This window comes from Amphiprion ocellaris, chromosome 10 (assembly GCF_022539595.1).
Source record: "Amphiprion ocellaris isolate individual 3 ecotype Okinawa chromosome 10, ASM2253959v1, whole genome shotgun sequence".
Classification (NCBI taxonomy): Eukaryota; Metazoa; Chordata; class Actinopteri; family Pomacentridae; genus Amphiprion; species Amphiprion ocellaris.
Window position 1 is genome coordinate 10,342,280 of NC_072775.1, and position 144,179 is coordinate 10,486,458.

General features: G+C 39.7%; 5 protein-coding genes and 2 long non-coding RNA genes across 11 annotated transcripts; 2 read left to right on the forward strand and 5 right to left on the reverse strand.

The window, feature by feature from the left end:
- Window positions 1-1,184: 1,184 nt before the first annotated feature.
- LOC111586999 (3-keto-steroid reductase/17-beta-hydroxysteroid dehydrogenase 7-like) lies at window positions 1,185-5,576 on the reverse strand. Of its 2 annotated transcripts, XM_023296835.3 has the most exons (9): window positions 5,415-5,576; window positions 4,583-4,786; window positions 4,363-4,455; window positions 4,146-4,260; window positions 3,542-3,736; window positions 3,292-3,396; window positions 3,127-3,183; window positions 2,916-3,014; window positions 1,185-2,790 (listed from the first exon to the last, which is right to left on the reverse strand). In XM_023296835.3, the coding sequence occupies exons 1-9, from the start codon at window positions 5,447-5,449 to the stop codon at window positions 2,656-2,658; spliced, it is 1,038 nt and encodes a 345-aa protein (XP_023152603.1). In that variant the 5' UTR covers window positions 5,450-5,576; the 3' UTR covers window positions 1,185-2,655. The 2 variants fall into 2 exon arrangements, 1 of the variants encoding a protein (XP_023152603.1); XR_008602920.1 differs by lacking the exons at window positions 1,185-2,790; window positions 2,916-3,014 and having other exon boundaries at window positions 3,169-3,183; window positions 3,501-3,736.
- Window positions 5,577-6,688: 1,112 nt separating this feature from the next.
- Window positions 6,689-21,684, reverse strand: LOC111586978 (discoidin domain-containing receptor 2-like). Its single transcript, XM_035942518.2, has 17 exons — window positions 21,537-21,684; window positions 20,546-20,652; window positions 19,311-19,413; window positions 17,181-17,418; window positions 15,044-15,191; window positions 14,795-14,897; window positions 14,516-14,699; window positions 13,875-14,115; window positions 13,685-13,750; window positions 13,017-13,153; window positions 10,179-10,389; window positions 9,877-10,100; window positions 9,485-9,612; window positions 9,151-9,369; window positions 8,821-9,055; window positions 7,492-7,641; window positions 6,689-7,388 (listed from the first exon to the last, which is right to left on the reverse strand). Exons 2-17 carry the CDS (start codon window positions 20,619-20,621, stop codon window positions 7,254-7,256), a joined length of 2,598 nt encoding a protein of 865 aa, XP_035798411.2. The 5' UTR covers window positions 20,622-20,652; window positions 21,537-21,684; the 3' UTR covers window positions 6,689-7,253.
- Window positions 21,685-26,240: 4,556 nt separating this feature from the next.
- LOC111586989 (carboxyl-terminal PDZ ligand of neuronal nitric oxide synthase protein-like) lies at window positions 26,241-46,233 on the reverse strand. The gene is made up of 10 exons (XM_023296829.3): window positions 45,714-46,233; window positions 44,496-44,567; window positions 42,192-42,284; window positions 42,037-42,095; window positions 41,794-41,902; window positions 36,447-36,576; window positions 35,779-35,906; window positions 30,730-30,891; window positions 29,787-29,955; window positions 26,241-29,262 (listed from the first exon to the last, which is right to left on the reverse strand). The coding sequence occupies exons 1-10, from the start codon at window positions 45,816-45,818 to the stop codon at window positions 28,730-28,732; spliced, it is 1,560 nt and encodes a 519-aa protein (XP_023152597.1). The 5' UTR covers window positions 45,819-46,233; the 3' UTR covers window positions 26,241-28,729.
- A 502-nt stretch (window positions 46,234-46,735) lies between these two features.
- LOC129349795 (uncharacterized) lies at window positions 46,736-47,715 on the forward strand. The gene is made up of 2 exons (XR_008602921.1): window positions 46,736-47,380; window positions 47,495-47,715. It is a non-coding gene; the product is annotated as an uncharacterized LOC129349795 (long non-coding RNA).
- A 10,583-nt stretch (window positions 47,716-58,298) lies between these two features.
- On the forward strand, window positions 58,299-63,078 carry LOC118469486 (uncharacterized). Of its 2 annotated transcripts, XR_004846367.2 has the most exons (3): window positions 58,299-58,376; window positions 58,448-58,516; window positions 62,814-63,078. It is a non-coding gene; the product is annotated as an uncharacterized LOC118469486 (long non-coding RNA). The 2 variants fall into 2 exon arrangements; XR_008602922.1 differs by lacking the exon at window positions 58,299-58,376 and having other exon boundaries at window positions 58,384-58,516.
- A 3,296-nt stretch (window positions 63,079-66,374) lies between these two features.
- rgs5b (regulator of G protein signaling 5b) lies at window positions 66,375-67,959 on the reverse strand. The gene is made up of 5 exons (XM_055014480.1): window positions 67,817-67,959; window positions 67,620-67,700; window positions 67,462-67,523; window positions 67,196-67,359; window positions 66,375-67,090 (listed from the first exon to the last, which is right to left on the reverse strand). Exons 1-5 carry the CDS (start codon window positions 67,858-67,860, stop codon window positions 66,914-66,916), a joined length of 528 nt encoding a protein of 175 aa, XP_054870455.1. The 5' UTR covers window positions 67,861-67,959; the 3' UTR covers window positions 66,375-66,913.
- Window positions 67,960-107,280: 39,321 nt separating this feature from the next.
- On the reverse strand, window positions 107,281-134,144 carry LOC111587499 (BMP/retinoic acid-inducible neural-specific protein 3). 3 transcript variants are annotated; one of them, XM_055014014.1, is made up of 9 exons: window positions 132,967-134,144; window positions 126,941-127,328; window positions 126,478-126,769; window positions 122,566-122,768; window positions 118,168-118,385; window positions 114,677-114,782; window positions 113,008-113,244; window positions 109,805-110,027; window positions 107,281-108,624 (listed from the first exon to the last, which is right to left on the reverse strand). In XM_055014014.1, the coding sequence occupies exons 3-9, from the start codon at window positions 126,732-126,734 to the stop codon at window positions 107,490-107,492; spliced, it is 2,379 nt and encodes a 792-aa protein (XP_054869989.1). In that variant the 5' UTR covers window positions 126,735-126,769; window positions 126,941-127,328; window positions 132,967-134,144; the 3' UTR covers window positions 107,281-107,489. The 3 variants fall into 3 exon arrangements, with proteins under 3 accessions (XP_054869989.1, XP_023153246.1, XP_054869990.1); XM_023297478.3 differs by lacking the exon at window positions 132,967-134,144 and having other exon boundaries at window positions 126,941-128,029; XM_055014015.1 differs by lacking the exons at window positions 126,478-126,769; window positions 126,941-127,328 and having other exon boundaries at window positions 132,967-134,143.
- Between the last annotated feature and the right edge of the window lie 10,035 nt (window positions 134,145-144,179).

Genomic DNA, 144,179 nt, shown 5'->3' on the forward strand with positions numbered 1-144,179 from the left:
AGGACTTCTGTCTGTCTGTGTTAAGTTATCAGAAGTCAGAAGCCATGCAAGCATTGATTGCAGTGGGACAGTATTGCAGAGAATCCAGACTGTCATGATGTTCAGAGGCAAATGAGACTCACAACTGGGAGTCATCAGTGCAGCAGTGGTAAGACACAGGTGAAAATAACATCATCCAGGGGCATCAGATGAAAACTAAACAATATGGGGCCAAGGACTGAGCCTTGTGGGATGCCACATGACAAGAGGGCAGCTGAAGAGGAAAAGCTGCCAACGATAACTTTAAATGCTCCCAAGTACCACATTAAATACATATTATATTCTGAGACCACAATGTACTTAACATGTACCTGAGTAAGCTTTACTAGGATTCAAGTGTTGCTATTAAAAACTCAGTATGTGCAGCTGTGACCTTACGCTGATGCTCCAGGCTCCCATATCAAAAGATTAAGTGGGATTTGTGAGTTTATAAAAAGCAGGAAATGGCATGGTTCAGGCCAGTAGGGGCAGGCAGAGTAACAGCTGGCGGTAACATATCAGACGGGTCAGCCCTTTGCAGAGTCATCGTATCAGTACACAGAGAAAGATGTAACTATAGCTGAGGATAAATTCAGACACTTCTTCATCTCAGTTAAAACTCTTATGCTGAGTTATTCATGTTTTTGATGTAAAACAAGAATCAAGATCAAATATCCTACTGAGGTGCAATGCAATATGACTTGTAACTGTATATGATTTCTTCCTCTAAAATGTGTCTTTTCTCTTAATCCACATCTCCCTACTCGATCTCACACCCGATCGCATTCATATTCTTTGTTTGGCCAATTTTTAACCTCATCAATTGTTTCATTTATTTAAACAAGTCCAGCCATCTATAATTTATGATTTGCGGTGAAACGATCCTCAGATCACAGACAGCCGGTGGACAGTCAGTGGCCTCGAGAAACCAGACCATAAACAAACCGCTAATTAACTCTGTGAGGCAGGAAACACGATGCGGCTATCAGGTGAAAACACAGCAGGTGGGTGTATCTGCATTACAGCAGGAAAGCAGCAACAGATGATACCACTGCTGGTTACTGATCTCAATGGAACTTGATGACCCTGACTTTGTTTGTCGATTAAAAAAGGAAGTATATAGAAGAAAGAAATACATTGTACACAAAAAATGTGAAAGGATTAGGTCATGAGACAAATGTAGTTTTATTTTTTGCACCAACTTTCAAGAAATAAAATGCATTTTTTCAATATTATACTAAAATATGAAAACGGCACATTAAGCAATGTGAATAGATTTGTAGAGAAGATAAAATAACTCATCACAAAAGGCCTTTTACTCCCACTCAGGTATTTAGTTATTCAAATCAGATCCAAGTGTGATGAAGGCCAAGTGGATGTTATGATTGGAATTCAAGTCTTTATAGCGCTGCTAACAGAAGCACTGAGCACATAATACACAGTTCCCTTTTCAAAGAAGAGTTAAGGATTGTGTTTTCTGCACGACTTTGACATCAGTGTCATGCTAAGAACAAGATGACTGCAGAATATAAAAGTTGCAATCCACAGAAATAAGTTTGGAGTTGTGTGAATATTAGAGCCAATTTGTGATTATTCCCATTTGATATTTACTTTGAATTAAAAATATATAGTGTTATTTTATATAAACCATGTGCAAGAATGAATACGTCGCCTCTTTGGTAAATGACAGATGTAAAAATCTGTATGTTTGTGCTGTGAGCTGAACAAATGAATGAAAAGTTGTGTAAAAAGTACAATAGCAGGAGCAATAGTATATTTAAAGAGCCCATATGATGCCTTTTAGGCTTTTCCCTCCCGTAGTGTGTTAAAGCTTTTTGTGCATGTAAAAGGTCTGCGAACTTATAAAGCCAAAGGTCCACACCAGAGAGAGGCCATTTCCTTATCTACCTGAAATACCTCATTTGAAGTCCACGCTTTTCTTCTGTTACTTGATTATGTCATCATGTAACACATTTGCATAAAACCTAGCGGCTAGTTTGGTCCTTAAAGAATGAGCAGCTTCCTAAGTAGAGCTACTTCTGCTAGGCATACATCCCATCAGATCTGGTGTTTCCATACAGATCAGATCAGTGTTGATTTGCTTGGTTGGGTCAGCTGACCAATCAGAGCAGACGGGGCTTCATGGGAAGGGATCCTTAGAGCAACAGGGGCTAAAATGGAAAGTTTCAGACAGAGGCAGAGAAAAGTTGCTGCACTAATGTGCAGTCTGAGAAAAATAATGTGTTTTTTGAACATTAAAGCATGTAAACATCTTCTAGCAGACCACAAAAACATAATTATGAAGCTGTAGATGTGGATAAGATGGGCTCTTTAAATAAGATAAGTCACTTATGTGGAATGTGGGAAAAAATAAATCCTTCTCTAACAAATAGTTGTACTTTGACATGCTGCTACTTCTTACATGAGCAGTGTTACCAAGTGGTTTCATTTGTCAACATACACATTTATCCAAAAGTCACTTACATAAATCCAAGTTGTGATCTTGACCGAGGCAGCTGAAGTACGGTTGTTACATTTCAATAAAACACACACCATTTAATGGTCCAATAGGAATGTAATGAATAAGAGCAGTAATGCTGGTTCAAATTGCATTTAGTCCATTTCAAGAGAGACTCGCTACTCTATGTCTCTCAGGTACTGCTGGTGAGCTTTATCCTCAGAATTTCTCTCATTCAGTTTCCTTCTTACTACTTTCTCTAGTTCCAGGAGTTTGGAAAAAAGAACCTCGGACATTTCACCATCAATGTCCATCTGAAACACAAACACAAGTACACAGAAAATCTGAATTAACTGCACGTAAATGAAGCATCTTAACATATCACTGTCCACGTTCCCCTGCTAGGCTCTCTATAACACAGTATCTCATAGTTACTCACTTGGCGAGGCTGGGTGTAATTAGTTCCAAGTCCTGATGTTAAACTGTGATACTTTGCTCTTGGATCCAGAGATTCTGGCTTTTGAAGAAACAGCCAGTGCTGTGAATGACAAGAGCAGGAATCCATGTTTATAGTGCATTTACTGTAGAGATAGCAGCATCTTTTAGAGGATTTTTCACATTGAAAATAACAGCACAGGCTGACGACATACCAGTGCCTCTGCCCCGTTGTAGGGTGTAAGTGTGAAAGTGTTAGTGAAAATCCGAATCTGTAATGCGAGATAATAAATATAAGAACATGAGGCAGTTCATATGTAGCATCAGTTATGTTTAATACAAAATAGAAAGAAAAAACACGTAAATAAATCACCACTAACCAGCCACATGATGGGCATGATGAGAGTCCAAAAGAATGAGGGGAGGATACCATAGGTCAGATTGGTCATCACCAGTCCAGGACATATTACAGAGGAGAACAGCCCCTGTCACAAAAAGAAGATAACAGGGAAACGATAAACCCTGCTGTCTGTCTGCTCCATCTTTCAGTTTGTAAATGACCATTTAAGGATTATTGAATATGACCTACGGTGATAAATATTACTGTGTCAGTGCAGTGCAGAGTGAAACCTGGCTGTTCTTGTGCCTGTTGAGGGCCACGCTGATCATATCTGAAGCATATTTAGAGGAGCTGTAGGGCTCCGTCCCATTTCTGTGCTGAATGTCATCGATGCTGAAGGCAGAGCGGCGGGCGTTACTGGAGGAGGTCCACACTACTCTGGTGGTGTGACCCGACTGACACAGCAGAGGCTCCAACTCCCTGATCTGGAACACAACACATAAATATCACCACAGCTTCACAGAGAAAACTGGCACAGGTGACACACATGGGTAACGTTTAGCAGGAAGAGGAATAATAATACAACATTGTGGATGCATGAAAACAATAACTTCATGAATCTGTCTACAATATCTCATTATACGTAACAGTTACACACTATAGTACAGACTGAAAGGCATTATCCACCTGTCAATGCTAATGTTGGACCATGGTGGATATTTTATTTTAAAGCCTTTCCAGGTTGATAAATATCATCATGCAATTCTAGCAGATACTGCACTACTTACTCTGTGTAGCTACAATTTAACACTGAGAACTGTATTATAGAAGATTAACAGATTTGTTGTCATTTTTTAGATTTAAATCCATATATGTGTGCGGTCTGTGGTGTACCAGGAGAAAATGACCAAAGAGGTTTGTGGCAAAAACTTCCTGCAGGCCGTCTGAGTTGAGGCGGTCCTGCTGAGTGAGGAGACCCTCTGCTGTCGCAAACATGTTGATGACATTCCTGCAGCAGAGGATGGACACTATTACAAAACAGCAGGGTCACTCAACTCTAGGCCAAATAAATCAAGACAAAGTGAATCATGACCTGGTTTTGGACGTTTACCTGGAAAACAGACCCTTGAAAAAGGCCCTAACGTCCACTTGTGGATTGGGCATAATTCCTGCATTTAGATACAGAAAATCAATCCTGCTGTATCTGTGGAAAAAGACAACGCACATTACAGAATGATCAATCTTAGTTTCATATCTGGGGATGTTACCACAGAGTGAAGACAACAATCAAAGAACAGCAGCATGAGGTCAGGAAGTCAAAGGTCTCTCACCTGGACTTGATCTCCTGAGCAGCGTTCAGCACTGACTGCACAGAACCCACATCCAGGTGCAGCAGGTCAATGTGGGCATCGATATGAGAGGTCAGGAGGGCAGAGCGGGCGGCCTCGGCCCGCTGCATGTTTCTGCAGGCCAGACACAGTCGAAGCTGGCTGTCCTCAGTGAGCAGCCTTTCGCACAAGGCCAGGCCGATGCCGCTGCAGACAGAGAGACAGATGGCAGACAAACAAAGCCACATTGCACATTAATAACAAACCGTCCCAGAAGAACTGAACGTGAATCATCTCACAGATTAAATAAAGCAATTCAGATATACTTCTCAATATAGAAGAAGCCTGGAGTAACAAAACTGGAGAATAAATAGTGACTACACTGAAAACATTTCTGTTTATGTTTTGGTGGCTCATCAGCTAAAGTGAATAATACAAACTATAATTTGTTTTTTTACTTTTGCACTGAAGTTGTGATTCTTGTAAATCTTCTCAACTCTAAAGTTTGATTAGATTTTCACCATGTGGGACCTTTAATATATCATTTGTTTTTGCTTTTTTCAGCATTTTAATGTAATGCAATGCATATAACCTGTGTACAGTTTGTAGCTATATCTTGTCTGGAAAGTATTTGATAATTAACTATAGTTAGAAATACACAGGTACATATTATAACAGCTCAAGAGAGATTTAGAAGCAGGTAATCTTTCTGGAGGAATGACTCTCTCTCAATGAAGCTATATTTTATTCGCAAACACGTTATCTCAGCTTGTTATCAGCTAATTTGTACAGTTAGTCTATATTATTAGTTATAACGTAGCTTCTGTGGACTCACCTGTTCGCTCCGGTTACAATAACAACTTTCTCCATGTCTGACCGGAGTTTGCAGCGGCTGTGGACGAAAATGAGCCCAGAACAAAGTCTAAAACGAGTTATTCACTCCCTGTAGTACACATTTACCCGCAGACGTTCAGCCCATCGTCCGAGTCATCTGCTAGCGCTCAGCCTATATGCAGCAGCACAGCCGTGGTGTGATTGGATGTCAACAAACAGCTGGCCAATCAGAATCCACCTACGGGGAGCGAGGAGGTCCAAACCGGAAAAAGAGCGCAATCATTAAAAGTGCAGCTTTGCAAGTTTGTTTGTGTACACTACGGGCCAAAAGTTTAGAAGTAACTTTCATGTTTATGTTCTCAATTTAAAAAAAAAAAAAACAGTATGAATTCTGTGGATTTTATGTTGTATTTACTGCATCTGCGTCTGGCAGATCACAAGAAGACTCTTATCACTCTGCCTGTTATTAAACCCCTGTACATACTGGGCATTTTACATTCTAACGCCATTCATCATATCTGTAAACTCATCTGCACCTACTTATATCATCTGCACATCTAAGCACACTCATTTGCACATTCCTGTATCACTCTTGTATATTCTTGTATATTCTGTTTTTTCCCTCCTCCATTATATTTTCTATATTCTTATTTAATTTTATGTTACCGTCACTTTATACCTGACCCTAAAATTCTGTGTTGTCTTATTGTTTACCACGTTGTTGAATACCCAACTGCTGTAACAACAGAATTTCCCTCTGTGGATTAATGAAGTCTAAGTCTATTTTCCTCAATTTACCTTTAGGTATGCATTGATGTTACTAGGTAATAGCGGAATAAATATTAACAAAAGAAAAGAAGGGCTTAGCTTTAGAGTTTAGAAGATTTAAAAGAGTCACAACTTCAGTGCAAAAGAAAAAAAAAATCACAGTTTGCATTATTCATTTTAGCGCTTTGACTTTTGAGAGTTTGTATTCAAAAATCCCAATAAATCTCTATTGTGTCCATATTTCTATAACTACCACGGAAATGGCAAGAAAGAAACAGCTGAGTAAAGAACAAGAGTACAGATACAAATACCTGATAACTGTAGTAAAAATTTATTCTGATTAGTGACTCTTTATATAATAATCACATTTATTTTGTTGCAAACTATGCCAATGAAACTATGATCAATTTTTGTATAAATCTGATCTTGCTTCTAAACTTTTGGCCTGTCGTGTACCTCGTACTCTTAGTAGGTGTAGAAAATGTTGATTAAAGTGTGGCAAACACAATCAATTATTATTTTTTCTTTATTTACAAGAATCCTTGGTCTGAAATATGATAAAAATGTTTGTTCTTTCCTACTTGTCCACTATATACAGCAAATTTATCTCTGCAACATGTTTATAAAACATGTAACTGAGCTTCTGCATGGTAAAACACATTCTCATCAACAAAATGTCAAAGGTCACACAACAGTGCTGGCATTCTCTAATAAATGTGCAGTAGAAATACATGGCTATGCATGGGTAAAAGACTTTAAAAAACATTCACAACTGTTTAATCTAGGATTACCATGAAGTACTCTATAAATAGACATAGCATGAGAAATAAAAAGTAGTTAATAAATACACAGAGGTGTGAGTACATTGTGCTAATTTGCATGATATCTACAATATCAGGCTCTGTTCAAGTGTATCTTCATGTGTCATTTTATACAGCACCATTGTGACAAGCAAGCATTTACAAAATCACTTGATGTGTTGCCCCTGACTCTGAATAAAATCCAAACAAATCCACACTGAAGGAATCAAAGAGGACAGTGCATGGCAGAGAGAAACTATAAATCCCATGTGCTATGCCGAACTCTCCATCAGCTGAGCGTGTATCTCCTGAAAGCTCGGCCTTTGCTTGGCGTTTCTCCTCCAACAGCTTAGCATGAGATCATTGTAGACTCTGTCAGGACAGCAGGGAGGCTTTGGAAGGTAAACCTGGGAGCACAGGACAAAGTAATCACTCTGTAGGAATCATGCTATATGTAGATACGGTAAAAATATGAGATAGTATAAGTTCAGAAACTGTGAATGCACTCACCTGCTTGCCTTGGTCTCTGAAAAACTCTCCTGTGTTTTCAATGACCTGCTCATCAGAGAGCTGGGAATAAGGCTGCTCTTTACACAGCGTCAGAATTTCCCACAGAGTCACCCCGAACGCCCAAACATCACTGGCCATGGTAAACTTACCCTGAGAGGACAGACAATAGACAACTAAAAGGCTGATCCAGCTGTTTTTAAACTTGTGCCCTGTTTTTACATATTTTTGAGTAAAAATGAACAACAAGAACAAAATGTTTGGAATCATTCTAATCTAACTGGCACAACAGTTGAATTCTATCCATTTGATTCTTTATGACATTTAGGGAACAAGTATTTTTTGTTCCAAAACACAGCATCTCTACAACAGAATGAATGTCGAGAAACAACCAACTATGTACTATTGGAAATGATAATGGGCAGATGGAAAATGGGATCATAGACCAGAAATCATAAGTCAGTAATGAGTCACACATTTGCGATGCATAGAGTTAATGAGGTTGTTGATGCTGCTTGTGAATATTGTCCAACTCTTGCTGAAGATTTTGGGGAACTTAGTGAACATTTTGGAGGACAGGATCATGTTGTCAGACTTGTCAGTCATGAGCTGTCTGAAATAAATTTTTAGAAGATAAATGAAGGAGTTGTAGACATGAAAATGTCTGGCTATGGCCCTAACTGACACACCAGCATTCAGCAGCCAACAGCTCATTCTTGTCTTTCTCTTGTCATCTGTGGCATTAATTTCCGATTAATATAATTTAAGGCCTTCTATAGCCATCGGCCAAAGGAATGTCTGTGTACCGGTCACACTATTTAATGACTGTCCTTTAAAACCCCACCTGACTAAAGTATGTATCAACTATATACTACAGAATTTGTTGGCAGTTTATTTATTTATTCTTTATTTTACCAGGTAAGATCAGCTGAGAACAATTTCTCATTTACAGTGACGACCTGGCAAGAGGCCCCAGCAACAGCTGAAACTTTTTGTTCACAATTGGCTAAATTTAACCATTTCCTAACCACAACAATTGAAATGAGACTTTTAACATTTTCTCTAAGTCATAAAAGAAGACAATTAGCGTGCAGTATTTCTATTTTTGTTTAGTGTACATACTGCTGGATTATCGAGGGGGTGCTGTTTTAGTACCATCATCCTGCCATTTCCTGCATGCTGATGACAGGTCAACAAAACATTGTGAACTAATAACTTCACCTCTATATTCTGCATGCAGCAGGTCTCTCTATTGCACAGTGGGGTTTACCACTCTTACGTCTACATTCAGGGAATAATGGGCTCACTGTCTCAGGTCATCAGATCACTCACTAGCAGGATGCTCTCCCAGGACATCCAGCGAATGGGCAGGACGGCTCGGCCCTGGATCCGGTAGTAATCTCCTCTGTACAGGTTCCGACTCATGCCGAAGTCAGCGATCTTTATGGTGAAGTTTTTACCCACCAGACAGTTACGTGTCGCCAGATCACGGTGGACGAAGTTGAGAGAGGACAAGTACTTCATTCCGGATGCAATCTGCACTGCCATGCCGATCAGTTTAGTGTAACTAAGAACACAGGGGGTCACAGGTAAAGAATTTCCATAGAATTGGCTACACATATTATTTAATTATTCCAATTTAATGTCAAGATAGGAGCCTACCTGACCAAACTCTTCTCTTCTTTCTCCTCCTGTTCTGTCTTGTCTTCATCAGCGGCCTCCTTCAGTCTGAGATTGCACAGAAACTGGTTCAGGTCTCCATTTTCCATGTATTCAGTGATCATGCACAGAGGGTCCGTGTCCACGCAAACCGCCAGCAGACGGACAATGTTGGGGTCCCTCAGGCGAGACATGATCCGGATCTCTTTCAGGAAGTCATTCCTGCAGCACAGCGGGAGCAGACAATTGCAATTTACTGCTTGATTAGCGACTGAAAAAGTAGCCACATTGAGCTGGAGACAAATTTCCTGCACATCTTTCTCCTAGCTGCTTTTACCTTGCGTTCTTGTTCGCATCTTCCCGTAATGTTTTAACAGCAACGAGCAGAGGTGACTCGTTGTTTCCCTCGATAGACAAATCCTCATCCAAAAAGTCCTGCATGCCCTCGGCCTCACACAAGTGCACCTGTTTAAAAAAGCACTTTGTCAGTCCATCATCCACTTGGCACCACTTGAAACCATCTGTTTAGCTCCGTTTAATGCCCCTCTGTGTTGCCTATCTGTCAGTGTGTAGCGTACAGCCACTGTATTTCACAGTCTGGTGCTTTTACTACACAGCAGCCTCCGTCATTTAACTTTATAAAAGACAGCTATAAAGTTACACTGACACATTGATGGCAAACAGAGAATATATAAAGGCATGCCAGCAAGCAGTAGAAACAGAATATACTTCTCCAAACTGGCCCTCTCCCAGTTTCTCCTTGAAGGTGAGCTTCTGTCTGGGAAACTCTCTCATGGATGAGTCAGTGCCAGCGAAGAGATTCATGCTGACAGCTGTGATGGAGTAGGTGCTGCTGTCTGAAGACTCCTGCAGACTGATGATATCCGCCTCTGCATAGTGGGGAGCTCCATCTGAACCGCTGGTTGTCAGAGCTCTGAAGGAGGCGCTCGGTTCTGATGTGGGAGAGAAACACACTATACAGAGCTGTAGCTTGAGCTGATGTTTTAGACGTCTGCCCTTTGTGAACTTACCAAGCTGCTCGGAGGACTGAGCAAACTCGGGCAGCTTCCGGATGAGGCGTGAAGGCTCTTGGTAGTCGGCACAGAGGGGGAAGATCCTCTCATAGGTGGAGTTGGAGGTCGAGCCGCCTTCGCTGGACAGAGAGGAGTGGCGGAAGGAGAAGGCCTGAGTCTGGACGGCGAGACGAGCGGTGAGTTCATCGTCCAACATGCGACGGGATGCCTGAAGAATCGCAACAATCAGATGCAATATGAGAGCTGTGCAGGACATCAGTATCTCGTTGTCTGCTGGTAAAGGCAGCAGTTGTGAGGGAGGGAAACAAGAGCTCATAAAATGTTTATCCATGCAGGGTTTTTTACCTATAAAGCCCTTTTCTGGCCATATATACAGGCACAAATCTCCTTCTGCGTTTACAATGTCATGTGGTGGAGGCACTGCATTGGTATTAGTAAAAGTACAGAAGTATGAGCAGCAATGTGTAAATAAAATGTTCAAGTAAAAGTACAGTTTTAGTCCCTCTGTTATATCACTATACATGGCATCATTAGATTATAAATACTGAAAAATCAGTGTGTCAGTGTGCAATTTTGAACTACTTAATATCCAGTTTTATATACAGGCAGCACATTGACAGATGACTAATGGAGAAGAGAAGAAAAAACAAAAAAATCAGTTTACATTTTTTGGACTTTTTCTCTCATCTTTCTTTTCTATTTAACATTATAGCAAATTAGCATAAATCACATCCGGTATTAATGAAGACTCACTGTGGACATCAGAGCACATAATGATCTGAAGACTTTAATCCCTCATTTAAACTTTGTGACGACACAGTGTTTAACATCTAAAATGCTTCACATTGCAGAAGGTTGTTCTCCAGATCATCACGCTTCAGAGACTTTTTTCAACACACCATATGGTGCTGATGGCACTGCACACCTGCTTGAAGTCATTTCCAGCTCATAAAACTCACATACAATCAAATCAAAATGTAATTTATTTTACCCCGTCTTTGATGTTGTCTTTTACAAAGCCAACCCAAAACATATACTGCATATTGATTTGCTGCTTTTTGTGTATATTATATACACAATATATGAACAACTGCTTGAATTATCGTAATTTTAAATGTCATGTAGTTGCCACAATCCCTTTTTTTTTTTTTTTTTTACACTCTTTTCCATTTGCTTTTGTTATTTGTAAATGTTGAGGGCATATTTTTGCATCACTCTTGTTCAAATAAGAATGCGGGTGGTGTCACTACCATAATGTCAAAGAACTGACATAATCTGAGGTAGATGAAGGAGTCAGAGCTTGTGCTTAAGTAAGATTAACGCTACTAACACTATGAGGCAAAGTCATGCTTTAACATGTTTGCTTAAGTAAAAGTTGAAAAGCCTTAGTGTGAGCGGCTGATTATCTGTGGGGGAACTAATGATTGGTTTGGCCGTTGCAGCAGGGGGTTCAAATTGATTGACGGACATAGCTCCAATATACTCCTGAACACTCCTGGACAGGTACGCGCTGTGCAGCACGCGAAACACTGCTAAGCTTTAGATTTTGTATTAATATTGTTTCTTCTTTTAAGACCAGTGTTCTGTGGCTGCAGTGCAGAGTCTGCTGACGGTGTCCCGGCTCGTAGGGTCGGACAGCCGAGGTAACCAAAATGTTTGTTTATGTTTATTGTTATCGTTCTGTTGCTTGATTGTGGTTAAACATTTCTTTGTTTCATTACAGTTTTGCCTCTGTTGCCTTGTCTTTTTGCTTGTTTATTTTGTTGTTTCTTTCTTTTAGTTTGTAGTCGTTTTGCCTAGTTTTGTATCAGTTTGCTTGGTTCGAGTTTAGTTTCGTTTCTCCCCATGTGTGTGTTTATCCTCAGGTTGTTGTGGCTGTGTTCTCTGGCTCAGTAATCAAGTTTCTCCCTTCCATAGCTGCGTAGGGCCTGTGTGACTTCCGGTTTTAATAACTGCATTTATATTAACATTAGTGTGTGTTGTGTGCTGAACATATTTTTGTACCAGAATAAAAACTGTATTTATATTTTTCTATACACGCCTCTGTATTCATTTGTGCACGTACCTGTGTTTAGTAGGGGAAACTCTCTGTTGAGAGGAAGGATTGTTAACAGTCTTAGGTGGTGTTGTCGGTTCTGTGTTAAAAGAAACCAAAAGACCCTCACCAGTCCTAACTTGGTTACATAAGCATCAAAATATACTTAAACTAACAAAGTTAAAGTACTCATTATGCCGAATGGCATATTTCTAATTATGTATCATATTGTATTATAATTATTGCTTTGTTTATGTGTTCGTTACTTCTACACTGGAGCTGGTAAAAGCAATTTAAATATTTCGTATAGTTTATTTGCTGGTAAGCTTTTGAATTTCCCCTCAGGGATCAATAAAATTTTAACTTAATCTAAAATATAATTTCTTCATTTATTTTTTATTCATATATATTAATTTTGTGTTTTTAGGATAATTTTGTGTTTTTAGGATAATTTTGTGTTTTTAGTATCCTGGTGTGCATCTATTTTTTTTCTTAATTTTCTTTAAGTTGTATGTACAATGTAGATATTTTATGTCTTGATTTATAGATGTGTTCTCTTGCTTTTCTGATTGTCACTTTGCTGCTGTGACATTGCAAAGTTCCCCTTGTGGGACTAATAAAGGATATTCTATTTGTTGATTATATTTTAGATTATTAAACTAAATTTGCAAAGCAATTAAAGTTATCAAATAGATGTGATGGAGTAAAAAGTGTAATATTGGCCTCTGAACTGTCATTGAGTAGAAACATAAAGTAACAGAAACACATCAAACGAATAAGTAAAAAAAAACTCTTCTTACCTTTTCAAGCATCTTTTGCCAGACCTGCCGCCACAGGATGATGACGATGATAGCCAATAGGATGGCTATAATGGCCACCAAGCAGCCAATCAGGATCCTCGTGTTGCTGTCATCCACTTTATGAGTGGGATCATCTCCTAACAAACCAGGTCAGAGTTGAGATGGATTTATTGTAATCCGTCACAAATCTTATTAGAGTATATTATAAAAATCATTACATTGTTCTCGGATAATCTCCTTCATGTGTCATTACAGTTACATTAAGAAGCCCATTGATCTTATTGATAATAAGTAATTTCTGATACTCTCAGCAGGGGGCAGTGTTGAACCAGAAAACTATTTATTTAAGCTTTAAACTGTGCACTTACCTGCACTTAACAAAATCATTATACATTACAGCGAGAAGTGAGAGATGGAGTCAAGAAATTAGTGAAATGATGATGATCTTCTAAATATTTAACAAGCTTTCATAAATAGTGTTTTTTTTTTTTTGGATGAATAAAACAATTGTCATCCCATGTTTTGTTTACAAGCACATCTTTTCCCAGTGGCCCATAAATCAGCTGGTCTGTTGCAGGCATTTTTCTCCACCTCCTGACAGTCGCTCCAGTAAAAGTACAGCAATAACCCAAAGAAATAAAAAAATCCCAAGAGGCTCGGTTGTTTACCTGGCAGTGTGTTTGTGGGATGTCCATGTTTGCGAGGAGCCAGAGATGTATTGTAAACCGCTGAGCCTGAAAGAAACAAAGGAGGGAAGACGAGGCTAAAGGCTGCACAGTGAAGCCAGGCACTTCAGTAAACATGCATTACCACTGTATCATGGAGTTAAAGCTTCTAGGGGGACGTGTCCTTTACTACCTGACTGGAAGGCCACCTCACTGAACAGCATCCAAAGGTCACTGAAGTGGAAACGGCATTTGATGGCGCTGGCCGTTCGATCCCCGAGGGGCACGTTGACAAAACGGGCGCTTTGGCTGGTGCGGTCGACAGCAGGCCTGAAGGTCACGGGGTCGGACTCCCAGTCTGACCCTGACCGGAAGTAACAAGTGACCTGTCTGAACATCCTCACTCCTCGGCCAAACATGTTACTGCAGTGAACCTGGAGGCGACACATGTAGAGGAAATCAAATGTTTGCTGCAAATGCTCAGTTACCATGTTGCGATCTTTGACGAACAGGCATTTTTGTTTTCATTCAGCTAACAAGCGCACAGGAGCCTGAAGCGGAAGCTGAAGATGCAGGAGCAGGTGTAGCGATGACTAATCTGTCCTGCTGTGCATCTACCATCTGAAATAGACTAATTATACAAGAAATGTAATTTTCACACTACAAGGCTATTCAACGTCCATTTAAAAAAAAAATGTATGTCCCAATAAAACTTCTAGCGGCTATAAAAGATGGGTGCTTGCCCAGCGTGGCACAGTACAGCTCCATTCAGCAGCAAAATATTCCACTGTTTCACTCTTGCGCTGAAGTTCGTACCCCACACTGGCTTCTTACCTTCATGGATGTGAAGTTTCGGACGTGGTCGAACTCGAAGATTGTCTCCACGTAACCTTTGGGGAAGCTCTTGTTGCTCCATCCCACGTAGTCGTATCCGGGCCACATGCCATAGATGTGGCTGTGGAGGAAGTCGTCCAGACCCCAAGTGCCGTCTGTGAGCTGGCCGAGGCCCTTGGTCAGTCTGGTGGTGGGGAGAAATTTGCGAATTCATGAGCGCTCTGTTAGCTCAAAAAGAAGAAGTCAGGTTTGAAGAACGTTACAACACTAAATTGAGACCTTTCAGCTGAAGCGCCATCGTACACAGAGTCATTAAAGAAGACGTCCAGGCCTCTGTAGATCATTTGGTCTCCATCTGGGATGCTATAAGACATCAGGCCGTCTGAAACAGGCAGATCAAAATGACAAATTATGACTGATTTATTCAGATACACAAAAAAATGCAGCATGTACACTACAACAAAACTGGATAAAAGCAAACGGACTGTGTGAAGATGTTCCATTCTATAATGAGAACCAGTGACTGACCCAGCCATTCACACCCGTACAGCTCCACTCTCATGCACACGATCATGGAGTGATCCGTCACAGGCATGAAGCGAACAAAGCGAGCGATGATGGGAGGCTCCAGATCCTTCAGGACCACATCGTATGCATTCCTGTTGCCCTCGATGACCTGACAGAGGAGAGGCAGATGACAGAATTTAGACTGGGAATGAAACGTGCCATGAATGAAAACCGAACCACAGAAATATACACACAGTGTTAATGCTTTCAACAGGAAGTGGAGCTGCTGAAAAGACTAAATTGCTATGTGTAGCAGCATAAATGTATCATTGTCAAATCAGATGTGATGTAAATGTTCAAATTTTTAAAGGCTAAACCTTTTTATTTTTTTTACAGTAAAAGATGGAATGAAGCACGTTTTTAAACCCTAAAATCAACAATATCAATACATTCCTTTACCTTAAATGTATCAAATGTTTTACCGTAATTTTGTGGTAGCATTCTGGCAACCACAGCTGCTGAAATTTTATTGTGAAAACAACATTTTTCTCCTCTCTTCTTTCTGTTTAAAGCTCCTAAAATGCACAAAGTTAGTCAAGTTAAATGTCTGTATTTGAATATGTCCTATTACATTTTCACCGAGGATTCCAAATCCACTCTCAGTGAAGGTCTGCCATCTAGCAAATTGCACTGCCACATCCTGCTCTTCAAATTGGACTTTTATCATATATATATATATTTTGCAATTTAACTATCTCATCTGCTCAGTAGAACACACTGGTGAATGGCCAAAGTTTCCCATCGCAAACTAGATTTCCAAAAGCTTGGAAATAGAGTTAGAAGGAGGTGCAGAAGTCTAGTTTCCTTTCAGACCACCTGAATTACAATATGTTGAAAGTTTAGTGTGGAACTTTTGCACAATGATGCCAAAAGATACTGCCTACTGGAGCTTTAAGTACCAGTATTTCATACATTGTTTTATATTTATAATCTGCAATCTGTTTTGCATAAAATTCTGTCTCTAAAGTAAAGAGCAGTGAATGCAGTGAGGCTGAAAACATGAAACATTTTCCTCAGAAATGTGGTGAAGTAACAGTATAAAATAACAAATGAAGTACAAGGAACTAAAATTTGTACTCGGGTACAGTACTTGAGTAAATGTACTCAGTTACATTCCAACACTCTCATTCAGACTTTAAAGTCTTTTTGTAGACTTTAAAGTCTGAGAAAGAATTTAATATCATTAAAAATTAAACTGCTGTCTAATGCCTATAGATTAAATATCTTTGGGATTTGCTAAGACTCTTCATCTCGTTTAAGTATACAAACTCAAAGTGGTTACCTATTTTTACCCTTTTATGCACAAAATGGGTCAAAAGTGACCCAAATCCAATGGAAAATGGGTACCTCCTGACCCACACTGCACATCATAGGGTTAAAACTCTATCATAGACTACTGTCATGCCCATAATGTCAGCCCAGTCTCTAAAGCAAACCTGTCACAGCAAACTCCTGATGCAAATAGGACAATATATAGCCAGGAGCACTGGTTATATAAGATCAGAAGTACTCAAACCTTGCTTGTACGTACATAAAATATCACAGTGTAGAAATGCTCTGTTACAAACAGAAGTCTTGTGTTCAAATTTCAAAACTATTAGCTTCAAAATATACTTAATGCGCCAAAAGTGAAAGTCCTCATTGTTCAGAATGATCCATTTCAGAAAAATGTATATTATATTACTGGATTATTGATGCATTAATGTGTGACTGCCAAAAGTGAAGCTGATGTTTAACATTATTTACTGTTGGGTAGTTTGTAAATTCACCCTGGAGGTCAATAATGGTATGAATAATTGAATCATAATGGATAATAATACATTTGTTGATTGTATTCTGTATTATCAATTGGATTTGAAAAGTAACTTTTAACTGACGGTATCAAATGAATGTAGCTGAGTCGAAAGTACAATATTTGCCTTTGAATTGTATTTCAGTAGCAGAAAATAGAAATACTCAGTTAAAGTACAAGTACCTCAAAACTTAAGTAAATGCAAAGACATGTGGGTCTAAAGTGAATCAGATGTGTTAGAACAGAGCAGCACATGAGACTAAGAATGAAAGATAAGCCGCATGTTATATCTCGCCATCAGCTCACCTGCCTTCCCTTCCTATCGTGCCATCCCACCCAGTTGCTGCCGTCTCTGCTGTACTTGATCCTGTACCTCTGGGCAAACTCATTACCCATGCCGTCAGCATGGCGACCTTGGGTGCCCACGAGCGTGATAAAGTGCAGCGAACGCAGGTCCACCTGGAGATACTCTTTGAGGCCGTCCGGCTCTGACATGATGTCAGGACACCAGGCGCCGTCACCGTCTCCGTTGTCAAAGTCAAGTCTGCAGAGAGGAGGCGGTGAAGGAAAGGAGGGATCATGAGGGATCAGAGTTCAGATACACAAACATGGACAGGAGGAGAGGTGGAGAGAGGACATGAGAAGAGGAAAGAAATGTTGAAAGACATGAGTGCAGGAAGAAGAGGGACTGAGAAAAAGAAGTGCAAACAGAGGGAAATGTTAGTGACATTATCTGCTAGAACATGTTTTTTTTCTATGTTAAGGAATGCATGAGAACGTGTTCAACTACTACATAATGTCACTGGACATGTCGTTAAAAACGTTGCAACTATCTAACATGCATCAGTTCTTTAACTGTCACATATGCTGAGCGTCAAACCAGACAAAGCGAACCAGCTGCTGTCATTAGGTTCATATTTACCACGTGAAGATAAGAAGTAAACATCTTCTCATGTCACTCTCATTAAGAAAGAGAATGCATATATAATAAAATACCATACTGTTATTTTATCTTTGACCCTTACCTAACACAATACTGCTTTTAACCACTTTATTTATATTGAGCTTATCCTTGACTTTATTAACTACACTTAACTAAACGATCTCATCTCCAAGTCCATTTAGTAACTGCTATGAGGCTTTTAATTCATCACACACAGTCTTCTTCTGCAGACACACCTTGCTGCGCGATTGTGAAGTTTGTTCAGCAATTCCAGCTCAAACAAATTCATCCCAAAGATAATGTGATTTGATAAAAAGCTCCTGCACAGCTACTAAATGGACCTGGGCCCAGCTGTTCAGATATAATCAGACTGGATTTCAGCTATCAGATTGGATGAAATCTTGAAAATGGTTTGTTTATAGTAATTATTTATATATTTATATATATATATATATATATATATATATATATATATATATATATATATATATATATATATATATATATATATATATATATATATATGGCCTACAAAAAAAAATCTGGAATATCCTGATTAAGGGTGGATTCAAGGTGGTTTTCATGAACAAAATGTAATAATGTTTTGAAATTTGTCAATACAGCATTTGCATCAAATATATATATATATATACATTTATTACACTTGGTTTGTTTAACCATTGCAGGGATAAAGTAGGCAGATGAAGAATAAATCTGATCATTTTATATTTCATTAACTATTGGACATTCAGGTTGTTGTGATTTAAAACTATAGACTGTATAATACCTTTATTATACAGTCTATGTTTAAAATATATGTTGACAATGCATTTGTGAATTATGTATATTTGTTTCTCTGTATTTATTTGTTGTGGGTGAGATGTTTACTCTGAATGTTTAAGAGTTGCTTGTGCTGCTTTATTGTGCTGTTTTCTGTCCCTTCAAATCAAATATCTAATGTGAAACCATGCAGCCTGTCGTTCTTTCTGTAGCTAGTAGCCTTCATTGTAATATGTAGTTGAGAGCACCATTAGGAGAACTGCTAATCCAGATTTGGTAATCTTTAAAAGTTTGTATCTGGATCAGGATGATCCAACCCAATGTTGCTTTTAAAAACCAGCCTAAAAGTAAGATAGATTACCTGCTGATGGAGAGCAAAATATGACATCAATTTTATCCAGGGTAAAACTGTGGGTGTGATTATTCTTTTGGTTTGCTTTTTGCTGTATTAAGTTGTAAGGCAGTTTGTAAAAACAAAGCAGCTCGTTAGTTTGGAGTAAATAGAAGAATTTGCCACGAGAAGCAATGACCAACATGACTGAAAATAAGAAGTTTCATGTAAGAAGAAACCAAACTTTAGAAAGAAAATCACTGGAAATGGAAAATGTAAGATAGTGCTTGTTGGAACAAAAGCTTAGTAAACACCTGGCATCCTGTCCAGTGACATACTTAAAGCATAAATGGTAGGAAAAGAAGTGTACAAATGAACATGCCTTCCGAATCTTGCAGCAGTGGACTCAGACCACTGACTGGAAGCAGAGATGTCCTCGTCCTGAATCTGCCCACCGGTCATACCGAGAGGATAGCGGCACATTTCTGCAAACACATGAAGCATCAATGATGCCCATTGCTCACATTTTTTTATATGTGCTGCATGTTTGTACATGTGACTGAGAAATATGCTTTCACATGCCACAGCCTTTTCATATCCTTGCAGGAGTTGAGTGTTAAGTGGTCAGAGCTCGTCCCTTCCCCCCTGCTCTTTTCCTGCAGCCCTGCAAGGCCTCAAAAGCCAAACAGAGGCATCACTGTGTAGGTGCCAGTCTAAGCAAAATGAGAAGGGAGTGTCCTCGGAGCTGCCCACTCTTCATTTTTCATCCGTTTTCATAATTTCTACCAGAGACACGTGAGGGAACCTTTGGACTTTTAAAGGCCAGGCGTCGGCTGGACATGAACTCGTATGCTGTGTGCAAGAAATAGGTTCAACAGCAACACGAGTAGCATTATAGTGTTAATATAATTCAGCAGCCAACTCCATCTACCAGTGTCACCGTTTACTCCTCTCATTGCTACCTGCTCGTTAACGCACATTGTGTTTTATTCACAATTCCACCAAAACCCCTCACATGGACTCGGAGGCAGCAGACGGACAAACAAGCCTTTGACTGTGAAAATATTCTAAGTGGGAAGCTGAATGTGTGTGAGGGGAAGCCTGTGTAGGTGTGTGTGTTACCTACAACTACGCCTACAAATTTTAACTTTTTTTTTTTTTTTTTTCCACAAATGCCCCCTGCTTGTGAAAGCTCTGCCTGTTCGGAGGATATTTGCTTTCTGGCCATTAGGTAAACCACACACACACACACACACACACACACACACACACACACACTGACCGACACACACAACACATTATATTCTTGCATTCAGAGCCCACCCACCTAAACCTGCTTTCCTGCTCCATCTTGTCAACACGCTCATCCCTCAGGAATATGAAGAAGTTATTTAAAGCTTGAATATAACATATGCATATGTCTGGCTCGTACGCTTTGCTCTGATCACAATAAAAAAAGAAGCTCATCTCAGTCTAACACTGAATTTCTGATTCTCATGCAGTAAATGCCTGAGGATTAATCCCTGTAATGGCTACTGTTTCCAAACTGTCCTTCTTCAAGATACTGAATCCCTTCCTGTCAGCTTAATGGCAGAAAATGTAGAGATAAATGTCTACCTGGGTTGACTTGGGCTCTTACAGTGACAGCCAGCAGGATAAAGAAGATCTGGACTGAGATCAGTTTAACCTCCATGACCTTCACGTCTTCTCAAGAAGCTGCACACCTGGAAGGAAGGTGGTAGATCAGTGGGTGAGATTAACATTAACATCAAGGCCATCTGATGTAAAATATTAATTCATTTCCTCAGCAGGCCCAGTGTTTTATAAATTTGGATGATGGTGATGAATTCACAGGCTTTAATTGTGAAGCCAGAAAGGCAGTTTTGCATACTCATGAGGCTCTGTTGAAAAACTAGCGTGCAGGGACAACCTGAGAGCCAAACGCCTGGTGTGCAAACGACATGGACGCAAATGCCGCCAGCAGTGAGTCCCCGGTTTCATTCCCTGGTGGCTGAACCTTTATTGTCATTCCCTTGCTAGTGTTACCCCACAATTCCTGTCTCTCTCCTCTGTATTTATCTACTTAAGACAAAACCGCCAACAGATTATTTAAAAAAATCCAACAGTAGAATGTAAAAAAACAACAATAATGATGTTGTTAAGCATACAAAGCATTGCAGTTTAAAGATATAAATATAAAGGTAACATTTGCAACTCAGGAATATGTTTATTTCTTTCATTTCATGCATAAACATAAGTGGAATATTAAGGGTGGAATTTATACTGAATTGATGTATTGCATCACAGCAGTATACTGTAGAGAAACCTTGAGTCTTTAATGCACATTTCACTAGAGTTTTCATTTCTGTCGCCGTGTTATGATGATCAGTGACTACTTTCTGGTGTAAGAGCTACTTGAGTGTAAATATGAGGGTGACTGATTAAAATATACACAGATAAATGCACTACTTCTACTTACTTTAGAAGTGAACATTTTTCTTCATGATGTCAGTCCCTAAACTGAACCACTCTGACACAAACTTTTTCTGAAGTCACCGTAGCCGCTTGGATTAACGGCCACATATGAGAAAATATGGATTTGACTTACTTTTTGCAAGTTCCTCTCTTCTTTTTTATGAAACCATCTGTCTCGGGGAATATTCCACATCTACTGTGAGTTGATGCATTCAGCACTGTGAGCTGCTGACCTCTTCCTCGGAAGGACTTTCTGGGAGTGGAAAAGAGAGAGAGAGAGGCAGACAGAGAGAGAGAGAGAGGAAACTGAGGCTGATGTAAGAGTCTTTCTGGCTGGAGGAAAGAAACAGAGAAAATAACACGGTTTAGGATTTTGAGGTGAGGCCAAAATCCCAGAATTCCACCTGATATACGAATGGTTTCAATTATGGCCCACAAAGGCAGCTGAGAGTTGCAGTAGCTGGCAGCTTCCAACATGCACTACTGACAAAAACAGACTAGAGGTCATTTCCTTACAGAGGAAAACCTGCTAATTACTGAAGTATGATGACATGATGTTCAAGAAAACACTCACTGGATACAAACAAGATGAGTGGAGTTATGTAATAAAAGCAAAATGGACGGAGTAGCTGGACCAGAACGGGAACAGAAGCTAGTTTAGTGGTCACAGATTAGGTTGAATTTGGTTGAATGGAAAACCCCATGGTATGTATGTTAAATTGTGTTCTCGTTACTCTGAATAAAAGCTTACAAAGGTTTTAGACACAGTTAAAGTTCATGTTCATGTTTTCTATATTCATTCAGAGAAGAAACCCAGACCTGCATGAGTTTAACACAGAATTAAACAATTCTTCTCGATGTTTTGTATGAAAATAGTGTCTGAGGTAAATGTGTCGGCAAAAAGAAGGAAGAAAAGAAAAATAAGACTTTTATTACAGCTGTTTATTTAAAGCCACACATTCCCTTTTTTAACTTAAGCTTGCTTTTCTTGCAACCACAAGTATTTCAAGGGTTTTTAGTACATCTGAGATCCCTGATTTTTAACTGCTGATCAAGAACAACAGCAGCACCTGTCATCATAAGGTTAGCGTGTCCATGCTAAATCTGTCAAGAAAGCTCATGTACACATAAAGGAATTGTTTGATATGTTGGGGAATAGGCCGAATTCCAGCTGCAGTCAGTGCTATGGACAATGGTTGGAGACAGCAAACTCCAACTTAGTTAAATACAAAAGTTCCAAGACAGTCTGAAAGTACTTGAAATAATCACACTGTGCAGAATTTTGATGTCAAACCACAGCAGCACAGTATAATGCATGGACACCTAAAGAGAAAACACACTATTTGCCATTGAGGAACTTTACATCTTTTTACTTCTCTCCTGCTCTCTGTGCTCAGATGTCATACAACCATATCCCCAGTAAAATTGTTCCTATTCACATATTTTTATGTTTCTGTTGTCTGACAACGAAACGAGTACGAAATAGTAACTGAAATTTAGCTCAATAAGAATATATGTTAGCCAAAATGCTACTTTGCAGTGCTAAAATCCTGCTTTAATGGCCTCAGTGTCGTCCAACAAGCTCACAATACACGAATTAAGGCTGCGATATGAAAGTGATGATATTTACATTGAATTTAAAGCTACAGCCAAAGCAAGAGAACAATTAAATAATAAGGAAAAAAGGAGTCGCTTTAGATCTGTGTTTGTAAAATATCCATTCTGCATTGAACTTTGCTCCATATACAGTCCAAACCTTTTTATCTTGTTAAGCGGTTTGATAGAAACTTGAAGATCTTTTGTAGTTGCATCGCTGACTTAAATAATAAGCTGTCTGTTTATTTATTTTTATTGTGTTAGCCCTACAGTTTTGCATTTTAATATAAATCTGTGCTGCATTACACAATGAACTTCAATTAAATGGTCAGTTCGCTTTTTTGGACAAAAATTAACCATTTAAATGACTAATCCTTAAATTAGTTGATGCATTAATCACTAATAGTGCATGTTTGTGGCAGCACCGCAACACATACAATAAGGAAATGAACCAGACAAAGTGGTTCCACTGTAAAAGTCTTTATACTAAGCTACTGTGAGTTTACTTAACAGCTACGCATAGTTAGCTGTTTCCTTTGTGTAAAGTCCTTTTGCTAAGCTAACAAGATGTACGTGCATATTTAGTATACATTAGCTGTATCTACGGGATCATTTTTTTACCTCTGGACACGGTTGCATTACCTGTCTTTCCCATTCTTAATCTTTATGCTAAGCTAAGCTAAGTTGTTGCTAGCTCCTACTAGCCCCCAATATTTACTGTAGAGACCTGAGAGTCAGATCAATATTCACCAGGGAATAAAGCAAATAATTGTATTTCACATGCGAACTGCTCCTCTATTGAGTGTTTGCTAAGAAATCAGTGTGTTGTTATTAAATACAACGCCCTCAGTGTGAAAGTGGACCATGGTGCAGTGGTGGAAGCTGCGTCATGTACCCATGGAGACATGACGCACAGATCACCCACATCAGTAGGAGAGTATTGTTATGATTCACACACATGAATAATGACTAATACAATGATGAAAGCAGCTGTATGAATACTAGTCACAAATATGAGAGTTTGCAGCCATAGTGGCTCTTAATTGGGCACTAAGATACAACAGTGCCTTGAGCTAAATGCTAACGCTCACAATAACAATGTTGAAGGTTTCCTGTGAAGTCTGTGACGTATAGGGCTACATATGTGGCTGTGTTTAATCATATGCATTCTATCTGTGGTTTCATATTACACTCATCAACAGGTGGAATAAACAGACCACTAAACATGATAAAATGTGGAGACGTGTGTTTAAAGCTGGGGTAGGCAGTATTTATTTGGGCAGCATTGGGCAAAAAAAGGCATAATAACTCTCACAAATCACTTGGTTTTTCACCTGGGATAGCATAAAGGACAACAAAGTCAGAAAAATGTGAACAGGGCACAGTGGCATAATGAGGTACTACTAATGAGGCATAAACAGGAACTTTACTAAAGAGTGCAGAGTTTGAATCTTCTATGAAACTACAAATAAAATCTTCTACATTTATGCCTTCTGCTGCTTTACAACATTTAAACCGGCTTTTCAAATGTCTTATGAAGACGGACATATTTGTTAAAGCTCAAGGATTTATTAAATGTAAACACGACGGGGCCACATTAACTTGCTGTTGTTTAGCAGGTTGTACACAAACTGTAGCTTCTGGACAAATATGCGATAGCAAATGTTAAGGTCCACAATTCATCCAGAGGGAAACATGAATGTCTGAAGTTTATTTCATAGCAGGCCATCCAATCATGGTTGAGACATTTTAGCACAAGCCACAAAAATCATTCTCCGAGGTCCCAGGGTTTTATCATCTGGGGACCATTAATGTCGACATAAAATTGTTGGCCAATTACTATATTTTTAGGAATTTTCCTGAAGAAATTTTTGACCATCATGGGGAAATAAATGTTGAAGGATGAGAAAACTCAATAACTGCATTGCATCTGAACCTAAAAATGGTTTGTTCAAATGCACAAGAATTCCAAATTTATTTATTTTCATTTATTTTATTTTGAAAAAAAACGAAAAAAACGATAGTGACAAGGTAGACAAAGTATATATTAGGCTATGTATCAAACCTTTCAGTATATTACGGCTTAAAGGGTTAGGGCTATGGTACTCTCCATAAAATATTTTGAATAGTTTTGGGGTTTTTTTTCCACCTTCTGGCCCTACAAACAAAAGCACTTAAACTGACCTCATGCTGGCTGTTCTTTGTATTTGGATCAGGTTAATAAAATCCAGTGCTCCTTTGAAGGTGTTAAATGGGTTGACACTTTCTTATTTATCTGAGGTTTGACATATCCATGGCCCAGTTTTATCACTGAGGTCGGCCAATCAGATGGTCCTTAAAGTTCCCAGATTCAGACTCAGAAACAGAGGTGACCATGCCTTTTCTGTGGCTGCACCCAGCCTGATGAACCGCTTACCTGTTGAAATTAGAACCGCTCGGTCTCTTGATACCTTCAAGTGCCTACTGAAGACACATATGTACTCTCTGGCTTTTAAATGTAGTTGAGTGTTGACACCCAAATAAACTTCTTGACCAACTGGGCTCTGGAGATCATTATTATCAGCGGCAAATGAATGTAAACATGGCCATTCATCTAGTCGTTGTCGAGGTATTTCAATCTAACATTTCATCCCTATGGTCAAACCAGGGGATGCATGTAACCCTGCATGTACAGTAAAACAATGATTCATGAATTCATTCTACCTGCAGAGTACAAAGGAGCATACTAACATACAGCGGATTCAAGAGGGGGCGAGCAGAATGACACTACACACCATTTTTCTTTATAATCAAGCAAATGAAAGCAGAGGCCAACTCCTGGAGGCCGCCCACTATCTGTGTCGGCAGCAGCTGCACGAGTGGAGCTGCAGGGCGTCGTGGCTGGATGTGGGTGGCTAATGGCTGATATTATTCACATTTTCCAGCTTATCTGCTTACATCAAGCCACTGCTGTCTGCAGACACTGAGCTTAATGGGTGCTGACCCTGTTTAACGACCACAGCTGGTGTATCTCTAACGATAATAGAGAGCCACCACCCTCACAGAGGACCTCCTGCAAGCCCACATCTCATTTTCTCAAGCAGTTATAAATACTAACGAGGAAAACATTTCCAAAAGGTCAGCCCTGGAACTGCTGCTGCTGCTTATCGTTGTGTTCGACGTATTGGTTTAAATCAGCCCCGGACACATTTCAGCAATTTGTAAATCACACCAAATGGACTGGACATACCATGACACCAGATGGCATTTGCGAAAGGGCATTTAATTCCACAAGGAGACACATCAATGTAAGTGCACTTTCATTTTTAGCACACTTCTTGTGAACAGACATAACCTTGGAGAGAAATGCTAGAGACTGACAGAGTGGGGAGGAAGGTGAAGGGAGAGGAAGGAGGGCCAGGAAGAGATTAATCGATTTTGGAAAGAGCTCAAGCTCACGTCACCAATTCGGCGATTCAAAGAGTTGCCTCACATGTGTGACAGCTGGCCAGGAGGATATGAAAAAGTCCAGAAATCCACATCTTTCCCTGAATTCATACGTCAGGACTCTCCAAAACAATTCCTTTGAATGGTGGCGCAACAGTGACACAGCAGTTTATCACTGCCGCACTACGGCATTAATAAATAATACGTACAGTATGTGGTGGCTACATTTTTAAGCAGCAGAGACAAGACTGTAGCAGCACCTGCTCAGAGATATGCTCCCCTCTAAAACATAGTCATCTAATGAGAAAATGCTCCTCAACAATACAAAACAGGATGAAGAATAGCTTGAATAAAATCATGCAATGCACCAAATTTTAATCCAAACTGTATACAATATATTAAAAAAAGAGAAAAGTCCTGTTATGAGAGATTCATGCTCATTTTTAAAGATTACAGATAAGTGTCATAGCAAGTGCAGCAAGGTTTTAATTCCCACAATCCCCCCCAAAAAAAGTGTGTTAGCACGTTCACACGGACTCGGCAGATGGATTTCTTTCTAGAAAACAGCTAAAATGACTGCCCATGTGTCACAAATCCATAAGCACAGACACAACCACAGTGTAGTAAGCCAATGTCGTGGCCCACAGAGTCAAGGAGTCAAACATTATGTCAGGTACAACAATCATCAAACACACAACACAGTATGTAACACACACACTAAGCGACAGCAGAGATGAGAACAGTGTTTTTACAGTCTGAGGCAGGGGTTTGGATAAAGCTGCACTGTACCAATGAAGCTGAGAACCAAATATATGTGTCAGTTTTCTGGATTGCAGTAAGTAACAGTCCATGCGTGTATGTAGTGTAGGATAAATAATGTAACTGGACTGATAAATTTGGTTTCTGGTCAAAATTGAAAGGTGTTAATATGAAATACCTGCAAAACTAGTGACAATCCAATGAACCCTAGCTGTACATTGAGTTTAGTGCTGATAGCAAACGTGTTAACACACTAAACTAAGATGGTGAACATTCTGTGCTAGAGCACTGACTATATATAAGAGATGGACGTGGCCACTGGATGTGATGTCATTCATTGGCTGTCGTCTTTTAAAACCAGATGTGATAAAAACAAGGGATGAGAATTGTAAGACACAATGCGTAATTCAATGATTTCAAGTCCAAATCCTGCTTTTGAAACAATGCAATTAAAAGATCGCAAAGGCTCGTATTTGGGATATTAATGTTAATGGTCACTTCACTAACAAAAGTCACACACACTAAAATTCCATCACGTTTTGAATAACACAGTTAATACTGAACAGAAACTTGACTCGAAAAACTCACATTCACTCGCAAATCCACTCGCACTTGCAAGCTCTTTCTTGAAGAAATGCAGTGAGAAATTTTCTTCGAAACCATTCAGCCCTAACATTTAACTTGTCAGTGGAAAAGTAGCCACCTCCTAAAGCATACCTGATTTATTGTGTAGTTTACTCTGAATGGCAACACAATTTGCTACATCAATATAAAGCTGCATTACAGAGACTCGAAACTAGCAACTGAGACCATAAACACATTAGGACAATGTTTACTTAGCTAATAAGTTAAGTTAGAAGTAGGCTCATTTTCTCATCGATTTCCATACAAGTGGAGTTCTATTTGCAACCAGTGGAGTCGCCCCCTGCTGGCTGTTAGAAAGAATGCAGCTTTTAGTCAATACTGCATTTGGTTCACTTTTTAGATGCAGAGGTTACGTCCATCTTATATATACAGTCTTGGCACTTTAAACTCTTAGTCTTGTTTAAAATGATTTGATGGAGACATTAAGGGTTTAGCAGAAAAAACTTCATGTGTAAATAATACTTTTAATTACTGTTCTGTAGGCTTTAATGACTATTTTATATGAGCATCTTGTCCTTGAACATGCGCTTGCTGATGTAGCCATTTTTCATGTATTCATTAAGGATGTAATGAAGTCATTTTAATATTTTAGATTAAAATGCATAAATTTAACTATGTGTTCATTTATATTCCTGTTATTTAATGTGATGAGTTACAGCACTCATGTGGGATATGGTCTCAGTGCAAAGACAGTGACAAAACTTAAAGGCAAAATTTTAAACTTTTTTCATAACAGTGATGAGTGAGTAACACAGGTAAGTTGTTCCAGCAGATGACGCAGTTTTCTGTCACAACACATATTTTCTGACTAATGAAATCCTTCAGATTCTGAATTTCACACGTTTCCCATTGGGGTGGTGCATAAGTGCAAAGTTGCCTAGTGCAGCTTCCAGAGCACCACTAAACAGCCATCTCATCACCCAAGCAGTCCGGTAGGGTCTCTGCATTCAGAACATTCAGGAGCCGAGCGGCACCGTCAGCTCCGACTCCCTCCCCCTGACCCCAGCTGTCCCGGTCGTCGCTCTCATCTGTGTTTGACTCGTATTCTGATCCGATTCCCGATTCCCTGAAACGCAGCAGCTCCAGGGCTCCCAGGACCTGCTCCCCGAGCAGCGAGCTTTCGTCTGGGCCTCCGTCGCTGGGAGTCTCCCCGGTGTCCTGGCCCTGCTCCTGGCTGTCAGGACCTCGAGATGAGAATCGGAAGCACTCCAGGCGAACTCCACTGCCGCTGATCCCCAGAGGGATTGTGTCGGTGGCGGTGGTGCCTGGAGAGCAGGGTCCTGGTACAGCGGAGACCCAGGCACTGTCACTAATCTGGAGCTGGGACGGAGCTGCTAACGGGCCTGTGGACGATGAAGGGGTGAGGGGTTCACGGGTAACGCTGGGGGGCTTGGCACGGAAAGTTATCTCCAGAAGACTGTCCTGGGAACCCACTGAGGACGAATAGAAAAGAGATGAATAGAAATAATAAGAGACATCATATATGTACAAGATGAAACAAAGCACAGAAAGATCACATTTAAACAGAGATGAGGGACATGTAGGAGGAGAGGTCCAAGCAAGACAGATGAGATTATAGAGAATGGGATGACGTCTGTGCTGACAGGATTTGATAATTCATGACTATAATGGCAGCGTCTTGCCACTGGCTAAAAGTAGAGAGAGGAGAACAGAGAGCAACAGTGAATCCTCTGAGAAGGCTGCCACGGGATAATTAATTGCGTGCCAGAAGTGGATAAGGAAAAGGAGCCATAACAGCAGGAAGGAGAGAGCTAAGAAGGAACCTGATTAAAAGAAAAGAGATGAAGGGAGAAAAGGGTTTTATGACAGAAATTAACAAAGGAGAAAGTAAAGAAATAGGGGAAGATTAAAGGCAAGTTGAAAAAAACTCAAATGTACTTTAAATGAGAGAGGACTCTAAGTGGCACGTCAAGGATAAAAGCGTATTTCCACTTACTCGATGATAACTGGCCCGCCGCTTTGAGCTCGAGCTCCTGGATCTGTTTGACTAACAGTGAAATGTGTTGCAGCAGGTCGGTGTTCTGCTGCAGCAGCCTCTGGACTCGGGCCTGGGCCTCGGACCGAGCGCACGTCTCCACCGACAGCTGCTCCTGGAGCACATGTACCTGAATGCACCAACATATGCGCTTCATTAACAACACAGATGACCAAAACAGGCTCCAGAATCCAGTGACTACAAACGCTGGAATTCAAAAAAACAAACACAGCATTCCCACTTTTCGTCGGAAGAGGAAGAGGAAGAGGGTGAAACAATGAATCAGCGTTATGAATCAACCTCCACGAATGAGAGCATCCAAAGTGAGTAACAAATACAAAATACTCAGGAGGGTTTGGTTCAAGGCCACAGCACAGATGCATTCAGTTTGATGTCAAAATTTACTGTAAAGGAAAAACGTGAGAATTTACTAAGCCAAATATCACACCACATCCTATTTAACACTCCACTGACTGAAAATTTAAATCAAAATAATCATTCCCCTGCTTACGTAAAACTGTAATTCCTGGGCTTTTGCTCATTTGTATGTAACAAAAAGTAACACAAATATTTCCAGTAATCTTAATGAGGATATTTTGATTGATGAAGTTATAATCGAGCCTTTAGTTGTGTATTTGGGTGTAAATGAGGTGGACATAATGGTCTATTAAGACACACCGGTGGTCTGTTTAGGATGAGCAGTTGGGAGTTTTAGTTCATTTTCAGCTTTTTAAGGATGAGCACTTGAGTAAATTCAGCAAACTGTAAACGTGTGCACAAGAAAACCTCAAAAATGGAACAAAAGAAAAAGAAAAGAAAAAAACAGCTGTATCAGATGAGGTTCCAAAGAAAGACAAAACAACATATGTCTTCAATGGGGTAGAAAAGAAAATGCCATCAGTACCTGTGCTGAAGCTGCCAGAGCCTGCTGTTCCTGCTGCTGCAGCTGCTTCTGGAGGAGCTGGACCTGGTGCTCTGCAGAGCAGGACGCCCCCGCTGCAGTCTGACCCGACACCGAGGCTCCGAGGACGGGAGAGCCCAGCAGAAGAGAGGGGTCATCAGATACCTACAGTAGAGATGACAGTAAAATAGTTCTACTGCTTTTAATAGCATCTAAAAGCCGCAGGATCAAAGCCTGTGATGCATCTTATAGAGACTGAAGCACTTTCTTCAGTCCAGTTCAAATACTTGGTGTCACTCACTGTCTGTGTATTATGTTCACCTTTTACTCTAAAGCTTGAGACACACTAAAAGCTGAAGACTGGCCAAACCACACATAAAGACAGTATTCATCAAGTTGCACATCTTGTGAAAACAGTCAACACCACACCAAATATTCTCCTCAGTGAGAGAAACAGGTGAATGCAATGCCAGACACTGATTTAAATTATCTATAGTTAAGCAGTCTATTCAGTTCAACCTGTATTTCAGTACAAAAGTGGCCTATACAAGGACTGTACATAAGGCTAATAGGACAGCAGGCTATTATTCATGACCACATTAAGAGATCATATTGGTTCTCTTGGTTTTACTACCGCTATACTGCTACTAGTTTGGTCACTGATGATGATGATCTGTACAGTCAGTTTACATTTATTGATAGCGATTTGTTCGAACTGAACTAAACGTCATTCCAGTCGAAAATCTTCCACAGTGATGGATGATGCCGCCACACAACAAAAATCTCACGTGTTTCCATTTTAAATAAAGTAAACAGACGAGTATGTATGCCTGTTGATGGTCTGTACAGTACGTAGAATTAAAAGGAAAGTATAGGGTATAGGATAACCAACAATCCTAAATGATAGGGGAACAGTGGAAAGAAAAACATATGAATGCTTGTCTGTCTACAGAAGTGGTGTAAAAGCTGACAGTCTGCCAGTCGGAGCTCCTCTGGGAGGGAAATGCAAAGAGACAGTCATGAGCCTGTCTGCTTTCATCCCGACGGAAAAATCCACGCAAGGATTCTTAGATATCATCCCCGCTTCACATTCGGGGGCTTATAGAAGAGATTTTGCAATAAACTCCTCGAATGTATGTATATTGTGTTTCCACTTAGTTTCGCCATTCGATGCTGCACTGAAGTGCAGGTGGGAGATGTGGAAAGCTTTTAAGAAACAAGAAGGAGAGCGATTAAGGCTACATCTACCATGTCAAGCTGTGTAAATATAGAAAATATCAAAGGGGAACTGTAATTCAGAACACATGATGATCAATACACGTTGCTCTATTGAGACTGCTTTTGATGGAGATAGATCTCTACTTGAATGAATGTTTGTCTTTGACTTTGATGATCTGACACCAGTACATGACATCTGATGTTTTAGACCTTTAAATCATTTCTGCTGCCCTCAGAAGTTGAAGAGGGAAAAAAAAAACAAACAAACACAAACACCCACACTAAGGTTACTATTGTGAGCAACATCAACATTCATTTGGAGTCGTGTTTCGGGCAAAGTGATTCATGTAATTTCAATTATCACTCTAGTTTTAGCTCAGTTTTGTTCTCCTCCAACCAGTGAGAGGATTATCTGCTTCCTTTAGGTGCTAGAGATGTTGGATATTGGACAAATAACTGTAAGTTTCTAGAGCTCCTTCACTGCAAATAGCTGCCAGACATTTTTCAGATTATAGTTGTTCTTTTTAAAACTGATTTCCAATAAAATGAATACATTTAAAAATGTGTACTTTTAGCTCTGATGCAGCTGCTATCTGCAGTCACCGCGCTGTGGGCTCAAGCAATAGAAAAGTATCTTGTAACTAGGCATATGTAAAATATTAATAAGCAAAGTTTTGTTTTGTGCTCCAAATATCTGATTTCCCTGATCAGCCCTGAAAGAAATGGTTGACTCCTACTTGGATGTATTACTGAAAAAATATTGTTTACAAAAAACCTGAACTCTAATTTAAATGCTTGACAGTGTTATTTTAAAGAGGGATTTTGCATTTAAAAGGCACCACATAAGCATGATTACCCAGTCATACTGTAGTACGGCAAAGAAATCTCTTAGATCTACTGCGGACATAAAACCGAGAAGCACTTTTCAATCTAATTGTCTAGATGGGGCTTTAACAGAGGTCCAATCAGTGAACTTATAAATAGATCCATAGATTGATTGTATTGGCTGCTGCTGGGATGCATGACTCACACAATTATGTTCAGGCACTTGTGTGGGAAGAGCAGCCATGAAGGACACGACTTATCTGTCATGTCTCAGACAGCAGATCTATACGTTGGACTATATTGTCTTTCACACTTGAGTGTGAAGGACACTCGACCTTCGAATCACACACAGGAGACACACGTGAGATCCGACCATATGGATTGCTGCTGTTTTATTGTGGCAGGATAAATAATGAAAAAATAAAGATGATTTGCCCCGCTTCCAGGCATCCCCGCAATTAGACGTAATAACCACTCAATTCAAACCAATTAACTCCTCGACAGACCAGCACTGGGTTTATCTCGAGTAATGAAGCTGATGGGGCCCGGGAGAGTCGATGGGAACCTGAACAGACAAACACTGGAGAGCAGACAGCAGCTTGTCCAACAGTGCAGGATTAGCGGAGCAGCGCCAGGAAACCTTGCTGTGAATTCATCAATAAACCATATGATCCCATCAATATTGAACAGCCTCGTGGAGCCCTTCTTCACAAACAACCCTTAAAGATGTGGTTGCTCGCTCTACCGTACACCCCTCAATGCTGTTTTCTGATCTGCATTTGACTTTTTAAGAAGCCAAACGTTCAGCAATGCCCCCTGTGAGCTCAAAGTTCTTGATTAGCGAGACATTTCTGCCTTTTTAGATGTTTTTTCTTCAATCAGAACATATGCTCTGCCAAAATACACCATGTTTATCTTCTGAAGGAATAAACATATGTAAAAGCTTCAGGGACTAAGTTTGATCTGCTTGACCTGAGAATTAATTAAGTGGTAAATCAAGTTTAGGTGTTCAAGTTAGTTTTTAAAAGTGAAATGATTTCTCGGTTAGTTATTTGAATTATTGTCAGATATGTAATTCTTGATAACTGAGTTCAGTTTCTGTGCAAATTTCTGTCACAGTGAATGTATCCTAGTTTTTAGCTTTGTGTATGAGTAAAGCTTCAAAAACATTAGGCTAATATGAAAGTGACTTAAACCTGCAGTTTTTAGGGTTAGGGTGAGGGGTATTTTTTATTTATTTTATTTAACCTTTATTTAACCAGGAGAGATCCTGTTGAGATTAAGAACCTCTTTTTCAAGGAAGTCCTGGCCAAGATAGGTGGCAGCAAGTACAAAGCGCAGTTATAAAATTACACAGTTAAAACTTAATTAAAATAGGGAAAAAAAATAATTTACAAGCAAGTTATAAAAAACAAGTGAATGTGTGGAAACGGCCTCAACAACTCACAGTTTAGATTTAAAGGCATTCAATGAGATTAACTCAGTTATTTTCCAGTCTTTCTGCAACATATTTCAGGCAGAAGGTGCAGAATAAAAAAAGCCTTTTTACCCAGTTCAGTACGAACATATGGAACAGAAAGCAACAGATGATCTTGTGAACAGAGCGAGCGAAGATCACAACTTTTCTGTGCCGTTAAGGTGCAAATGTAGGTAGGCAGTAGTCCAAGTATTGCCTTATATATGAAAATATACCAATGATGGATCCTTCTGGTGGCTAAAGCTGGACATCCTACCCGAGAGTATAACTCGCAGTGGTGCGTTGACGTTTTACAGTTTGTAGTAAACCTCAGAGAAGCGTGGTTAACAGTGTCAACCATTCAAAGACATTGAGCAGAAGCATTCATATACAAAAGATCTCCATAATCCAACACAGACCTATGGTAAACCTACGGTTAGGTTTGGGTTATGGTTAGGGGTAGTGGTTGGGGTCTTCCACTTCAGTTGCGCAGGCCTAAAGACTTGGTAGCAAAAGATCATGCACAACAAGAGACTGGTGCCGAGTTTAATTTATATTATGCCTGGTCCCCTGTCGGAAGAAGTAACAGCAGAGTTGATCTTTAAGGAAAAAATTGAGACAGGACAATTAAAAATCCCAGAAGCAGTTTAGAAATTACAGCAGTATATTCAAAACATCACACAGGTTTAGGGTTATGGTTAGGGTTAGGGTTAGGGCCAGCTGGGGTGCAACTGCAAAAATTAGCCTGATTGTATATACGTTAACAAGGAAATGACCCTATTTCTGTCTTGATTTGTTATTACAGCAAACATTTTTAAAATTAATATATGGTTTCAATCAGTAGTATACTTTTTGAATACAGCATGATGTCAACTTACTAAACTATGGTCCCATTTCGAGCAAAAATAAAGCAGCTGTTGCTTGTAATGTTTCAAAGGTTAGTGAACCAGTTTTAGGCTAAATTCCAAAGCATCAGAACATTAGTCCATAAACCAACTCCACAGCGCCTACATCCATCTTTTTAAACAGTCTATGTCCCCAGCCCCAGTTTGCAAAGCACATTTGTTGTTATAAATGTGTATTCTCCAAGAAAGTGCTGAGATGATAGATCACTATGACATTATCAGAGTTATTTTCCAAAACTATAGAAAGCTCCATCCACAGCCACAGAAGCATCAGTATTCTATAAGTATTGTACAGTGTAAAAGCAGTAAGTTTTTGGACCGCACAAAACTCGAGGGTTTAAATGGTAATTTAAGTTTTTGGCAAACAGCGAGGGGCGTTTGTCATTATTTTCTATCTCTTTCTCGTCCAAATAATGACTTTTTAAACAGTGAAAATGAATGTCAGCCTTTTTTTTAATGAAAATTAGTAGTGGCTCTGCGTGTTAGTTGCTGTGTCATGCAGAATGGTGCCATAAGCGTCAATAAATCACACTTTATTGTGCTAGCGTCATCTCCACAAGTTCTAGAAAGCCTCGTTTGTTTTAATGGAGCGAGAAAATAACTGCGTGAGCCGAGCTGAAAAGATGAAGGACGGCTTCGGTACTCTACCTTCCCATCGCTACCCAGGGCCTCGTCCTTTTTGCTTTTCTCCAGGTCTGACGAAGACACACATTCAATGCTCTCCTCTGTAGTGGCTTCAAGGTCTGTCTCCTCTGACAACGCAAACCTCTTCTTTGCTGCAGAGAGACCAGATGCATGACAGTGATTTCCATGCTGTAAATTTTTTTGTTTTTTACCTTGTGCTTCAATACTTTCCAACATATCTAGAGGCAGTGACAGCAGCAGCAGCTTCAGCGAGCAAAGAGCTGGCTGAACTCCACACAGGAAAAGGTCTTTGATCAACGGCTCGCACGACTCACCAAAACCAATTTGTGGCTTCAACGTGGCAAATTGGGAAGAAAAGAAAAAAAATAGGTGGAGGATAATGACATCATTTCTCAGAAAGGTGTTGCCACTGTTTGTTTCTGCAGGGTTTTTGGTTTGTCTGAGAGAGAGAAAGCAGGAGGAGAGAAGAAAGCCTGGGGAGTTTGTGTGTTGTTGTGAGAGATTGACACTGAATGTGTGTGTGTGTGTGTGTGTGTGTGTGTGTGTGTGTGTGTGTGTGTGTGTGTGTGTGTGTGTGTGTGTGTGTGTGTGCGTGTGTGTGTGTGACAGAAGGAGAGTCGGGAGGCTTCTGTGGATGCAGTTTTTGTGCTTTGTGTGTAGGTGTGAGTCACCTGGCACTGCCTCCAGCTCCTCCTCCTTCCCCTCCTCATCCTCCTGCTCATCGCTTTTCGGCTGCAGGGTCAGCTGGTGACACACATCAAAGGCCTGACCCACCGTCCGCACGATCCTCATGGCCTGAGACTGCCAGGAAGGACACAAAGAAGAACAATATATGTGTGTTTGTGTGTGTGTGTGTGTGTTGGGGTTTTGACAACAGAAAGAAGCAGCAGCAGCAGCAGGAGCTCAGTAAGGGAGGATGCAAAAATGAAGGTGCACAGCAGGAGAGAAAATGGGGCGCCAGAGGAGTTTTTGCAGAAAGACCGACAAAGAAAGCGTGTGTCAGCATTTGGTGCACGACTGATGAGAAAGACGATGAAAAGTAGAGAATGAGGGGGATGGAAATTATGACGGAGGGAAACAGGAGGGGAGATAGGAACCAAATTAAACGGAGAAGCTACTGCGAGCGCCTTCGCCGCTTGTCCTTGTCTTTCTTTGTACACATTCTGCTGTCATGGTGATGCATCGGCCTATTTCAGCAGCAAGCAACTTTGATAGCAGAGCGAGTGAAGATAAAACTTGTTATTGTACGAGGCTTGGTAGGTGTGTCAGCTTCGTGCCATCAATTACTGCCCTTTTTTAGCAATTTGCCATCAAATGCGGCTGTTCGTCTTCTAACGGGAAAAAGAAAGTATGATCAGATAGCACCATTGTTGGCTTCTCTCCACTGGCTTTCTTTTTGTTTCAGAGTTGATTTTTTACATTTTATTGTTTGTTCTTCAAATTGTAAATGGTCTGGTGCCACCTTATTTAGCAGACCTCTTGCAGAAAACTGAAGTCGACCAACCAGAAGCTCTTGGATGCTCCAAGCTCTATGCACATAAATAGGGGCGATGGAGTCGATAGCTGCTCCTAATCTCTGGAACATTTGATCTCTTCATGCAAGAACTGCTTCACTGCTGAAGACCCACCTCTTCTTGTTCTTCTTCTCAAGCTCGACACCCTGACTTCAGCTTCTACCATGCTGTTTTAACTTTTAATCCTTATTTTATTGTCTTTTTTTTATTCTGATTTGTCTTTTAGTCACTGCATTTTATGACCTGCAATTTTCATTCCACAGCACTCTGGTTGAACTCTTGACTTTGACTGGTTTCATTTGGATTAACCCCCAAAATCCCTACTTAAGACTTAAAATAAAGCTTTTGCTCTAAAATATGTCATGCATATTCAGTAGATACATGCTGTTTTCTCAGAAGTACCATTTACAGCAAAGGTTTTCTTGAGTCCTTTTAGTGTCAACGGATTTCTGATGAGAGACAAGTCGCTCTGATACACAACATAGTTCATGAAAAGTTAGAGACTGACCCAAATACATTGACTATTTTTTATTTATTTATTTATTTTAATCTCCACACACTGTTTTTTTATATGCTAGAACAAAGTATCATGAGTGCAATAAGCAGTCAGCACCTTGGATGAGCATCTTCTCTGTACTGCAGTGTACGATAGTGGTCTCAAAGGTGCAATTTCAGATTCCTGGGGTTTCATATGCATATAAAAATCTTTCATATAAACACTTCAAGACTGAATTCTGTCACCTGCAGTTTTACTTTACAGACATGAATGTGTCAAAGCATATCAGCGTATGACACAAAGGCTCATTTTCTTAGAGCAAAATAAGTTTGTTTCTTAAATCCGTGTACTGTCCTGTTTAAGCTATTGGTTTGTAGAACTGAACTGACTGGATAATTAACAGTCTATGGAAACAGCACAATCATGGTTAGAAGTAGAGAGAGCTCTATAATATTAACAAATTAACATTAATAAAGGAAGATGCATTTAAATGATTGTTCAGTTCACAAAAAATGAGTCAACATACACACCATTTTTCTGTGATGTTACCAATACTGGACAAACGGGACTTCAAATCCCATAGATATTTTACTATGTGTGAATTCTATGCTTGTTTTCTACCTGTGCAAGCACAGCCTGCAGTTCAACCAAGCAAAGAAGAAAAAACAGAATTTTTGACTAAAATGTTGGTCGCGGCTGAATCAATAATACATTCTCGATTGTGCCGAGCGTTATAGAATTTTTTGTTCTTTTATAGAATCTCGTCAGAGCAAACCATTGTTTGTTAAACAATTTGAAAAAACTCATGTCAGATAAAGTGATTTTGATGAAACATCCCGATTTAAAGCTTAGATTCAGTGAAGTTTCCTGATGGAATGGCATTTCACAGATGTGTGTAATTTCTGGAGGATGAATCATCACTACTTTAATATGGGAGTAATCATTTAGATAATCATCATAGCTTGAATAACAAACATGACTTAGTTGTTCAATTGTGTATATTTGCCAGTTATCATGGTCTTATTTGGTAGTAAACTAAACAGCTTTGTGTTTCAGGCTGATATCACATTAGGATTTGGGGAAGTGTGACTATTTTGTGACTTAATTAAATGAGTTAAATCGCCAGATTCATCATTAAAGAAAATGATCCTGTCTTGCAGTCCTTGTGAGCTCTACAAATCAGGTTCAGTACTGTTATATAAATTAAATACCACTTTTTGTTTTGCTTCTTGGTGTCAGTGATTCTTAGGCTGAACACACAGGTGAGAAAACTCCATGTGGCCTTTGCGACGCCACCTCTTCCCTGATCAATTTCAGGGTTTCTTCTTTCCTAAATCCCTAATATGCAGTCCAGTGGCACCATCCTAAATCCGCTGGAATTAAACTTTATCCACCATGTCCTTCCTCAGTCTCACTAAAGGTGATGTTTTCCATATTGAACACTGGCAGAAGCCGCGTCGAAATAAATTTATTGCCATCTGCCTCAGGAGGATCATCCTGCCTCGAGGCGTTCAGTCAATATGTCAAGGTAACTCAAGCTTGAAAGTAGCTCAATCAGGCGAAATATCAAAATGCACCAACAACAAAAACATGGATACAGCAGGGAAATCGATTCTGTTGCTCCATCAATGCAGAATTTCATTTGATTTGGAAATGGTCACGTTAAACTGCCAGGCCTCCCGGGGCCAGGCACAAAAGGCTGTGCTGATGCTCTGAGCGACATCTAAGCCTTGCTGTGCTGGAACATGATGAAAATAAATCAATTCTCCTCTTATCAGCTGGTCCATCTCCTCCTACTCAGCACACATGCTTGGTCTGCAAGTCCCAGATAAAGCTCAGCAGCCGCGGGGAGGTAAAGAGGCACCGCTGACCGTGTCCCTGACAATGTCGTGGGTGTTTCATTCGGCAGTGGTGAAAATGTCTTTAAGTGTAAAATAAAAAAGACCCTTTTCTTTTCTCTTCCCACCAAGATGATTAACATTCAGCTTCACTGTCTGTCCGGTATCCATGGTGAAGAGATGAGAGTCAACCTCACTGACGCTCCGTCTTTGTTGTGTTGGGAAAAAATTGGCAGATATGTGGAGAAGAACATGCCTTTCATTGTCATTTCGAGATTATGCACATCGCAGGTCTCTCTCAGATGCACTGGCTGGATGACAGCACGTCACATCATCATCAGAAGCTGCGCGAGGTGAAAATGAAATGCATCGATGGGCTCGCTGTGGTTCATGTTTGTTTGCAGCCCACTTAAGCAGGAGAAAATCTGTGCTTTCATTAATGTCGACAAAATCCACCATAAGACCCAAACCAACAATGTGTTTATCCATCTCTTAATAGCAACTCCAACTGTTCTGTTGCTCAGCCCCGAGCACATTCATACCCACTCAAGACGTGCATTTTGAAGCAACAGACATTTTGGAAAACATTCTTTCAGTAACTGAGAAAGAGAGTTGGATGACAAGCTTGACAGAACTCTGCTGTCTTGACATTAAATCTGACACCACAGCGAGCAACCTGTCAACTTAGCTTTGCACAAACACTGAGAACAGGAGGAAACAGCTGCCTACTCCTCATACACACACCTCTATAGTACTCTTATTAATACATTATATCTCTGTTCAATCTCTACAAAGCCTTAAATTTAACCTCAGAGTGATGCTACAACTCTGGAAAGTCACTGAACCTGGTGAAGAAATAGCTCTAATAATAAATCACAATGTGTCACTTTTGTGTTAAATTTGTTTCAGGATAAACTGAAAAATATCACAAACTGATTAGTGCACTTCAGAGGCTGAATTCTGCTGCGTTTCAACAGAGTTAGTCTTCTTGTTTGTCCTTTTATCCCAACTTTGTGCGAGGCGGCTGCTGCTGGCTGTAGCTTCGTGTTTACCGTCCAGATATGAAAGCAGTATCGATCTTTTCATCCAACTGTCAGCAAAAAAAGTAAACAAGTGTCCCGAGATTCTGACTACTCTCCTAGAAAAACAGGTCACAGATACACATGTTCATAAGGGTGAATAATTTATAACCCAATACTCCTAGAAAGTGTGTTGCCTCAGAAAGAAATAGCAACAACAAGTATGCATCTGAGGAAACAGAACTGCTAGCAGATGTTTTGATAAAGATCACCTTGGTTCTTGCCCACCAGTTATAGAAAGAGTTTCATTTTCTCATACACTATTCTGCAGGGACATCAGCACTGCATTCTGGGCTTAGCACTTCCCAAGATGATTATGATTGGTTTGAAATGTATCAAAGTTGCATAACTAGAATGTTTTTCCATTTTTCTGCCTCAAAATGGCTTAAAATGTTCCATCTAAAATATTGCTGCCTGCAGAATTGGTCTCTTAGTTCTGTTACATATGAAACCCTGGAAGTCTGAAATCATGTTATTGAGACTGTCATTGGTGGAAATGCTCAGAAATGGTGTTGACTTGTTTTGCTCATGTTGCATCTTCTAGCACATAAAAACACCATATATAAATGTTACAGAGGTTAAAGGTTTAATAGCCAAAAAGCTGGATATGTCCCTCAGGAATTGGTAGTGCCCAAAAATAAAGCCAAAAAAGTAAATATTAGACATAGCAGTGGGTTTTTAGACTGGCTATGTGTTGCTGTGGGAAATGAGGTTAATGATGGCAGTGAGAGTGGAACAAAACAGTGAAGTTGTGTTTAGGTAAACCATATAGATGTGTTAACATGGTAAAAATCTTCACCAGAGGGGGGTCTTTAAAGAAATACGGACAAGCCAGAGCAGGTTTATTTTGGTTTTTATTTTTTTGCCTTGGTAGCAGAATGTTAATGGATCTAACGCTAATGGATCATTCTGTAGCGCTGACACAGCACTGATGAGAAAGGTCTGGCTATGCAAAACTACAGGGACCTCAACCTTTGACCACCAAAATTTAATGAGTTCAATTTAAGCTGTTAATGAGATATCATGCTCACGAGAGCAGGACAGACAGAAGGACAGATTACCTGAAATCTAATGCCAGGACTTCGACCTACCTTCCTCTTTGACTTGAACACATTGCAGCGGAAAATGTTGCTCTGTCCGTCTCTCGCTATGTAACTGAAAATCTTCAAGTCTTGAGCATCATGTGAGACATAGAAGATCCTGTTGAAGCAAGAAAATGCATCACATCAAACCAGTGTGTTTTGATAAGGGTTTAGGTTGAGTTAAGTGCAAGCTGCCAGCATATTTGGCTTCAGTCTTCTCATTTTTGATTGTAAATAATCAAAAGGATTCACCTGTAGATGGGATCCTGGGTGACTAAGATGGTATTCTCATCCCATGACCACCCTTTTCTCTGTCCCAACAAACAACAGTCAGAGACATTAGATATAGTTCAAGGTTTAAAGTCGAATAAACTGACTAATCCCGTACAAGCATGCCCAACACTGACCTTCTTCTTTTTGCGCAGAATCACTTTGACAAAATCAGTGGATACAACAATGTTGACCTTCTTTTTCTTTATATTCTTCAGCTTGAATTCATACTGTGGAGGAAGAACGAGAGTCAAATTAACATTCAAGGTTGGTGACAAAAAAATAATCCAAAAGTTAAATCAAACCAAACTGATTGACTGGCACTGATGGAGCTCTATACACGAGATAAACGATATACAGCAAATCAGAAAAAAAGATGGGATTCTCGAGACATGGGGGATATTTTTGAGTATCTTCTTCTCAGGGGAAATCTGAGATTGAGTAAACATTGAGAAACTGTCGGTTTCAGTTTCTGGAAGCTGTTTAAGCGTTCAAAGGCTGACTTCCCAGAGGGAGGCAGACATGTGTGGGACACTTTCATCCCTCTGCATGATTAATACTACAGCCTGTATCCTCGGCTTTTTTTCACTGCGGGCTCCGAATATCAGGGCTCAGAGATCTATGAACAAGCAAGGATTCATACTGAATAACGCGCCTCGCTTTGAAAACACAAAGTCCAACATCAGATGATTAATTGATCAGACGAAGTTCAGTGAAATCACCCGTCAGCGAGCGAAACGTCGCCCACTCTGCACGGCACACTTGGATGTTCTCTTCATCTTTTCTTTCTTCTTTTCTTAGGGTTTGTATAAAAATAACAACCCAGAGCTGTCTTTTATTTTCCGCAGGATTGAAGCTGTCTTCTCACTCTTTCCCTGACATTTCAGAATAAACAAAATTGTGAACTTATGATACTAAAAGCACTGATGGCACTGGTGATTTCAGCCTTCAAAATCTATTTTTTGTTTAGTCTATACAGTATAAACCTGTGACCTTTGTTCTTGTCACCTGGTCTTATCCCCTTAATCCATCTTGTTACTGTGTGGGAGTTTTCTCCAGATGTGGACTAGATTGTAGATGCAAAGGTGAAGGACGCAGATCCTTGAAAAGTGTGTGTGTGTGTGTGTGTGTGCGTGTGCGTGTGTGTTACATCCAGACTAATGCAGCCCCACATAAACTGGGATGAGAGCACCATCCATCTCGGCACACACCGCTGTCAGAGGGAGATGAAGTGGAACGCAGGAAGTGTTCACGCCACATTTTCATGCACATCAACCCGATATTAATTCAGACTAACGCCACCTCCAAGCGAAAATAACGCTACAGGTTGTGGCCTGCTCACCTCTCGTCTTATCTCTAAGCCACTGCGAGTAGTTTAAGGACGAGGCAGCTTTAAATATTCAGCCCCCGTCTCCTCCAGAAGCGGAGACTCTTAATTACCGAGCCATTACATGCTTTTATGGTATCCATTTTAATCTCACCCACATTTACCATCATAGTATTTTCATTATTTGTCTCTTAATGTATTTTCTCTTCTTCTATTATTTATATACTCAGTATTATTATGTTTGCTTTAATGCATTTTACAGTCTGTGCTTTTAGATGAGAGCGACATAATGTGGGTATTTCATTAATACTGTTTGTTTAAGCTCACATGGAAAGGCTAAAATGCACACATTGAGCCAGCAAGGTATTTGAATGACCTTGTCCATTGTGTGGGTTTCTTTTCACTATCTGAGCACTGAATGTGTCATCAGCTCGAACCTTCGCTGGAGCATCTTTATAGTTTATCATAAGGAAATGTGTACAAATCTGGAAATCCAAGCATACAGCGCCACTAAATCTATGCCAGTACAATCAAATGGCCATTATCCTGCACTGAGCGTGAGGGATCAGGATTAAGTCTTCTCTGGGTGTCACTGGGGATGCAGCCGACCTCCGAGTGACACCATAACTTGGTTGTTAGATTAGATCCAACAGCTGACAAGCAGCTAAATCCTCTCCTCCCAGTGCTGCAGTGTAAAACTGCACTGATGGGTAATGACAAGGCAGTGCACTGTTTCCAGGTCTAAATGAAGGGACGCTCGGGAGATGCTGGTTCCTGTAACGGCATCGCATTTAGACCTGCATGCTGTAGCTCCCCTCAGCCAGAAAATCCGAGCTGTCCTCTGAATCCTGCTGTGATTTAAACGGCTCCTGACAGCCCACTGAATCTGCCCGGCGTGGAGTTTTACCGACAGGTGATTTATGCGTAAAGACGACAGAGAGGATCCTCTGAGCAACTGTGCACAAGGTGATGCATAAAACACAGCAGGGAGGTGTTTAATGTGTAGACAACAACATTAATTGCCTGTTTATTACTAAGGTGTTTACGCCGTTGAGGTCACAGGGGTCAAGTTCGGCGTCTGGTTCAGACCAGGTCACTTATTTAATTGTCTTACTCTGATTCTCCTCATCGCGGCGACAATCTCCATCCGGCTGCCGGGGCGACCCACCTCCAAACTGCCAATGTACTGCAGAATGAGAGAGAAAGGGTTAAACATTGGCTTTTTGACAGAATCAACACTATTGATTAAGTGAGGAGTGCTGGAGTGTTGATGTTGTTTATTTATTTCTTTTATTTCTTTTACAGTTTTGAGAGCTTTTTCATACAGTTTTGGGGGAAAAAATCCTCTCATTGCACTCTAGATGTACGCTCAGTCCACCAGCATTGATCTACATTATACATTAGTTTCCAACATTGATGATTTCAGCCTCTCAGATTTGAGAATTTGCAGCTTTCTTTATGGTGTTGCATTATACTAAACTGTATATTCTGTGGCATAGGACTGACATTGAGATAGATAGATAGATAGATAGATAGATAGATAGATAGATAGATAGATAGATAGATAGATAGATAGATAGATAGATAGATAGATAGATAGATATTTTATTCATCCCCTTGCAGAAATTAAAAATATCCAGTAGCTCATGCATGTTACATTTCAGAAAAATAAGGAAACAAATGTGCAAAATAATATGAAAATCGTGCCGCAAGAAGAAATAATGTGAAAAATTGTGCTGGCGTTTGCAATAAAATGGGAGTATTAAAAGTAGAGCATAACAACAGAAACAACAATACACATGGAATGGATGGAAATAATAATAAGCATATAGTATAATGACTTAGGGCTCCTGCAAAATTACGCTTTGCATTATGTTTTTGTTTTATAGTGCAAAATCAGCTACTTGCACAATCATTTTCTGTTGCAGACTTATTACACTCAGACTGATTTTACTGTATGCAAGAAGCCAAAGAGTTCAGCTTTAATTGACAAAAAATGCATCAACTGTCATAAGATAGCTTGCAGTGTTCGTTAAACATACATAAACACTCATCTGCATTCATCTAGGTCTAAACTGAAGCAACACTTTAACAAAATAAGTGAAATTACAAGAGCCAAAGCCATGCAAAAATAAAAAAATACTGTAATTATTCTGTCAGAATACATAAATGTAGCATAAAGTAGTAGATACAATTAAAGAAAATAAAGTGACAAAGCCTTGCAGTGACAGGAGTAGCCACCACATCAGTGTTAACAATATGATCCACTGGTCTCCAAGCCTGAATTTCTTCCTTTCACCCACTAACTCCAATCTGTTGCGGAGGCTCCTACCTTTGCCTCGAAGCAGACCCCATGTTTGAACACCTCCTCGTTGTGCATGGGGATCCTCAAATCGTGCGCGTCATCCACTAGATTGTACTTGGTTACTCCTGGCATCGCTTTAAATGACAGCCGACTCGCTCCCCGACACTTGTTTTACGACAGCGCTAGAGACCTGCAGATATGCGCATCTCCCTCCGCACCCTCTCCACGGAGAGACGCGTCACTCCGGAGGTCACATGCGGGTTGAGGCGCTCCGGTCGCGACCGATTGATTGGTTGACGGCGCTCAATGAACGCGCTGATCGGTGAGTTTTAGCCGTTTCACTCCGGTGTGGTTTGAGGCAACGACGGAGGAGCAGTTACGCGCCGCCGCCGCCGGGGTCCCGATGACGCACGGATCTCAGCGCATGATTGGCTTTCTTTTTTTTCCTCACAGCGGAGTTAAAGTGAAATATGTGAGGGAACGGTCACGATTGAGCAGCAGCAGCAGCAGGATTTTAACTGTCAGTAAACTGGATGTAGGATGTGACAGATGAGGAGGGACTCTCCCTGTATGGACTCAGCTGCTGCTGTTTGCTTGTGTGACATCTAGTGGCATCACAGGGGACAAACACCATCAAATATTTGTTTCCGTGTGGATTCCAGGAGCCCCCAAGGCTCCCCGAATATGGAGGACTAAAAGTGCCAAAATTAAATAAATAAATACATCATTAAATAATTAATTAAATATGTCATTAATTAATTAAAATTGGAATTAAATATTTCATTAATTAATTAAAATTGGAATTAAATATGTCATTAATTAATTAAAATTGGAATTAAATACTTAAATGTGTTATTAAATAAATATATCATTAAATAATTAAATATGTCATTAATTAGTTAAAATTGGAATTAAATATGTCATTAATTAATTAAAATTGGAATTAAATACATAAATGTGTTATTAAATATGTCATTAATTTATTAAAATAACAATTATTTTAAGTAAAAAACATATTTCATTATTTCACGATTTAATTAATTATTTCATGGTCCTTGTGTTGCAGTGGATCATGAATTAATTTTATCTGTCAACCTCGCCCGTCAAAGTCGGTGGGCGGATCCTAACACCTGATTGGTTACCCTGCACATCAAGTCAAGGCAAATCGATTCCAGATAATGGATTGACGCAGAGCTTGTGAACACATTCCGATACACTGGGTGGCGCTATTCACCTCTACGTTGGTTTGGATACTCAATAAAACAAAACTTTATTAGCAACCGCTAAAGACTCGGTCCTCTTTCCCAAATGTTGATACATGCGGTGCAAGACAAATTTTCCTTTAGCATTTCCTTTAGCATCTACTCGGCGCGCCACGGCTCGTCTCGGTTTAGTTGTTTTTCCATTACATTGAGAACCACCTCATCGTGGGTGGAGTCGTCATAGCACGGCGGTCCGAAAGTCCCTTACCGTCATTTCTGTGCGACACAAACGCAATGCAACAATGTACATGGAGGCGATAGTACACCTGCTGCTCGGTCTGTGGCTTTCTGTCAGATTCAGAGTAATAGAAGAGTCGGAGAAAGCTGAGAGCGACGAGTCGAAACACTGAGGAGACACACAGGAGAGTTTGGGAGGCGATAAAGCAGTATCAAGCCGAAGACAAGAGGATATGAACGAGACGACATATGAGGGTAAGCTAATGCTAGTTCGCTAGCTATCGTGTATCAGTCCTGTGAACGACCCTGTAATGGCTGCAGTTTGTCACTATTAGGTATTAAAATATGTATGCTGTGTATGTGTTTCAGATGCTCTCTGATGAGACTTCATGGGATTTACCTGAAGCAGCAGCACATGAGCCTGCAGTGGCACAAGGTGTAGAGGAGGAGGACAGAGATGTACAGGATGCACTGATGCACTACGTGTCATGCAAAGTTATTCTTCTTGTTATACTTCTGTTTTTCGGTCCCCGGACCGCTATTGTTTTCTTTAATGCAATTCTGACAATAAACTTTTGTAGATGTGTCTATACTATTGTTTGTTTGTGAAGGTTAGCAAGATTAAATAAAAAATTAAACGCCAAAACATTAAAACAGCTGTTTTAAGAAAATTCCAGTTTGATAAATCAGTATTGCTTTGGTGTAATTCAGTCACCGGAATTATGCACCATAAAGGAGTTTGTGTTAAAACATGTTAAATCCCATTAAACACAAATACATTATTAGGGAATATAGAATTGTTTGGTTCAGACTGTTGACTCTTTTTCTACCAGTGTCTTAACAGACAAAATGAGAAGTTATGATGCAATCACATAAGTCACAAAATAGTTTATTAGTCAGCAGCAAAATCAAAACTATTTACAATGTGCAAAGTACAAACTGTGGTGGGCCTCTCCTACAGTGGAGGACTAAAAGTAAAACTATATACAACTACAGGTGCTGGTCATATAATTAGAATATCATGAAAAAAGTTGTTCATTATTTCAGTAATTCCATTCAAAAAGTGAAACTTGTATATTATACTCATTCATTACACAGACTGATATATTTCAAATGTTTATTTCTCTTAACTTTGATGATTATACCTGAATACTAACAAAAATCTCAAATTTGGTATCTCTGAAAATTAGAATATTGTAGAAAGGTTCAATATTGAAGACACCTCTAATCAGCTAATTAACTCAAAACACCTGCAAAGGCCTTTATATGGTCTCTCAGCCTAGTTCTGTAGGCTACACAATCATGGGGAAGACTGCTGACCTGACAGTTGTCCAAAAGACAAGCTTTTTCATGATATTCTAATTATATGACCAGCACTTGTAAATCTCAAGTCTATGGGAGGTGGACTCGCTCACACTCGCCGGCTGCCCACTGCCTACCCAGCTACCCCAGCACACCCAGGAATGACTGGTTGAAGGCAGTATTCTGGGCCATCTCCTCCCGCTGCAAGGCCGCTTCATTCTCTCTTGCCTCGCTGAGGAGCAACCAGATGTTCTCATCATGCTGGGCATGACTCCACTCCTCCTCAGCCTGCATCTCCACAAGTACGCTAGGAAGGTCCAGTTTTCTGTGGCCCCCTTTCCTCTTGCCTAGACCAAAGACAGAAAAGTGATCAGAGTCAGCTTTAATGGCCAAGTAAGTACACAATATACACGGAATTTGGTTTCGGCTGTTGGTGTCATCCTAGGAATATGGAAGAGAATAATAAAAAATAAACTATAGAAAGAGGAACAGGGAGGAAAAAGAAATAGTAGTAAAATAGAACACAATATAAACAGAAATGTACAGCTAGACTGGAATGTATGAACACATTAGCAAAATGGTAATTGCTATAAACACAGTAGTGGTGATTTTTGTGTACAGGGCTCTGTAGTCCAAATGTCCAGGGTGAGTGGGGTCTCTGATGATGTTTTCTGCAGTCCGTACTATGGGCTGTAGTCTGTTTCTGTCCTGCTGTGTGGTTGATCCAGAGGTGCACAGGACAGATCGGATGACTGCAGTGTAGAACTGGATCAACAGCTCATGTGGCAGGCCATGTCTCCTCAGCTGTTGTAGGAAATACATCCTCTGCTGAGCCTTTTTCAGGAGGTCCTGAGAGATTGTAGTCCCCAGGAGCTGGAAGGACTCCACAGCTATGATGTGATGTGTTTAGCCACCCGTCCATCCATTTTCAATCATGATCATGTCTTTGATACTTTAATAAACTTCTGGCACTCTTCGCTTTAACCAAAGCACAAGCAGTAACTCCTCCACCACAAACAAAAACGACGTGGTGTGAACTTCATTTCATCCTGTGCACATTTTGGAGTTGCTAAGAAGAGCTGTGTTTTCTCATTTTTATGTATATTTTCATTCAGTTTCACAGCTACCTAGTGACTATAAGAAGAATGGTTGCAATACTACACTGCACCAGAACGTAAATTAATTAGAGTGACTTACTTGTTAAGTCAATGGAAAATAAATGCAGCTGCATGTGTTCTGTTTATGTGTCACTGCAGCTACATGTAGCTTTCATCAGGCGTTCCTGAGCTGGCTGCTGCACAGTTTGCATTTACACCTGCCTGAATTCTTGGTCGTTGGTCTCACTGTTCTGATCATGCTTGCAGGCATTTACAACTGTAGTAATAATAATAATGCGAAAATCAACCATGCTCTCTGTTTACCGTGTCTTACCGGTGATAAGACGGTGCTGTTGACAGGGTCGGTGTCGAAGCTGGTGCTGGAGAGGAGCTGCTGCTGGTGGTGGAGAGGAGACAGGGCAGCCGGGGGGCTCCGCGACGGAGGTGGAGTAGGCTTCGCATGTGGAAAGGGATTCTTGAACAGAAATAAACACTCACTCTAAGTACAAGAAAAACACGGCATGCTGACTGAAGTATTAGCTTCTGAGAGCTAAACGTTAGAAACAGCAGCACGAAATACAAGCAGAGCACGGAGTTAGCGCCGATGGCTAACTAGCTATCTTATTGTCTGCTCCAGGAGACAACGACGTTACTTTCTAAAAATACTTGTTTGCTTAAAAGAAGCTTGCCACCAATGGAATAAATGATGTATAAGTTTCTTGAAGTCACAAAACACTCACCGTTCTCGAACGTCTCCAACAATGCAGCGGCTGAGTCTCCCTCCTGTTGCTCGCCGGTGCGGTGCCAGTAAATAGCTTCCATTAAACCTCTTCCAACACCTCCTGGTTGACCCACGCCGGCCGTTGTGGTCCTGGGTGGACCGATAGTCACTTTTGAGCTTTTTCAGCTTCTCCCTACACTGCTTCTGTCCTCTTTATATACAGTCTACTGTATATGTGAGCGGCCATCCGCTCAGAGACCTCCTGATAAACTTTCTCCGTCCAGCTCTCTCTGTATTCTTTGGTCCACCACCAAAGACAAAGTCTCGACCTCTTCATTCACCCACGGTACAGGTCTGGCTGTCACATTAAAATTATGAAGAACAGAGAGTTTCGTGAAGAGCAATGCACACCGTCGCTGTTTACAGTCATTTTTTAATGCAGGATTTTGTTTTCGTGCTGAAGTTGCTCTGTGTCGTCACTCCCTGTCCAATCAGTGGCCTGCACTATGTAAACGCCACATTATCGGCTCATCTCAGCTCGCTGGGAACCTCAGCCGAGAAGGTGCTGAAAATTAGTCCGTATGGAAACGCTCGCTAACAAAGATGAGACGAGCCGTACCGTGCCGAGTAGATGCTTGTGGAATCGCGGCTAAACAAAGACGAGCGGAGCCGTGCCGCGCCGAGTAGGTCCTAAAGGAAAAGCGCTCGACACTCCGAGCATCGCTGCAATTTGACAGGCTGGTAATCCACAAAGAACGTGATGTTCCAGAACTTCCCTCGGTATGCCAAACGCCCTGGTCCCTGTGTGTGCTCCTGTTGCACCCTGGTACCAGAAAACCGGCGGAGTACTTCCTCTAAATTTGCAGTCACTCTACGGTCAACATCTTGGTCGGAAAGTGCGGAAATAACTTCAACAACTTCAATAAATTCCTCTGCTTTACACGCTACATGCTCGCGGTCAGCAGGTCCTGCTTCCACATACTCTGCAAGGTCTAAAAGATCTCTCACCAACTCTCTAGAAAGTTCACAGCGACTCTCCCTCTACACAGCCACCATGTTTAGAAAGACTTCTACTTCCGGTTTCAAGGCAGACAAAAGCAGTGGATTAGACTAGATTCACGTTAGTCCCGCCCACGGACTTTGACGGGCGAGGTTGACAGATAAAATTAATTCATGATCCACTGCAACACAAGGACCATGAAATAATTAATTAAATCGTGAAATAATGAAATATGTTTTTTACTTAAAATAATTGTTATTTTAATAAATTAATGACATATTTAATAACACATTTATGTATTTAATTCCAATTTTAATTAATTAATGACATATTTAATTCCAATTTTAACTAATTAATGACATATTTAATTATTTAATGATATATTTATTTAATAACACATTTAAGTATTTAATTCCAATTTTAATTAATTAATGACATATTTAATTCCAATTTTAATTAATTAATGAAATATTTAATTCCAATTTTAATTAATTAATGACATATTTAATTAATTATTTAATGATGTATTTATTTATTTAATTTTGGCACTTTTAGTCCTCCATACCCGAAGAGCTCCTGGAAATAGAAAGAAATAATATCTGAGAAACTTATTCATCTACAGAAACAGATAACAAATATTCACTGGCTAAAAAGTTAACTTGGTGGAGTTCCATGAAAACACCCTCAGAGCTGTCAGTTCTCCAAGTGTGAACACAGACAGGTTGACCTTTAATTTCACACTCAGACTACACCTCTCACCATAATAATGAGTAAAGTTAACAGAAAGTAGAGCTATGAGCCAATTAATGTTGGACTATATGTAAAGATAAAAGTTTCTTTTGGGCACAGATTTGTTGCGAGTTATAAAAACCCAATTTTACAGGTAATGGTTCAGTGAAATTTGCTTTTACGGCACAAATACAGCCATTTTCTCTGGGAAATTTGCCACTTAAAAGAAAAACTACACTAAAAAAAAGAAAAAAATTGCACTGAAATGGTTCATATTTTTTATTCTGTCTTGCCAATTAGATTTCAGTTTAAACCCTGTAAAATCCACTGTTGCAGAAATACAACATACCATGTATATATATATATATATATATATATATATATATATATATATATATATATATATATATATATATATATATATATATATATATATATATATATATATATTTTTTTTTTTCTATATTTGGGTCTTACAGGGTTAACTGTACCTGATCAGATGGGGGCAGCAGAAACAAGCTTCAAAAACCAAACTCATTGTTTTAAAGTTGCAGTATTCTTGATAATGTTATAACTGTGTGACAATCTGAACTATTACTGAGAGAACTATTACCTGAATTGGCAGTTCTTCAGCTTTTTTGAGCTTTATTGTGCTTAAAGTCCCTCTCTGGTCATTGAATCAACCCCTAAAAACAAATCTCTGTGTATTAAAGTTACAATTTTGGATTTTTTCCCTTGAAAATATTCTCTTCCTGATGTAAAGCGGTTTAAATATAACTGCACTAGTACTTGCTCGAGCACACCAGCTCACCTCCAACTCTGCTCAAACACTGTAAAACTACACTACACAATGGAAAGTTGTTAAATAAATTCAGCCAAACATGTTTGAACCCAAAACCAACTTTAAAAAATAAGAATAATGCAGAATGCCCCACTCTGCAAATTGACAGGTTTAGTTCTTCAGGTTTGTTCTGCATGAAACCCCAAATCTGAATCCGTGTTTCTCATCCTGACATCAGTACACTGACGTTTCAAGCAGCAAAAGCCATGATGACTGCTTATTTCAATTGTGATGCTTTTTTTTATATATGGAAGACACCAAATGGACATGTTATCAAGGTAAACACTTATGGTTAAATAGCTAAAAAGCTGAATATGTCTGTCAGGAAGTTGGTAGCGACCAAAAAGTGAACATTAGATACAGCAGTTGTTGTTTAGTTTATTTAGGTTTTCCCCAAAAGCACCTATGTCTTGCTGGAAGAAACAAGGTTAATGAGAGAGGACCATAACAGTGAAATTGTGGACCAAGAAACCAAAAACAATGAGCTGAAAGACACTAAAATCCTGCATAAAACCGGTGATAATTGTCTGTGGGTTCATCACTTAGAACTGCATCTTTCACACACCCATAGTCTTTTGATGCAGTGTTCATAAAATGTTAGCAAATATAATAGCAGCTTTAAGCTAAATAGAGTCTTGTCCACAGACTATAGAAAATAAACTCTGTTTTTCCCCATATCTAAAGTGAACTCTTTGCTTTTCCCGGCCTGCCGGTATAATAATAGCACATTTGTTCTGCTTCTGATCTGACTTCACTCGTGTCGTGTCTCCAGCAGGTGGCAACAGAGCTCTTCACACAGCGCAGGATGTAAAACCTCTAACAGCTAAAGCCCAACATGTGGAGCCAAAGAGAGGCGTTGACTTTATACATAAAGCAGTCACCGTTTTACTCTCCATGTCCTTCTTTATCTTTTTGTCAGCTTGTCTCCCATTGATCCGTGTCAGAAGCCACTCAGTGTGATTACTGTACTCTCCGTCTCAGTGTGAGGCACAAAGAGACTCCACTGAGGTCCAAATGAACACAATGCTCTCTCACTTTATCAAATCTCCCCTCTACACACACACACAGACACACACTTTGTATTTTTTTTTGAGATACAAGCGTCTAGCCTCTGTTTTCTGGGTACAATGTGTGCCAAGAACAGACTTAAGGAGAACAGAAATACTTCAAGAGGTGCTTGAGGACACTTTCTTCTGCGAACCTCCTCGTTTTCAACATCGAGGTCTTGCTCTGTGCATCCAGTTCCTGCAGCCAGAATGTTTTTTCTGCACGTGATGTCTTTTTTGAGCCCTCACAGAGGCTGGTGACTCGGCCGTCACGTGCTTCACGAGTTCATTTTTAATGCTGCAAAACTACAGACAGCAACCGAAGCTTCTTGTGTTCCAGTGAGTTTTGTAGCAGCACAAGTACGAACAGATGTTTGTGCGTCAGATGTGTTGTATCTTCTACTGTTCCTGTCACCTTGCCTCCATTCACGTGAGGGGAGAGCAGACGAAATGCTCCCACTCATGCTAGAACCAGCTTCCATCCTTCACTTCATCTTTAATTAGCCTTTGAACTGAACACGTCACAGTTTTTTTTAACACAATTTCAGTTTCTTTCGTTATTTTTTTCCAGCCACATTAGCATCTGCTTGCTGACTACATGTTATTGTGAAAATACTAAAGGTGAAGAACCACAGTAGTGTCTTTGTGAGGCTGAAAACATGGGTATTATTAATTGTCAACTCATTGTTAGCTTAATGATGAAGTAATCATTTGGGGATATTCGAAGTAAAAATGCTCAAAAGTTTCTCAAACATGAATATTTGCTAAATTTGTCCAGTTTTCATCGTGGGACTGTTATTCATACATACACTACCAGTCAAACGTTTGAACACAGCTTCTCATTCAATACTTTTTATTTAGTTTGTATTATTTTCAATATTGTAGAATAATACTGAAGATTAACACTTCTTTGTTTACAACATAATTCCATCTGTATTCTTTCATAGTTTTGATGTCTTCAGAATTAATCTACAATGTATAAAATAATTAAATAAAAACCACTGAATGAAAAGGTATGTGCAAATTTTTGACTGCTAGTGTATAAATCCATTCATCTGGATATTTTCCACTGTTTTCTAATGCTTAAAAATCAGTTCACTATTAATTAACACAAATATTTGCTGGTAGTACACAACTCATTAGGATTAATTCCACCCACGATGCATTTCTTAGCTGTTAGATATTTAATTCTGGCCCATAGTAGTGGACTGACATTACTATAAGTGGAGCCAAAGCTGGAAAAACAGAAGAATAAAAAAACACGTTCTTTAAACAGACTCCTGAACCAGCGCCACTGTGCTCATTGCTATATTGTTACCCGGTGCACAGAGCAGTTCTGTTGATATACTCCATCACATGGGCAAATAGAACGCAGGTGTTGTGTTGATTTGTACAAACTGGCACGTGAGCGAGCACGGACTGATACGACATCAGCTGCTACGAGACATTCACTGCTCTTCATAGGTCAATAAACACACAGCCTGCTGTGTTTGTCAGAGCGGCCGAGTAGAAAGCTGACCTTCCCACAAACCCAATTACTGTATCACCGTGGAAGCCACTTATTGCCGCACACATTTCCCATTATTCCCGTGGATGCGGTCACCGGCAGTGTGACGGTAAACGTCACGCTACTTCCTCTGTCTGCTTCACAAGGAAACAGCCTTGAAGGACGGTTATGTGCAGCACTGAACCTCGTAACTTTCAGCGGAGTTTATTAAAAGCTACAAAAATATGTGAGCTAGTGCAGTGAGGGTTCATACAAAGTGCTTATTCATCATTACAGCCATCTGTTTTTGGCTTGTTTCTTTCTCTAAATACTTCACTGTAAACTTTGACCTCGATAATAGTGAGATGCTACTTGTCTCTGTGGGGAATATTTCTAAAGCTTCCCTGCATTTGCTGAATAGAGGATAACATAAGTAAGTACCAACCGTGACACATAATGACACTTTACATTCACCTGGATGCTGTTATAGTGCAAAAGCAGTGATTTAGAGCCAGAAAACGAATAGACGACTCTCTGGAAAATATTCTCATTTGCTTGCTTGCTCAGAGTTAAATAAGATGATGATGCCACTCTCATGCTCTGTACAATAAATACGAACCTTCATCTACATCTTTTACAGATTAAACAAATGAGACACATAACATGGTAACTATAGTAGGGACCTTTGGACGGAGTCAGGTTGGCAGTTTATCTCTGTTTCCAGTCTTAATTCTGAGCTAAAAGGCTGCTGGCTGTAACTTCATATTTAATGGACACGGCGGTATCAATCTTCTCATGTAACTCTAGGCAAGAAAGTGTATTAAAAAAAAGAAACTATTCCTGTAATGGGTATGCTGGCCTCAGCTTTTGCACATATTTACTTTGTGGCTCGCTCTCACTTAAATAATCTGCTTAAAAGGGGCACTTTGATCCCAGCAGTATTAGTTATTGTTCCGTCAGGATTGGCTCAACATGATAATATACTGACTGCAGAGATTTTTATGATTTCCTCATTGTTGTCTGAAGTGTCATCTCATCAGGGGATTACATCCAACATATGAACAGTAAATAACCAAATAATAAACACAACAGACAAACAAGTGGTGGGAAATGCTGCTGCAGAGCTAAACAGATGACTTAGCGTAATATTTATTGACCACGTAATTTGCAGCTGATCTGAATTAAAGTGTTTCTTGTCAGTGTGATTGTGAGAAAGAAAGAGGGTCAGACTTTTAAGTTTTGCGACTTACAGTGGAGAGACAGATAATTGACTCATTTCCTTGAAAAGGCGGAGTTTTAATGCACCATGAGGATGTTTCCTGAAAGCTACATATTCAGAACATCGGTCGAGGCCACAGTAAGCACCACAGAGGGGGTCTCTTATGGGCCAGGCTCTCAGAAACAGATAGTGCAACTCAAATAGATCATGTTTTGCTTCAGTCAGTCTTTGTTGTTGTCTTAAACTGCTTCTGTTTTGCTTATATTCGCATTTTATTATCCTTTGGAACCTTAAAACAGGTTTGAAAAGAAGAAAATACACCATTTATCTGAACCAGAATCTGTCAAAACAGAGAGAAGGAACAGCTTTTCAATTTTCTGACCATCCTTGCAATTGTCATGTAATTTGTGACATGCAGTTCTGTCTGCAAAATTAAGTACATCTAAGCTTGAAACTGCAATGCTTCATCAAAATACCATTTCTCTGCATGTGTTAAAGCATTCACCGAAAATAAACAGTTTGCAGTCAATCCTGTACAAACAAAAGCATGTACACACAAACGTTGAGAGCAAAATCAAACATATTTGATCAATGAAAATAAGTGCAGCATGGCTCAAAAAGCAATATACGGAGGATCAAGGTGCTGGCAAGCTGTTGGAAGATGCTTTATCCATGGTTAAATGTCTTTCTGGAGTTGATGTGCAGAGTAAAAGAATAAAAAAACAGAGAGATTGCAACGATATAAATGGTTAAAAGGGTCAGTATATAATTGCAGGACTTTTTGTAACGTAGTTGACATTTTTGCTGTTTTCAGGTCTAAAATCAACATGACCGCCTGTAACCAAACACCACATGACATTTTTAGAAAAAGATTGTACGAAATATTATAGAGGCAATTGAGTAAAACTGAAATTGAAAGTTATATCTAAACATATTCTAGTAAACCTGTTGACATGCCATAAATCCACACTTGACTCACACACTACTTTATATTAAATAACTCAGAAAGCCTTGGAGTCTTGCCAGTCTTTTCTTCAGGAGGAAATGACATCATGTGGAGCAGGTCATGTGATCTGGAATTAACACACTTCCTTGAGAGGTGTTTTTGTAACGGGTAACTTAGTTAAAAGTGATTTCTTGGACACAGATACAATTTGTTATTTTCCATATAAGATTTGATATATTGCCAAAAAAGAAATATCTGTCATGATTATCTCAACTTAATAAAAAGAACACAATCAAAACAATTTTTGAATAAGTTCATTTTATTATTGTTTAGCTAATTAGGAGGTGGTTATTATTATATTCGGACGGTTATTTAGTTGACATTTTGTGATGTCCAGTCATTTTTTATTAATAAGTGATTGTTTCCATAATAACTAATTATGGAATTTGTAAAGACATGATCATAATGAACATAATTTTTTTTTTTTTTTTTTTTTTACTTTTAATAAAAATATATGCAAGATATATCCCATAGACTTCAAAAGTCCCTCAATTATGTAATGACTCAAGTGGAGTCTCCACTTTTTTCTAGCGCCTGTGGGCACATTTTTCTCCCCACAAGTTTTATCAACTTTAAAAAAAAAAAACAAAAAAAATTTTTTTTCATGGTTTATTGCACCATAGCTGTCATTCAGTTGCGATAGTATTTCTGAGCTCTCTCTACTTCTATCCGTTTGTGAGCGGCTGATTAGCCATCATGCCATACAGCTGTGGGGGAACTAATGATTGGTTTGGCAGTTGCAGCAGGGGGTTCAAATTGATTGACGGACATAACTCCAGTATACTCCTGAACACTCCTGGACAGGTACGCGCTGTGCAGCACGCGAAACACTGCTAAGCTTTAGATTTTGTATTAATATTGTTTCTTGTTTTAAGGCCAGTCTTCTGTGGCTGCAGTGCAGAGTCTGCTGACGGTGTCCCGGCTTGTAGGGTCGGACAGCCGAGGTAACCAAAATGTTTATGTTTATTGTTATCGTTCTGTTGCTTGATTGTGGTTAAACATTTCTTTGTTTTATTATAGTTTTGCCTCTGTTGCCTTGTCTTTTTGCTTGTTTATTTTTGCTGTGTTTCTTTCTTTTAGTTTGTAGTCGTTTTGCCTAGTTTTGTATCAGTTTGCTTGGTTCGAGTTTAGTTTCGTTTCTCCCCATGTGTGTGTTTATCTTTAGGTTGTTGTGGCTGGTTCTCTGGCTCAGTAATCAAGTTTCTCCCTTCCATAGCTGCGTAGGGCCTGTGTGACTTCCGGTTTTAATAACTTTATTTATATTAACATTAGTGTGTGTTGTGTGCTGAACATATTTTTGTACCAGAATAAAAATTGTATTTATATTTTTCTATACACACCTCTGTATTCATTTGTGCACGTACCTGTGTTTAGTAGGGGAAGCCCTCTGTTGAGAGGCAGGATTGTTAACATTCTCAGGGTGAAAGTCCCTCGGTGGTGTTGTCGGTTCTGTGTTAAAAGAAACCAGAAGACCCTCACCAGTCCTAACTTGTTTACACATTGTTGAGCCGTTCCCTCAGAATTGAAGGAGTTTATATTGCGGTGAAAAATGAGGCCACAGTGATTAAAAATGCGACAAAAGCAAAAAATGCTCAGGGTTTACAGGGTTGAACAGGGAAACCCCTTCAACAGGCCTAATCACACTAACAAACACACTAAATACTCTTCCATTTGTTAAACGTTCACAAAATTTAAATAAACAGTATGTAATTTCTGCTTCCTGTGAAGAAGTGTGGAATTATAGGAGTTGCTGTCTTCTCCAACCTTGCAGATAGTGACGTGACACAGATATTTTGCTCACGAACAAGGTGACTTTGCACTTAGTCACGTATATTCACATTCATTGTGATTTCATTCTAATTATACAGCCTCAAACTAATGTTAATTGCTAACTTACCATTAGATGAGTCTACTACCTGTACAGCTGCTGTAGCTAATGTTACGGTGAATTGAATCTTGGGAGCATTCTAAAAGCTGGTATATATGGTCAAAACATACAAAATTAATATTGAGCCATGACAAATAAGCAATAGAAACAACAGAATAACCAACAGACCAGCTAGATAACTAAATATTTTTATCTTTTTCTTCTCCCTTCTCTCTGCTGAGTGATCCGAAGTTCAAAATCCCTCTACAGTCATTGATTAAACCGCCTAAAAACTGATCTCTGTGTCTCAAAGTCACCTATTGAGAAGTTTTATTTCCACAAAAATAGTAACTCTGCTGCTGTTCTCTCTAGATTGCACAAATCTAAAGCCTCTCTGACCACCACTTCAACTCTGTTCAAACACTTTAAAACTACTATATGTTGCATCATTTCAAGTTGTAACACTGGAGTAATTCAGTCAAACATGTTCAAACCAGTAATCGATTCTGAAGAAGAGGAATGATACAGAAAGTCCAACTCTCTGAGCTGACAGGACTGGTTTAATAAATGGTTATGAATCAGATCCCAGAAGTCTGAATCTGTGTTTTTGAGACTCTCATGGTAAACTGCAGTTTGAGGGTGGGGAACGCTCAGTAGCAGTGTTGATTGCTGATATAACTCATACGCCTTTCAGCATATATATATTTAAAAAACGAACAAAAACACATGGACATGTTAACAAGATTTTGACCCGAGGGCGGTTCTTTAATGTTCCCCTAGAACAGCTACAGAAAAAAATACATCACTGACAGTCAAATATAAAATAACACATCATGTATGATAATGTAAGGACTCAGGTCAACAAAATTTATGGCATTTCTGTAGCTGCTTTTAGGCATTTTAATGAGAAAATGTTCCATATTAAACGTTTAAAGTCTGATGTACACGTCATGGACTGTCAGAACTCCTTGGAGAACATACAACAATGCAAAAACATCATACAAACTCCACAAGACATGCTAATCAACATCTGCATCATCATCCCTGGATATTTAGACTAACAGCAAACACATGTGCTTTACACCACTGAGGTGAGTCATCATTATTTGCTGTATGTGCCTCGACTCCCCGCTGGCTTTTATATACATCATGTGGAGAAGTAATGAAGGGCACATGTTGAAATAAGAGTAATAGTCTCATATCTCTCACTGGTTTAATACCACCTATTATAAGGTTTTTAAGTGTTTACGATTTGAACAAGTGGACACAAAGGAGTTTATTTGTAGCTGCCTATTATTGCCTACTTTTGCTCCTGTAATATAATTATTTCAGACTGAACACTTGAACAGGACCGCTTGGCTGTGCCGTGGCTTGTTGCCTTGGTAACTTGGTAACCATGACTGCGCCTCTTTGTTTTTACGCCACTCCACCAAGTTCAAGCTCTGCTGGCGACGCTATTAATCACCACTCACACAGCAAATATGTTTTAAAATGAGCCGGCTGACTCATTTCTACCAGTGAAGTAGGTACCCCGATGAGCCAGATCCTCCGTTCAACTGAGCCCCATCTCTTTTCCTCTCAAGTATGTTTCCACCTTCCTGACATTTAAAGCTGTCCACTTAAACTGATCCATGTTTGGGAAAAGGGCTTTAGCCTCTCCCATGCCAGCTCATCCAGGTGTGGGACCTGTCTGTGTTTACAGTTTGCACAGTAACAGAGCAGTGTCCTGGAATATAATTAGAGCTGCTTGTTTTTTTCTCTTCTCCAAACAATTACGGTTGTTTCTGGCTAGCCAACACAGAACAATGATTTAAACCTGAAATGGACAAACTCGAGGTTATATAAAAAGACGTTACAGCAATAAGAACACCCAGTCTTACACATAAACGGGCTGGGTAATTAGTCAGTAATTATGCAATGGCAGTTAATTGCATCCCATTTTCGAGTAAAGCTTGTTTTGCTTTCTGGGTTAGTGTTTTATTCAGGTGTTTTGTTGTATAATGAGTTTGATGGAGATTTTATGTAAAGGGTATTTTTCTTCTTCCTTAAGTAAGGAAAGAAGAGAGAAAAAAGAAGGATGATATGCAACAGTGTTTTCTTCCTGGACTGAAGTCAGGGATGTTGTGTTCAGCAACTGTAGCTTTGTGGAAAAGGAAGAGAAAGATTTATATTTCCAATTTTGGATTTTAAAGATTAAAGTCCCTCTCCACTCAAAAATGCGTTTTGGTCCGAGCTGCTTCTTTCTCTGCTGTTTGACCTTCACTGTGCAGAATGATGAATGTTCCCACTGACGCTAGTCTGACACACCGTTCAAATGAATCTGCCGAAAAAGGGAAGTTTCTCTGAGCTCACCTCAAATCTAAAGTTCAAGGTGTGTACCTGCGAGGATTTATGAAATCAAAACTACTCCAAGAGCCAGTCTTCGTTCAACAAGAAACTTACACCCACGTGATGTGGAAACTTGAAACCTGAGTTGCACATATGTTGGATAGTCATTTCAAAATGAAAAACATTTTCATATTCTTGCATGAGGGAGGAGGGTCTTCTAAACGGTTGGTTGGTAGAAGGAAAAAAAACACACCAATCACAAATTATTATTCAAAGCAGTGTATTTCTTATTGATCTTCAAACAGATCTGCAGAGGTTCCCTAAAGACAACTAGAGCTTTACTCATCATGACACAACAAAAAGACCAAATCTCCTTCCTTAAGATCTTGTCAGCTGTGTCCCACATTATTTTTTCTGAGTTGCTTTAAGTGGTTGTGAAAATCCTCCGGTGGTTTTTCAGCTTTATAGTTTTTATAGTTGGGCTTGGCTGGACTTTTCTTGTTTCTCTGCTAGAAGAAACTTCAGCAGTTAAAATTAGACTGGTAAATTTGTAATCCCTGCTAGGAGATTTCCATGATGTTGATTCACTTTTTTTGCCTTTGGGTAAGTTTGTGTTAAAATAACTTGAAATATTTGATAACACTGAGGATAGTTTATGTTGTCAGTGTTTTGATTGATTGATCACTAAAGTGGATCCATTTAGTTAAAACGGACTAAAAGTCAGTTTTGCACTCATTTAATTGAACACTCCAGTGTGCTACATTTAAATTCCCTTAATGAGCCTTTTTTCACAAATGAAGTTACTGTTCTTTCCTTCTTTGGGTGGTTTGTTTGTTTCTCTTGCAGCAGTTTAGATTCTACTCCTTATATTTGCCTCATATGGGGTGCTCCATGTCTTAGTATTTCTAACCCGGTTATTCACTCCAATCTCCAATAAATCGTACAGTTTGTCATCGCGGTACAAACATGATAGCTAATATTATCAAGACTATTTTGTTCTCTGTCTATTCCTCACCTCTCCAGTAACATTGTTGTCTTTGCTCTAGGCTTACTTCCAGACATCTGCCAACACTGTCAAGGTTTCGCCCACTAGTTGCCCAGCTCACGAGGCTCCAACCCCCACACCAAGACAAACCAAACTGCTCTTCGATTACCAAACCCTGGACTCTTCGCCAAATCAACCAGCCCATTAGCCTCCAGGTGTTAGCTTGTCTTCACGCCAAGTCCGCCCACCTTCGTTCCTCTATGATCAGGAGTCTGCAAAAGAAGACTCAACTGTCTAGTCTGGGTCAATTAAACTGTTTAACCTTTCATCTTTGTCTGGTTTCTAAATCCCCCTCCTGAGCCTAATTCTACTTAACCTTAACAATTACAAAACCATCAAATTCGAACTGCATGATAATTATCATTTCTGTCTATTGATTTCACAAAACCGCTAAATGCCAGTTCACTCCCTTGATGCCCTAAATACAGTAATAACGACTTTATTTTTCATTCTTGTGTAATGGGGGCAAGAACATCAAGCAGATGAAGAGGAGTTCAATCCTGCTGGCACATTTATTGAACTGTGTAACTAAGTACATTTACTCAAGGGCTGTACTCAAGTACAGTTTTGAGGCATGCCAACTGTACTTTTTACTTCTATATAACTGCATTTTATAGACAAATGTTGCACTTTTTAAAAAAATACATATTCAACAGCTTTCTGATTATTATCCAAAATTTAAATCAACTAATGAATTATTATATTTTATTATAAATTCAGGCACCTAACAGAATATAAAGTGGCTGAACCGAGCCCCAGCATTTCCAAGGTCACTGGAAAAAAAGAAAAATTCTTGGCGGAATGAGACACTCTGCCATTATATTCACCATGATTCACTTGTCACCTTATTTGTCTTCCCATCTGCAAGCAGTTAAACACGTCACACAAAAATGCACTGTCTGGCACCACAAAATTCCACTCTGGATTCAAAGTAGAGCTGAAACACACATTTATTATTTCATTCTCAGGCTTTAGGTTTTTCATTTTCTTAATGTTAATCCAAGTTGTTGCTTTGTTGAACCAGATATAAACCAAATACTAATCTTAATTTTGACAGCTTCCCTCTATTTGTGTTGAACGACTGTTTATTGTGTTGTTTTCATTCCTTTCAAATGCTCCAGACTTTCCACACTACAACTCTTGTGGTCATATAATATCTAAAAAGGCTGTCCTCCCACATGCTGCCACGCCTGATCAGGTCTCCACATGCTTCTCTGTATAATCTGGGATTTGGTTGCTGAAATTAGATATGAATCATGGACATCTGCTCAAACAGGCCACTGTACGCAAATACTTAGAGCTCTCAGCGCTGTAGCATAGCAGGCAGCTTGTACAGTGAAGGGTAAGCAGAAAGTCACACTGAGGTAAAAGATGGTACAGATTCAGTTTGCTGAGCCAAAAAACAAATCAGTGTTTTTTCACTTAATCTCAATTACAGGCTCAGAAGAGGCCTCTTAACTCATCACTTCTGGGTGAAAATGACACCGAGAAAGATAGATGGAGTGGAGAGATAGCCTCTGTCATTTTCCACGAGTGTCAGAGTGCCGTGAATGACTTTGCCCTCGTCTCTTTAATGGCTGAGTGTTTGAACAGGAGTTGCGGCGGTTGAGCGTGGGATGGCGAGGAGGCGGCGATGATGGAGGGTGGAGAGACAAGGCTGATTTACAAAAGGATGGGAGGCTTCTGTGACTCAAAGACTGAGTGGCTGCCGAGGTAGTAAACAAACCTGAGCGTGGTGGTGCACAGTAGGCGGCTGCTGTCTCCATGGTGACAGGCGTTCACACTCAGATGCTTCCTCGCACAAAGAACACGTGTTCACAGAAACAATATTTTGCAACCTTTCACTTCTGTCCTTTGAGCTTCTCATAACATTCAGAAATCCAGCCTCACATTAAATCCTAAATCTGTGTGTTGAACTAAATCTGCTAACCTTAAAGAAATGGTTCAGATGAGAAGGTAGCGCTCTCTTGTTTAGATGCTAAACATGAAGCTAAAGATGGTCAGTTGCACCTCTAAAGTTCACAAATGAGCCCGCCATAACAGTATTATTTAGTATCTACAACAAGTGAAGGCAACAACAAACTAGATTAATAATATGTATTAATTTGGCATTTTTTAAAGAGCCTGGCTGGCAGTTTCTCTCAACTTCCTGTGTTTGTTTGTTAAGCTAACTGGTTGCTGGTTGTAACTGCAAAACTTGTATGTGAGTGATATTGGTCTTCTCATCTAACCCTGGAGTGTACATCCCAAAACTTAGACATGTTCCTGTCATCTTTACCTAGACAACAAGTTTGATGTCACGCTCATGTGTGTCTTCTGAATATGAGCTAGCTTAGCAGCCAATTAGCTTAGCTTAGGCTAAGAAACATGAGTAAGCCGCTAGTCTGGCTCTGAGTTGTACATGTTATAACCCATTTTCAAATGGGATTCAAGGATTCAAAGGCTCTATTGGTTTGGTTTGGGGGTTTGCTGTTTTCATAGTTTTTGTGTTTTCTTTCATTCTGTTAAGCATTTTGTCTTACATTTTATTCGTATGAAATGTGCTTTACAAATAAAGCCTGACTGATTGTTCAGTTAGTATATTTTGATATAGTTGCTAAATGGGTTCCTGTGCACAATAACGTCCTTGTAGAACATGCTCAGGTGATCTGTCTGTTATATATTGTCTGTGACCTTTAATCTGACCTGTATTTGCTGTTTGGTAGTTACCAAATGTTCCCCTTTGGTGATCTTTGCTGATTTTGGTAGAAACTAGCAAAAATTAAGTTGATGTTGAAAACATACTGAGAAAAAAATCCCTTGGTTAAAGTGCAAACAGACGGTGAACACACACATGCATAAGTGTAAACATCTCTTCACCCTAATGAAACTGGAAGAGGATGGAGGCCACAAAAAGTATTGAAAGACACAAAAACACAAATGGATCTGATCATTTGACGTAGGTAGGTTTAGATGGAACTGTGCTATTTGTTCACTATCAAAGACTCCGGTGAAGCAAAATTAATGTAAGGGCAAAATGCAAACAGGCAGACAGGTAGCTAGAAATCATCTCATGTTGACCGAATGCAATGATTGGAGGAGCTTTTTACTGGCTTGTGACTGCCATAGATAACAGATTTCTCCTCTTTATTTTTAGAGCACTTGTTTTATTGGTTACTGTCAGGATATTAAAGAGATGTTCAACAAATCTAAAATATGCCTCTGGATTAATGGGGGCCTCTAACTTGAATAAAGGCATCTATAAACCTTGTTCTTTTAAAATAAAAACCTGCAATCCTCACCTTTGACCTCTCTGTAAGGGTTAAAAATGTAATTGTTGTATTAATAATAGCACCAGAACTGACACACATTCCCACTCTCACGTCTTTCAGTGACTGTAGCCTCAGAGAAAAAGGAGTCATCTGGTCACCCACTTGTGAAGTGAAACTAGTGAGGCCACAGATTAGTTGGCAACTAAAACGGAGCGCATGAGCAAGTCTTTTCTTCCTACCTTCTTTTTCCAGTCCAGTACCAACAGCCAGTGTCTCTACAAGCACATTTTCCATGGAGCAAAACAGTAAGCTTCTGTCTCAGGAAAGTTTTTATTCTTTACTTTTACATACAGTACTTTGGATTAAAAGAAAAAAAAAAACAGCATAAATACAAATAGACATTCAACAACCAGTTTTACAGCAGAAATTCAATTAATGAACATATATATTTAAAATAAATAAATAAATAATCAATAATGCTATGGAGAGGCGTCTGTCTCTCAGTGGTAGTTTTGTTGTGTGATAGCAACTCAGTCATGTATGTTTGCATTTTTTAAATTCATGCCGCTGTCTTGTGAACAGTACACGTGTCTCTTTCAGGAGCAGACGTCGCCTGCAGCTCTGTCAGTTTCTTCTTACAGCCTCATGTGTCCTTTAGCTTCCACCTCGGACTTCGTAGATCTGTGTGGAGCCTCTGGAGATCTCTTGTCTCTGAAATAACTCCACAACCCGGCAAGAAACTCCTTGGACTGAGGTATTTCTTCTGTCTGAACCTTTACTGTGCGTTCCTAAGCTTATGTCCCTTTGAGGAGTAATCACATTCTGTCTGCTGCTTGCAGGACAAAGTCTGTTAGCCTCTCTTGGTCTTTCTCGTCAGCTCCAGGTATATGGGGGATTTGAGGAAGCGAGGGTAGCAGTCTTTCTCCATCAGGGTGTAGATTTTGGCTTGGGCCAGATCGAAACAGGACTGGGTGGGCTGCTCCACGTTCTCCTTGGTGATCGCTTTGGTCACATGGTCGAGGTTTACCTGGAGGGTAACAGAGGAAAAAGACCATTTAATCACCATCTAATCACCATCATTCAACAGCAAGATGAGAGAAATTAGGAGAACATCTAGTTGTTTGATATTTACCTCTCGTGGTGCATCAGAGCCGATGAACTCGTCGTAGATTTTCTTTGCTTTGGCTGCAAGTTTTGAAGGTTTCGTCGTCCTGTAGTCCTCACATGCCAAGTAGAAGGCGATGTTTTCCTCACTGAACTCTGACACCAGAAACGCTCTGAACAGACACAGTCCATCTGAAGACAGCAAAGAGATAAGACAGCAGCAGTTAACATCTTTAAACTTTTGGAATAGCTGAAGCAGTTGCATTCAGGTTTAGTCTGGAGGATGACACTTACTTTGGCTGGACAACAGTTTCTCAAATGACTCCTTCCATTTCAGGGGCTCATTGACGCTAAACCTGCAGAAACAGAGCAAAAATCATTAGGGGAAGTCCTAAAAATCCACTGCAATTTCACAGAAATGCTTAAAAAGAGAAGTTGACTGAATGTCTTACTTGAGTTTGTCATTTTTCTTTGCGATGCTGTGATCTGACTTCTGCAGCAAACTTCCAAACAAAGCTTTCAGCTCCTTTGCCCTGTAAAAATAACAAAAGGAAACGTTACAAACAGACTGTTTGAGGGTAATAAACTCTACCTGATTATTCTAGAAAGTATAATAATCTCTTGTTCAAAAAGAGAAAAGCAACCTCACCTCTCCAGGCAGGTGATGGGCAGCGAGTCGAGTCCTCTGCACATGATGAGATGTTTCCCGGCTGTCTGGTGGATTAGTTCCAAAGGTTTTCACAAGAGGTTGTAAAGTGTGTTGTCTTCTTGTCCTCCCTGTTGTGAGTGACTGAGCTCTCAGCTGGTCTGCTGTCTGTGTGCGGGAGCAGCTGTTTTATAGGGTTTTCCACTCTGTGACATCACGCTTCTCAGCCAATGAGGTGCGACGTGTGGGAGGATGAGGAGACTCCTCTACGCTCATTTTCCTCCAGACGACTTCCTGACCAGCGAGCAACATGTGTGATAGATACTGATTGAATTGCTTCACAGCTCTTACATGTCTTTGCAGTTAATCAGGGTGTGTGTGAGTGTGTGTGTGAGTGTGTGTGGTGGGAAGTGTTCATGTATTTCAGCAGTTCTAAGAAGACCCAGACGTTGCCATGAAGACAGAAAATCCCCAAAAGTAGGAACATTTTGACACACTTTCTCTAATAAAAGCTGAGTTTGGGTCAACAAGCCATCGTGAGTGTTTTTGAAGTAGAAGCTGTCATAGAACAATGTAACATATGTTGTTACTGTTAAATATTACTGTTGTATTTGCATAAAGAAAAAAAACACTGATCTTCAAAATATCACCCTATTATAAGTTATTTTAAGTAAACAGAGACACAAGCTTGTTTCAGTTTTGTAATATGGATTTGTAATGTGATTCAAAGGTCTAAGGAGGGGAATTCTAACTTTACTTCAGTTTTTTCTTTAACACAATGTTATATTGCAATTGTATCAGCAGAATATACTTTAAATATTCCAAATACATTTTAAAATGATTAAAATTATTTATTTATTGTATTACTTTTACTGCTATATTGGCATATAACCAGCATGTTATTGTTGTGACTGGTCAAGATGTTGCTCATTTTAACAACTTTTCTTTTACCACAGGGTAAGTAGTAAATCTTATTGTGATATTATAATGTGAAATATAACATTATTACACCATATCTTGTAAATGTATAATTGTCAGTACATTTTTAAACATATTTATTACCAAAATAACAAGTGACTACAGGTGTAAAATAAATATATTAAAGTAAAAAGCTTACTGAAGTCTACCAATCACTAATCAGCCATTCTGTCTTCTTGATAGCTAATAATCTGTATTAATATTAGCATTTCTGTGGCTTCACTACTGGTAAATTATTGTTCACTGATAAAACAAACCCAGTGCTGGGGAGGAGTCAGGAACCACTGGATTGTGCCCAGTTGATTCATAGCTGCTGAATTGCTTTTATAGTTCCAAGATTTATTTTTGGTCATTGCTGCGTCTAGTTTAATAGAGAATGGCGAGGAGAAAAGGAAATGTGGGAGAGAGAAATGCTTCCCGGACCTGATTTGAATCAGAAATCCCCTGTTCAGTAGTATACATCCTAACCTTTTAGCAACGAGGTCGCCAGCCCATAGTTTGTGTTTTTATTTTGAATTCATAACTTTGTTTCATATTCATGCAGCAGCTTTTTCCAAAGGCCTTACAAAACCTGTTTTCTCTGTCATCCTCTAACTGTGAGAACATTTTTTGCCTGAGGTCAACTATTTTTTTTCTCTCTTTTGTTCCCTTTCAAAAGATTTTTGCAACATTTAAATGAAAACATAGTTGTGGGTGTGTTACCTCAAAACATCAGTCAAACATGATCAACCCAAACCCACACACTCCCAGCTGATTGTTCAACTTTTAATGAAGAAAAAAAAAGAAAGGGAAACAAACAGAAGCTCAGAATAATAAATGAAGACAAAATAAACCACTTAGGAGTGTTACGAAACACAAAATAGAATAAACTTTTCATTAGATTTCCACTCAGCTCACAGAAAAACAACAACTTTTAGTGCTAAATAATTGAAAGTCTTGCATTTACTTCTTCATATAGCTCATTATCTTTTCCTTGCTGGAGAGACTAGAATTTAAACTTAGGTCTTACAGACAGAAAAGTATGTGTTTCTGTTGTACGTGTCATAAAGTAAACGAGGCAGCGCTGCTGTCTGGACTGTCTTTTCCTGTCAAGGTATGACCAAGCAAAGAGAACTGGGTCTATGTATAGCCTCAGGACTGAGAAAACAATTGTTGATTGAATCTGATGGAGCTATATTTAGTCTAGACTGAGAGCCAGCTGACAGTAAATTCTGCTGCTGGTAGGTTATTTCTCAGCGAGTTCAACAAAATGCACAGGAAAAGGAAAATCAAGCAGCCGGATGAAAAGCTCATTGATGGTGTCTGAGCCGGTTTCCTCTGCCGGTATCCTCGAACAATACTTTCCCTCTAACTGGCTGCTTTGCCCGACACACAGCTCTGAGTGTCAACGCTGGGTCACTAAAATAATGAGCTGCTCCCTCCGCTTCCTCCAGCGGAACACAATCTATAAGCGTGACGGGGAGAGAGGAGCTCCTTGTAAGGGAAAAAAAGCTCTCAGGTGGAGCTGCAGTGAGGAAGAAGTCAGTAATTCATCTTTTTGAAAGTGAGTAGAAAGGTGAAAATCAATAAAAAAGAGTCGATTTAAGGCAAGGAGAAGATGCAACCTAAATAAATAACACTTGATCGGAGCAAACAGCACTCTTAACAACAACAAAAAACTACTAAATGGTTTGTTTTTTTTTTAAATAGTACAGAAAAGAAAAGTGACGTTAGAGTAGATTTTTTAGTCCTTTGTTAAAAGTTTCCATTCACAAAGCTTCTATTACTACCAATTTTTGATGCATAGTCTCACATAAAAGCACACAAACTGAACCCATTTTTATCAAATCAGGTGCTATAATGTATCACACACTGGATTTACTAGAAAATCTTGCAGTATAAACAGTAGCTGCTTCTGAGTTTCTTCTTTTTCACTCAACACCATGAGCCCATAAACCGGAGATTTACTTTAACTTTACCCTGAAAGCCAACCTCCAGCCTCTCTGTGCTTTGTCAAATGCACAATATTTGTGAGTCCGAAGCAGGGTGAAGTTCAGTGCAAGCTCGTCTATTTCCACTCTTGGGTCGCTATTTATCAGGACATCGTGGCTTGAACATGTTCCAGTCCCGTGCAAATGGAGCTTTTCTTTTTTGAACATACTTGACTTATTGTAAACATGTTTTCATCGGCTCTCCAGGACAAATTATGGTCAGACCTTACAGCCAAAACATGTTATTCTCATCCAGTGGTGTTCTTTCCATTTATCGACGAAGTCTTTGATCACTGCACTTAATAAAGAGAATCATGAGAATCACACTTTGCTCCTGGATTTTTCACAATGCAACAAGAAGATTCCCTTTATATTTAAAATATTAGCCCCTTACATCATGCTTTTGTTGTCTTAGTTATTAATTAGAAGAATAATTGCTTCTTTAATGTTTAAGTGTCATGTAGCTTTCCTTTAAGAACCGTAACCCAGAAAATCACATACAGGCAATTCATGCATTTGTATGATTCACAGTGAGTGACACAAGTGAAGACATAATTGTTGTTATATCACACAAAAAACCTGTTATTCAACAAGAGAACAGTATCCTGATGTGTGTTCCCACCTACTGACCAGTGACACAGACACACAGTCTCAACAACCTGTATGTGCCTGATGATTATTGATCTTTTTGCAGTCTAGGTTAGAGAAAATTGGCTCACTCATTGCATCCATGTATTACATGAAAATGGTAGGCATAAAGAAAATAGCACACAGATGTCATAACAGCCTGCAGTTCACCATAATAGGCCATAAACTCTTGTTCCAGAACTGGGTCATTTAAACAACACGAACATGACATTCAGTTCTTTGGAGCCCCTCTTCGCCATTTATCTCTCACAATCAGCAAGTTTGTCCCAGAAAAGTCTTTTCTTCGTGAAGACGAATGAATTTTAAAAAAAAAAAAGATTTGTAAGATATTTAATGCCTTTTCTGCCTCTGACAAACAGAATGTGATATTTTAGTAACGATGACATGATGAAAGTTGTGTCTCTTCAGGCCATAGTGTTATTTAGAATAAAATATCAAGCCACAATTTTGTTGCTTTATGTTTTCACGATTTTTTTGTAATCAGAATTTAATGGATCTCATGGTTTATTCTTAGTTTAACACATTTTTAAAGGAGCAAAGAAGTGTTTTAATATTGACAGTGAGTTTCATATCAACCCTGTAAAACTCACTGTTGCAGAAATACAACAGTTTTGTTTTTTTAAATATATACATACATATATTATTATTTTTTGCTATTTTTGGTCTATATATATTTTATATATAAATATATGTATTTTTTCTTTTTTTGCTAATTTTCGCCTATATTTGGGTTTCTATATTAGAATTATTATTATTTATATTTTTAGTCTTATTTTATATTTTGCTCATTTTCTCTGTATTTGGGTTTATATGTATATATATATATATATATATCTATATATATATACACACACACACACACACACATATATATATATATATATATATATATATATATATAAATAAATAAATAATTTTATTGCTCATTTTTTTCTAAATTTGGGTCTTACAGGGTTAACAGTGTATAAAACAATTACTTTTAGCTATTTTTTGGTTTTAGTTACAAAGCTCTAAAAACATCAATATGGCACCTGACCACCACAAAATGTTACAAATAAGGACACAGTGCAGCTTTTAGCAGCTGAAGATACAGATAGTTTTCTTAATAATAAGTTGAAACCAAAATAGAATAAATAGGAGATTGAATAATGGTCTAACATTCATCAGGTGCACCTACTCAAATTACATTCTTCCATCTCCACCAGATCAGTAATTAAGCTATCTCTTCTTGATGCCAGACTTCTGTTAAATTGTAATTGTGTAGATTTCAGTTGTGTTTTATTTGGCAAAACCCATCAGCTACTGGGTTTAACTGCAGCTGCCATCTAAAACTACAGATCAGAGAGTTCATGGGGAAACAAATGTTCCTTAAGCAGATATTCTGTCATAAATTCTACAGAGGAATAGCTGGTGTGTCCCCAGAGGAAAGGAAAATTCAAAATAACATCTTTTCTTTGTCCAGCCCATTTTACTCATATGTCTCTTTGATTGAACTGATTTGAACCAAAAATAGTGAAGCAGCTTTCAGTTTCTATGCTCCAGAAAAAAATTCCAGAAAACTGCAGGTCTGCTGAAACTCTCACCTCATTTAAATCAAGGTTAAAGACCCATTTATTGACTGTTGCCTTTGATTGACTGTGTTAATACCAGCACTGAACTGTTACTTTTAAAGTGATTTTATTCTATCTTTTTTAATCTGAGTTTTAATTTCTTTGTGTATATTTTATGATCATGAAATTTCATGCTGATTTTATTGCAAATTTTATTGCTGATTTTATTAGAAATGAAAACAGAAATACTAAAGAGCAATATTTTCCTCTGGTGGAAGCAGCTCATGTTGCAGGTAAATGCTGGTAGACAATTTAAATCCAGGTTAATAGAGTGTCAGTACATTAACAGGCCATTACTGAAATAATACCAGCATAAATAGCATCATAAACAAGCTTTAATTAATCATAATCCTCACGTCTACAATGAAATTATGTTTAGCTGACTTTACTGCTGGTCTCTGCACCTTTACATAAATACAGTATTCTCTCAGTGTATAAGAAACACAAGAACTATTTAATTTCTAACCTTATCTGCCACCACACATTAGTGTAAATATACTCTGTGCAGTTAAGCCCACTTTAATATCCAAGGACAGTCTTCCACCTTACGGCATATAGCATTATCTACTTGACTTACACGCTACATCACTAATGCACAGTCAGTCTGAGCACTATCTTTATCTTGAGTATACAGAGTGTATATTAAAGTTAAAAATATAATCCTCCTTTTTGGCTCTGTTAGCGGCTTTTTTGAAGTGTATTTTGCCGTAACACTGGAAATTCCCCGTGGGATTCATAAAAATGAAGTGCTCGAAAGTGCTCAATATTTGAAAAGAAATTACATTTATTTATGTCAGTCAAAGTGAAATTTTACTGGAGGTTCTTGACTGTGGCGGTCTTAAGGTCTCATTTAGTAAGTGTTGCTGACCCTTTGCACACTTCCTGATCATAAGTACTGGACAGACAGTGAATCAGCAGAGATGCAGTTTGAAGCATCACCACAAAACTAAGAAAGAAGCTTAAATACTTGCCCCTTTAACTGACGTATGCATGGTAAAATTTCACCTGTTACCTTTCAGCGAGGGCAAATTTAACCCAACATTATGGAGTTCATCAATAATATGTTATATTATAGCCACAGAACTGTATTTAATCGAGAATCAGTGAGGCTGTGTTGATCTTTCAAAGACTGTAATAATGTGGCAGGCTTTGTTTTTTGTTTTGGCTATTATATAAATTAAATCTGTGTTGTAATCACTACTATCTTGCCACACAGGGGACTGACACTGCTTCCTGTCTCACTGTGGCTTCAGTGAATTTCATCCGAAGTCAGTCTGGCTTCTGGAAGGCTCCTTCAAATGCGGGAAGTACACAGCAACATGGAATTCCCAGATAGTCTGTCCATTTCCCAGACGATGTGACCCCGGCCTGTAGCTGGAAGACTTCCAGAAACAAGACTGCTTCCTCCCTTTCGACCACTTCTTCTCCTCCCTCTCTGCCTCCTCAGAGGTTCACATGTTACAAGTTTTTGTTTTGAGCTTGTAGGCAACATAATTCAAAGTCAAAGCAGTAAACAGCAAGAAACCTGGGGAACTGATTGGCTCATCTCTTGCTTTGGACAGACTATTTTTGCATTGTGCTGTATGCAGACTGCAGATAGAGTTTGAGTGGCACCATCTGGCAGTGGACAGAGAATCCATGATCTGCATATTCACTCAGCTGTCCATCTGAAAGAGCAGGTGGAGGCTCACCTAATGCATCCCAACTAAGATGGCTACTGGCCACCAGTGGTGCACATGATCCTATCTGCGTATGATCAAATGTCAACTGGCCATCAAGCGTCTGGAGATGCAGCAGCAAGGATGACAAATCAATGTTAACTAGCTCCCAGCTTCAGTGGAATATCAATGACTGCACATGAAAAAGAAGGTCGACTGTATCCAGCGCTGCAGGATACACCCATCTGTCTCATTAGCTTTCTGTACCTGCCAGCCACTAAAGCTGAATGTATTTTTAATTCTGACACACTGGCTTTTATTAATACATGCATGAGCTGTTTTCACCCATCTGGTATCAAGCTGCACGAGTGAGTTTGTAATCTGGAGAAAATATCTAGTGTGTTGACAGAGTCGCATTTAAATCAACTAGATTAGTTCAATTAGAAGTGCATCTCCCTCCCTGATCACACGCAGGTTCTTTTTAATCACACTGTGAGCATGTTTGGGCAGAGCTCCTCTTTCTTCTTGGAATAATTACACAGAGCAGGTAGGGGAAAAATGTGACTCTGGCTTTCCAAAGAATACACTGCAGGAGGCTAATAAGTTTGCACTCGCTAGCACTAAAACAAACACGCCTGCAGCAAGGCTAGCAATGCACCAGCAGAACGCTGGCAGTGACACGGCTAATTGGGGACATTGCCAGAAATTCAGCAGCGGGCAAAAGAAATCCGTTTTAAAGGAAATGATCAGCGACACTATACGCCACTAATGCACCTTCTCTTATTCTGAAATATGGCTGCATTGTGAGACAATAGGGTGAGTGGGAACAGAAGGTTAATGAGGTGCCAGTAAACAGGACAGAAATATCACATCAGTGTGAAGAGGGCATGTTGTCTTTTCCACATTTATTACATCATTTATCAAGTTCAGTCACACAGGCCAGCAGGTTTGGTAATGTGTCAGCATGTTCTTTTCAAGATCAGACAGAAAACTAAAAATGTAAATATCAACAAATCAAAGAGAAATATTATGATATAAATATTAATAAAGTAACTAATCATAAAGAATGGCGTTGGGAATAATTCTGCCTGATTCTTAAGTTTACAACTAAGCAAGATGTAATGTAATGAGATGTTTTACTACAAACTTCAACATAAAAGGAACACACAAAAAAAGTAAATCCTATATATTTTATCATGAAAACAACACACATCAGTAACATCAGTTTCAACCAAATGGCTTCTGTTTTTTTTTTCTTCCCCTTTTTCCATTACAACAGTTGGTAAATGTTTGTGTGCTTTTAAGCACCAAGGTGCTGTTCAGGGGTGAGATGAAAAATATTAAGGGACAAACCTGTTCAATGTATCTTAGCAAGTACATCATTGAGAGCCACGTCTGCTGGGCAACAGTAAAGTGTGGAAATATCAGCTGAGCTCTTCTCAGAAACAAACTGAACATCACAGCTAATGGCTCCTTAAGGCTGGAGGCTGAGACGCAGCAGTAACATGAGCTAAATGCTAGCACTAGCATGCTCACATGCTCACAATAACAATGCTAACATGCTGATGTTTAACAGGAATAATGGTTACTATCGTAGTCATCTGATGGAGTTGTTAGCAGACCAGCATTTACTATTATTCACTATATACAAAGTAACAGTAGACAGGGCTGATTGGAATGCATTACATTTCACAAACTAAGTCAGAGTGCATAACGTGATGATAAGGTTGCATTTTTTACACACATTTTTTAAACAAGCAGTAAATCCCCTAAAGGAAGGGGGAAAATAGCAAGAGAAAAAAAAACTTAGACAAAAACCTTTACAATTTTCATTTTATTATCCCTTATTAATCCCACGAGGGGAAATTTTGATTTTCGCATAACTGGGGGAGTCAGAGCGACGGGTCAGCCACGGTACAGCACCCCCTGGAGCAGGAAGGGTTAAGGGCCTTGCTCAAGGGCCCAACAGTGGCCACATCGGGGTTTGAACCTCTGACCTTCTGATCAATAGTCCAGAGACTTAACCATTGCACCACCACTTCCCCAATGCTTTTTGCTACCTTCTGAACAAACTTTCCCTCAACTCTCACCCAGTACACTCATATATATATATATATATATATATATATATATATATATATATATATATATATATATATATATATATATATATATATATATATATATATATATATATATATATATATATATAAGGCAAGTGGCTTGTCTTCCCTGTTTAAACTGGCCAATCAGGACACATCTCTAATCCGATCATATTTGAGGGCCCACCTGCTCAGTGCACCTATAAAAGAGCTGCTTTGGAGGCGTGAGCCTTCTTTAACCTCCAGGACAAGATGGCTGCCAAAAGGAAGATACTCAGGTGAGGACTTCTATGAACCTCATGTTCTTATTTAACAGCCTGCTGGCTTTAATCTGACAAGAACATTTTTGATTAAAAAGTATAATTTTCTCTGTAGCTGCTGCATTAAATAAAGTAAACAGAAAAGCAAAATGGTTATCACCTCTCTGCACAAAAGGTCTGCATGTAGGGAGCTGGTGCTTCTAAACAGGACTGCCACCGATTAAAATTCATCTATTGATTAATCTGTTTTATCCTCCAAAAAAGCGCCAAGTTACAGTTTCACAGATTTTTTTCTGACAAACTGTCATTGTACAATGCAGCACAGTTTCATATGTAAACAAAAAGTGTATGTGCAAAACCAGAGTTGAACTGAGAACTCCACAAATTGATATTAAACCTTTTAAGTAAATGAAAGTTTGGTCTGCAAAGTGCAACATGGACACTGGATGTTTCACAAGCACAGAGCAGCTAAAGCAACCCCTTTTCTTCCTTTTATGCAATTGATCTCTGAATTCCGTAGGAGCTTCAAATTCTCTGACAATAAAACCAAATCCACAGCACAGATCTCACGGTTGCACAAGCAGGATTTTAGTGGTGCAGACCAGCAGCTTGGAAGGGATCATGTGTACATCATCAATTACATCTACTAATCACTGTAGCTCTATGGATGATGGTGCAAAATGATAAGCCAGAGCATCACCAAAGTGACAACAATTTGTCCTGTGAGGAGTATGAAAGTTTGTGTAACTGTTTTTGAGACATTCACTTAAAATTACAACCTCGTGACGCCATTAGTGTGAATGTTATCCCATGACTAAAGTCATCTTGAATGACTAAATGAGCAATAAATGCATTCACATGACAATCCATCCGGTAGTTGTTGATCCCGAACACAGTTAGGTTGCATCTAAAATTAGTTGGGCTTCACTAGTGCAGACACCTAAGTGATTATAATCCAACATAAAGTGGATAACTTTCAAATATTCATGTAGCAGTATTGTGGACACTTATTATTTGTTCAGCCAGCGGTGTGCAGCTAAACAGACCGACACAATGCAGCGGACCTGCAAAACTTCTGAGTGCATTGTGTGATTGTGGAATTCCCACTCACTACTCACAATTTAATGACACATTTGTTATTGAACTTTTAATTGAGGGTGCAAAACATTAAACTGAAGCTGCAGAGCTTGCATTAATGTTCCAGTGGATCTGAGTCTGGCTGAACTATCTTAGTGTGGACTAAAGTGGTGAACTGACATTGCTATCAGTATCAATAGTCAAAGTTGGCAACAAGTGTTGTGCTTACAAATAGCATTGTGGTAATGGTGTAGTTTTCTCAATCAAATAGCTTTTGCAAAGTTGTTTTATTAATCAATAAGTGCAGTAACCTACACTTTCCCGAGCATTTCTAAACTGACAGGAACAGCGGATGTTTTGGTGCAGTCTGAGGTAAAACTAAGATCAGTTCATGACACCAATTCCATACAGACAAGAGACAATTTAAAGGAAAAAACAGCATGAAGTATCTTGGTAAGGTGCTGGAACCATCATGTGCTGCCAGAACAGCTTCAGTGCACTTTGCTATTGATTCTCCAAGTCTCTGGGACTCTACTGGAGGGATGAACACCAGTCTTTCAAAAGATGTCCACCCATTTACTGTTTTGATGATGGTGGTGGAAAGCACTGCATCTGGTGACTGAAGCCAACATAAGTAATTCAGGTAATCTTCATGATAATCAAACCATTCAGTGAAGGGATTGTCACTATCCTGCTAGGATAGTAATGTTTCATCATAGGATAAAGTTGATCACTGAAAACTTTATTTATTTATTTGCAGAGGCCCTTCCTTCAAAAGGGACAAGTGGACCCAAACTAGGGCAACAAACAGGCCACCATAGCATAACAGAGCCACCTGATTGCCTCATTGCTGCAGTCAAAAGTTCACATTTTAACTACTGGCAAGTTATGTGTTTTCCACTGTGTGGAGGCAAGAATGGGTAAAATTAGATGTTAAAAAAATAAATAAATAAAATAAATTAAAAAACATAAAACTTTCGGTCCATTGCTGAGGTTAAGATTAATTTAATGTAGAATAGCTCCTAGCGTGGCTCATTGCACTTTTCGAATCGTTTGCCTGACGTTTGTTGGGAACAGTGGAAAGTTTTTGGTTTCATTCTTCTGACTAATATTTTCTTTATAGCACATTAGACTATTACTGCAGGCTCAGTGGTCTTACTCCTGGGGGATGTGGAGGTTCAGCAACTTTATTTGGCTCATTCAAATGGTTTGTCTGTGCAAGTGTCTTATTTTCTGAAGTTAAAATAGATGACAGATTCTAAATCTGAATTTGTAATCTCTTTGGACCAAGATTCCGTAGAAAGGAGCTAATAAATGTTCCAATAATAACAAGAGAAGTGAATGTTTGCCGTGTGTGTGGTACATATTTAATTCTGTGTAATCTCGGGGCTTTTGCCAGTAATCCTGATGAGGTTTTCCCCCTTGTCTCCATGTGACGTACTCGCTTTGCACCATCAATCCCTTCGTGCACTGAACAGGGAATAGCTCAGTCCTCGTGGAAAATGAAGCGGATTTGGCTGTTTTCCAGATTGTGTATGTTGGACCGTCTCAGTCAGACGGCATCCAGCTTGTTTGCGGCCTGCAGGGAGTCCAGAAGAAGTTCAGAGAGAATTAATGTGCAGAGTGTTTGCTTCTTCAGCTGCAACACAAAGCTGAGCTGAGAGCATCACTGGTAGAGACAAGAGTTCATTCAAAGGATACAGAGTCAGATCCTTCTCACTGATATGCAAAACGACAGTCGGACAACAAAACTTTGCATCTTAGTGCCATTGCAGCTAACCTGAAGCAACTTAGAAAATGTTGCGCAGTATTCTATATACTATGTAGAAAAAAAAACCTTTAGTTTCTAAATTGGGAATGTTGACCTCCTTCTCATCTCTGCTTCATTTAGGTAGTATCAGTTTCAAGATGAATTTTTTTGCACTGAGAGTGAATACATCCATGTGATGCTTCATCCAAAAGTCTCAAGCTGTAAACAAAACAAGCATATCAATATCTAAAAAAAGAATATCTGAAATATACAAGCCAAGAAGTGAGCAACACTAATAATATCAGCCCTTTAGATGCTCATTTCTGCTCTTACTGCAGACTGAAACTGAAGTTACCAAATTTTACTGTCTGCCTGGCTGATATCAGAGTCTCCAAGAGATGTTAGTGGATCTTGTTGACTATAATCACTTGTGTCAAAGGCACAAGCGAAGCAATAAAAGAAGCCTCCACGTCAAGGTTAGAGAATGAGCAAGTAGCATTTTCTGCAGGAGAAAATGGAAGATGCACTTGATGAAATGGAGGGAGTGGCTGGTGGTTTGCCTCAACATCCTTGCAGCTTAAACCCCCATTTATCTTCCTTTTGCTGTGTATTATGTCATGTTCACAGACTACTTTGGTGATTTGGTGATATGGGTGTTGATGCACCAGTAAATATATTGCTGTTCTTGCCATAAAAGATTAAAACCAAAGTATCAAAATCAGTCACTGAATTCATTTTCTGCATCTTACTGGAATATAGCTGGTAGAACTCATCAGTCCATGTGGTGAAAAAAATTGTGACTTTTTTTCTGCGGCAGTAAATCTCTAAAGACTTTCTCCTGTTCAGAGCGGAAGTCTCTCCCTGTTCCGGTTTCCAAGGCCAGATGTTAAAACAATGTGTATATAAAAGGAAAGCATGTACAGCATTCTAAACAAAACCTGATGAAATTATGACGGAAAGGACACACAATTCATCTTATTTTATTCAAACACAAAATGCAAACAATCAGCTGGCAGGGACAAACCAAGTCTGATGTGAAACAAAGATTAAACAGGGATGTGACTAAATACCTTTTATGGAGAAGAGTGGGAGTGATTGTGATGGAGGGAGAGTTGAACCATCTGACACAAGATTCTTAGATTTGACTCAAAGTTTCTTTTTTGTTGCTGTGCATTCATCTCCACACTCAAGGCTGAGCTCTGGAAAATAGATGGTTGTGTTACATTTTACTCATTTTGGTGAAAACCTGCTTTCCTTCTTTAATTTCCATAGTAACTATTGTAAGTATTATTTTTGTTTCAAGAGCACAGCTGTGAGCATACTAAACATCATTTCCTTTTGTCAAGTGATGGAAGAAGCACTCTTTCACTTCAGTAAAAGTTACAGTACTGTAGTTTACTCGCTGTTAACGCTCCTGTTGTCTTCACGTATGGGCACCCAAAAACATATTGTTTCTTTGTCTGAAAAAAATCCAAAAGTTCAGCAAAAAAAATTCCCCAAAATTTCTGAAAATTTGCAAAACCTTCAGGAAGAAAATTCCAATAATTCCTTAAAAGTCTCCGTCAAAAGTGTTATTTTAAAACAATCCCCCAAATTTGGCAAGAAAATTCTTGTAAATATTTTCAAGAAATGAGTAAAAATCTTCCAAAAAATCCTAAAAATATCTAAAGTGATTACATATATATCAGTATATTTTCTAATATTTTCTTTGAGAACATTCACAAAAAAAATCAACCAAAATCCAGCAAAATTCGCTGGATTTTGGTTGATTTTTTGTGAATGTTCTTAAGAAACATTTTTAACATTTCTTTTTTTCCACCAAAAAATGTTCAAAGATTTCCCAAAAATGTTGAAAATGTGGACATCAGAAGTTTCACTGTGAATTTTTTTTATTTTTTTCCCACATTTTCAAACTTCAATTTTGACCTGCTTGTCCTACATTCCAAACCTTACTTAACCTTTTAAAGGGCACTCATTGAAATACTTTGAAATTCAAAATTTCAACCACAGAGTGTTATTGGAGCATATAAAACGTTTTTTTTTTTTTTTTAACATTTATGACAATTTTTTAAAATTTTTAATTCTGATGTTGAAATTCAGTGTAAATGAAGTTACCATATATGGTTCCTGCCCGTTAGTGGCAAAAAAAAAAAAAAAAAACATTCCAAGAAATCTATAGATCATCACTCAGCACAACTACTCAACCATAAAATGCATGAGTTTTGTCAACTAACTGTGGTTAGTTTTGATGTTTCAACCTAAAGTATGGAAGAGGACCGAACCACAAATCTGTTGTTTTTCAACTTTGGAGAAAAGGGAAAATTTGATATGTTCCAGGCGTCCGCTGATTGGTCAAATACCACGATGTAGTGTGCTGCAATGTAGAGTGATCTTTGCTGATTGGCTGGGTGAAAACCACATGCTTCTTGACCTCACTGAGAGGCAGGAGCAACGCCATATTTAATGTGTGTCAATAAATATGATCATGTTAAGTGTGGTCTTCAAAATGTTCTGAAAGTATAACGTACCTGTTCTGCATTAAATAATGTACCAATATTGGCAACTTTAAATTAAAATGAGGGCTGCACAGTGGCTTGGTGGTTAGCACTGCCGCCTTGCACCGAGAAGATCCCAGGTTTGAATCCCAGCGTGGGATCTTTCTGCATGGAGTTTGCATGTTCTTCCTGTGCATGCGTGGGTTTTCTCCAGGTTCTTTGGCTTCTGCTCACAGTCCAGAAACATACTGAGGTTAATTGGTGATTCTAAAATTGCCCGTAGGTGTGAATGCCAGTGTGATTGTTTGTCTCTATATGTAGTCCTGCGATAAACTGGTGACCTGTCCATAGTGTCCCCTGCATTTGCCCCAAGTCAGCTGGGATAGACTCCAGCCCCCCACGATCATAAAGAAGATGAAGTGGTGTATAGATGATGGATGGAGGGAAGGATGGATGGATGGATGGATGGATGGATGGAAGGATGGAAATTAAAATGAAAGGCTCACCTTATTTTCCCTTTGCTTTTAGTTTACCCTGAAGTTGCCTCAGTCATGTCCACTCTTAAACGCTTTTACCAGTCTGCTGTTCTATACTGATCCGTTGCCTAGTTTCACTCAGTTTTGTCTTTTACTCCTTTGCTTTTAATAGCCATAATGCTTCACCTCATCTATCCTGTTCATACGGTTCTTTTACATGTGTTAATACTCAAGTTTTCTCTGCTTTTTGTCATTTCCTCCATGAATTTATATAACATATTGTGTATGTTTTTGTCGTCTCTCTCACAGCTTGTGCTTTGTCCTCCTTCCACCCTCCATGAGCCTGTTTCTGCTGGAGGTCTCTTCCTGTTTAAAGAGACTTTTTCCTCTCCACTGTTGCCACTATGTCAGGTAATTTGTATTATACATGATATTGCTGGGTCTTTGTCTTAATGTATGATTTATTCGAGTACATTTCAATGTTTTATTATATTTAATGCACTACATAATAACACTGTAGGGCTTTAACCTTAATATTTATAATTGTTAGATGAATTCATGAATCTTATTTCTCTATTAGAAAGCACCTTGGCTCAATGGCTGTAATTTTAAATGTGCTGCATAAAGAGCAGTGACTTTACTTAAGTTTAACAGTCAGTGTTGTATTGGATTATTAAAAATGATGCTTTAACACTTAAGCAGCCTTTTTTTAAATATTGTCTGACTCGGGAAAAGCTGATTTAACTGTAGTTCTATATATATATTTTTAGATGGTTTAATTTACTCTAACAATTCATAGTATTCTGTAGCATCCATTGTAACATGACAGATTTTCTTTTTAACTACAGCTGTCAGGAAAATGTAATGGAGTAGAAAGTAGAACATTTCAGTCTGTAGTATAGTGGAGTTGATGTAGAAAGCAGCATAAAGGTGAAATGTTTTCTGGAGTACCTCGTACTTACTACAGTATTTGAGTACCACTGGTTTTATCAAAGCATCGCTTAAGATACAGTATCAGAGAAGGTTTAAAGACCAGTGAAATTTGTTGATGTCTGATTGCGTTTGTGCTTTATGTAATGAAGAGATTTTTACAGGCAGGTCGGACATGTTCCTTTTTTCATCTGAGTTACTTTCTGTCTCAGTGGTTGTTAATAATTAGCAGCAGGTCATTCTTGTTAAATATCACACAGCTGAGAGCTCAGCGGGTCTTTGTGTAAATCAGGCAGCGTGTGGAGTATTTTTGCTCAGGCTTTTGTTGTCAGCCTGTGAAATTAAGCAAATGTAAAGTGTGTTATATCATTGAATAGATGATGTAATGAGGGTATAATGCACCATAAGCAAGAAACAAACAGCTAAACTCAGAGTGAAGGTCAGCAACCATTTACAGTAAGTCCATTAAACTACATTCAAAGATCACAACTTGTTTTTTTTAAGGTTGAAAAAAAATGGCCTCAAGTTGTGGCAATGTTGAAGGAATACAACAAGCTAACTCTGTTTCTGTTTGATAAATTGCTTGTTAATATAATATTAACCTGCAAAAAATGTGGTTGATGCTATAAAATCGGTGACAAAGCTTTACTATTATTACGGCTCTCCTTGCTGTTCGACCTCCACATTATTTCTTTACAGAGAAAATGTAGGACAAAGGAGCGGGATGATGAGGCTACATCAGAGGCTTTGTGTAGGATGAGACAGTTACAAAGATTGATCAAGGTCATGGATTACTCAGTGCTCCTTTAATTGTCATAGATTCTCAATTCCTCGTAATTGAAATGATGAATGCCGGCTGATTCTCCTCCATCTTTTTGTCTCCACAACCCCTCCACTTACGTTGGAAGGTTCAACAATAGTGCAATGCTTTCACGCCCGTGTTTGCATAAAAGACAAAGTGTTTCACATTAAGAGTAGAGGCTGCTTACTAAGTGAAGCATAATGGCAGTTTCACAGCGCGCCGTCTTCCACTGGCAGCCTCGCCACTCACTGTACAACAATCAGCCTAAACGCTTTAAAACCGGCTCAAGGTCATTAAACAGCAGTGTCAAACATCCACCCACATAGCAACCGCATTCTCTGCTTCCTTCAAGAGCCTCGGCTCGGCTGAGTCATTTGCAAAGGTAAAATGGTGAACTTTGTGCTCGCTAGAAACACCTACCAGTGATCGCAAAGAGCAGACAAAGGGACAGACTCCACAAAATTTAAAAAAACACGGCAGCTACTATGTGAAGGACACTGTTATGTTTGCATGGAGTCATATTTGTGACACGTCTTGCATTGTAACAGATATTTTGCTGGAAGTTAATTGTGCTTATCGACACCTTGAGTGATAATCGTTAGCACTCTGAGTATTTAAAGCTTAAAGAAAATCTCCCAGGGTGCACTGGGATTTTCAGAAGTTTTTCCTCTAGCAACAGGAAAAATCTCATGTCACCAAGTTGCCCCTTTTATGGGTGTTTTTTACATTCAATTCAGTTTTCTGCCGACACACAGAACACAAAATCAATAAATGTTGTCACGGATTATAAAGTGTCAGCAGTGTCATCTGATGTACATCTTTTAAATATTAGTATAATTTTTTGTGACATTTTTTAGAAAATACAGCCAATTTTCAATCTTGTTAAGAGTGCAACTGATACTTCTAATGAAAAGCCTTTAATTTAGTCACAGTTACAACATGATTACATCCATTTTGATTATTTCTTGCTCACGAGGCCGAAGGGAGCAAGAAATAATCAGTTCTTCTGAGTCACCAATCAGTGAAAAATTACAAGATGAGGAACAATTGTTTCACTCAAACACAAATGATTCTGATCCTACAACGACTGAGCTGTAGATTCTGGCTCTCAGTTTAGTTTTTTTTTTTAAAATAAATATTCTTATTGTATTTGTTGTTGATTTTGTTTTACTTCTAATGTAAAATGTTGCTGAATTCACTGAGTTGCAGACATTAGTTGTAAAACTTATATATAAGAAATCTCTGCAGCGGAGACAAATTTATGCAGGTTGTGTATTTTTATGCTAATTTTAACTCTTGTCGGCTTTTTAAACCGTGTGGTCTGTGGAAACAAAGTAAATGTTTTCTGTTGTTGGAGCCAAAAGAATAAAAAGAGGCCATTAAGTGCACTATGTGGTTCTGCAGTTCCCAAAACAGCTTTTGACAGAATACAAAAATACAGATTTATCTGCTTTAATACATGTGGCTTTTATGGTGGTTGTAAATCCACTGTTATATGTATTAAAGCTATTAGAGGCTGACAATGTTGCTTTTTGGAAGCTTTTCAGCATTAAATTGAGAGTGAATGTGACAGTGGTAATCAACAAACTTCCCATGTTGCCACATTCCAGCCTGAGTGGATTTTTTTTTCTGGTATCGGACCACAAACCAAAGACTCAAGTGTGGGAACTTTGTGCTCCCCAAGGCAGGACAGCGATGCATCACTCCATGACACAGCATCTGTCATGTGGTTGACAATATTTTTTATCTGAAAGTTGTGGAAATCACATCCGGCCTTTATCAGCGGTGACTTCCAAACTTTGGTTTTCCCTCTGAGGAAAGCAGATTCTTGACTTTAGGCCTCCTGAAACCCAGGAATGTTTGTTTTCATTTGCAAAAATGCATCTCTTGAGAGGGAGGGAATACTGGAAATGAACCAAAAGCCAAAGCTGCACCTGACACTTCCACAGAAACCAAAAAAAAAAAAAAGGAAGAAGCAACAAAAATAGCTCCTTTTTCTACTGAGTGAGATAAGACACACACTATCATGGTACAAACACACATCTGTCCTCAGTAAAATGACACTTCAACACGTGTCTTGGCATGTTTTCATAAAATGCATCACTGGCAGTTAATTCAACATCTTCCAAAGGTTTTACAGATGAGCTCTGTAAAGCCTCTCCTGGTCTCACTTTATTTGCTTTCCAGTGGTTTGCCAGGGAGTCACGCCTCTTTCAGTGAGATTACATCAATCCTATTTCTCACATCAGACACAGTCCCTCGGTGCCGGAGACGTTCCTGCAGCAGCGATGACAAAGAGCCGCGGTATGAAAATTATTCTGTGGCATCGCTGCTCGCTGTTCACCTTGGAGACTACCGATGAAGCAGCATGTGACCTAAACTGCTTGCATAAGACCACCGTTGCTTCATATTTTGATCCTAATATGTATTTCTAATCTATCTGTCATGGTGAAATAACAAATAGTCACTCCAAAACGTATCTCTACATTCCTGATAAGGAGAAAAAAACGGTTTCCTCTCGTATTAAAGTTGTGCTATTTGCCCACATTTCTCTATTAATCCTATTTTTGGCAAATCACAGCTGTAACAAATGTAAAATCTCTCTTTTAGCTGAACGGTGTGATGTTGAGTGTTTGTCCAGCAGATGGAGGCAGAGTCCCGTTGCTGCTGTGTCTCGTGGACTCGGTGTCACATCCTGATCACCCCACAGCCTCTCTTTAGTTCTACGCCACTCCTCGCATCCCATTTACATTATCAACAATTCACTCTATACATTTTCATTTTCATACATTCTATTCAAGGTTCAAGAGGGACAGTTAAGAGTCTGCTGAAGAAAATAGCAAAAAAGTTTTCTGTTGAGCCTTACGTCTATCATTGGTATGAGAGAACTGACGCAAACTGCATTCACTCCAAACAGCGGCTTGCTTTGAACTAGAAACAGTGGAGACATTGGGGCACTGAGCACAAACAAACCATTAAACTGAAGGCCTTAGACACACTAAGCATGCTTTGTGTCATGTGTAATAGGATTGTGTGAGCCTGCAAGCTACAGAATGTGTCTTAAACACTGTACGTTGGAAGTTGTGTATTATTTTAATACATGCCCCATTTTCTGCGGATAGAAGAGATGAATAGAAACTAGCGAGAAAAAGCTGTTTTTGTTTTCCCGATCAATTTTCTTACCCTGCAGAAACCCCTGGGTACTTTGTATTGTTTTTGTCTTGCATCTCCCCCCAACGGGCCACATTATCTTGCATATTTCCATAGCAGACAAGAGAGAAAGTGTTTATAATGCTTTCATGTGTTATCCACTGGGAGTAGATATGCATGTGTAAGCATATTTTATCACGTATGCCAGTATTTAGCTGTAAAGAAATCCAATCATTTCAGCCGTATCTCTGCCGTTTCTTTTCTTTCAGGGTGCACTTGAACAAAAAGCCAAGGTGGATATTACAGTACACCACCATGAGCAATTTTTAGGTGGCTTTAATACATCCTTTTAAGAGTAGCCTCTTTCTAGACTTATTTTGTCTCCTTGGAACAGTGGGTGTGACTAAAGCCTAATGGGAATGGATGATGGCTTTAAGAGCACCTGTCTGAAGATGATAGCTTAAATCAGTATTCTCTCTTGCAATGCGAGGTGGAAATAGGGGCTGGAGTTGAGGCAGTAGTGATGTCTATCCCCTGATCTGTGAAATGGCTCAATCTCCTCGGCCGATTCACTGTTTGATTGTTATAAATCTTTTGGAATCACATTATCTTGGCACCCTCCTTTACTGACAACTGTGATTCTGGACGTGTGGGGAATAAAGAAAGCTATATTTTCAAAACCGTTCTGCCGTGTTGTTACATTTACAATTTCAGCAGTAAAAAAAGATCAATGTTGGTTTTTCATTGTTCCTTTATGAACCTTTGTATACCGAGCCTGGTGCTATGCACACAGTTTGGACTGAGGATTAGGAATCTACAGTCATGCACACAGCTCTGCGAGGCTATATTTTTGGCACAGCAGTGCTTTGAGCTAAATGCTAATGTCAGCTTCACAGCATGCTCAAGACTGACAGTGTAAGATGCTGATGTTTAAAACATGTAATGTTTACCATTTTCACCATCTTAGTTGAGCATCTTAGCATGCTGATTTGCTAATTAGCTCTAACCACGAAGCACAGTTGAGGCTGATGGGAATGGCCTTTTGCAGGTATTTGGTCATAAACAAACTTACTGGAAAAATGTAAATGTTTCAGCCTGATGACGGTGCAGCAGCAAAGTCTTATAACCCATTTTAAAACCATTCCACCATTAAAGTGAGTAGGTTTTGTTGTGCCGGGTCCATGAATGTCTGTGCAAAATTTCGTGCAAATCATTCAGTAGCTTCAAACTGCAATTGCCGTTCCTCAACATGTTGTTTGAATTGCTAATATTTAATGCACTTCTACACAAAAATACAGATGGATGACAAATTAAATAAAGCCTGAATACATTCGAAACACAACAAATCCAGATGCTTCCACACAGATGCCCTGCATGGTACAATTAAACAATTAACATCCAATCATGCTCTGTGGTGTGAATAAAAATGCTGAGCAGCTCTGGTTGGTTCTGATTTTCAACCAAAATGCCAAAAACGTCTAAGTGACTTTGAAAGAGGGTTCACGGTTTGGGCACAAATGGCAGGAGCTTCAGTCACAAAAACTGCTCAGCTGGTTTCAACAGGAACAGTGACTGAAATGACATCTGCATTTTTAATTGTGTAATATATGTACTTAAACAGAGTCAGAAATTGTTTTGGGTGAGTTTAATATCAGTGCAGGCCGTGATCAGACTGTTAGAAAAGCAGAGCATCAGCAGGTAGAGAGAAAGAGATGTTAAAGTAAGGTTGCAAGGCATAAACCCTTCATTAGAAAAAAACAAGAATGCACATTTTAGAGTTTATTCTGGCAAAAACCACTGGTCCTGGTCTACAGAGATGTAGAAATAAGTAATATGTTCAGATGAGTCATCCTTCACTATTATTTTTTAATAAGTGAATGTTTGGCAAACACAGAGAACAGTACAGACCTGAATGCTCGCCTCCTTCACTGACATCCATTGGGCATAAAGGGTTACTGAATGATTCAGTGAGTACTTCCACAGTCACAAGGTCTCAGCTTAACTATGGCAAATTTGAACCTACAACTTAGAAAGTGTTGTCCACTACTATCATCAAAACACCAAATTAGAAAATCCCTTATAGAATGGCGTTCATCCCTCCAGTAAGATTGCACAGACGTGGAGAATCCATGTCAAGAAGTATTGAACCTATTCTGGCAGCACAGCTTGGTCCATACTGATTTTTTCCTTTGTAAGTACGTATATAATATAATATACCTTAAAGTGTCATTTTGTTAGCTTATTCACATACTACCATGATGTGTTATTACATTTTCTGCTTTAAATAGCAATGGAATTTGGCCCATTCTAGCCTGTGCTTTGCTGCAGAGTGTCACAGTTTGACCTCCAAGTTTACAATGTGCTCACAGTGCTGCCCATGCCATCTAACTGCCATTAAAGGGACAAATACGAGCAATTTTCTGGACGTGTTAAAAGAGAATTACAGTTGCATGGAGATAGGAAAATGGGAAAAAATACGCCTGCAATATGTTCAGTTTTGAGCAAATTCATCAGAGCACTTAAGCTAAAAGGGTAATTTCATAAATGGAGATGAAAGCCATTGAAGTGATTTGTCTTCCCTCCAAAGAGATTTCAATAGTCTTTTCAGTAAGAGGGGAGCTATTTGGAGCACTATGCTCTTATAGGACCATTAGCTATAACAAAGAAGTCTTTTTCGGCAGGCGACACGAAGAATATCACTAATCTTATCATATTTATGTTGCAATAATGAATGAATTTATGCTTAAAGTGCAGTGCTAAAGATAAAAGGATTATAGATCCCAGTGTTTTCATATAAGATACATCAGTTTGTTAAGGAAACCATACTGACTAAAGCAACTTTTATCTCCCATTGCTCACAAAAATACTGCAAGCCAGAGGGAGCAAATGCGGGATCAGGTGTGATATTCACAGCCATGCTACTGGTGTGGGAGCTCTGCGTGTTCTCAGCATACGTAATGGGCTATTTTAATTAGATACGCTGAATATTTTAAGAAACGTGAAAACTGCTTTCAATATCAAAACACTCCTTCTGTCAGAGGCTGCCAGTCAGGAGTGCTGACAGAAATTTCAGGCCACAGTGAAACATTTGACATCAGGGCCCTTAAAGCTGCTGTGATTTTGTCTTCATGATGTATTTAAGATGTTTCTGAGCTCTGCACAGACAGAGGGCTGTTAAATTATTTGTCTCCCTCCACCCATCTTGCAGCACCCCTGCCTGCAGTTCTTAAAGTTTGATCATTATAAAATATTTTATCATTGTTGAGGGTCATTAACCATCTGCAATAGCAGTAATAAAACTTAGATATAGTTCATCCTCTTAAGTAATTCACCGAGCCTTCAGTTGCCAAATTAGCATATGGCAACGGTGCCCATGGAGGCCGAACTCAAACGTGAGCCGTTTCATTGCAACGCAGCTTAAAATGTCAGTTTCGGAGTTCGGAGTGAGATGAAAACTCTGGAGAGTTTTAACGACCACGTTGGTGATATAAGAGCGTGTTCTTTTAACTCACTGGGGCGTCGCAGCCTGCTAAAGACAGACTGCTGAGGACGAACAAGGGCAGCGAGAACGAAGCAGAGCTTAAAGCTAATCGTAATCCCCCCACACTGCCTGCTAGCGCTCGCTTTACCCTGGAGAGCTCTTATGGCTTATCAAGACAGAAATGAAGACTTAGCCTGCGCTGATCGTGTTTAATTAAGAATCACTTGTGAATGCCTACTGTGGGTCTAACGTCTCACTAATAGAGGATAACATGTCTGAAGAGACCCGGGTCACTTTGGAAACACCTCTCATGGCTATGATACGTAGATAAGAGCCGTTTCCTGATGCGGCCTGTGGAGGTGACATGCAGGTTAATCACAGTAGCCAGTCATTTAATTAAAACTGTATGCATAAGTGATCATGCGTTTGAGTGTCCTGTAGAGGTAGTTTAGTCCCAGTTTCTCTCCGTGAAGGAGTCGCATAGAGAAGGAAGTGGAAAAGGTTTTCACCATCTAGTGATTTTCATCATCTGCACAAATGAGGTCATTTTATGGGCCTTAGACAAACTGACCTGAATTAGAGTTCAGTATTAAGCAAGACTGACGGTCGACTTCTGTTAGCTTTGTGAGACTGTACTTTGAACAAGCTAAACATCAGAGGGCTGAAAGTGTCTCCCAGCTGGCAAAGTTAGACGTTGACTCCATAATTTAAAGGACGTGTCAGTCCTGATTTTAGGACTCCTTAGTGTTTGGTCAAGAGTAATTCACAGAGTATTTAAGTTGCTCTGAGGTCTGAGCAAAGTCAGTGGTGTCCAGAGGACTTCTAAATCCCAAAGACCTGCTCTTCATTATCTAGCTGCTGTAGGTAATGTGGCATATTGAATCAATGTTTAGAAATAATACAACAATAAATAACTTTTGAAAGCCTATTTTAAAGCTGGCATTTTAATAGGGACTCAGTTGACTCACCAACACATCAACCAATCCCATGACACTAGAGTTGTACAAATCTATCCTTGCATAATAAATAAATACAGATCACAAAGATGATGACCTCAGAATTATTCAAGCCACCAAAGAAAAGAAACATCTTCTGATACTGTTTTGTTTGACATTTCCCTGAGAGCACATTCAGTTCCTACTGACTGTGAGGCAGAGATAAACTACAGCAGAGGAATCACAGCAGCCACGTCACCCGTCAACATGCTCTGACCCATAAGCACTCAGTAGTTATTACTACATTATTAGCCGTGACAGTGAGGCTGCTATTGTTTTCACCTCGTGAGTCAGCGATCGTGGAAAATGTGGTCCTGGAGACAAGGAACATACCACTTTGGCAGGTGTTTGTATGTACGTCTGTGGACAGATTGTGTCAGAGAATATTGATATAATGGCTGGTTTGATCCCATCACAAGACCACATGAGTAATCTTGAGATGGCACCTCTTGGACAGGTCATGTTTGCAAATGAGAACTGGTTCTCAGACACTTTTACCTCGTAAAATAAATGTCAAATAAACAAATAAATAAAACATAAGTCCTCAGTCACTATTGGCTAGACCACCCACATCTGAAAACTGCCGTTTGCTTGAACTACACACATGTAAAGTTTCAAGTTGACTGCATTTTGCACTGCTGTGATGGTGTTGCATTGACAAAATCTGTCCACAGTTAAACATATAAACACCTGCCAAAGTATTCAAACCCCCTTTATGGTATTTAATATTGCAGCAGATGTTGCACACATATACTGACAGACTCACAAGGTGAAAACAATACCAGCTATACAAGCTGCACTACTGGAGCTGTTGATAAATATGATTAAATGGTTACTGTGTAAAAGCAAAAAACTACCCGAAAAGTTAATATTTTGTTCTGTTTTTTTGTACTGTATGAAATCTGTGATGCAGTTATCTAAAATATTTAATACTCTTTAGTTATTTCCATCCATACAGACCCTGTATCTGTCAAACACCCATCACTATAGGAATAGTAAAGCTTGTTTTTTGAGCCAGTTTGTGACTGATAAAATAAAAATAAAAACCAAATCAACCGTGCAAGTTCATAATGTAAATAAGCTTATCATTTTGGGATATTAGCCCTATCACATGGGATATGATGGTTTATTTCTCTGTTCAGTACTCAGTCATCACTTGAAAGAAAAAAAATCACAGGGAGCCTACAGGGAGCAGTTTACATAACTGGAGTGTCTCCAAGCGCCACTGGAGGTTTGTACAGAGAGCTGGGTGTGGTGGGAAGTTGTGAGTTAACAAGTGTGCTAAAATAGAAACCGACAAGATCCTCCGTTCTTTTGTTTGTGGCTATGTGACAGAAGTGATGTAATTTTGAACAACGTTTGCATTATGAAAGGTGACAACAATATTTTTGGTAATTTTGTACATTGCCACCAAAACCTTGCAATAAATAACAATGAACTAAAGGGCTATGAATACTTTAAAAAGAGATGCTTGCAGTGACACACACAGTGATCGCCTGAAATTCCCCTCAGCTCTTCAAAGAATTTTTCATCTGAATGTTGCATGTGTTGAGACCTGTTATTGAGAGCCCTGATAAACACAGTGTATGCTTCCACACTGCAGGGAGGCAGCTAGCTGGCATCTCTGCCATTTTAAGGTACGAGGGGGTTATTCTCATGAAATACATGAAAAAAAACAAATGTGACATTCCAACTCAAGTCATCAAATTTTCAGGACAACTTCTGCTCGACCATGTCTATATTCCCTAAAAATCTGAAAGCACAAATTATGGATATTTATAAAGATATTTGTAAAATGTAAGATTATTTCATCAAATGCTTTTCAAGAAAAAAAAAAGAAACTAAAAGAACATTGACCCACTTTTAGTAGGTTGTAGGTTTCTTCGGTTTTTCGCACATTGAAATTGGAGGCTGCATTTGAACGACACAAACTATTAAATATAAAAGGCTAATTATTATTCTGATTATTTTCAGTATTAACAACAAGAACAGCAACAATAATAATAACAGCAATATTGTACAAGCAGATCAAATAGTCTCTGATCATGGGTGAGTTGAAATAGAAAAAAGAATCAAAGCGCTTATCAAAAAAAAGACATTTTTCAGCACACATTCACAAAAAATGTATAATGCAGAATGCAACTAGTGATATTTTCAGAACTATATGCAGCTTTATGTCACAATAATAGAAAATCAAACAGGGAATATTCAATTACAAAAATGAAAAGCAAATTGTTTCGCTGGATTTCGAACAGAGTCCTAGAGTTTTTAAATATTTGTCCAAATATAACTAAGGAAATAGAAAAAATATCTTGTGAACTATTTGATGTATCCATCTAAAATTTTACAGATACCTTTTTAAATATTCATAGTTTATGCCAAGAATGTTTACGCAAATCAGAGATGGTTGTGCAGAAAGACCCTGATGATTTAAGATGGAATGACCCCTATTTATCTATGAAACAAGCAATAGCCTTTTAGAGGTTTAATCAGTAACCACAGTGGGATTTTATGGTCAATGCGTTGGTCTTTTGTTGAATGTAAAGTAACTTTCTACACACTCCTTACTTTTTCTGTTATACATTATTGAGACCCAAAAAAAGAGTGTTTTTTTTGTTTCCAGCGGAGAGATTCTGTTTGCTTGGATAGCTGCCCACATTTCCATTTCCAAGCGAAATGAAATGCAAGTTCACTCTGATTATGAAGGCACAGTTCAGCGGGCACAGTAAGATTGCGGCTGTACAGGTGCAGATGTGTTGATCTACATTAGACTGCATAAATACGGTTCAGAGAGTGGCGGAAAAGAACTAAAACACCATCAAAGTTTGGGAGAAAAATGTTAAATTAACCGACACATTCTTTAACATTTCCTCACCTCGCCGCGAAACTTGCTTTGAGAGATTGGTTTTCAGTGGGATTCACTCTCAGCATTCACACAGTCCATCAACCCCCGCAAACACGTTATTGCCTTGACTTTCATTCATCTCGTTCAATACATCGAGCGGGAACCGAATTTGGGATATTGTTCTTAAATCACTCCATCTTCTTTTGCAGGATTTATGAGGACGGTGTCTCTGGTCAGACCTGTCGTTGTCACCCTGCATGTCTTTGACGCTTTATGATCTGTGAAATAGAACCTGGAGATGTAGGTGTTTGGAAAGCTGACACTGCCCTCTTTTTTCTCTTCTTCTTCCCTCCTTCTTCTTCTTCTTCTCTTCTTTCTGACCTGCCAGGGGGAGACGAGTGGGCCACATGAGGAGGATAGCCAGTGACAGATAGAGAAGACGTGAGGTTATCAACCCTGTCAGACAGTCAATCAGGTTGACTAACGGTACAGCGGCGTCAGGTTACACCGTCAGGTAGAGTCTCATTCCTGAGCCTTGCTCCCTGTAATTTGTTTTTGCTGTCATATTGACACAGTGGCAACAACAGGCGTTACAGACAGAGAATGAAAAAGATATTTCATACTTTCACTCTGCATTATTTTCAAAAGGAACTCCGTCTGTTGTGCAGATTCACTCTTTCTTTTTTTTTTTACATTCTTTTGTCTTGTCAGATTAACTTTTGTAACGAATTTAAACGATCTGAAAAATGAGCATTCTATACTTTTGATGCTTGCTGGAAGGTGACACATTTATTTACACAGTATGGCCTTTATCGGAATAAAAAAAAAAGCCTCTCCGCAAAAGCAAACGCTACAGAGACGAGCCAACCTAGATCTGATGAAGAGTCAGACAGAAAATATAATGATGGAATTCATACTAAAAAAAAACAACAAAGCACAAGGAAACAAAACAAAGCATGAAGTAAAATAGCACACCATGCAGCCTGGCCCATCTACCCTCGCTCAATTTACCCAGCATGACCATTTTAAAACAAGAGCGATGGAGCAAGGACAAAAAAAACACAATAAAATGTCTGCAGATTTGGAATAAACCGAAATGTAAGCATTCAAAAACAAGCAAGCTTTAGTTCATTAGCATGTGTGAGTGTGAACATGCATTTTGCAAAGCACTCATTTGTCTGTTTAAACCTTGAGAATGAGATTTGCATCGAGGAGATCAGTTAGTGCAGGGCGGCACGATCCAAACGGCCTCTGAAATTCAGCCGATTTGTCTCAATTTGCCCATCAAAGTCCTTTGAGCATCATTGTGATCCCATTAGCGGACGTCTCTTGGTGAAGATGACTTCATTGAGCCACAGAGAGGGGGGATCTGACAGCTCAGCGAGGGAGGGGGGCTGAGAGTTTGAATAGCGATGGGGGTGGGGAGGGTGAGAATGGAAAGATGGAAGGAAGGTATAACAGAGGAGTGTGTAAAAGACACCTGAATTGAGAGTAATGAATCCAGCGAGGAGCACAGACATCTCTTTCATCTTCAGGCAGACTTGAACTGCTCTTTCATCATCATCATCTGAAAAATGTGCATGCTCATTGCAGACACGCATTTACCTGCAGGGAGGAAAGACACATTTCACTTTCAAAGAATATCCTCTTCCCACTTTCCCTCTTGCTATTGCTTTTCAGGTCCTGCAGTGTTTGGAAGCAGAGTGAGGAGTCATTAAAGACACGAAACACACCCACTGCGAGGAACAGAGGCAGGTGACAATTATTTACCCTGAAATTAGCCTTGTTATGGCGCCTGATGAATGTGTGTGGAAATGAAGAGTGAAAGCTCAGAATGGCAGCCTCACAACGCAGCATAACAAGAGCAGGGGAGTGTTTGGAGAGTTCCTCATCAGGCTGACAGAAGGCAACGTGAGGAGCTATAGTTTCTTGTTTGTTTTGAAAGCTGGCTTTATTGGAGGGGAAGGCTGGGCAGTTTTGTTCTTACAGTATGATTTCTTTTGGACTGTTGTCACAGTTCAAGTCACACCGCATCAAGTCAGTTGTTTTCCTGTTAGCCATGCTAGCAGCGTAGCTGTAGGGACGGCACTGTGATTCTGTTGTTGGTGCACCACTTTGGTCAGAGCTGAAATATCTCAACAACTGTTGGATGCGTTCCCCCGAGGAACAATTACTCTGTTTTTATGCAAATCTACCAGCTAACCAACTCTGGTTGACCCCTGACATTTCACCAAACACCACGAGCATCTATCCTCTGAAACATCTCTGCATTCTCTCCATGGATTGGATTGCATCCTTTGGTTTCATATAGTGAGACTTAAGTCTGCCAGAAAGTAAACTGCTACACAACTACACTACATTCTCAATTATATTTAGAATGAAACTTATGTTTTCCCTGAAAGGTACAACAGTGAAATATTATGAAAGCCTTCAGAAGGAGCTGCAACTGGAAACAAGTGGGTGGAAAGAGACCAGGGTTCACATCCCACATGATAACATTTTAGACTTGAGTTTTACTTTAACTCATTGTTTAGGCTCCAAACTGTTAGGAAAATGCATGCTGTGGATTAATACAGTCATTAACAACATGTCTGAAACTTTTTCTTCCCTCCTTCAACATGGGAGAGTGCATAAAGCAACTGTTGCGTGTTATCGGCCAAAGCTTTATGGGAGGGTGGCAAAGAGAACTGTTAAAAAGCAAAAGAAAAAGCACTTATTAAATATGAATGCCAGAGAGTGTGTAGGAGGCTTAGAAGCCAATGGGAAGAAGTTTCTTTGGCCTGATGAGACCAACATTTATCTTTTTGGCTGTCATACTAGACACCAAACAGTGCACATCAATGACACTGTGAAGCATGGTGGTGGCAGCATTATGATGTGTGGCTGTTTCTTAAGAAGTCCTGGAAGACTTGTAAAGTTAGAGGGTAAAATAAATGCAGCACAATATAGGAAAATCCTGGATGACAACCTGATGCAGTCTGCAAGAGAACTGTGAATTGGGAGAAGTTTTGTTTTCCAGCAAACGATCCAAAGCATGCAGCCAAAGTTTAAAGACAACAAAATGAATGCTCTAGAGTCACCAAGTCTGAGCCCAGACTTCAGTCCAATAGAGAATTTGTGGCTTGACTTGAAAAGGGATGTTCGCTCACGATCGTCCTGCAACCTGACAGAGCATGGGCAGTTTCACAATAAAGAACGAGGAAAAATTGCAGTGTCCAGATGTGCAAGGTTAATTGAGACCATGAAATACTGATTTGAAGGCAGGGAATATTTATGCAATTGTTTAATTTACCTCATACATTTTTGTAAATTCTTGTTCAGAAAAAAAATAAGCATGATTCAATGTAGAATAGTAATACAAGCGCAATGCTTTTTATTCGCACTGTATATTTTGCCTTTTCCACATTTCTGGCTTCTGCAGCTTTAAATCTAAAAATAATGGTCCCATATGACACATGAAGGCCAGTCTCCTGGGTGAAAGTGCCGTGTTAGACTTACTCCACTACCACCCCTCCACTCTCCTACTACAGACTTTGTGGCACTTTGAAAGTGGAAACGTTTCGCTGTTGCATCATACTGTTACCTTCCCGGGAGGAAATGTGCTTCTTTCAGAACATAAATGAGAATGCAGTTTAACTGCACAGGAATATAATTTTATATAATTTTGTGGAGAATAGGTTGGAGATCGACATGTGTGGGTTTTATATGCCATGAAATTAGACATGAGGCTGAACTGTAGCAACATTAGAGTTCATCCAGCTTTATCAGATCCAGTTGTTATTGGTTCAAGACCTTTGTTTAGAACCAAATTCCTGCATCGCTTCAGCCTCAGCCACACTTGGAGTTTAGGACTAATTAGCAAATGCTGGCATACTAACAAGCTGCAGATGCACAACAAAGCATTTTTTCTCTTGCAGGACCATTTGTGTTTATTTTCCCCAAAGAGCAAAATGTACCAACAGTACGGGCTAAGCAACCTAGCGATGTACTCATTGACCATGTGTACGTGGTATTGTGCCTTAATGGCAGAACTCATTAGAAGCTCCAGTGCTTTGTGTTATTTTCCCCCAGTCGCTTTCATTTTGCTCCTCTTATTGGCTCTGTATGTTCATGAAACAGATAAGTGTGGGATAACTTAAGTTGAAAAACATTTTCAACTCCCATCATATTCTTTTTTTGTGCCAACTTCTCTCCATCCATTAACTTTATACAGTATGTAATTGCAGAGTGTGTAATATTACCCTCGTCTGAGCACAACTTGAAGCTAGAAGCTGAGACGTGAACATGTAAATGAACATCCATTATATTCAAGCCTTTGCCAAGCGGGTTCACTCGGGGCTAATTAAGTCAGTGGTAGGTAAATGTATCTGCATATTGCAGTATAACACAGTTTTAAATCTGGTTACTGTGTTGACAGAAAGGGATGCATTTTATCAACCAGCAATGAGTTATTTGCTAGAGCTGAAGAGTGGCGATGGAGATGAAGGAAGTAACTTTTGGCAGAGCCTGTGGTGGAAAAACCAAGGAGGAGTCCAAAAAAGTTTGTGATGCTCCAGATAAAAAAGAAACTCAGTGCTCAGAGGAAGGATTACAGTTCAAAAGAGAAAGCAAGGCCTCCGTAATAATAACATGTTAACAGAGTTTGTGTACTTACTGTCACTGTCAAAATGGAAAGTAAATGCTGCACACTTAAGCATGAATGTTAGCATTTATCTCACAGCAGGTAAGTCCCACACAGCTGCAGGTGACTGTTGAACCTCGTTTTGAACTGAGTGCAAAGCCACAAAGTGCTTCTCAGGTGATTTGAACCACTTTTGTCAGTCTGTGTGTGTGCGTGTGTGTGTGTGAACAGATGTGTTGGTGAGTCACTGTGCTGCTGAAGTAAAGCTCAGTGGCCTTACTGGGTCTACATCGAAGGACACGGAGAGCACGGACCACCCGGCTGGATTCACCGTGACCCAGTTAAGCTGCTGCTGCACAGACAATATGGCTTTGCTTTCTTAAATTCCTCCTTAATTGAAGGGACAGCTTAGTGAGGGGAGATGCAACAACTTTCAAAGGGCATTTAGGTAGGTGGTCTATTTTCACTGGAGGTGAACTTAGTCATCGACTTACTCATCAAGCAGTACGACTTCACGCCGTTTCCTCTCTGCTCTGAGAGCGCTGGGGCTCGGGCTGGAATTACCGCAACAATCATTACCACACTGGCAGAAATGTAAATCTAATCTCAGCCATCGACAATCTACATCTTGATCTGCTTATTTATTCTGCTGGCGAATTGCATTGGGGAGATGAATTGCGTGTGATTGTGGGGCATAATTACTACATGCAGCCGAGGTTTTCCAAGCTGCCCGTGAATATGCCAGTTTCCCCTCAATAATTGGCCGCAGGATTCCCGGCTGTGAGATTGCTGTTTGTCCGGTTATGGCAGCTTCTACTTTCCATCAGTCCCCGCAGGCTGAAAGTGCTGATTCCGAGTGCTTTTATAAGAGAACTTATTCTCTCTTAATCACAAAACGGTCTCCAGATGCCTGTTTTTTTTTTTTTTGTTTAGTTTTTTTTTGCACGAGTCAGCCCCAGTTTGATTAATGTGATCTGGGAGTGCTGGAAGTGCTGCCATGCTTGGAGGTGTCACCCAACTCTACTGAATAAATGAACAGGACTAACTGTTTGTTTATGATTTGAAATATTAATAACAGTGGATGTATGAGGCAGTCAGTTCAAGTCACCATTTGGGACAAATGTGTGGTGCAGCTTCATATCACCATTAACAGAAACCGCTGCCCTGGCATTAGGACACATTCATGTTGATTCCACATTAGTTGGACTTTGATGTAATTATTACCTTAAGAAAGAGAAAGCGTGTCTATTTATAATTAAAATATCTTACATAATATTTTTGTGAAGTTTTGGGGGGTAAACATTTGTAGGGGAAACTGCTGGAGATCTTGGCGAAGATAGTAGCTTCTGTTAATGAGGTGATGAAACATTCTCTCACCGCTTACTGCACATTGCACATGTTCTTCACTGAACTGTACGTCATTCACACGGAAAAACAAAGAGGAAGGCTATTGCAGCCATACTTACATGGCCTCGGGGACCTTGGACGCATGTGAAAGTGGCCTTGATGATTATTATTAAGTGTGATTGCACTTCAAGGATGCTCAAGTTCCAAGCTGACAAGTATTCCCGAGCCGCTGATTAATGGACTATTACACAGTATGTTCCGCACTAGAGCCACTTAGAGGAAACATCAGGGTTTCAGCGGGATAATGAGTACAGAGAGCGCGCTGCGTTTACGTGCGACTCTTGGAAATCCAAACCGAGAGGTTGTATTCAAATGTTGCAGTTTGGAGCTCCGGTGGCCTCATCGGGATTTTTGCTCTCTGCCTCTCTAATGCTGCGAGTTTTAAGAGGATGACGCTGAATCAGGAGACTAAATCCCAACTCCCTGGTGGCACAAACCCCAGGCAAAGTTTTGTTTACACTGTGCTTTATCAGTGATCTGGGAAGCATTGTAAATCCTTTGCATCTCCTCTTTCATCTCCATACGGCACCTTGATCCTCACTGCGTCATTAGTGCTGCGGCAATAATGAGAGATTGGGGTGAAGAATTGCAACCTTCATGATGCGTTGCTTTGTACTGTGTGTGTGTGTGTGTGTGTGTGTGTGTGTGTGTGTGTGTGTGTGGAGAGCAAGCCCTACTCATTATAAGGAGACTCTATGTAAATCCAAAAAGCCTCTGTTAATCTCGGTAAGGGAAGCGACTCTTAACATTTTATTGTGCAGCATACAGCTCTCAAAATAAGATGATAATGTTGATTATGGCTGATAGTGGGAGAGCAAATTGCCAGGCCTGAAATATTCTGCACAGTCTCATCAGTAACTTCATTTCGTTTTATCGCACAATGGACAATCTTCCGGAGTAGCAACATAAACCAATATATCGGTTTGCAGATATAAAGGTGGGATGCTCTCCATTTTAATATGCAGCAGCCATTGTTGTTGTATCTTTTGCTGCTTTTGCGAAATTTAAAATTTGTTAAAATTTGAATTGACATGCTACTTTTCTGAATTTATTTCTGTTTTAGCCAATGCCAATCACTATTTTCTAAGCTTAGTCCTCATTTAAGTACTCCATGTATCTCACAGTTCCCCCTAATGTTAACTACTGTCATTGTCCCCCTGCCTCGGTGGGAGAACGTCATCGTTCCATCAGTCTCGGCTATTTCGTGATATTTTTAGTGTCAGTAGATGGTCTGCAGTTCATGCTGATTGAAATGATTTTCCACCCTGTCAAAAAGTGAGATCCTGCAAGAAACACTTTATATTTGCTACTATTGACGTAAAAATAGGCGCATTTCACAGATGCAATACTGAAAATGTCATTTCAGTCTAAAAAAAAGTCAGTATTGCATTACAAAGCTGCCAGTCAAGCTCTAAAAACAAAGCTCAAGAAAAACTTCATGTGCCGTGGCACCATATTCAAACAGTAGCGTGTCACATCTCATTTGGTTTGCAAGTGTCATATTACTCTGCTGGATTGGCTCCACATTATTTGATGTCTTATCATTATTCCTGTCGACATTAGGCCCCTTATTACTGCTGGCAGAACATAGCCCCACTCTTAATTTTCTAAATTAACATGTCCTTATGCTAATTGAATGGGGTTTTAATAGCTCTCTGTAGACAGCATTTAGAGGGAAAGGAAGAACAGCTATATGAATGCCTCCATCGCCCACCCACTTCTGCAGACAAAAGGGATTGTTATTAAACACTAATGGCACGTTTGGACATCAGATTAGGACACAAAGCAAACAAACAGAGTCACTAAAGCAGGCAGGTTCAAAGCCCCAAAACAAAGCGCTTTGTTTTTGGGGTGTAAAATACAAATGAGAAACATGATCGTAAACTGAAATACGATTATCAATAACTGGCTTTCCTGCTCCTCTTTGTGTTCTGTTTATCATAAAATATCCTAAAAGGAATTGATGCTCTCCAGTTAGCTTCCAAGGAAGGTCTCCCTCTTGGCTTCTAAAGCAAGCTGTCTGGGCTGTTCTTGACATATCGTCAGCTATTATTCCTGATGCGTCCCATGGGGTTGTCCTCTCCATAAACTCTTTCCCTTCACTGAGCCCCTGCCTCCCATCACCAGAATGCTTGTTAAACAGACACACACATTAGTCTAACTCATGTTTCCTCCGAGGCCCACAAGCCTGCCAACCCGGAGCTCCTGCTTATCAGTCAGCCTCTGCCCCCCTGCATGTGAGCATAGCTGCTTGCACACGTTTATACTCCTGCCCTGCCCTCAGATAAATCCTCTCAAAGTAAGCGTGTACACTTTCTTTATCCCGGCATCCTGCCTCGTAATCGCTTCCGTGTGTTTGGTTTGAACTGTTGAAGATATGACTTAGAATCCATTAGCAGCGGAGGACATATGGAAATTCTCCACTTAAATGAAAACATGAATATCCTGATAAAGGAGGAGTCTTGAAAAAAAATTCTGATATGTAGTTTAACTTTATAATTGCAACATATATTCAAAGTTATCAATCCCAAGAGGAACGCTGTCTTTGATGCATCAATCCGCGCAGGTCACGTGGAGTTCGAAGTCGATAGCTTTAATGTATCTGCATTATACACTAATGTTGAGGTCAAACACATCAGAATTGTTCTAAAGTATCAAATCAAATAATAATAATAAAAAAAAAAACTTACCCCAGGGAAAGTGTGAGCAAAGCCAAATCAAAACATCAGTGCGATGAACTGAATCTGCAGAACTAGCAGACAGGATGTGTTGATGTGGGTCTGTGCGAGTCGGTGCAGTGTAGCATCCTGTTTCCCTGAACTGGAGAAGCATCAATTTAGTGCATGAGCACAAACAGCAGGCTCCTCATGGACACCACAAACAGGACATTAGACGAGTATTAGCATGACAGATAAACAGATCAACCCTCCTCACTGTTCTAATCTAATCTTTGGTAAGTTAACTCAATGATTTCCTCGTTATAGATTCAGTTTTTAGCCACATCCTGGTTATTAATTTAAAATCTGTTCTTATTGTTTGTTGGCTGGTCACTGCTCCTGACAGCTGGTCAACTGGGCATATATTTTCCTGACCTGCTGACCATGCCGTGAAAAGCGCATTTATAAAACTTATTTTTGAAGAAATTGTTGAAATGGGATGTTCACCACTCACAGATCATGCAAGCTGGTGTACCTGCAGTGTCTCCCCCACCCGGTGTTAAGAGTGATTGCCCAGAATCCATAAACCGCAGTCTGAATTCTGAGTTTCTTTTTAAATTGGAGCATCAAAATTTTTCTGTCCCACATTTTTCTACCACACCACTAGTTGCTGTTGTCTCCATCGCTATGGCTGTTCCCCTCTTTGCTAGTTACCATGTTTCTACTGGTGCACCGGTGCAGAAAAGCACCAACAGAAACCAGATTCAAAACTCCAGTATACTGCGATTACACAACAAGATCTCACAGGCTTAATCAGCGTCGTTTGGAGTCATTTGGAAAGAGTTTGAATGTAATGGATGTTCATTTATATGTAAAAGTCCCACACTCCAGTTTTAAGTACTTTATCTCGGAGCCAAAACAACAGGAGAGAGAAATTAAAATTTAGCAGGTCTGCATACCACAAATGATTAAATTGTGAAAATGTTCTTTTTTTCCAACCCACATGATGTACTTCCACTTCACAGCAGTATTTTGTTACATTAAAACGGAAATTTTAAAGGCGTAGCAGAGTGTTAGATGAGAAAATTAATACAGATTTCAAATATTAAATATTAAGCTACAACCAGGATCCAGTTAGTTTAGAGTAGCACAAACATTATTTTCTGGCTGCATACTGTGGTATTTAAATCTGCAGACTGACAGTAAGCCAAACTAGTTCAGTAATTATATCTTGCTTAATTAATAGCTACAAAGCATAAAATGTAATAAATACATGTTAGCTTCACTTACTTTTACTTTTAGTGCATCCTGTTTCATGCAGTTTGCATACAAATGGGACAGTCTACTTCATTATAATATTGTGCTTTAAGTTTAACTGTATGGATCAAGTATTCATTCCAGTCTATAGTGCAAAACGAGGTTCATCTGTCTGCGTGTTCTCAGCAGCTCAAGCTTGTTTATACTTGCATTAGACTCCATGATGCATTGTGGGTCAGATTAGCCAGAAGAGTAAGAGTAGTAGTACATCTTGGTATTTTTTAGCATTCTGCATTTGATATACTATATTTTGTATCTGGACAAAGCAAATCTTTTCCTGCATATTATATAGTAGAATTGTAGAATTGTTGCTTTAGTTTCGTATTCATGGTTCTGACATTTAGAATGGTATCGACCTTCTCTTCTAACACTCGAAACGAAGCGGATAAATATGTTTCTAAAAGTGGCTGTTATTATTATGTCTGTACTTTTCTTTTAATGGATGTATAAAGCCTATTCATTATCCCAGGTTCTGACCCTTTTCTTCTTTTCACTTAATCCTTGAGTTTTTTTGTTTTTTTTCCCTGAAGATTTTGAAAGGTTTTTTCAAAAGCTTTGAGGCTAAGCACTCGGGTAAATGGTTAATTCAAGCTTTTTACTTTTTTCCCTCTGTAATTGTTTCCTATTGGAAAATGCTATTTGTCCATTTTTATCCAGTTTAATCAGATAAACGCAGCTGCTCTCAAAGTGCACAAGTCCGAAGGATGATGCCTCTTGAATCGAATAGGACCATGAATAGGAAAAGGTGCACGTCATCAACCGCAAACCTACTTTTCAAGTCAGAGCTGCTATTTCGTTCTTTCTTTCTTTCTTTCTTTCCTGTCGGTCTCCAGAGGTCTGCTGGACTGCTTCCAATAATGCTGCACCACATTTTCGCACCCTGATGCGAAATATTTGCTTGTTAAAAAGATTTTAACATCACAGCAGATGCTCACTATTTAGTGAGAAGTTAACCCTTTACTGGGACGTCATCCAGATTCAGCATGCTCTTCGTTCACAACCTTTTCCCTGTAGTCAATTAAAATGCTCTGTGTAAGTTGGTAGATTTTGGCACGTTGAATGTTTCTGCTACAACTTCTTCCCGCACATAAACTACTTTAAACTTTTTAGGCAAACTTGAGGAAAAAAAAGGAAAGGGCTGTGTTGTACAAAGGGAGTTTTATGGAATGATTTTAAACATGATATGACTAAACTAGCCAATACCGGAATTCTGTGGTGTCTGATAGCTCAATAAAAGACTTACAGCCTGGAGACAAGGAGGCTGCGTCTTAAGATTGGCCAATAACACTGCAAAATCAATGTTTAAGCTCAAAGGCAGTCTTTGGAAGACGCTAAAACTTGTGATGAAATCAATGCCTCAAGCACAATTTTAATCTTTGCCAATCAATTCCGTGCCATATACGCTGATTAAACAGGGTTTTTTTTTCCTGCAACATTGCAGCATGATACATCATACAGTAATGTGAATGACAGTGGGGTGTTGCTGGTGGTAGCTGCAGTACGCTCAGCACCTCATCTCACAATCAAAACCGCATCGGCAACCTCGTTCACATTCACTCTGAATGACAGCATCAGAGCAAATTGTGTCTGGCTTTAATCTCAGGAGAAATATGTCTGGTGAATCTTGATGAAGACACGTCTTTGCTACAAGCTCTTTAGATGCTCGTCTAATCAAAGCCACCGCATGCTGCTAGCCCGCGGCTCCACTGTCGACGGCCCTTGGGGGATTAAAGCTGATTTCCCTTTTGGCCAGAGTCACTTTTGTGGGGGTCCAACTCGCTCTGGCGCCAGGTGAGAGGACTACCCTTGTCACTGATATCTTGCTTACTGTTGTTTGATGCTGGACATGTCTCTGTGGCTCTCCAGCTCATCTATCACAGTAACTGTGAATGGCGTACAGGGACGGCAGAGGAACAGAGGAAGGCTACTCCCGACCCTCCCTTCTCTCGCTATATACTTAGTAATCTGTGCCAACGCTGTTCCCTGAATGGAGAATGGAGACCTTGTGTTCTGAGGCTCCAGATGGGCAAAAATAACACAACACACACCACTAAGGTTCTCCAGGGGAATAGAGGGTGAAAGTGTGAGACAAACGAGGAAGACGGCGAGGATAATTCAGAAATGACTCAAATGTAACCAGATATTAATGCGTAAGACACCCTCCTGATGAAGCCAGTTAAAGTTTTTGATGGTTAAACTGTTCAATAATAAATAAGAACATTTTTGTAAAAGTTTAAATAGATTTTTGCTTGTTAAGCCATGTTTTAAAAGCTTTAATCCATAACATTACAAGGGAATTATAAAAACATCAAATTTAATTGCACATTGTGTATGTACAGCACAGTCTTGCACAACAAACCACACACTTGACACAAATTGATCCAGCTGACAAAGGATACAGGCCTGTCTGTGGCAAGGAAATAGTACAAATCATCAAACAGGGGCCATTAACTGCACAGTTTATTTGCCTCGTACTCCGTGTAGTTTGGTTGTCTGGCGCTAAAAGCTTGCAGGGCGGTGAGTATCCTGGTCACGTCTGCACTGGACAGTTTGAGTCTGTGGCGGAGCAGACAAGCGAACAGATCCACGTGTGGGGCCCCTGGGGGCGAGAGGCGGTTAACCCTGTAGCGCAGCTCCACCAGCTGCAGCAGGGCCGAGTCCTGCGATCCCTGAGTGTACGGGTAGTCTATCTGCAGAATCAGGTCCTGGATCGCCTCGGGGTCGAAGTGCACGCCGTATCCGAACAGCTGCATGCTGTTCACCTTCATGTAGCCGATGTTGTTGGACGGCTCGGCCGCCTCCAGAGGCTCGTAGAACAGCGTCACGTTTTTGTTTCCTCCCGTCGCTCCCACAGCGTCCCTGATATTACTCCTCAGGTAAAAATGAACCGTCTCAAAAAAGCTCTTCCATCTGTTTCCAAGAGTCAACGTCCAGTTATAGCAGTCCAAGGGGATATCCAGCTTGGTCCGCTCCCAGTCAGGGTATCCATGCTGACCTATAGGCATGGTCCAGCTCTCTGAATGGCTTCCTCCAAAGGGATTGACAAACAGCGACAGGGCGGGCTCCACGGTGCTGTTTCTGGTGAGGCAAAACTGCACAGTGAGTCCGAGGAGCACATGAACACGGTTGGATTTCACCCGGTTGCTCTTGAGGGTGAGCAGCATCCTTTTCCTCCAGGAGGGATCAAACCAAGTGTTGATGCGCACGTCGTTGCTCACGAATACAGCGTGCAGAGAGATGCGAGGGTCGCGCCGCTGCAGCAGGTAGCGCAGTTCCAGGTCCTGCAGATCTCTGTCACTCTCCAGGCCCAGGTAGGGGTCGGTGGGGTCGGGCACAGCCGGCCGGCAAACTCCCTGGGTCAGAGTGAAGCCGGCGTTACAGCTGGAGCATCGAGTTCGGTTCTCTGTGGAACAAGAGGCACAGCGGGAACCGTCGCCCACTGAGCAGGGAATGAGGCCCTGGCAGGGAGGATGGTTGTAGGGGCAGGAGCAGCTGCGACTCTCATCACTGTATACGCCGACCTGGTTGTTCTCACTGCAGTACAAAATGGAGAGAGCGTAGCTCAACCAGTAGTGCAGAGGCCTGAGGGAGAGACAACAAGTGTTTCAGTGCCAGAATTAGGTTTAGAGACGCCACAGTGCAGTCTTGGCTATTATATAATATCTCATTCGTATTTGTCACTTTTCGTGATCATACAATAAAGGAAATGTTTTGCCCAGGAAGATTAATCCTGCCTCTGCTGTTGTTTTGATCTGCAGCAAAAACAATTCGAGCCAACCTCAGACTCAGCTGGAGTTACAGAAGCAAAATCAGATCAAATTGAATATTTGAATCTGCTGAATTCTCCTTATGTGATTTAGATGGGTGGCAATGATACACAGACACATATAAACATATGCATCTGTACAGGAAGCTTTATTGTCCTCTTTCTCAACTTTATAATAAGTTACAGTGGTTTTAAAAAAATGACTATGGGTAAAAGGATAAATAAAAAATACCAATATTATGCCTCACAGGGATACAAAAATAACAACCCGACTTAACTAGGTGTTCTAAGCCACTATTGAATTCCTTTTTTACAACCACAAGGGGTGTGATAAAGAAGTGTAATTGGAGCGTGGACTGAGGAAGCAGTGCCTGTGCTTGAGTACTACGCTGATGGATTGTGTCATTTAGTTAATTTCCCTGCCAGAAATAGCTATCAACATGGAGTGTTCATGAGAGAGGAATAAATCTGACTGAAGTTATGACCACAGTGATCTCAGATAGGCTGCTGAAATAGAACATCCAGGTGGAAGTGCTGATGAAACAGCAGTAAAAAAAAAAAACAGTAAGAAAAAAAACCCCAAAAGAACAAAAGGATATATAGTTCATAAGCAACATGTATTATAGTCCACATCAGCTTGAACTCCTGGATGTGGTTCTGGTACAATAAATGAGCTATTAGATGGGAGTTCTTAGGGTTGGTTGTGATGCAGGTTAAAGCTGCAGACAGTGAAACGTGTCTGTTTGGCCAAACACCATCCCGTTTGTCTCCCACCGGCTGGAACAGAGAAGCAGCTTTGCTCCTGTCAGCACTTTTCACCTCACTCCACAACTACTTTTCCTCAAGTGCCTTCTAATAAGTACCGTCTCGCTCTGCTGCTTTCTCTCATAGCCTGCCGCATAAATCATTCTCATAATTATAAGTTTTGGGGAGCACCTTGGGTTAACAGGCTGCAGTATAAATATTCCTCCCTCTGGTTCCTGTCTCGCTCCTTACCTCGGCCTCTGCAGGATTATTTTCGGATGTTTTCGGCACCTCTTGCTAAGGCTGAAGAGCTTGTTAGTGGTGCGGCGAGCTTTGGTGAAAAGCTGGTTGCTACTGGTCTCCAGCTGCCTGTAGCGCTGGAGCAGGCTGGCGTCCGTCCTCCACAAGTGTTCCACGACAGATGTGTTTACAGCGTAGTGGGTTGGCAGTTTCCCAACAAAGCTTTGGAACTCCTCTGGTAGGAAGGAGAACATGAATAAGTAAACTCTGCCCGTGGCTATAAGCCGCAGGGTAACAATATCCAAAAAACAAGAAAAAACAACCCATGAACAACTCTCAATTCCTCTTTGTTTGTCCCAGAAAATCAAATAGCTCACGAGGAGAAATAAAAAGCTTGCCAAGAAAGTATGTTGTACAATTTTGATTTTACTCTGGATCTGAACTCGTCACGTCAGAGAACAAACTCTTTTCTTTTAAAACATGTTATTCACACCTGTTGTCTGTCTGTCTGCATGTACAGCAGCGTCTACCCTCAAAGAAACCAGTCTCTAATTAGACATGAGTGACACTGAAAGTGAAATTGCTGTTCCTGCCATTAACAACGTGAAAGTAAGACAGGTTGCCATGGCAGCAGTAATCCATCTATCCGTCCAGTTATACCTGCTTATCCATTAGAGGTAGCAGGGAGGCTGAAGCCCCATCCCAGCTTGGCATTAGCCAAGAGGTGTGGTACAAACTGGACAAGTCACCAGTCCGTCAAAGCACAAAGGGACAGGCAGCCACTTACATTCACACCTACTGCTCATTTAAAATCACCAACTAAGCTAATATGTGCTGCAGACTGAAGCTGGTGACAGTGCAAACCCCTGCACCACCTTCAGAACAGTAATCATCGTGTCAAACCGTATGTCAGAAAAGTTTGTTGATGATTTGGGCAAACTTTAGCAACCTGTCAGTGCAACATTTGCATACAAAACCCCCAGTCTCTCACTCAGAAAGAGGTTGAATTCAAACTGTAAAACGGGCAAATCAGAAGAGGTCAACATCAGCACCACATAGGTAAAAGATGCACAACTGTGTGAGGTAACATCCAGTTTATCCAGCTGGTTTGTGCCACCATACTTGCAGCAAATATCTGCGTAAACTGTTGTGTAAATGGCAGTCGAGGCTACTAATCTTCTCCGTGGTGGTATTGTGTGTTTATGGTAATCACAGCCGTGTCTCAAAAACAATGCAATAATGCATCATTACGTGCCTGGACACAGGCCAGGTTTGCTGTAATTGCTAGTTCATTTATTTGTGTTGATTTTTTTTTTAATACCCCTGAGGGGCATAAATATAAGAGGAGTTAATGAGGAAAATACAGTCTGGATGTACACATGAGACCTTTGAGTCGGTGTCACACAATCGGAGCTTTGAACAGGAGCAGAGTTACAATTGGCCTTTGGATTTCATATAATCTCCTTCCCTTTTTGTTTGGACACATTTCTGCAGAGGCTGTTCTGTCATCGTTAGAGAATTAAATTATTATTATTGTAAGTTAATGACATGACTTTAGAGTAGCAGTTTGTCCCTTTTGGGGCAATAATTAGCTTTGCTTAGCAGAAACAGTGTAAACAAGGGCAAACAGGCAGTGAAATTTGTCTACCAGGATCTGTTCTTGCAGTTGTTTATTAAATTTGCAGCATCAAATTGCATCAAATGTTCTCATTATCTATTTTGTTTGATTAATAAAGAACTGAATAATTATTTGTCAGTTTAAATCGCAATAGTTTCAGTCGGAGTTGTTGCCTCAGAATTAGATTTTTGAATGAGAAAAAGACTTGATTGAAATTTTCCATTTCTGTGTTTTCAGCCAGACTCTGCCTGGAGCCAGTTGTGGATCGGCTAGAGTCGTCTTATTATGTATTTAATGCAGCACATCTGAAGGATTTGGGGACACATGTGAACATTACTCACTGGTGGAAGCCATGAACCAATGTATTGTTTTAAAAAATATATATTTGTTGGCATTTTTGCCTTTATTGGACAGTTGTAGTGGAGAGAGACAGAAAATGTGGGGAAAGAGAGCAGAGGATCAACATGCCGTAAAGGTCCATGTTGGCCAGGAACTGAATCAGGGACTCACTGCTTGAAGGCATTTGCACCCATGTGCTTCACTCCCCGACCACTCAGCTATGGGGAACTGTTACTGTTGCTGCCGCTTGGATTAAAGCGCCGTCATACTTTTTTGAGTTTCTCTCCCCATTCCATGCAGCCGACCCAGAGGGAGTGTGTGTGGTCAGATAAATACATGATTTAAAGTAAAGATAATGATATTATAATAATATATTAGACAAGGCTTTTTTTCTATAACTTTAATAATGCTAATATGTAGAGGTGCCGAGAAATTATTGGATCCAATGGTCCATGGCTGCCTGAAAACTCCCCCAAGTGCTAAAGTTATAGTTCAACCACAAGTGCAAAACACAGAAATGGAAAATAAGAATGCTCAGTAAATTTCTAACTTTTTTGTTGAAAAGTCTAATTCCGAAGCAAAAAACCTGAAAGTAAACGATCAAAAATTAAACTGAGAGATGATTATGCATTTGTGAAGTAATCAAACAAAAAATAGTTTTAATAAAAGTTTTAATCCCATTTTATATTTAATTCATTCTGGTTGATGCAAATTGCACAAATAACTGCACAGAGCTCCACAGACTCTACCTGGACCTCCGAAGCTCACAAATGAACAATTTTCTGTTATTACGGTTTGTTTTTTGTATGGAATAAACCAGCTGAATATGGCGTTTGATATTTCCTGAACATGTTTTAGTTGTGTGCTTCTTCATGGCACTTCAGTGAGAACAGACGGACCTGTTAAAAACTAAAAGCAGCCCTCAGCACATTCAGGGCATCAGCGCTATCATCTGATTTGACACGATGACTGACGGGTCTCTTGATTCGGCGCCAGGCAGCCGCCAGTGTTGGACGGCCAACAATGCATTTAGAACAAAAACAAGGATGGCTTCAGCTCTTAAATTCAAGTTTAAATGAATTTGTTTTTGAGAAAAAAAAAATGACCTGTGTCCTGCGGTCCAGCTTAGTGAGGTGGATTTTAAAAGCCAATGTTCCATCTGTGTTTTTTCATTTTTTATGTTTTTTGAAAGCACTATTCAGGCTGACATTTTCAAGTCCCATTTCAGAGGGTCATAGTGAATTAATTTCTGACTCACCAGACTCTTCAAACTCCTGGTTGGTCAGCCTCCAGGCGTCTCTGATGCGCAGCAGGTTGTTCTCCAGAGTGTCCAGGTCTGAGTGGGGGCAGTTACATTGAGGGAAATCCATGCTGCACTCACACCAGCAGTCACTGTTCTGGCAAACAAACCGGCCCTCGGATTTACAGCCAATGTAGTCGAGAGCTGCCTGAATGAAGCGGGTCTGTAAATATCCCGGTAGGATGACCTGCAGCCCTGTGGAGCATCAAAGACAAAATATATTTGTAGAAAAAAATACTTCCAAACATACGAAAGCGTAAATCCGATCATATTTCATGTTCTTTTTGAAGTCACTGAACCCCATTAAAAAGTCAAGAACAAATATGTCCTTTTAACACAACCATTGTCTGTATATCTTGTTCCTCTGTGTAATCCACTGTTGTCTAAAAGCTATTAAGCTCACATACATCATCCTGCAGCTGTAATTACTCACAAGAAAACCAAACGTGTATTAATCTGCTGTTGAGAATAGTCCCTCAGAAACGGACTATTTACTCCTCTTTTATGGATTTCAACTGTTTTAGCAAATTACTGGCCATAAAATTATATATTTTTCATCGTTTTTAACCCTCTGAGCCTCAATATCTACCAGTGGGTTTAAAAGGCATGTTATCTTTATAAAATCACACTTTTTAAGAGCCAGAAAATGACTTTATTCTATGTGTCTTGTTAAAAAAAGACCATATGCACACCTGGATTCTGTAAAAAACTAAAAAATGTGCGCTTCTTTCCGCAACTGTGAAGCCATTTGTGACTCAGCAAAAGTTACTTGACAAAAATGCAGGGACTTTAGGGCTGAACTGCAGGCTGTGTTTACACAGCATTTTATAGACAAGTATGAAAGCAAATGAAAAATAGAAGTAGTAGATTTTTCTAACTGTATAATGCCAGTAGGAACTTGGAAAAGTCTTGTACATGTTGATGTCAGACTTTTTACATTTTTGTATCATAAAGAACCAAAGAAACTCCGCATTATTTTTTTTTTTTATGATTTATGGTATTATATCTTTGTTATGCTGCACAAAAGACATTTTTGATTCTTCTCTGGTTATGCTGTTTCTATAAAGGTGCAGGACTTTATAACTGCAGTGAAAAATGAGCCAACAATGAATAAAAATATGAGACAAGCAAAAAAGTGCCTGGGAATTTTAGAGACTTCTGTTTGTTTAGAGACAGACTAAAGTGCTGCTGGTTTGGGGCTTTTCTTGGTCTTTCTTCACAATAAGAAGGTAATATTTTAACGTCAGATGTTTCTTGAAAAGCCACAGTTTTGACTTTTGGCAAAATAAAGTTTCTTCAATCTTTGCACAGATGAGAAGATGATAAATATTAAGGCTACTGGCAGCAGCTGTTCCACTTAGATTCCTTGAGTCAGGGGGAAACAGCAAGCCTGTCTAAAGGTGAAAAACCGACCACCTACCAGCAGCTCTAATTAACATTCTGCAGCCTGTTTATATAATTCATACTAAAACCAGTGGAAAGAACAAGTTGTGGTTTTAGCAGCCAGACGGGCATGAGAAGAGTATCGGCCGTCTCATCTAATTCTGCACGAGAAAGAGAAAATGTTTTCCAGAATGTCAACTAAATAAAAGACAGAGCACAAAAACGTGTCCCGGTTTAGAGTTACCTTGCAGCTGAACTTTGTTTTCTGGACTGTGGACCAGCACAGAGCTCACAGTGTCCAGATTGTCATAGTTGCTGCATCCCAGCGGCCCAGTTCTGGTTTCAGTCACCTGCAAGCATATCGAGAAAGCACAGCAGCGTGACTGCTCTGTCTTGTGTTTTTTCATTATGCAAGTTCAGTGAGAGACAGTTTCTTCCCTCCCCAAGCCTGTTCCTGTAGAGAAAAGCCCCGTCTCAGTTCAGACACCCGTCACTCCTCCTCTTGCATGTTTTGATTCTTTTTCCTTGTGGCGTTTGAAAAGAAAAAGTGTCATCAAAGGCATCTTCTGCCTCAAAACGACTTGGAATGCGATGAATCACTGTGAAGTAATACTGAAAAGGTCTTCAATTAGAACGCTTTCTCCAGTCAGACAGAATAATTAGTTCTGATGTGAGAAGAAATCAACTCCCCTCCCACTGAAAAACTTTTAACTGATTCACTTCATAATTTCTAAAGGTGATTAATCCTGATGCTGAAGTTATACATCCACAGAAATACATAGCTTACACTGTATTAGCATATGTTTTTTTTTTTTTTGCTCAGAATCTTTCCTATTTCTCACTGAATCCTCGATACCATATGTGATTTTAATAAATGGCCACACATCGCAGGTGCTGCTTTCCATCGCTCATAAAACGAGAGGTGTTCATCTGCCCCTGCCCTTCCCTTTTTCTTGCTCTGATCTTCAATCTGTCCGAACTCCACACCCGCTGCAAAGTGGCAAATGAATGGAAGTCGGCCCGGCTGGAAATTAATGGAATGATATCTTTAATCCATCAAGCTGATGCATAACCGGAGGAACACGTTCTCATTTGGGGGGGCACTTGTCTTCATCAGTGGCTACTCGCTTTAGCATCTACGTTTGCCCCTCGGGCTGATTAATGCGCACCCTCTAATAGCCACTTCAGATGATAAAATGCATGATTGGTGTTTTATACTACAGGACGCACAACTGCTGCTGCTCTTTAAAGCTCGCTTCCGAGGAGGTGATGTCCTAGAAACCTTATATTTTACTGCTTCTTCTTCTGCTGCTTGAAAATAGTCAGTTAATTGGTGCGCTATAGGTTGTTGCCTATAAAAATTTATCAGATCGTGATAAGAATCATATGAATTGCTGGTTCCCTCTTCTTTCTGCGTACTAAGAGATTTTTTTTGCCATAATAAAATACACGTGAGAGAAAAAGGGAAAAACCAGATTTGACAGTCTCGCTGCTCCCCTGCAGTCACAACAGGTGAATCTGCTCATGTCAGGCCACTTCTGTAAATAAGCATTTGTTCTTAATCCCACCTGATTAAAGAAGTTATGGGTAGAAAGTCCCTGAGCTGGTATTAAGGGATTTGTTAAAATAAGTTGTCTTCAAGTTCTCAGTGTCATGAATTAAAACTTTGCTCTACATGTATGTCAGCAGTAGAGAGCATCATTCGCAGTTTTTCACTTTATTTAAATATTTTTCTTTTATATTACTTTATCCTTCTGTCTCCACTAGAATGAAGAAAGAATCACTGTCCATTTTACTGCACTGCATTTATTTTAAAGCTGTGGTTACTCATTTATTTAATTATTTGTAATCCATACGATCAATTGAAGACACACTTTTTACAGATTACATTAGCTTAGATGTTTGTGCAGTAAAATTGGTTTCTTGGAGTGAAGATACCTTATACGAACTCTTCATGCTGCCCTTTGGTTGAAAGTAACTGTAACCACTGACATCATGTATAATGTCACATGGAGTACGTCTCTGCATCACCTCAGCAAAATGAGAAGTTCAACCACTGAAAGTCGCAAATACAACATTTTAACCGATAAGTTGTTTTAGCCTCTTGTCAGACACCAGAGGGATTTACTAAGAAACAAGTTTAATATAGTCAAGCTCTCTTTGCATTAGCTGGGTTAACATAACCTTAAACTCCAGTCAGAGATAATAGGTTTCACATTGGTGCTTATCAGTTTTCTTTGTTAATGCTTGCTCTGTGCAAACTCATTTTTCTGCACAAAATGGACTAATAGCATGCTAATAGCAAAATAGGTTGTTATAATGGGGAGCTATGAAAATGTTAAAATTCCCTGTTATTGCAAATGCAAGAGAACAAAGGCCTTTTCGGTAAAAAAACCAAAAAAAACAAACGTTAATCATGACCGTTCATATGTGTATTTTACCACTTAGTGTACTTGATGTAAGCTGTTTATTTCTAACATGACAGCTGCACATCACAGCTCTTAAATTCTAAACTTCCTTTACTAAACATGATATTAAATACATAGATTTAGCCCTTTGCCCTGATATTATAGACTGAATAATCTCTGATAAATATAATAGACTACTCAAGTTTATAATCTGTGTTCTATTAGCTACAAAACCAGTCATGCAAAACAGTCTTGGCAGTAAACCAGGATCAGACAAAAGCAAATTTATACATTTTCTCCATCATCAACTGGACACAAATATGTTCCCATGGCAACACAACAAATCCAGTTTGCGCTACTGTAGCTGCACGGCTTTGTTCAGTGATATTACTAACATGATACATTGAAAAACAACTTTGTAAAGGATGACTGATTTACATCCAAAAGCCTGAACAAAAACTCCTCTGGTGCAGGTTAGCTGTGCAGCATCAGTTACCATGGTGACGTAGTGGCTTGAAAGAGAGCTACCTTCTTGACAGAAAACTGACTTTACGCTCCACATACTTGACCATCTCACTTCATAGTACACCCCTCTGCTGATTAGTTCAGTGCAGCTTAGCTTAAGATATAAATGTGTAAACTTTTGTGAATGTGGATATGCTACATGTGGTTAAATCAGTTTGATTTTTTACAATTCAATCGGCCAGTTCAGCCCTTAGTTCCCATAAGACCAGTGATGTGGAAATTCATACAGGTTTGGTTGAAAAGATGTAGAACATATTTGGGGATTTTATTTGTTGTGGCTTGGCCTGGTTGTTGTTATTCAGATTACTTTATTACATATAAAGACAAAAAAAAAATTGAGCCATGTGTTTTAGGGTCATTTTCAGAAACTACAAGCTTTTCCATTTGGGCATGCCATTTTTATATTTTATATAATATCACATTTTGAAAGCAGGACTTGTATCTCTGAACTCATAGGTATGTAACAGCATGCTGAAGAACATTGGATCAAAGTAGCAGCACTGCAATGAAAAGCAAACTTAATACAACTTCAACATAGTTATGTGCGTACGCATCAAGTCTGAAGTGATTTTCCTTCCCTGAATAAGCCCTTGGTGAATGTTCAGTAAGTTTAATAGAACCAAAAGCCGAGCCAGCCCAGCTCGATGCTTTATATCAGCCCATTCCCACGTGTGAATGCTGGAGGCTAACAAACCGTGAGGCAGGAGGGCAACACAGCTACCTTCAGGCACAGAGTATAGAGCTTTCTCATTTCCCACCAGGCTACCGATGCTGTATTTACAGTTTTCTTCCTTCCACGTACCCGTATGGCAGAGGATGCAATCTGGAGGTGGTGCAATCTGCGCAGGGTGCTCTCTCTGTCTGTGAAGTAGGAAGCAGCCAGCTGGTGGAGGGCTTCCAGGGTCACCGTCCCCGTTGTATTTGACTTCCTGCTGCTGCCTCGGCTGCCCTCGGGCCCCGAGGCCGAAGACTCCTGGCTCAGCTTCCTTTTGTCCACAAATATCGTCAAAGATTCCTCCCCTGGTGACAGTCAGGCAGAGAGAGTGAGAGGTTCATTAGCTCTGACGGAGCAGCACTAATCACCTTTCATTAGTATCTTTTCAGATATTGGATAGAAAAGCGCAGCGGTGATTAAGTGCTGTGAGGGAACTGATGGTTTGGATGATTGGAGGAAAAGGCACAGACAAGGTCTCTGCATCTATTAAACTCCTTATGAATAAAAAGGGCTTATTCACGATCATTGATCAAGTTTGCTTAATTATTTTAATTAACCTAATTAAAATGGCCAAAATTACATTCCAAACAAAGCAGATCTGAGGTCAGCGCTGCCTCTCTTAGACACCACACTAATGCCATTGTCAGCTGCGAAAACATGCAAGCTTCATTAAGTGTGTACAGACTTCTAAGATTTTGTTTGAAGTGCTCTTAAGCAAAACTGTCAACATTGAAAATCAGCACGTCTTTTTTTTTTTTTTAAAGAAGTGATGTCACTTTTCTCCAGCTTGCCTCTTCTTCTTTTTGCAAAAGCTGATTTTTCCAATTTTCTAAGTATAACCTCAGAACCCCATGTTCTCCAGTGAATCGCTACACTCACTGTTGGGTAAAAGGGTTATAAAAAAAAAAGGCCTGTTACTAAAAGGCTGAGTTATCAGTGGAATACATCAAGTGTCTGAGGTTTTCAATCAGAGGAGGGATGAGTGTGTCCGCAGCAGATGCTCTTTATCAAACCTTAACAACCTGAAATCGTCCCTTAACTTTAACTGCATGTCAAGGCCATTTTGTCAATACAGATCTTATTGGCTCAATTCCCAAACTTGTTTGTCATCACCAGCTCTTCCATATAGGATGACATTTGTGGCTACAGATCAACCTCTGTCCTGTACCGAGGACAGGAATATAGCGTCAGTGTATAAATACACGAGTAAACATTCCCACCTCCACATGTCAAACAAAGACCAGCAATAAGTTTGACTGTTAGTCTTTCTTATTTCCCTACAGATGTGTTTTTCTCAGAAGCCACTTTAACCCATCCAAGGCTTCCAGTTTGACTACAATAAAATCAATCCGTCACCTAATTCCATGTTATTATTATTTCTGATTGCTGCTCAAATACCTGTGCTAACCTGCGAAGATGTGTGACATGATAATAGGTACAAGTCCTGATGAAATGTGAAATGTGTGATTTCTTTCAAAATGACAGAGCTTTTTTTGTCAGCGTTTATGTGGCTCCCTATGATTTTATCTGCCACTGTTTTGGTTAATTCAGTTAATTTCAGTTTTATTTATTTAACGCCAATTTGCAACATAAATAATTTTTTCTGGCACTTCACATAGTAAAAGCGTTATTATATAATAGAGAGAAACCCAAAAAATCCAGTGTTTCCCTTTGACTAAACTCTACAGTGAAGAAGAAACTTCCAGCAGAACCAGGTTTAGCGACGACAGATGTCTGCCTCGACTGGTTAGGGTGAGGTGATTTTGTGTGTTTTCCATTTTTCTGTCTATGGACAACATTGTTTTCTTTAACCCTTTAAACTGCACTCTTTGAAATACTTTGATATTCAAAATTTCAACCCCAGAGTGTTATTGGAGAATGTAAGACTTTTTTACTTTTGTGACATTTTTCAAAATTTCTAATTGTCATGTTGAAATTCAAGGTCAATGAAGTTGCCCGTTAGTGGTAAAGAAAAAAAAAATCGAAGAAATGTATATATCATCACCAAGCACAACTACTCTACCGTAAAATGTGTGAGTTTCGGCAACTAGCCATGGTTAGTTTTTGATGTTTCGACTGCAAATATGGAAGAGGACCGAGCTGCAAGTCCATCTTTTTCCAACTTCAGACAAAAGAGAAAGTTTGATACGTTCCAAGCTTCTCCTAGTGCAACGGAGTGTGATCTTCGCTGATTGGCTGAGTGAAAACCACATGCTTCTCGACCTCACTGAGAGGCGGGAGCAACGCCATATTTAATGCATGCGGAAGTTAAATGTGATCACTTGCCCCGTGAAGGGTTAAACTCTGACCACTGTTGTTTCCCAAACTTATCCAAGCAATGCTGGAGTCTATTTTCAACTTAAATACAATCACAGAAAAACAGTCAGGCTCATACCACATAGGTGCAAATCCATTTTAGCCATAAGTCCTGAGTTTGAGTCGTGGCCGACCCAAACCTTTGCTCCATCCCACTCCCCTGCTTTCTTCCCCCACATTTCCGGTCTTTCGTTACTGCCACTGTTTAACAAAAAATGAAAATGCCAAAAGACGATAAAAAATAAAAAGAGTCATTCCGAGCTGACATCCCTGTCGGCAGGATGACATTTGCCCTGTTCGGAACATCCGCTCGCCCACTATATGATGAATCAGCCGTTTTGTAAAGACGGAATTCTCAACTGTAAATTTCACCCACTATATTGCGCGCTACAAAAATGCCATAAAACCCACCAGATGTTGAGAGCAGAACATCCATTGACTTAGAGCATTGTGGCCTGTCTCTCTGATGTCAGAAGGAGAAGAAGACAAAGAAGGTTCGGCATCAACGTCAGCTGCTAGAGAAAGTCATTTTCTTAACTGGTGAGCATTCAGATGACTCAACCGTGCAGTGGCTCATCTCCTCTGCCTGAGCAGCAGGATTTCAAGAATTATGAATAAAATGCGTATGAAAACCATATGTGAAAGCGTAGTTACTCAGTCTGAACCGTACGTAGTAGTGATATTTCATATGTGAAATATTTGCACCTGATCTACAACAACAGTGGGGCTATACAATTAGCAGAATTATTAAAGATTAGTCTATAATTGGATAGTTGCAGCTGCAGTGTGCATCATGCTTGTTCAGGTGGCTACAGTGCAGCCAAAGTATGTGGTAAATAAAGTTCCAAGTGCACAGTTTTGGTTTGTTATGAAGTTTTTCTTCAGTGTTGAGGAAAGACGTGCCACTTATTCCAAAACAGCCACACTGTGGTGTCCCTGCACCTCAAATGTGCTGCAGGTGTTCTGATGTTTGTTTATGCGACAGAGATAATAACCAGTGCATAATTGTATAGCGGCATTAAATTTAAAAACTACATAGCGGGTGAGTGGACAATCCAAACAGTTATTCTTTGTCACTGCTTTCAAAAACTGTTTCAAAAATGAGTGGAAGAAAACGGAATGGGTTTTCAGAAGGAAACCAGAGATTTCTGCGTCCAAGTTACACGTTTTGTTGACATATCTGTGCATTGGGAAATCTTTCATTTAATGTTTTGCGGGTCTACAAACACTCACACAACTTCTGTTTTTATTTCTGACTGAGACAATATAGAATTCCAGAATTCTGCTAAACGTCCATATCAAATTAACTGAAACACGGGTATTAGGTATTTGAGGCAATGATACCCTCAAAAGGAGCAGCCTCCAAAAACACATTAAAACCTCTGCATGCAACAAAAATCGATTTCAGATCAGCTCCATCATTCTAGCACTGACCGTCCAGTAACAGCAACAATTCTAAAGTTCGTGTTCAGGCCAGCTCGAAGAGTTTCACTCTGTTATTACAATGTTTGAGTTGCATTTGGGCAGACTGTGTCCACTGACAAAGAAGACAATTACATCTTTGTGATTAATTTCTTGGATATTGACAGCCAAAACTAGTATGTTTTCTGTTGGAGTTTGGCCAGTTATTGTATTTCTGGGAATAAGATAATAGCAATCCAAAGCTCAAAGTAATCTTAAATTGCATGAAACATCGGCAACAGTTTTAGCTAAATTAGCATTTGAATAGTTCCATCCAAGCAGTTTTTTTTCCCCACTAACAACATACATTTTTGAAACCCACACTTCCATTTCTTCTAATAATGCATACTTTGTGACAATAATTTAATAAAGAAAGAAAAGATGAGCCAGTCACATAGAAATTATAGTGTTGTTCTACAGCGATCGAGCTCCGTTTGTGGAACCCTGCTGTTCTGACAGCAAACAAAACAGAACAGAAACATTTAATCTGTCTCTCCAATTTGCTTGTTGTACACTAAACCAGAGCGATTTGATGCTTTCTGTGGGCCAAAAAACACTGATCCAGAAAAATTATTATATGCTTTGTTGCCTAGAAAGCAACAGACGGAAAAATCAGAGCCCCATATGCTGGAAAAAGGAAGACACAAAATCACATTAGAAGCTCTGTGAATCAGGCTTTGCTTTGAAGCTCAGCGTGCTCTACTGTACCTCCCAGAGTGGCAGAGAGGAGGAAGTGGGTGCCATATTTCTTGATTAGACTCTCTGTAATCGTCTGGAGGGTTGGCCGCCTCCCCAGCTGGCGGATGGTGTGCATGAAGTCGGGGTCGAGGGGCAGAGCCAAACCGCCGCTGCCACCAAAACTGTCCCGCTTCTCCACCGCCAGGCTGTTGACCTTCCATCGACCAAACTCCCTGGAAATGCAACAACAAAACACACCCACAGAGAGACATTTACTCACTTTGTTGAGGCCTTTAGTTGCGTTCAAGGGCTCCGGGCTGCTGTTTAACAAGCGGCGGTGAAAGGAATAGGCGAATGTGTATGGTGTACTGACACACATACATAGTTAACACACTATAGATGAAGCTGTGATTCTCTGAGGAGCTCTAATCATATGTGCCTGATGTGCAAGAAAAACACTTACAGCTATCTTCTTGTATTTATTTAATTAAGGTTATGGTCGGTCATTTTCATTTGCACTTCTTCTTGAAATGACATCAACAACATGTGAACCACGGGGAGCCATGATATCGCCTGGCTTCTCTTAATAAGACATGAGCTCCCTCGAAAATAAGATTAATAAAGCTTTGGGGGGTCTCTATCACAGAGACAACTTTGTATTTCTACCATGCATGTCTATTTTTCTGTATCTTCACACTTATGTGTATGTATGTATAATGTAGAATCATTCTGTTACTGATGTATGTTTAATGCACAGGGGTGGTTAATCACTGATTCACTTTAATAAGATAACAGCATGCCTGCTGTTCTTGACGTCACCACTGAAACATGGTGGTGCATCACTCATTCACTTTTACTCAAAGATCATAAACTTTCTTGATGCCAACAGTTCATATTATTTTTATTAGGATTAATGATAAAAAGCCAAATCTATTCATTTATAAATTTCTGATAAAAAAAAAAGAACAGTGTGCCCACCCAAAATTGTGATATATTTAGCAGCATTAATAGAATAAAAGTCGATATTTGATACAAATTTTGCAATGTTTTTTTTTTTTTTGTCCAAGTCATCCAGGGATTGACTGACCTTTACACTTGACCTCTTTTTATTCTCTTCACTGGGTTCAGCCAAGTTTGCCTTAGTACCACTTGGATTAGCAGTCATGTTCGAACCATTTACTCAGCATTTTAACCTCCGTTTCAACTGTGCTTGAATGATAACTAGTTTTTATGCTCTCTTAATCACAGCTGGTTCTTTTTTTATAGCAGCCCGAAGCCTCAGGCTGTCACCAGCTGCCTGTTAGCTTAGCAGTCACTTTGTTATTTATTTCTTTTTCTTTTTTTTTAGACAGATTTGAAAGAAAATATGATATAATGTTTTAAATACTGCTGGTGAGCATGATTTTTACTTTTGCATATAGACTTAAGCTAACCAGCTGCAGGGGGCAGCTGCAAATTTAAGGATACAAACACGAGATTGGTGTTTATCGCATGGAGCTACCAGCACTCTAATTAAATATCATTAAATAAAACTGACTGAAAATATCATTGAGGAGCTTTTACATTTGGGAGAGGGAGAGTTTTTCACATCCTGACCCCAGTATTTGTAGAATCTATCACAGCTTGGATCACAGCTTGTGGTGTTCAGGCTCATTGAAAGGATGTCCTGTGCAGAACTTGATGCAATAAATCAGCAAAGATCAGCATCACACCGATTTTTTTTTTTTTTTTACCCTATTTGTGCCTTTATTTTCCTCCTAAATATGTGGATAGAATTTACCAAACCATAATCTATATTCTTTCACCCTTGTGGAAAGAGTACCTAGTGTGGTTGAGAATCACTGCTGGGGTTGTTTGTACAGCTTTAAGCAACTGCTGCACGGGTGAACCAAAAACTTATTGGGATGCAAGGCTGTGACTCCCACAGGCGCAAAATATAGTCCCACATCATCAGCTGCCATCATTTGTCATCTTGTGCCCTTTGGACACGAGTCTCGCAGAACTCTGGATACTCACAAACCGCCTCTCTGCTGCTGCTGCTTCCCTCCTTAGCACCAGTTAATGTCTACCTCTCCCACAGTGCTGCCTGCCGCTCTGTGTACCTCCCCCTCCTTCTGGGAGGCCATCAAATCACTGCCACGAGAAAAATGATCGGCAGAGAAATAATTGGGGAACCGGGACAGTGTGGAGTGTGTCATTACAGCCAATCATCATAACGAGAGGACAGGCTGAGAGTCCGTCTCTCATGGACAGATGGCTATTGCAGCTCCAGCCCAGGGTTTAGCCTACAGCTATTCCATCAGCATGTGGCACGCAAGAGAACTGTTAAAAAAAAAAAAAAAGAAAAAGCTGATGCAAACCCTAAGGCCTACTGTACGTATAGAAAGCAATACAAATAGAAAGAAACGGTGACGAAAACAACTTTGCCAAATGGAAAAAAAGACTATAAAAGGAGGAGCAGCTGGGAGCCAATCGACAGCTTAATCACATGCTGTGCTCTGACTGACAGACGTGATGTTTACTGTAGTGTTACTGCTATTAAAGAGGTCAGAGGGGATGAATAGCACTAAGGGCCCAAGGCTATTTAAGTAGAAATACCTATAGAATAATATGGAGTATCTACAAGCCTATGGGAACTGTGTAAAATGTAGTCATGACATATTTTTAAGGAATAATTGCCTTCAGTGTTTCCACAGCTTCTGTTCCTCCCCTTATCTCCAAGACACGAAATAATAAGTCACATCAGGCGGACGAACTGTAAAAGTGTTTTAAATGGACTTCGCTGTCAGTTATCAGCTTATTACGGCAAGTTTCTTGTTTTATTTTTACCTCAGCTGGGTCTTATTTTGGAGTCATCTTTAAAATCCTGAAGCCCTAATCCTCAGACCAGCCTTCAGAGTTCAAAATGTATTTTTAAGGACACAGATCTGTCTGCTGTGGGGCTAAAGGACCCTCAAGTGGTGAGATATCAACCAGCCAATACAGACCATGGTAACCCTCCATACACCGAGCTGCCTCTTTGTCACTTTCAATGATTTTCACTAATTATGGAAAACAAGAGGCCTTCAAGTCAGGGCACTCTTGGCAAATTGATGCTTCAGGCCCATTGAAGAGACACAGGTGTCAGAGAGAGATAAACACCACAGCCCCAAAGATTCCTGAAGGAAGATAATGGAGGAATAGAGTTATACACCTATAGATACACACGAGAATGTTTTCTCTCACTTTGTTGAGCGCCAGAAACGTCTTCAATTAAACCTCACAAGACTGCAGGAAGAAAATATCAACACACATCGACTTCCGACAAAATCGTGAGCACAAATCCAAGCCCATCTGAGTGCATGTGTGCACCTTACACACCGAAAAACACTCTTCAGCACACACCCAACAGTTGCGTCAGAGCGGAAATATATTAGCTGAATGAAAGCTTGCAAGGAATATTTAGACAAAGGCAGCCAGCAGCTGCAAAGTGCATCTCGGGGACGGTGCAGGAGGTCACGGAGGAGATGTGTACCTGGGATTAACTCCTCCTGCAGGGGTCATTTTTGAAAGATCAGCAATTACGTGAACCATCACATGCACAACTGGAGATGGGATTACATGCTTGCTGGTATTCAGATCACAGGCTTCAGGAGCAAAGGGCACACTTTGCATCGCTGCAGCGGTTCAGCACTTCAGATCTGCTCATCAGCTTGCAACTAATTTGGTGCAGGTGTGATACCTGTGAGGGCATCCCTGAGAGGAGGCTGGTTTTCATTCCAAACACTTCAGCAGCTGCTCTCACTGATAAGTGCTCATCAGTAAAAAGATCCTGTCTGAGTGAACACTCACAGCCCCAACCTGAAACTCGTCTGAGACTCACACATGCACACATTACAGGTAGTGTAAAACACACACACAGACACACACACACACACACACACACACACACACACGTCTCACCTATAGATCTTGTATCTGGTGCTGAAGCCCTGCTGGTACCTCTCCGCAGCCTCCGTGAACTCCAGGGACTGCTGGAAGGGCCCTTTATCCGACAGCAGCCAGCCCAGGGAGCCGGGGGCGCCGTCGCTCTGTCCGGCGGCTGAAGCTCCAGAGGCGGCGGCGGCCCTGGAGGTCCAGCAGCAGCAGAGCCAGAGGCTGAGAGCCGCCCCCTCCCATAGCAGAGACAGCCGCTTATGACTGATTCTCTGACAGCTCATGCTTCTTCACCCAGCGACACCTCATCCTCTCCGGACTGGGAGGAGGACAAATATTAGGGGTGAAAAAGTGGCGCGTCGTGCAGATTTGGAGGGTGGTCGAGAATTCATGTTAAACCCTCTCATATAGATATGAGAATGAACACACAAACACTACGATCAAGTGTTTAAATATACTGATAAAAAAAAGAAAAGCACACGGAGCCTACCTGATCTGATTTGGCAATAAGAACCAAAAGGATGCGCTCTTAAGAATAACTCTTCCGATCTTGCCAGAGCTGCGAATAATAATAGTAATTGGGAGGGAAAAAGCTCTGCGATTCAGTGATCCGATAATGAATCAAGTCCGTCTTCTTTCACTCGCAACTTGATCGCTCTCTCTCTGCCGCTCAACTTTATTTCGGGAGACGATCCTCCAGCATCCGCGCATCCATCCGCGCCACGACGAGGAGAAGTTGCAGCAGCGGAGGCGCAGAGGAGTTCATTCTGAGGACGTCCGTTTTCCAAGATATTTCCATAGGTTTTTTTTCTTAATGCAGAAAGGTAGATTTCACCATCCTGATCGGAGCCACTCGTTTTGTGTGATCCCTAAAGTGGCTGCGTAAAACCGAGAAAAAAGAGAGGAAAATCTGTGTAAATGTTGCGTTCAGGCTCTTATTTCCCCCCTTTTAGCTGCGTGAGCTGGTGGATGAATGTGCGCCTGCTTCAACAAAGAGAGCTTTTCTTCCCCAGTTGTTTTTTTCTAAGTGAGATAGCAAGAGGGCGAGCAAGTGCATCATGATGAGGGCAATATATACAGTGAGTATGATCAGTGAGCGGACTCAAGTTCTTCAGGGGTGATGCTGGTTGCATTAGGACCGCTTCTATCATTCACCCCTCATAATACATCCTCATTATTTGCCATCACAGCTTGTACCTCTCTGAGTTGCTCAGTGAAAAGTGTTAAACGCAGTCTGGTAATAGGCTAATTATCTCCCTGTGTTTTTTTCCTTCTCTCTCCTCTCTTTTATTGTCCTGTGCCACAGCTCCACAGCCTGCAGCCTGCATCGCTAAACGGCCCACGCCAGCCTCTCCTGATGACACGCACGTTTTGCTGGAGTTACCTGAGAATAATTACAGGCCATTAAGAGGGAAACAGGTTTCTTGGGGTAATGCGATTCAAGTTCAGGAGTGCACTCAGTCTGCTGCCCCCAAGCTTCACAATTTGCACAGAAACTACCTCGCTTCTGTCTAAAAGGATGCTTAAGTTCCAAATTATGCAAAAGAAATCATTGACCTGTAACTTGTAAATAATATACTTGGAATACTCAAAGCATTTTTTTATGGAGAGTTCTCATTAATGATGGTACTTATTTCAGACAGTGATGGCTAAGACAGGTGCAGGGACAGACGCAGATTTTTAGTTTAGTTTTTTAAAGTTTAACCCCCTAGGCCTACCTTCCCTGCAGCTACATCACTACTACTTGATGCACATGCGGAAGCGGAGTGATGTGAGAGGAATCCTTCAAATTATGGCGCATGAGAAAGCAGGGACGTGGTGTGTTGAGGGATCCACAGGTACAGGAGATGAATCTCTAATTAGACTCTTGTGTCTGTTCTTCAGGGGCTGCAGGAATGAAAAACAGCTAAGATTCACAATGAGAAGTGCGTTTATGTCGGTGTTATTATATTTGCAAAGAGAGACTTTTGTCTCCTCTTGTCATTATGTTTCCCATTTACATTCAAAACCCGATTGACACAGACCTCCCTGTGTTAAATGGGCTGTGAGCAGAATGTCTGCTATCCATGATGGGGTTGAATCAATAGTCTGCTTCCATCGATTCCCTTTTGCTCTAATGTTATTTGGCAAACGCCCCTCAGAATGTCAGGATGTTGTTTTTTCCCCTTTTTGAAGCTTAAATTAAGACAATTTGTCAATTCTGCAATGAGGAGTCACATCTTCAAAGCTCAGATATCTGCAGTCACCGTCGGTGCTGTTGACAGACGTCTGTGTCGACTCAATCAACTGATGCTCTTTGAAATTTAAAGCAGGAGGCAGTTTTCTTGTAATCTGCCAACAGGAGGATTCGCCTCCCCAGGCAGCTGATCTTAGCATCGAGGACATCTGTAATAATGGTGATGCCAGTGTTTGCTAGTGCAACAAAAGAAATGCATTAAATATTCCAGGTCGTAATTTGTGTATAGAAAGGAAAGGAGAAATGGAGGAAGCTAAATGAGCTTTTCCCTTTGGGCTGAACACTGTTATAGTCTCTTGAAATCTGGGTCTTTGTTGTCTGTGTGCTGTAATTGAAAAGTTCCAGCCTCCTCCCACCCTGCATCTTTTTTCCTGCTTCCTTCCACTCTCCTTTCTCTATCCTAGTTTCCCAGTCGGACATACACCACGACTTCCCTTCCACCAACCCCAACCAGCAGCCTCTTCTTTCTCCTCCTTCAGCTTCTTTGCTTTTTCTCTCTATTTGGATTCTCTGTCATCTCTCGTTTGACTCATTGTCTTCCCCTACCTCTTCCCCTCCCCGACCGCCTGCTGAGCTTTAGGATGAATGCAGCCGATTTTGATCATTTGCGCCTCAGCCATCCGCCGAACCGAGTTCCTCCAAGCAGATGAGAATAAAAGGGTGGAGAGACTCAGAATTGTCCAGGAAGATGATGTGAAAGGGCTTGACATGCAGCGGTGTTAATATGCCTGAAAACAAATGCCTCCAGCCTGGTAATATGTGATGTGCCAAAGTAATCACAAGTCAAGAATGACATTGTGATTTCCTCCCGCATTAGAAAGTGCACGGAAAGAAAGGTTCAAATGCACCTTAGATGACACAAAGGCTTTGGCATGAAGCTGGAACGTGTGCATGTGGAGCTTCACATCATCGCTGTTGAAATGACACAAAATTGTTAATTCTACTAAGGCATATCCAAAGAGTTCTGCATACTTCTCTCTGTTTCAATAGATAACAGCCTCCCGCCTGCCAAGAAAAAAAAATTCACTGAGTAATTACTTCTTCTGCACCTTTATTGTGAAAGAATGGATTGTGGTTGATGAGCACAGTGCGAGGCAGATCATGGACACACAGTGTGCTGCACGCTCATTGTTCTTTGAAAGTCTCTCCAAAGTGGAACGGCAATGTAAGTTGGCAGGTGGTGAATGTGAAAGTGCAAACGGAATGGAATGGATGATGATGAGGTCCTGGCTTTGCTAATTCCATTTAACTCTGGAGTGAAGACAGCGATTGGACCCAAACCTCTCTAGTGTGAGTAATTGGGCAGGCATTGCAGAAAAGATGTTTGGAAACAAAACAGCAAGTGCCCCCTCCACCACCACCACGCTTCTATGGGAATGTGAGGGGGCCGAGGCGCCGTTAGCAGTCGCTCTGGCACATTAAACATGATCTCAACGCCTAGATTTATTATTAGAAATGAATGCAGCTTTGATTAGCTCCCCTGTATTGCCTTTTGACTTTTAGCTAAATGGTCTGTCAGTTGTGTTATATCTCTTACTGTAAGCCGAGGCAGTAAACAACGAATGAAAAGTGCAGACGGATGTGAAAGAGGGATTGTGCCATTTCCTGACATACCCATTGTCTACCTGGTCAAGCACTCCTCGACTCTCTTGGTTATTCAGGTCAGGGAACATACATGTCCGAGGCTTTGTCAAAAGCTTTGGCTTCTGTGGCCCAGCTGCTATTTTTGCTTCTTCCCCATACATGCCCTTTCATTCTTGAGTCACACTGGAGCATTGCAGGGCTGACCTAGAATACTGAAAGCCTGTCGCACAACAAGACGTGAACATCTGTGCAGAGAAAAGGTAACTAAACTGCAACACCATTCAGGAAGTAAAAGTGCTTCTTATGTTCATTGAATAACCTCCTGATAGGAGCGCTAATGAATGCACTTGACGATGATTGGTGCCTTTGAACATTGCGCATATATGAAAAAGTACACTTGTTAGGTAATTATGTGAGTGCTAGAGTTCAATCTGTTCCTTATAAGGCCTCTAATAAAGTGGTGGCACTTTTCATAAGACCATTATATTATTTTTCAGCATATGTTTCTCAGGTTAAAAAAAAACAAACCGGCTAAGCTGCATATGTGATTCAACTTTATTCAGAGGAAATGTGCTTATTTACAAATCACTAGCTAGTGAGTAAATATCCTTAATTTCTATTAACTTCAGCTTATTTTGTGTCATTTGTGTGAATGCTTACCTTTTTGTTGAGCTAAATATGAAGAGTTGTCTCAGGGAAGCAAAGTTTGGGAACCACTTGTCTTCTTGCCACTGTCTGTCCATTAAACATGTAACAGTTTCTTAGCTTAGCTTAGGTTAATGTAAAGACAAGAAGCGAGGGAAAGAACTAGCCTTTCTCTGTTTGCTGTATGCAAATTGTTAAATTGTCGTATTTTGCAGTGTGCCGGGGCAGAATTAGCTGGGTTGGGATTTTAGAAAAATAGCTCGACTAAAGTGCAGTGCCCACTTATGCTTTAAATATCCCAGAGATGTGGATTTCTCAAAGATAAACATGATCCAATAATCGGAAGGGACCAGATTTGCTTACATTTTGTGGCATAACTTCACTGTGTATTTAACATGAGTTTAAGGTAAGATAAGACAAAACTTTATTAATCCCGAAGGAAATTCTTGTTCTGTATGTTGTCTATTTCCACATAATGCAGTGTCTAATAGAACAGCAATAAGATATAAGTATGATACATCAGTTAAAACAAAAACAAATAAAAGTAAGCTAAAATAAAACTAGCAGAGAAAAATTATGACCCGGAAATAGTACAATATTGCACATGAAATTGAAATATTGCACGATACTAAAATGGATACTGCAAAGAAAAATAGTAATATTGCAGTGATTTTGATGTGATTGTTCAGATCTAAGTGTCGGATGTGTCAGCTGCGATTCCTGCAGAAGAAGGAGGAGTGACATAGTATGATGGCGGCTGGTAGAAAAAGACCTCCTGTGATGCACCTCGGTGGCCTCAGTCTGCGGCTGAAGCTGCTCTGATTGCCACCAGTGAGGCGTGCAGGGGATGAGAGGTATTGTCCACAATACAGAGTAGTTTCCTGTGCAACCCTAAGCTCCTTCTCCCGCTGTTTCTGTTGCTTTGGGAGTGTAACATTATGCTTGCTTCAATCAAACTGGATGCCGTTTCATCATACTTGCTAACTGATGGTATTTTTATCCAATAGCTGTATAATTTCAATATTTCTCCTGTGTCACTGCACTAATACAGAAACATAAATCACAATGATGAAGTTAAAACTCAAATGCAAATAAATTAACCACAAAAAAACTAAATTATATTTATTTTTTATGATATTATAAAAATACAATATACAACCAGCCAGACAAGAATTCCTCTGGTGGAAAAGATCTGTATAGTTCTGTGATGTTGAGAATGCTGTTATGAAGCCCGACATGTTCCAGTGTGTTGCATTGTGAAGCTAAAGTAGTCTGATGGTCTATGACATGTACAGTAAAACCACAATGTGTAGCTTCTGTGTTTCACTTTTTGAGTGATATACAGTACAACAGACATAGCAGGGCGAGCTCTTTTTTCTGTTTCCACTTCTATTTACTAAGCTAACGAGCCACTGCTCCAGCCTGAGCTTGTGCTGACCTCCCCGGAGCCTTAATCAAAATTCTGCTACGGGGCCCTACTAACCCATGAGACATGTAAGCCATATGCCACTTTCACTCAGTGACACCTGACACCCCTGTAGTCCCACTACAATCCTTCCTCCTTTTGGCTCCATCTGCTAGTGTGAGAATAAGAAGGAAGGAAAATTGTTATTAATTTTATCATCTGCACAGTGGCTCAGTGGTTTGCACTGTCGCCTTGTCCCCTGGGCCTGGGATCTTTCTGCATGGAGTTTACATGTTCTCTCTGTGCATGTGTGGGTTTTCGCCGGGTTCTCCAGCTTCCTCCCACAGTCCAAAAATATGCTGAGGTTAATTGGTGATTCTGAATTGTCCCTAGGTGTAAATGTGAGGCTGCTTGTTTGTCTCTCTGTGTAGCCCTGTGATAAACTGCTGACCTGTCCAGGATGTCCCCTACCTTCGCCCTAAGTCAGCTGGGATAGGCTCCAGCCTGTAAGGAGCGACATTTCATCCATATATCATATTGTGCTCGAAAGCACACATTTCCTTTTGCGCAGGCACATATGAACATGCATTGTGGTTATCTTTTCCAAGCTGCAGGTTATAAACAACTCTTAGCATTTATCACTTACTCATCCTGTAGCCTCGGGCGCTGTAGGGGCGTCCCGATAGATGCTCGGGAAGTCGGGGATCTTCTCAGCTCTTGATCTTCTGTTGTGTGTATCAAAGGTTGTGAAGCTGCAGTCAGTGCATTTGTTGGTTTTGTCTTGTCAGGATTTTTTCTGTCTACCTCTTTGTTGTGTCCCTTCTTCTGTTCCTGCAAAGGATGGTCTTTGCTTGGTAGATGTGTCTTTCCATGTGTCTGTACCAGGTGAGTTCTCCAGCAGATGTAGTAATATTTGTTCTTTTGTATATTCTGAGAGGTGGGATGTTCTTCTGTAACACTTGCTCTCAAGTGCCTCTATCCTTTATGTGATTATTCCCAGTGAGTGTCCAGCTGTCACATCTAAAACCAAGACACTATCAGTGTCTTGATGTACTTGATCTTCAGAGGGAAGCTGATGCCTTGCTTCTGCAAATGGTGGTAAGTCTCATTATGACTGAGACTGCTGTGTCAATCTTTGCTTTGGTTTCTTTTGTAGAACCACCTTCATCTCTCACAAAAGACCCAGGGTCAGCCTTTCCATTTTCCAAATTTTGGCCATTGAACCCTAATGATTGTTGGCTGCAGCTGTTGACTAGAATCCTGCTTATTTCCATTCCATAGACACCAAATGTCCCCCAAAATATGATGTTAAGCTCCTGTTTTCTGTTTTGCTGTTTTCCATAATGTTATCAGCAAAATGGGGGTTGGTTATGAATCTTCCTCCTGTGGAAATCAAGGTGTGGAAGTCTAATAGCGTTCTGCTGCTAGCTTTAAGACAAAACTAAAGACAAAACTGAGGTAATGGTTTTTGGAGCCAAGGAGGGGCGATTAAAAGTGAGCTTAGAGCTTCAGTCTCTACAGCTAAAAACCACAGACCAGGCCAGAAATCTTGGTGTGGTGATGGACTCAGAACTCAGCTTTGAAAAACACATCAAAGCAATTACAAAGTTGGCTTATTATCACTTAAAAAATATCTCAAGAATTAAAGGACTGATGTCTCAGCAGGACCTGGAAAAGCTCGTCCATGCGTTCATCTTCAGTCGGCTTGATTACTGTAACAGTATCTTTACAGGTTTACCTAAAAAAAACACTCAGACAATTGCAGCTGATCCAAAACTCTGCTGCTCGAGTCCTCACTAAGACCAAGAAAGTAGATCACATCACTCCAGTTCTGAAGTCTTTACACTGGCTTCCTGTCACTCAGAGGGTAGATTTTAAAGGCCTGCTGCTGGTCTACAAAGCTTTAAATGGTTTAGGACCAAAATACATCAGAGACCTCCTGACTCAGTATATACCAACCAGACCACTCAGGTCATCTGGATCAGGTCTTTTATTAGTTCCCAGAGTGAAAACCAAACATGGAGAAGCTGCATTCAGCTTCTATGCTCCGTATATTTGGAACAAACTCCCAGAAAACTGTAGATCAGCTGAAACTCTCAGCACATTTAAGTCCAGTCTGAAGACCTACCTGTTCTCAGCTGCTTTTGACTAAGTTCTTCTAACAGTTATTTTAAATCTTATTTTATGACAAACTCTGCAGTGTAACTTTTAAAATGTCCTTGCTTCTCAAATTCTGTTTTTGATTCTTTTACTCTTCTGCATCCTTAAATTTTAATGACCTTTTAATGATTTTATAAATGTTTTCTTTCTTTTTATAATTGTGTTTTCATCTGCTGTTTTAATGTCCTTGTGAAGCACTTTGAATCACCTTGTTGTTGAAATGTGCTATATAAATAAACTAACTTTAACTTTAACTTTAACTGGACGGGGAGGCCCTCACATAATTTGATAGGCTTTATGCAACAAGCAACTAACTCTGGCTCAGGCTTGATTTTTAGCATATAGAGATGAGAGTGGGCTGCACAGTGGCTTGGTGGTTAGCACTTTCGCCTTACAGCTAGAATATCCCTGGTTCACGTCCTGGCCTTCCTGGGATCTTTCTACATGGAGTTTGCATGTTGCATGTTTTTTCCGGCTACTCCGGCTTCCTCGTACAGTCGAAAAACATGCTGAGGTTAATTGGTCATTCGTAGGTGTGAATGTGAGTGTGATTGTTTGCCTCTATATGTAGCCCTGTGACAGACTGGTGACCTGTCCACTGTGTCCCCTGCCTTCACCCTAAGTCAGCTGGGATAGACTCCAGTCTCTCTGCAACTCTAATGAGGATTAAGTGGTGGGTGGACATGAGAGTGTTACAGAGCATATTAAAAGTATTCACCCATGTTTGGAAGTTTTACCCTTTTCCTGTTTTCAACCTTGAATCAATGTCAATATAATTGGGCTTACTCTCAAAACTATACAAAGAAAAAGGTTCTTTTGTGTCAAAAAAAAAAGAGATTTCTACAAAGTAATGTCAATTCATTAAAAATATGAAATGTAAAATAAGTGATTGCTTAGGTATTCACTGACTTTGCGTCAGTGTTCAACAGATGCACCTTTGGCCACAATTTTAGCATTGAACTTGTGTAGTTAGGACTTAGTTAGCCTTACACAAATGGACACTGCAGTTTTATCCCATTTGTCTTTGCATCACTGCTCAGACTCTGTCAAATTTTATGGCGATGGTGAGTGTACAGTCCTTTTAAAGTCAATTTACAAATTATCAATTGGATTGAAGTCAAGGCCAGTCCAGAACATTCGACTTGTTGTCTTTCAGCTTCTTCTCTGTAGCTTTGACTGCATTGTTCAGGTCATTGTCTTGCTAGAAAACAAATTTTCTTCCAAGTCACAGTTCTCTTCCAGACTGCATCCAGTTGTCCCACAGGATTTTACTACACTATCCTGCTTAATTTACCCTCTGTTATAACAAGCCCTCCAAGACCTGCTGCCGAGAAGCAGCACCACATCATGATACTGCCACCACCATGCTTCATGGTGTGTTTGTGATAATGACCAGTGTTTGATATCTGGCAGTCTAATAGCCAAAAAGCTCAGACCAAAAGACCTTCTTTTATTTGGCTTTAGGATCTCCCACATACCTTCAGGCAAACTCTAGTCAATATTTTTATTTATTTATTTTTTACTTTTTTATTTTTTCAACAGTGGTTTTCTCTTCATCACTCTTCCTTAAGGCTTTGACAGGTGAAGAACAGGCAACAGTTGCATCACAGTTGCCTTGGTGGTCTCCACAGCTAGTCTTTTCCTTACATGGTCCCTGAATGTTTGGTGACTGATTAACCAGCGACTGAACCTTCCATATACAGGTGTCTTTATACCACAATCACTGGAGACACATTTACTGCACTCAGATGACCTCCATTTCACTAATTGTTTGACTTCTTGCACCAGCTGGCTGTGCCTGTGTTGAATTAGGTGAGTCACTTTAAAGGGGGTGAATGCTTATGCATACATTTATTTTATAATTTATGCTTTAAATTAGTTGACATCACTTTGTAGAAATCGGTTTTCTCTTCAAGATGAAAGAATCTTTTTTTTTTTGGAAATTCTTGCCCCAAAAGCCAAATTAGACTGGCTCTGATTCAAGGTTGACAAGCAATGAAAAAAGGGAAAACATCCAAAGGATGTGAATATTTTTAATAGGCACTATATTAGTCTTCTTATCAAGATCCCTGAAAAACAGCAGAATTTCCTGAAGTATTACTTCAACATCTTTTTCATCCCCTCCTTTTTTGTAGGCTGCTTTTTCTGTCTAGAGGAATGTACGGAATTTTACCAATTACCATTTTTACATTCGAATTCACCATGGGCATGTTCCTGAAAGAGTTACAGTGCATTGAAAGAAAGAATTTAATGCCATAAGACCATGGAGAAGTTTGGCAGGAATATGAATAAAAAGAAACTGAGCCATGTAAACTGAAATTATGTAAATGAAGGTATCTCACCGGGATGTCCATGCAGTCACCAGAGTTCAAGAGAACATTTCAGTAACTTTAAGCAACTTTTGTGTTCCCTTGAGCTCTCTGTTCTCCATATCTCTTTTAAGGCGATCTCTATTCAGAAGATGATGGGAAATTTTTACTTAATTTAAAGAATAATGAAGAATTCTTATGAATCCATGTTTTGTGTCCTTTTTGTCATACAACTTCAACTTTTTTTTTTCACAGAATGAATGTCAAGTAATTTATTAGTGAGCCACATTTTCTCTAAAGCACCTACATGTTGCCCCGCACCAGTTAATAAGAACATATTTTATGACAAAAGAGTTTCATAACTGTCTGATATTGTTGTAATTACACACAGAACAGCCGGATCCTTGTGAGTTGCCTTTTGACATATTTATTATGTTCCTGTGAGGCTTTGAACGAATAAATTAAAGCTCTTTTCTCATTAGAAGCTGAGCAATCACCTTGAACCTAATATCAAAGCTGACTGTTTGATTGTTTCCTTTACAATAAGAATTCGGTGCTTGCCTTCAGTGACAACACAAAATACACCTATTCATCTGTTTCTCCTTGGACTGAGATTATTATTTTTTGAAATCAGAGCACTGAAGAGAAGTAGCACTTGTTTTTTGTTAATCAGTTAAAGTGGATTCTGCTACATTCACTCTCAGCTTCTTCAGCTCCTGACTCAATGAAGATAAAAGAGCCAAAAATTGCATAATAATAAAAAGAATTGTCCATTGCTACAATCAGGTACAAAGGTTTGTCCTTCGCTGTGACACACTTCAGTGCAGTCTTACTTGTCTCAAAGGACTGTTTTAGCTTGTTTATGGCAGAAAAATTTGCATGAGACCTGACTGAGTGTGTATTTTCCTGTATTTTCCAACATTCATTTCCATACAGCATAAAATCAATTTGTTTTATTTAATATTTTCAGCCTGTATCAGGAGATGTTAATATCATGACATGCCATTGTCACATTATTCATTTTTTTGTTTATTTTAATGCTTTTATTTTTCCTCTTATCTGACAGTAGATTGAAAAGAAAATCTATCTATTTAACAGACTCTTGTCTATTTTATGGTCAGCAAAAACAAGCTGCAAACCCTGCCATATAATATTGTTACCTTCAAAGTTGAAAACTTGCCAGACAAAGTTGACTGTTTTTTGCATATATAGTCGTGAAAAAATGTTTACATACACTTGTAAAGAACATGTATATCATGGTGGCCTTGAGTTTCCAGTGAGTCCTATAACTCTGAAATCAATGCGTCTCTGTCACAAAAAAATTCTTTCCTTAGTGACCCGGACTCTGAACTTCTTGTGAGTGATTCTGATTGACTACAGGAGGAGTGGTCAAAGATACAACAAGAAGCTTGTGGATGGCTACCATAAGCACCTAGTTGGGGTGAAAATGGCCAAAAGGACATTTTATCAAATCATTTTATCAATTGATTGTATATTTTTGCACCAGCAGATTTTGCCATATTTCTAGAAGATCAATAATAAGTCTATGGAAGAACAAATGCATGTAGGTAGATTTTAAGGATTCCATCATAGAAAATTCTGAGTTGCAGGATTAATAACTCTGACTTTATGGTGACAACTCAATTATGGAATAGTTTACTTTGGCACTTTCAATTTAAAAATCTAAAAATGTACATGTTTTCAGTGGCTTTTGGTTGCTCTTTGTAGTCTTAATATTTTAGTAATTAAATTGTTTTATTTTGCTTTACAACTTGATTCCACAAATTTTTATCCTGTTTTCTGTTTTGCTGTTTCGCATAAATGTTTGTTGTTGCCTGTCTTCTGACACATACACAGATTCAGTTTACTCTGATTGTTTTACAATGTGCTGCATAAATGAACTTGGTTTGACTTGATTTGAATTTTTGCATGATTTCCTTTTACTCAGTGGATTATCTATTTCACACAGAACTTCTTACAGTCCATCTGGTCGCTGTTGATGTTGTCATGGTTTCATTTCGAGTCACTTGATTTTTACTTAATCGGTTAAGTTGATACTTCAGCCAGATTAATATTCCATGGCAATGAATATCTAGAGGGCTTTTTATCAAGCAACAAAGCAGTCTGCACCACATCAGCACTCAGCACTGACTTAACCTGGACAAAAAAAAAAGCAAATACTGTATGATGCTCACTGTGATGGAGTATTGATCTCGAGTAACTTACAAGTCTGTGCAAGTTGACTTTTATACCCAGTGGGGGAAAAAATGGAAAAGAAGTGGTCGTCTTGGTGGAGATTAAAAACCACAAATGCATCCAGCACAGCTCCAAGAAAAGTTAGCAGTGCTTTACCATATTTATTAAAACATGTGTTATGTGTAACTGTTTAGCCAGCTCCTTGTCACAGTTGATAAAATTGTGGGGATCTTTTTCACTTTGAATCGTTTCGAATCATTACTTTTCTCAGCTGCGACTGTGAAACACTAATGAACTTGCGCTTCCCATGCTGGGCCGCTCTATTGATCGACACAGTTGGCCTCAGAGGCAGGGTTGAGCTCACAGTGTGTTTCAGTCAGAGAGTCGGCCGCTCAGAGTCCCACAGAGGGCCACTGAGGATTATTGGATGAACTATTCAAGTCACCTTTGTCATATAGAAGTACAAAGTCATCATTTGATTATTATTATACAAGATGAATGTTACCAGCGCTCTGTCTGACAGCCTCCCGATGCTGCTCATGCATCATAATTGCTCATAATGTATTTTTGTGAGTGTTAGCGCAGGCGTCGCTTTGCAGAGCTTTGGTGAATCTGTAATGATTCCTTGGTCAGTGGCGCATTAACACGTGGAAAGAAATCATCATGAGCGCTTTGCCAGGGTGCTGTTATTTGAATACATCACATCACGTCTAATCCAAACAATTGCTAATATATCCCTCCTCACTGCGGGCAAAGCTGTGTACACACTCTGAAACCTGTTGCACTGTTTCTACACAAATGTGTTTGCTGGCTCTCCCGAGCACCTCCAAACTTTTTCAAAACTGTTCAGGTGACAGTTTTCTGGAACAAAATGTGACCTTCAGTTCTCATTTTGTGTTACTAATTTGCTTGGGAAATTCAGTTGCCAAAAGCTCTGCAGGAGAGACATTAGACTAAAGGAATGTATAATGATGTATTTTAAGTGCAAGGTCAGACTTTATCTTGTGTCCTCTGGTCAGAAAAGACAGGGAATCATTTTTCTCCTCTTTTCTTGGATAATGTATTGATGTTCTTCTGATGAAGCTGTTAACAAAGTGGAAGTTACAGGGTAGGTTAGTCCACCTCTTCGGTCCAGACTGAAAAATCTCAGCCATTATTAGATAGGTTGTAGTGAAATTCCACATCCAAAGTTACAGAGGATGTGAATGACTGACTTTCTCGTCTAAAAAGTGTGGCATTTTGGGAAAATTATTCGACAACATTAATGGACTGCCATGAGACCTGGTGTAGACAAATGCGGTCCCCACAGTATGATATTGACTCTGCTGCCCCCTGACTTTTCATCTAATGTCACCAGCAGGTTGAAATTATTTTAACAGAGCACTAGATGAATACCACAAAATAGCTTATTGACTGACAGCATTTGGACCCCACTTGGATCTCTGTCAGACACGACTCCCTTCCTACTTTTTCATCTTTTGTTGTATTGTTTTGACATATTTTCCACAGACAGTCATGACACCCAGAGGCTGAAACCTCATGAATGTGGCGATCCCCTGAGGAATCTGCTTGTGGTGCTCTGAGGTTGACCTTTTTTTGGTTTTGGGTGAAATGTCTCAACAACTATTGGATGGATTGTGGTGAAATTTGCTAAACATCCTCATGTTCCACTCAGGATGAATTAGATAACTTTGGTTTTCATGTTGCACATTTGTTCAGTACTTAATTCTTTGTGACTAGGTTTCCACAAAACTAATCACATTTCACCAGCTTCAGCTTCACTTTGTGCTTTTACTGCTAATTGGCAAATGTGGGCATGCTAAAATGCTAATGGAACAGATGGAATGATCTGATCAGTGCATAAAGTAACTTTTCAGTTTTCTAATATGGAATATGTTTTTTTGTTTTACTGTGTTGCATAAATATAACGTCACCTTAACAGTAGTAGGAAAAGAACTTACCCCCTGGCTTCAGCTCATACACTATTATATGAAGATGGGTGTAACCTCCGAGTCCAGGTGAGAAGAAGCAAGTGTCTTGTAGCAGAATTTTTACCTTAGTCTGGTTTTGACTGCACTATTTACATTCCTCAACAGAGAAGTTTATATTATCGTCACAAAAGGCTGAGACTGTAATGTTCGAAGGACAAATGCTACAATAACTATTATCATCTTGTTTTATTGTTGGTCAGACCTCTCAATCCAATCCTGGTGTGTGAGCTCTGCCCTTTCAGCTCAAATATTCACTCTGCATTTCTTTTCTTTAGCATTCGTTCTTACTCCTTTTGTACTTCAAAAAATACAAAAGACAAATATTGTTGCACTCTGATTGGTTTTACCGTGGTGCATTTAGATTTCCATTACTTTGTAAACTTTCATTCTTTCTATTCTCCATCAGGGGGCGACACCTCTGGTTGCCCAAAAAAGTCAGATTGTATAGAAGTCTATGTGCAATTGATCGTACTTTTCATTTGATTTTTTACCTCAGTAAATATTTTCCCAGTGAGTGTATTGTCACAATCACTAGTTTCAAGCCTTATTCAGCACAATGTGATGTTCATTTAGTAAACTATGGTCCCATTTAGAGTAAAATAGATGATCTATTTACCTTAATTTAACCAGGAAGTCCTACTGAGATTAGAAATCTTTTCTTTACTAGGGAGACCTTGCCAATGTAGCAGCCATACAAAAATCTTAAAATCTTATAAAACATATACAAGATACACAAATAAACAAACAGTAAAACAATAAAACAGACTGACAGCTATTCAAGGACAGTGACCTCTCAAGAACAACACTGTCATTCCTCCTTCACTGTATTCTTTATGATACTCTTAAACTTATTAATGGATGGGAACGTTTCTAGTTCAAGGTTTTTGTTTTTTTTTTTTTAAAAAGATTGTTCTCTGAGCATGGTGCATAATAGGAGAACACTGTTTTGCCAAAGTCTGTTAGAGTCCGGGGAACATTCAAAAGCAGCCACTTGGAGGCGCGCAGATGGTAACTACTAGAGCTGAAAGTGAGAAGGGGGTTGAGGTATTCTGGGAGTTTGCCCAGCAGAGCTTTATGGATGAACATGTATCAGTTTTGTTGTCTATGAATGTTAAGTGATATCCCGCCAACCAAATCATAGAAAATAGAGTGGTGAGTAAGAGATTTTGCATTTGAAATTAAACGTAGTGAAGCATGATAGACTGAATCAAGTCTCTTTAAGGTGGAGGAGGCTGCATGGCTGTACAGTATATCACCATAATAAATCACAGATAGAAAGGTGGTTTCCACGAGTGTTTTCGTTGCAGAGAATGTGAAGCATGTTTTATTTTTAAAATAAAAGCCAATCTTCATTTTGAGTTCTTAACTAAATTAGAGACATGTGCATCAAATGAAAGCTCAATCCATACTTATCAATCCAAGTACTTAAAAGAGGATATTGTTTCATTTAATGTACCCTCAGATGAAAAAAAAAAATCTTTGTCAAAATTTTGTAAGCGATCCTTTGACAAAATCATAAACTTCGTTTTCTGGGTGTTTAAAACCGATTTTAGATCCTTTAATGTCTTTGTAATAACTGAAATGTAGTCTGAAGTTCTTCTATCGCCTGTTCTGCAGAGGGAGCAGATGTATAGACGACCGTAGTCATCTGCATACAAATGCAAATTATTGTGAATGTCTTTACCTCAGTCATTTATAAAAATAGAAAATAAGATAGGAACCAAAATGGAACCTTGGAGCAAATCTTAGCTGTCTGTTTGGACGCACTGAGTTCTACCTGTTAAGTAATTTTTACACCATTTAAGAGCCTTGGAGTTTGTCTAGAAGTAGTTTAGGATCCATAGAATCAAATGCTTTTGAAAGATTTACCAGTAAGGCGGCACAATGCTGCTTCCTATCCAAGGATCACTCATTCATAGCAAAATGATGTAGAAAGACGTAGAGTATCATCCATAAAAACACAAAGACTCAGACATCAGGCACTGACACACAGATAGTGGATTGACTTGGCTGCCATCTTGGGAACGTACAGATAAAGTAGGTTATGTTTTAGGACCATCATATGTAGGTAGTGCCCTCACACTCTCAGTCAGATCCAGCCATCACACATTATGTCTAAGACCAAGATGGCGACATCCAATTACCAGACTCACCATTTGAAAATGTGAATCCACAAACCAATGGTCGATGTCATGCTGGCAACATCCATCTTTTCTCTACAGTCTACGCTTCAGCAGATGGAGCATGTAGCTTCTGTGCTGAGCTTTGAGGATACCCTGCTCCAGTCTCCCAGGTATGATCTCTCACTATTTATTCTCACTTGTGTGTTGGGTGAATGCATTTTATTTTGGTTTTGCTAGCTAACTGTCCTTTTCAACTGCTAACCACAGCATCAGTCGTCCTCAGGGTACAGCTTCAAAGTGAAATACCAGCGGAGCTGCTGTTGATAGTGTGAGTAATGCTATGTGTATTCTGCATTTTGTGTGTTGTGTATTCATTTTTGTATTTTATTGTATGTAACATTAAAAAATAACATACAGTGAGCAAAACGTGTAATATTTTTCCGGTATTATTGTTCATGAGTTGTGCGAGAGTAACAGTGTACTTTAGGAAAACCTTTTTAGAATGTACATGTATCTATGTCTTCTGTTTGCTTAAGTTCTACCTATATTTAATTTATCATGTTGTGCACAGCAATGCAGTGATTTGTAAAATTGTATTTACTTGCATTTCCATAGAAATGTTGCAGTTTCTTGTTCAATGTTTGCTATTTAAAATACAGGCTTTTTAGGTACACAGCATCGTATACCTTGATAGATTCTGTTTAATGTACTGTTTGTGCTTTTTTTTCTTGTGTGAGCCATTACAGATATGATCTGGTGAACATTATACCTGCTAAGCGTCAATATGTTATGCATTATCAGTGTGAGTATGATAGCATGCAGACATTGCCATTTAGCTGAAAGCATCGTGCCGAAGCAGAGCGTCACAGAGCCGCTAACGAGCCATGCAGACTCTTTGTCTTGTTTGTGTTTCATTCCGATAAAGCACCTGTTTTTATTCTACAATACAAAGTCCTTGTCTCAGAACAAAAAAGAAGGACACCTTTTTCACTTGGATGTCATGTAGCATTTTAGATTTGGCAGTGAATTATGTCACAGTGAGGCGAACTATTGATGTGAGGAATTGTTTGCTTTTGTGCT

Coding starts and splice junctions, on each gene's coding strand:
- LOC111586999 (XM_023296835.3), bottom strand. CDS start 5,449: ATGGAGAAAGTTGTTATTGTAACCGGAGCGAACAG. Junction 4,261..4,362: donor TTCAAGGGTCTGTTTTCCAG/GTAAACGTCCAA, acceptor CCTCTGCTGCAG/GAATGTCATCAACATGTTTG. Junction 2,791..2,915: donor ATTACACCCAGCCTCGCCAA/GTGAGTAACTAT, acceptor TTTGTGTTTCAG/ATGGACATTGATGGTGAAAT.
- LOC111586978 (XM_035942518.2), bottom strand. CDS start 20,621: ATGGAGGTTAAACTGATCTCAGTCCAGATCTTCTTTATCCTGCTGGCT. Junction 13,751..13,874: donor TGAGGTGGCCTTCCAGTCAG/GTAGTAAAGGAC, acceptor TGTTTCTTTCAG/GCTCAGCGGTTTACAATACA. Junction 7,389..7,491: donor TCAGAGACCAAGGCAAGCAG/GTGAGTGCATTC, acceptor CTGTGCTCCCAG/GTTTACCTTCCAAAGCCTCC.
- LOC111586989 (XM_023296829.3), bottom strand. CDS start 45,818: ATGCCAGGAGTAACCAAGTACAATCTAGTGGATGACGCGCACGATTTG. Junction 35,907..36,446: donor GGAGCTGGAGGCAGTGCCAG/GTGACTCACACC, acceptor GTCTCTCTGCAG/CAAAGAAGAGGTTTGCGTTG. Junction 30,892..35,778: donor CCCTGGGTAGCGATGGGAAG/GTAGAGTACCGA, acceptor TCTCTACTGTAG/GTATCTGATGACCCCTCTCT.
- rgs5b (XM_055014480.1), bottom strand. CDS start 67,860: ATGTGCAGAGGACTCGACTCGCTGCCCATCACCTGCCTGGAGAG. Junction 67,701..67,816: donor CCCATCACCTGCCTGGAGAG/GTGAGGTTGCTT, acceptor TTATTTTTACAG/GGCAAAGGAGCTGAAAGCTT. Junction 67,524..67,619: donor AAGAAAAATGACAAACTCAA/GTAAGACATTCA, acceptor CTGTTTCTGCAG/GTTTAGCGTCAATGAGCCCC.
- LOC111587499 (XM_055014014.1), bottom strand. CDS start 126,734: ATGAGCTGTCAGAGAATCAGTCATAAGCGGCTGTCTCTGCTATGGGAG. Junction 122,769..126,477: donor ACCAGATACAAGATCTATAG/GTGAGACGTGTG, acceptor TTGCATTTCCAG/GGAGTTTGGTCGATGGAAGG. Junction 108,625..109,804: donor ATAATCCTGCAGAGGCCGAG/GTAAGGAGCGAG, acceptor TCTCTCCCTCAG/GCCTCTGCACTACTGGTTGA.